This window comes from Lissotriton vulgaris, chromosome 7, assembly GCF_964263255.1.
Source record: "Lissotriton vulgaris chromosome 7, aLisVul1.2, whole genome shotgun sequence".
In the NCBI taxonomy this organism is placed as follows: Eukaryota; Metazoa; Chordata; class Amphibia; order Caudata; family Salamandridae; genus Lissotriton; species Lissotriton vulgaris.
Genome location: NC_141695.1, coordinates 112,980,415 through 113,124,593, shown reverse-complemented (window position 1 = coordinate 113,124,593; position 144,179 = coordinate 112,980,415). Strand labels below are relative to the sequence as shown.

General features: G+C 44.4%; 1 protein-coding gene across 4 annotated transcripts; it reads right to left on the bottom strand.

Annotated features, from left to right (window-relative positions):
* Window positions 1–30,903: 30,903 nt before the first annotated feature.
* On the bottom strand, window positions 30,904–136,116 carry LOC147700941 (killer cell lectin-like receptor subfamily F member 1). 4 transcript variants are annotated; one of them, XM_086928550.1, is made up of 7 exons: window positions 135,918–136,116; window positions 116,733–116,783; window positions 87,344–87,439; window positions 70,210–70,368; window positions 67,732–67,883; window positions 52,714–52,826; window positions 30,904–31,228 (listed from the first exon to the last, which is right to left on the bottom strand). In XM_086928550.1, the coding sequence occupies exons 1-7, from the start codon at window positions 135,994–135,996 to the stop codon at window positions 31,081–31,083; spliced, it is 798 nt and encodes a 265-aa protein (XP_086784676.1). In that variant the 5' UTR covers window positions 135,997–136,116; the 3' UTR covers window positions 30,904–31,080. The 4 variants fall into 4 exon arrangements, with proteins under 4 accessions (XP_086784676.1, XP_086784677.1, XP_086784678.1 ...); XM_086928551.1 differs by having other exon boundaries at window positions 116,733–116,780; XM_086928552.1 differs by lacking the exon at window positions 70,210–70,368.
* Between the last annotated feature and the right edge of the window lie 8,063 nt (window positions 136,117–144,179).

Here is a 144,179-nt window from a genome sequence, read left to right as displayed (position 1 = left end):
TGCGGTCTAGTGTCGCGTCTAGGATACAATTATAGTCTCCCCCAGGATCCATGGAACACCATGCCACGTCGCCAGCGTTGTCGAGAGTCGGGCAAAGAAACCACCCTGGTCAGTGTTAGGGGAGTATAGGGAGGCCAGTACCACCGGTTGTCCGTCCAGTCTGCCATGGGTCATACGTATCTACCATCAGGGTCTATACGGGTACTTGAGACCGCCCAAGGAGTCCCGGGTCGGTCCCACAGGAGCGCCCCACGGTCGAAGGAGGAGTATTCTGTGGCATATAACTGCCCACGCCATCTGGGGCGTAGTGCGCGTACCTCCATTTTGTTCAGATGCGTCTCTTGTAAAAGCGCAATATGTATCTTGTGTCATTTTAGATAAGAGTAGATCTGGTACCTTCGTGATGGTGTGTGCATGCCCCTGACATTCCAGGTACATATCTGTATCTCAGTCATGGTTGTTGTTTAGGTTATTCCAATTCCCACCAACCGCTCCCAGCCCCTCACATGCAGCTCCCCTCGAATCCCCTGGTCCCTCCTCGTCTCTTGTCGGAACATTGCTATGAGTGTAGTAATAAGTGACCCACACAGGTGCAATAGGATGGGAAAAAAAAGAACACAAATAACCAAGAAAAGGCAATACAATAGAAAATGCCAAAAGGTCGGTTGCCTAACATGCAGCCGTCCAAACACTCAAGTGAGTTAAGTAAACTATAGAGTTCTAGGGGGTGCTAAGCGATTGGCACAAAAGGCGAAGTGACAGTATTGTCCATGAGGGGGGTATTGTCCCACCCCAGGCCATGAAAGAAGGGCCAGAGCTAGCAGGCGTCGCCGGGTACCATCCCACCCAGTGCCATAGAAAAATGTCTGTCCGATGCGATAGGCGGAGTGAAAGTTCGTGTGAGGGCTCACATCTCCGGTAGAGCTGGGTCATAAGCCGCCAGAGAACATGTGATCACGGCAAGAGGAGAGGTGCTGCAGTGATATATAACAAGTGTGCATAGTGTCTGCAAAATATGACTCACTGCGTCTCGCCGCCGCCGTCTCACGAGGAGCAAGGGACCCCCATGTTCATCGTCGTTGATCACCGCTCACCGCTCACCCCATGGTGAGCGAGGATAGTACAGGCATGTCAGCATCAGCCATGCGCCATGGTGGAGGGCCCTGGGTCTTCTTCAGGCGTGTAGATCCGCCGTCTGTGGCGTGATGTCAGGTAGGTCATGGACTGCTGAGAGTCCAGCAGTCCGTAGATGGCTTTGTCGTCGCTTGGAAACACATGTGAGTTAGCATTTGGGGCAGAGGACGGCGCCGGAGAGCCGCTAATTTCCATGATCCTGCGTAGTGCGTCTTGTTCCTGCAAGACCAGATCCCCTGGCTGGGAATGGGCCGTCGTCTCCTGCGTGTGATGAGGTGTGGGCGTCTTGCGCCCATGGCGCCGTCTCGGTTCTCGTGAACGCGACATCGTGGTGGTTCCCTGTGCTCTCCGGGGCGCCACATCCACCCCGCCATCCAGCCAAGCCTCATTCTCTTCGGGGCTGGTGAAGAAGTGTGTCTTGTCTTGTGCCACCACTCTTAATTTGGCGGGGAAAAGGAGTGAGTACTCGAGACTCGCCTGTCGTAGCCGTCGCTTCACCGCCAGGAAGGAGTGTCTCTGCCTTTGTACCTGGATGGTATAGTCGGGGAAAAACATCACTGTGGTGTTGTCAATCGACACTTCGCCGAGTTTCCTAGCTTCGTGTCGGTTTGTATCGCGGTCCCTGTAGTCAAGGACGCGAAGGAGCAGCGGCCTGGGGTTGGAGCCCGGAGGCAGGGGCCTCGTGGGCACACGGTGTGCACATTCCACCACAAAATATGGCTACAGCGTGCCTTCCGGTAGTATGTCTCTCAGCCAGTCTTCCACATGTCGCGTGGGGTCCATCCCTTCCCATTTCTCCGGTATGCCAACTAGTCTATTGTTACTTCTTCGTCCCCGCCCTTCCGCGTCCTCAGCACGCTCTTCCAAAAATTCGACCCTATTGAGGAGGTCACGTATGTGTTTGTCCGTTTGGCTCACCCGGGGCTCCAGATCCGCCACCGCTCCCTCCAGCGCAGTTGTGCGGTCCGTCAGTTTCCTGTGGTTGGCTTTGAGATGATTCAAATCGATCGCCACACTGTGGATTTTAGTTTCCAGGGAGATGCGAGTCTGTTGGAGGGATTCTTCTAGGTGTTCCATGTAAGCCTGGGCGTAGCACTTCGCTACGCCCACGGAGTGGACGTAGTGTTGCCTACTTCGCCATTTGCGAAGTAGGCGTAGCAGGCAACACTACGCTCACCCCGCGGGCGTAGCGAAGTTGCCTGCCAGTTGCCCGCCACCTGCCTCCCTAAATACTTAAATTTATATTTTAGAAAATAATTAAAAACCTCTTACCTTGTCCGCCGCGTCCCCGGGGCTCCCTCTCGTCATCCCGCGATTCGCACCGCCGTCTTTGATAGTAATGCGCATGCGCGGGCGCCCGCGCATGCGCATTACTATGCAATGCGGGTGGCGCGTAGTGGGGCTACGTGAAGTGCGTAGGTGGACGTAGTGTATCGCCCACTTCGCGTAGCTTCGCGAAGCCCTACTACGCCCACTACGCCCACCCTTAGTTCCATGACAGCCAACACATTGTCCAATTTCGACGTCACTTGGTCAGCATCCATTTTGGGCGTTGACTTAACTAGTTTACCTTTTGTTTATGTTCCTCCGGTCCCAGTGCACGTCTTCATCCCTCCTGACATGGGCAAGGCGGTGCGTAAAAGTGGCCACTGCACTCGAGAGGGGTAGTTCCAGAGGGCAGTGCGCAGCGCCGGTATGTAAATAATCAGGCCACTAGGACTCCATCACCCCAGGAGACAGCCAGGGCGTGTTATGGTTCCAAGGGGAGCGGTGTTAGGGCATCCTTACAGCTCCGCTCTGTGGGTATCTTGGCTAGCGGTGGTATCTGCTCGGGTAAGGATTGAATGGTAGAGAAGGCGAGGAGGACGCGCAACAGGTGCGGTCGTGTCTCTGTACGGAAGTACGGTGGTGGGCGCAGTCCGCTCTCCACCTCTTCTATTGCATGCTCATGGGAGCCAGCATCTGGCCAGGGATATGCAGCTCTTATCTCCCATGGGGGTAGTCGTTCCCCTCCGTCCCCCCTTGCACTCCGTAGCCGCCGCCGGTAGGTGGGGGTCGTGGAGAACCACCTGTCGCCGGGGGGGGCCTCGCCGGTGATCAGTGATGGAAGGCCTTCCCCTATGGGCCGCAGTGTGCCTCAGGAATGGTCGTTCCCCGGCGAGCCAAGGGCGGTCATCTCTTCCCAGCGTTCTGCCCCTAGAAGTCCCGGTACCTCACTCTGCAAGGGTCCGCCTCCGTGGGCCGCCGCCTAGTGGGGCGTCTCTCCGTTCGTGGCGCCTCCCATCCTCTGGGGCTGGTAGTGTGCAGTCATGGTCTGGGGGCAAGTGGGTGTCCTCCACCCGCTGCGGGACTCATTAATGTACAGGGAGCGGTGTGCCATACTCCAGGGTTTCCGAGCGTGTGTGTGGCTCATCCACCGGCGTGAGGTCTCAGTGCAGCCTACCGGGTAGCGCCGTGCCTGCAGCTGCTCCGTGGCGCTGCGTCTCACTGTCGTTGTTTGGTGTGTGGAATCGCCTCGTTGCTCCGGCTCCACGTCAGCCCCGTACGGTGGTGAGGGCAATTGGGCTTGTGATGTCGTGGGGAGCCTTGGTGGTTGGTGACACCTAGCGTAGGTGTCAACTCCCTGAGCACAACCTATGGGAAACACGTAGTGTCTCTATATTTTGTAATCCAAAAAGTTGTCAATAAAGTTGAACCAAAATTGTTGTTGCTTGTCTCATGTTTAATTCACAATGAATTTCATCAATTTCCATGAAGTACCAAAATGTATATACATCCAAAATCAACGTTTGGTGATAGTATCCCAATGCATTTCGGACACATGGTCCTTCGTCAGGGGAATCCTAAGCAAAATAAAATGAAGCAATCTAAGTATAATTCACTCGGTAGCAAGTCTCTTGTCAGTTGAATAAAGTTCTAACGGTTATGCATGTAAATTAACCAAGGTAATATATAATGCATGCGGCACGTGTTAAATACCTGTGTTGAATACAATAAATAACAAAGTGTCACAGTTCGTGTATCATAGGGAAAAACAAACTCCATTTGCAGAATGAACGTGAGTAAGACGTATCACCGTGAGTATTCAGTGTGGAGTGACAAGAAAGAAGCCTCTGTGCCCAAAGAATCCTTTCAAACATGAAACCAGTTCCACGTTGTAGCCCGAATAAAAATATAAGTGATCACAAAGTCTCAAACAGTAAGAGTGAAGTAGTCCCAATGCACCAGAGGTGTGCGTGTTAAACACCGAAATGACCGAGCGTAAAACGTGTGATAAAGACACTTACTCGAAATTCAAAGTTGGGTCACGCGTTGAGACGGTGCGCCCTTCGCCATTAGGAATGCAACAGGCTCTCGGAGTGTGCGGAAGTGTATAAGGGCATGCAGCGTGCATAGAAAGAGGACTGTGTATAAGCAGCCATCTTGGAGTGGTAAACCAGGCGCCCGAAGGTGCGAGTGAACAATGAATGGAAAATGAACGAGCAATGTGAATGAGGTGAAACGGACAGAACCGATAAAGGGAAGCGAAAAGGGTGAAAAAAGTTTAAGGAAAGTATAGCAATGAGCAGGTATAGCATGAGGTGGACAACTGAAAAGCAGATAAATAAAGATCGTAGTAGCACATGAGAAGATAAACATGATGGTGTACCAACATTATAGAGGAAAATAAGTACATGTCATAACTCTATACATGCAAGGATGAAAAGATATGCTCAAAGGTAACATTGAAATTCCATCCGATCATTGAGACCAGAGGGTTTCATTGATTGGAGGAATTTAATCCAATGGTTCTCACGCTGTAATAAAAAATTGTTATTGTCTCTGTCGTCTCGCTTATTGACCACCTCCACTGCAGCAAACCTCAGCTGGCTGATGTTGTGTCTGCTGTCCTTGAAATGTGCAGCCAGATTGGATTTCATGTTCACTGTCCTTATATTACTCTTATGTTCATTGATTCTCTGTTTTAGCTTGCGTGTGGTCTTTCCAGTATATATTAGTCCACACGGACATTTGACAATATATACAACGTTCTCAGTGTCACAGGTAGCATTCAATTTCAATTTGATATCAGTTCCTTTCATCGGATGTTTGATCACAGGGCCTTTAATCATGTTGTTGCAATTTTGACAGTTAAGACAAGGTTGGTTGCCTTTGTATTTGATCACTGTTGTTGATTTGGGTTTCTTTATGATTTCCTTCAGGTTATTGCCTCTTTTGTAATTACAAAACTGATATCAAATTGAAATTGAATGCTACCTGTGACACTGAGAACGTTGTATATATTGTCAAATGTCCGTGTGGACTAATATATACTGGAAAGACCACACGCAAGCTAAAACAGAGAATCAATGAACATAAGAGTAATATAAGGACAGTGAACATGAAATCCAATCTGGCTGCACATTTCAAGGACAGCAGACACAACATCAGCCAGCTGAGGTTTGCTGCAGTGGAGGTGGTCAATAAGCGAGACGACAGAGACAATAACAATTTTTTATTACAGCGTGAGAACCATTGGATTAAATTCCTCCAATCAATGAAACCCTCTGGTCTCAATGATCGGATGGAATTTCAATGTTACCTTTGAGCATATCTTTTCATCCTTGCATGTATAGAGTTATGACATGTACTTATTTTCCTCTATAATGTTGGTACACCATCATGTTTATCTTCTCATGTGCTACTACGATCTTTATTTATCCGCTTTTCAGTTGTCCACCTCATGCTATACCTGCTCATTGCTATACTTTCCTTAAACTTTTTTCACCCTTTTCGCTTCCCTTTATCGGTTCTGTCCGTTTCACCTCATTCACATTGCTCGTTCATTTTCCATTCATTGTTCACTCGCACCTTCGGGCGCCTGGTTTACCACTCCAAGATGGCTGCTTATACACAGTCCTCTTTCTATGCACGCTGCATGCCCTTATACACTTCCACACACTCCGAGAGCCTGTTGCATTCCTAATGGCGAAGGGCGCACCGTCTCAACGCGTGACCCAACTTTGAATTTCGAGTAAGTGTCTTTATCACACGTTTTACGCTCGGTCATTTCGGTGTTTAACACGCACACCTCTGGTGCATTGGGACTACTTCACTCTTACTGTTTGAGACTTTGTGATCACTTATATTTTTATTCGGGCTACAACGTGGAACTGGTTTCATGTTTGAAAGGATTCTTTGGGCACAGAGGCTTCTTTCTTGTCACTCCACACTGAATACTCACGGTGATACGTCTTACTCACGTTCATTCTGCAAATGGAGTTTGTTTTTCCCTATGATACACGAACTGTGACACTTTGTTATTTATTGTATTCAACACAGGTATTTAACACGTGCCGCATGCATTATATATTACCTTGGTTAATTTACATGCATAACCGTTAGAACTTTATTCAACTGACAAGAGACTTGCTACCGAGTGAATTATACTTAGATTGCTTCATTTTATTTTGCTTAGGATTCCCCTGACGAAGGACCATGTGTCCGAAATGCATTGGGATACTATCACCAAACGTTGATTTTGGATGTATATACATTTTGGTACTTCATGGAAATTGATGAAATTCATTGTGAATTAAACATGAGACAAGCAACAACAATTTTGGTTCAACTTTATTGACAACTTTTTGGATTACAAAATATAGAGACACTACGTGTTTCCCATAGGTTGTGCTCAGGGAGTTGACACCTACGCTAGGTGTCACCAACCACCAAGTCGATTTCAACACCTTCCTTGTCAGGGGGTGATACCACTGAGGCACACCGCAACTTACTCACCTGAGATTTAACTGAGGAGTGCGTGACCCATACCTGAACAATGTCGTGGGGAGCCGCCACAGTGGTGTAGTTCTGGGGGGTGGGGCGAGCCGTCCGGTCCCTTGTCTGCAGCCATTGGGTGTCTCGGAAGGGTGTTGTGTAGGCCGCAGCTCAAGGCCTAGTGATCTGGGTGAGTCCACGGTCTCGCGTAGGTGGCCATGCCGAGCCAGTGCTGTCCAGTGCAGCCGCGGTCCCCCAGGTAGTGTCGAATAAGCGGTCGGTACCACAGTTGGTAGGTGGGTAGGTGAGGGTTATCCCCGGTACCGCCTGCAGTTTCAGCTGGGTCAGGATAAGTAGGGCGGAGAATCGGCCCAGGGAAGGGGAGCTCGGATCAGAGCTTCACCCTGCCACATCTGTCGCCATTGCGCGCCAAGCCACGCCCCCAATAAGATGAGCATTACTCATGGAAATTTGCATTGTGGCTATTTGCAAAAGAACAAATGCATTTATTGTTAGGCAAAAATGATGTGCAATTTATACAATAACATAGGAATTTCATTTAAACGGTACATATTTTGATCCATAGTTGCTGTTCAACTCATTTTTTTTATAGATCAATTTCTTTTTAGCAGTTATAAGCTCAGCTGGTTGTGTAAATGTTGTTAGTAAGTGCAATACCATCTGTCAGAGAGGTACCTGGAGTTTCTTACTATTTTTGCCTGCATGACCTCATTGTGTTATAATGAACTTATTGCCTACAGCACATAGGATCTGTTTAATATGAAGGTTGTATCAGCTGGTTTTATGTATTTGTAAATATTGCGCATTTTGCACTGAATATATTACCTGTTTTATTAACTGCTTATATTTTCTATGTGCTTATATAGCTTAGTGCCAAAATAAACTTTTTCTGACTGAACTGAACTATTGGGCTATTATTGGATAAAACACAGAACTAGTATAAAGAATTACATCAAACATCAAAACAATCAAGCCATGTGTTTAAAACAAATTGGATGGATCAAACTGGGATATAGACATCAGCACTTGAAAAGATTATTTAATTTAGTTTTCACAGTCTGAGAGACTAACTTACATTCCATTTCAATGGACTCTTCATTAGTCTCTATGCACAATGGACAATATATCTTCAGCCACTACTGACAGATATCCTAAGCATAATATCATGGAGGATTGGTGACACCTGTTTTGTTCAGGAGCTAACTCAATTTCGATATTAAAAGGCTTGATGAGATTAGTAGAAAAACTCACCTGATTATCGAACCAAACCTAAAGTTCCCATTTAGGGTCTACTAGATCTCTCTTCTCAACTCAATAAACACCGGAAAATGCATTTTTATTTTTATTTCTTGACTTATAGCACATCTTTGGAAACAACATATTTGAAGTCTCCTATCGGTCCAAATCCCTGAGAATGAAAGTTGTAAATGTTGAGAATACGGCAAAGTGAATTTTGGTATCATGTCCAATTGTTTGGCTAGACATAGCAAACGTTTGGAGGCTATTGCTTACAACTGCTAGGCAACTCTGTAATTAATGTTGCACATTGTCACTTGCAGAAGGAACTAATTTTTAAAGCAACGCATTTGAGGATATTTTCAAAGATTGGTAATTTTTTATATAGAAATGATATTTATTTTTCGAAACTTCATTACTGATTTGAATAAATGTTGGCACCTTTCAGGGTTAAGGCACAAGATTGCATGATATGGTAAAATATGAACTATCCCAGCAATGTCGTTTTAGTACATATGAATTAAGTTTTCAGGTGCTATATATTATGATTTTCACTTGATGCAACATCTTGTTGATCAAATAACCTGCCTTTTTGCCTTGTAAATTATTACTTTTTATGTCATTTTGTATTTAGAGGTTGATACATTCAATTAAGAAAAGCTGATGGAAAGAATATTGGTGGGCTGCTAAAATACTTCATGGACCATCAACTTTGTTTCTCTTTCCTGTAATTTTGCTTCGGAGCTCATAGTGACACAAAGATAGCTCAGGATGAGTTTTGGGGTGACGCATTGAAATGTATTGATAAGCATCATGCTGTATTATAGGGCATGCTGGACCTGTCTGTGAACTTTGATACAGTAGAATGTAAGATCCTTCTCTCTAGACTATAAACTGTGGGCAATGTTTACTCTTCTAATCTCAAGTGGTTTGCATGCTTTTCCAGCAGGCAGGTCTCAGTTGATCAAACTAGGCCATTCCATCCCACAACTCTCTGCCTTAGTCCCCAGGTATTCCCATAATCTCCATCCGTTTTGAATGTATTTCTAGTCTCATTATTCAGCATCATCATGTCCTATTATATTCAGCACCAGGCTTATGCTGACAGCACCAAACTTTACATTAGGGTTAGAGTTCTTGACGAAGAGCGTCTAATTTACAATCTTAGGGCCTCATTTATGAAAAGTGACGCATCCCTGCGAGAGAACAGCGATGCGTCACTTTTCATTTCGACCTCCTTGCGACCCCAATGATGCATCATATTTACAATATGACGCATCATTGCGCCAGGAATTACAGATACGTCAATATTTCCTGACGTATCTGTAAACGCAAAAGTGACGCATTGCTGGAGTGTGCCACAAAAGTGACGCAACTCCAGCAATGCGTCCTTTCACATGGGGAAAGCCCATTGAAAGGGCCTGCGTCAGTCTTACATCTGCTGTGAGGCAGGCGCAAGATTTTGACGCAACAGCGTCCTAAAAGTGACGCAGTGAAATCTCATAGATTTCACTGCGTCACTTTTACGAGGCTTTTTGCGGGGGAATGCCCCCTCTGCATACATTATACCTGAATATGAATACCAGACGGAAGCTATTATCTTTGCCTAAAAATATATTCCCCCTCAGAGGAATCCAACTTCCCCACATCCCACTGGGACTCAATATGCACCCAGGCCCGGATTTGTTATGATTTTTATTCAGGCTGAGCTATTTTTGTGGCACAGCCCTGATGCAGAATCATGTTTGCCATTTACTAGGCCATGCAATGTCACTTGCGTGGCTTTGCATGGTTTAGTAAATACAAAAGAAGGCTAGGTAGTGCTATACACTGGCTCGCATTAATTTACTTCAGGTGGACGCAGCATTGGTGGAGCATGGATATTTCTGTGCACCCACCTATGTATTTTAATGCAAACCCATTTGCAAAGATTTTTAAATCTGGATTTGTGCCAAAATGTTGTTCCTACATGACAAAGGCGTAACAAGGAGAAATATCTCGCCTTGTTATTTTCGCTTTCCACGTGTGCTGCATTCTGCAGATTACATAGAAAAAGGAATACACCTCAAAGGGTTGTTTTTGTGCAGGAATGCACCCCTTCATGCACAATAATAATCATACCCATAACACAGGCACCCTTGCACTATGGGGAAGGGAAATGGTGCTTGTATTGGTGCTAGGCAGCTGACAGGGTGAACAACCTTTACAACGAAACATTTACAACGCACTACCATTACAACGCAGGCATTACAACGCAAACCATTACAACGCATTGCGCTGGGGGCGCTCTAGGATAGGGAATACATTTAATTTTCTATCCAACACCTTCCCTAGTGTCCACGGGGACTGGAGTTGGAATAGAAAATGAAACTTTTCACTATCCAGCACCTCTAAGCTCTATGTGTTGTAAAGGTTTGCGATGTTAAAACCGCGTTGTAAAGGCATGCATGGTAAAAGCATGCGTTGTAACGTCATACATCCGCTGACAGTGTACCAGTGCTGGGAGAGAGCAGAAATGCTCCATATCTGTCTAAATAGGGAACATTTCTGCCATCCCACCTGAAGAACCAAATATTTACAATACTCCTTCTCAGGGGTCTTACCAATAAGTAGTCCATTCAAAAGTGGCAAAGAAATCAACACAGAATCTGAAATATGAAAAGACATCTTTATTATTATTAATTGTGAGGCTCCGTCGCCCAGCCACTCTTAAAGCAACTGGATGAGAGAGTCTGCTGCATGGCCTTCGCACAGGCCTTTTATACAGAATAGTTCGCCTTAAGCACACATTCCTGCTTTGAAGTGCATTATGTTGGAAATTCCCAGGACGTGCATACAAAGCATCACTTTCAAGATAAGTCCAGGCTAAAAAAAGGATTGCACACATGCTTGGTCTCCTGTTCAATCAGGCCGGACAAACCCACCATAAAACCTTCATTAAAGGAAAGGCAGCAACAGATGGGACGGAGATAGAAGCGGTGGGAACGGTGCAATAAAAGGTCGGACATGTCCTGCTCTTTGAACTTTATTGCGCCAGCTGCTGAACAAGGAACTGGCTTGGGAGGTTAGCCTCAAGCAACAGGGTCAGCTGTCGTCAGGTCATGCAGAAGTCAGCACAAACCCATGCTAAGGTTATGTCCTTTAAATGCTTGCTCTGCCATGGGGAGAGCCTACTGTAAGGGCAACGAATAACATGGGTGCTATTTACAAGATGAAACCCAAGTGTTCAATGCAAAACCTTCAAATGCACAGTGAATCCATTGGTGTAACATGATGAAAATACTCATGAATAACGCATTCATCATTTGCGGTTCACTGATACCAAATTCATAACAGAATCATGACATTTAAAACACAGGTTCAGAACCCCCAGAACCACAGAGCATCCTTTTGCCCTTACATAGGCAATAACCCATACTCATGCTAAATCTGAATCCATGTCTATAGTCATCACTAGCTGGTGTTGATGTAAATACTGTACCAAAGGAATTATCAGTAAACTCTGACCTAACCAGTTCATGTTCAGGTAAAATATGAAGCTCATGTGAAAAAAACAGAAAGAGTATGTTGGGAAGTTGGTGCAGACGTCAATAGTGTAGGGGGAAACATACCAAAATATAGTAGCCAATAAAATACATAAAAGTATTAAAATAGATAGAGCTATACCGCACTTAGAGAACAATATTCTATAATGTCTGTTTTTCATCTCTTGCTTTTTATCGTCATTCCTCAATACAATCTCCATTTTCTAATGTCGCTCACGCAATCTTGGTAGAGTACTTCAGCTGTGATTATTAGCAGGTCATAGGGACACTGCAAGTCCTGCAGGCCTACTACCACTACTCAGGTCACAAACTGAACCGTTGGTACTCCTACGTGACCCTGCAACTGGCAAATGGTAACCAATCAAAAATTTAACAAAAAACCATAATACAATTCAGCAAGAGAAAAAGAACAACAAAAGATCAAATGCGTAATACTTGCACAGTCCTAAACAGAAAGCAAATCCTAGAATTATCTAATAACGTTTTATATAGCTTCCTATGCATTTCAGTAATTCATTATATGTTTAAGTGAAACAATAGGGTTCCTGATCAATGCTCTCAGATGAAAAAGGAATACTGTTCCACAGAGAGTGGACTTTATTCTGCTTTTACTAAACAGAATAGTACTTTAAAACAATGCCAGCAAAGCAGCAAAAATTAGTTTCCAAACTTCAAGTCTATACAAGCTCACAGAAAATACCCAAAGTCCATCAAATCCGCTTCCAGTGTTTTCTTCGCGTTGGGCCTCTCCAAGTCAGGCTTCTCATGAGAAAACAATACTGTTTAGTTGTAGTGCTCTCCGGGCAAAACACTCACAGCTCACTCGAAAGTCTCAAAGTCTCAAAACAATGCACCAGTGTCTCTTCTTGGTGGCAGACACTACAAATGATGTGCTGTTTATTGATCAAGGGCACAAAGCATCTCGTGCAGATCCAAGAACTATTTAGCAAGATCAGCAGCATTTTCAGTCTCCAACACTCATCATTTAGTGTCAGAGGACGCTCAAGCTGCTCTCTCCTGGGCACCAGAATGTAGTGCCTTTTTCCAAACGTGAATCCTCGGGTGCACTGCCTTTCCATTGGTGAAAAGCAAGAAGTGTGAATGTGGCCAAGACTCGGGCCAATGGCTCAAGGGAATGTACACTGACAGAGGTTTTCCAGCACATAACAGGTACAGAGCCCAAACAACAAATAAACGAATCAGCTCCTCCTTTCTTCTGCAACGCCTTTCGCAAATCAACTGCCTTGCTTTGGAGGTACCACTGATGTCGCGCTGATGATCGTTGTCCAGCTTCGCGACTTCCTTGTTTGCAAGAAGTGTAGAGCCAGGAAATCTGTTCATCTTAGAGCGGTCACTGATGGGGTGTGAGCTTAATGTTGATCACAGGTCTGCAGGGAATCACTCTTCCTTTGACTCTGGAAGATTCAGCAGGACCCTAGTGATGCAGGATGTGTAACACAATTGTTAGTTTCCTTCAAATCAAGCACAAAAGCAGTTCATGTGTTTTAACAAAAGGACTGGCAAGCAGGTGACCTGCAATCTGCAAGGGAGTGACAATGTGTCATGGGCATAAAATACAAGAGCAAAGGCAAAAAGGGCAAAACAGTATCTTTAGAATCTTCAGTTATGTTCTTTTCATTATTCTCTGTCATCTATAGCTACACAGAAATTCTATCAAGATGAATTTCCTCACACAGTGGCATTGTCTAATGGGGTAAATACATGTGTTCCCTCAATGACTAAGCCTAGGTGTTCCTAAATTCCTTATCTAGAACATCTCGAATAGAAAGATAACATCATTCACATTATCAAAGACATGAAGAAAAAGTCCCTTTAAAAATGTGCATTAAGTGCACTATGCAATACAAAAGGCTAATGATCAAATGTGAAGACAAAGAACAAACACTAGAAAGTCCTGGTATTTGCATGTTTAGAACACATCTAATCCCACCAAAAATTAAAGCAGCAGGAACACATGGGGGGGGAAAAACATTTTACATAACATGGGGGGTCCCTAATACATAACTACGGTCTAGAAGTGTACACATAAACAATACACCCATAATAATAAATAGGCTGACTGGTGAAAGGAATATGGGAGAAAGGAAATGGAATTAGAACACAACTAAAACACAACTAAAAATGCCTAATAACTAAGCATAATGCGACATTGGTCAGGGGCGGAACAGCAGAGAGAAAAAATGAAACCTGGCTTCCTTTCAAGGGACAAAGCCAAATGCTATTTGGGAAACAAAACCTGATTAAATAACGCCATATAAAAATTAGGTCACCTTGAGTCACAGATCTATAATTCTATCCATAGGTCCAATCAAGGATACATAACAATTTAGGGCTGCCTATTCCTTTAAGGGAATGTGCAGTACGTAACATCAGGTGATACACTTTGAACCTGTTATATTTGTTTAGTTATTTATTTTCAATACAGCCAAATGTATAGCCAAAGGTAGGCATGCACTGGTAAAAGTGCTGCCATTATTCCTCACAGTATGCAAACCATATCTGTGAAATTTATCATTATACCAAATTCATCCAATAATTGTGTAGCGGTACATATCGTCATATGGACCTCTTCAGAACACAGGAGAACTTGTGATGGTAACAACATGAACAAAACATACAAAAATGCAGCACCATGGCATGTGTATTTTATGCACTTTAAACCTGCAGCCAAAAACCCAATATTTGGGCCTGTCTAAATTGTCAGGTCCAAACTCCATACAAACTCTACACCCTCAGTTTGACATTGAGCACAACGCAGTTGTAGGTCCATTGTCAAATATAATATGTCATGACAGCTGTAAATACCTCAAACAGAAACATGTACATTTTTTTTTTTTGTTAAAGAAATGACGCAAAAACACATCTTTTGTCAATTAGCCAAACTCACGTGTCTTCTCTTCTTAAGAACAATCCATGAAAAAGCTGTTGGCAAAAACAGAAAAATACACAACACAAAAACATTGTACCATACACAAAAAATAACTGTTTATTACTTAACTGTTAATGAGCAAATCTGTATTGAACGTAGGCCTGTAACCTATAACCTTCAAAATTGTGTGAAAAGGGCTGCATGTTATTTTTATCTAACACTGGATGCATCATTTCGTTTTCTGTAAAATAAAACACAGCTAGCAAACATTGTAGCAGTCCTGCCAAGCATTTAACACGATGTTTAAAGAAACCCCTTTTCATCTCCCCGTTTCAATCAAGGTCTTTCATGTTACCACGGTGAAACCAGGAACCTCACCCTTAGCAGCCCGTGCAGAGACGGTATAGAGACAAAATATCGACTCCAAAATATCGACTGGACATAATATCGAGTTTTTAATATAGACTGGACAAAATATCGACTGGACATAATATCGACTACAAAAATATCGTTTTTCAGGTAAGTGAAGTAATATCGACTGTATAAAATATAGATAGCAAAAATATCGATTTTTTAATAATATATAATATTTTATAGTGTATTTTTATGTAATAATATGTGTGAATAGTGTGTATTAATGTTATAAAATATTTTATTACATGAATTTTGTTTTTATAATAATTGCGTAATGTAATTCTGTAGCGGGTTGTGGGTTTATAGGGGAATAGGGTGGGAAGTAATTTAATAATAATTAATTAATTAATATATGTTTGTTATTATTTTTAATTAATAATTAATTGATAATTAATTAATATTAATTAGTTAATTAATTATTATAATTTTGAACATATTTTGTATTAGTAAATAATTGTTAATTAATTAATTGTAATTAGTTAATTACATTAATTAGAGTACATTTTTAATATATATAATTTTGTGTAATTTTTAAGTAATTAATTTTGAAAAAATAATATTAATTATTAAAATAATTACAGCACATGTTCTAATATATTTACTTTATTGTTATTGTTAATTAATAATTAATTGCTAATTAAATAATATTGATAAATTTTGGGTAAAGGAGCATTTTTAGGGTTCAGGGTCAGTTTTCAGTTCATGGGTAAAGGGGTATTTTTAGGGTTCAGGGTCAGTTTTCAGTTCATGGGTAAAGGGGTATTTTTAGGGTTCAGGGTCAGTTTTCAGTTCATGGGTAAAGGGGTATTTTTAGGGTTCAGGGTCAGTTTTCAGTTCATGGGTAAAGGGGTATTTTTAGGGTTCAGGGTCAGTTTTCAGTTTTTGGGTAAAGGGGCATTTTTAGGGTTCAGGGTCAGTTTTCAGTTTTTGGGTAAAGGGGCATTTTTAGGGTTCAGGGTCAGTTTTGGGTTTTTGGGTAAAGGGGTATTTTTAGGGTTCAGGGTCAGTTTTGGGTTTTTGGGTAAAGGGGTATTTTTAGGGTTCAGGGTCAACAAATAAGATTTTAAAAAATTATTTTTATTATTTTCATTTATTATTTAATTATTATAATTTAATTTAAGTCGTTTTAAGTATATTTTAGTAATTAAAGTTTAATATTAATTTAATTTAACACTGTTTTTAATAAAGTCGATATTTTTTACATCTATATTTTTGTTAACGATATTTTGTACTCGATATTTTTGTACTTACCTGTTTGTAGATACAAACTCGATATTTTGACTGTCGATATTTTGTCCACGATATTTTGGCAACTCGATATTTTGTCCGTCGATATTATTTCAGTGATCCGCAGAGACGTCATTCTGCATTCCTTGGAAACAAAAGCCTAATTAAAAGGCTGTAAATGGCAACACATGAGGGGCCTTCTCCATAATTTATGGGGAAACACTTAAAAGAGAAAATCTCAGCGAGCCCGCTGAGCCAGCTGTTGCAAAGTCTCCCAGCCCCCAGCTTCTGCCACAGTGGAGCTGACAAAGCCAGTAGGCTGGATCTAATCAACAATCATTCAAGCTATTTTAAAAAAAATTATTCTTTTTAGGCGCTAAAATTATCACTATTCCCATATTATTAGACTACATTCACTGTCAATTTGTCTCAAAAGCTAAAGACACACAGACCAGTTTTTTTAGAGTAATTACTTGTTGCAATCCTATGGCACACACTTCATCAGTGTTAAATAAGCAAACTGTCCGTAGGCCTAGCTTGAAGATAGAACCTCCAATCCTGATATTAAAACAAGCCTGTGTACTGGCACATTAACCCACTGAATCACAAGAAAGCACAACCTTATATCAAAACCGAAATGCATGCATTTGTTTAAGGCTGAGACACTTTAAAGAGTACTCTGAAGAAAAGCGAAAAATGCACTTTAAACAGTGAATTCACTCAAAATCGACTTTCTGATTTTGGGCATTAAAAAATGAGTATCCCACAATCCTTTAGCAGAATATGGATTACTAGAAAGTCTATTACATAATCCATGAGTTAGGTATGTTAAAATAATAATTTATACGTTATAAAAATGAGCTTGCTTGCGCCTATGGCAAGCGAATTTATACACATGAATTCTTGTCATTTTAGTGATGCAACATAACGTAAATCACATTTTAATGCTAAGAGGTCATAGTATGAGTGCTAAACTTTATAAATATTAAAAAACGATTTTGGTAGCACTAATTTTTATTAATTATTTTTCCATAATTAATAATTTTTGTCTTCTAATAAAACCCAATTATTTCTGTTTGTGAGTGTTTTACATATAAGAGCCCGCTACATCCCTTGCCTCTTATTGAGATGCATTAACTCACAAACCTGAGCGCATATGCCTAATTTAAAAAGCGTCACATTCTGCGTCAATTTTAGGGCCTCTGTCATGTAAAAGGGCCGTCATGCAAAATTCCACCCGTGTTGAACTGCAAAAAAATGCTGGCTGAAAAAACATTCCAATTCAAATATACTACAGCTAAAAACGTTTTGCCTGTGAACATTTAATACAGTGCATGTAAGTGAAAACGCTGTAAATGTATTTATTTCTGCAAAAACATGCAATTTCGTTTTTGGCTGGGGCCTTATTTATATCCATTAAATGTGAACCACACACATTGTGCTCATCTCAGACATAAACAGAAAGTGTTGAAAACATTTAGGACACACAATGCAGCGCTCTCCAACCATTTCTTGTAAATCGCGTCGTCGCAATGTACAACAAAACTCACAAACAAAATAGACATGTAAACACACATTTTAACCACGCATTCAAACACACATTTAAGCCCACAAATCAACACTCAGGACGAAAACAGGACAGTCCGGACTATACGTAGCTTTAAGTCATATTTACAAGAAACACTTCTCAACAGTGTAAAAACCAAAAAATACACTCAATTCACTTGTTGCAGCTGGCAGAACACCAAAAATCGTTCTGCATATCCATTCATAAAATTACTTAGAGCAAAGGATCCTTGTTATGTATTATGACACATTTTAATTCCCTGCGGATACAAAATCACCAAGGAAGAAATATGTTTGTAAATCTAACCTATTTAGATAAACCGGCTAATTCAAACGTATACAAAGTTGGCCAATACAAAGCTTCAAATTCGCTAAGATCAGGCATCTTATAGCTCACTAATCCAGCATCAAACTTCAAGGGTTACAGGATTTACCAAGTCCCTGCAAAGAACAAATACCCTCGGTTTTTGGCGTCTGCAGGCGTCAAATAACACAACAACAACAAAAAACGCTAGCAAAGTGTCACCGACAAAAACACTAGCAAAAGCGTCAACAACAAAAACACTCGCAAAGTGCCACCGACAAAAGCACCAGCAAAGTGCCAACAACCAAGGACTATGGGAGCGACCCACATATACTTATCAAAGCTGTACCAAACAAATAGGTGTCCAAATTCTAACTGCCAATTTCTAACTGCACTAACAGTCTCTTTAAAAAAAACTTACACAAAAAAGGGTTGCTCAGTCAGGAGTGACATCTTTTGGAGAGTCTTAAGTCAGAAAAATCAAAAATATGCCAGGCCGCAAAGACAGAGAATCCCCCAGAACCTCCGTGCACAGAGTACCTCTTTTAGTAGATTCCTGTCTTGCCTTCCCCAGCATAATTCTGTTCTCTGAAAAATTTCTCCTCCTCCAGGTAGTCACTTCATGATGAGCCCCGAGTTGGTTGCGCCAACTGAAGAACCAAATATTTACAATACTCCTTCTCAGGGGTCTTACCAATAAGTAGTCCATTCAAAAGTGGCAAAGAAATCAACACAGAATCTGAAATATGAAAAGACATCTTTATTATTATTAATTGTGAGGCTCCGTCGCCCAGCCACTCTTAAAGCAACTAGATGAGAGAGTCTGCTGCATGGCCTTCGCACAGGCCTTTTATACAGAATATTTCGCCTTAAGCACACATTCCTGCTTTGAAGTGCATTATGTTGGAAATTCCCAGGACGTGCATACAAAGCATCACTTTCAAGATAAGTCCAGGCTAAAAAAAGGATTGCACACATGCTTGGTCTCCTGTTCAATCAGGCCGGACAAACCCACCATAAAACCTTCATTAAAGGAAAGGCAGCAACAGATGGGACGGAGATAGAAGCGGTGGGAACGGTGCAATAAAAGGTCGGACATGTCCTGCTCTTTGAACTTTATTGCGCCAGCTGCTGAACAAGGAACTGGCTTGGGAGGTTAGCCTCAAGCAACAGGGTCAGCTGTCGTCAGGTCATGCAGAAGTCAGCACAAACCCATGCTAAGGTTATGTCCTTTAAATGCTTGCTCTGCCATGGGGAGAGCCTACTCTAAGGGCAACGAATAACATGGGTGCTATTTACAAGATGAAACCCAAGTGTTCAATGCAAAACCTTCAAATGCACAGTGAATCCATTGGTGTAACATGATGAAAATACTCATGAATAACGCATTCATCATTTGCGGTTCACTGATACCAAATTCATAACAGAATCATGACATTTAAAACACAGGTTCAGAACCCCCAGAACCACACACCTTTCATGTAATGCAGCTCAGCAAGTTCCCTTGCTGTGCCCTCTTGCGAAAAACAATAGTAAATATGCCCCCCAGTTTCTAAAGGAAATATCTTGGTTTTTTTTTGACAATGATATGATTTAAGGAACCCACTCTGTTCGGTGGTATGGAACTGTTTCTCTCAACTTTCCACTTTGTAGAAGATAAATTCCTCTATTTTCATCTCAAGGCCATTGTGGAGACGGACATGAATCTATTCCGTATGACACTATTACTTTTACGTGATTCATCATCATCATATATAACTTTATTCGGTCATTTGTACAAAAATCATCAAAGTATTACTGAAATAAAACATAGATATATTTACAGTTAAAAAAGTATTAAACCATTATTATCTCGAGTACAAATGTCAGTCCCAAGTCAAGGTTAAAAAGACATAAGTACATGGATGAAATCGTCCTAATCATACATAAAAAATTCAGAAACAACAGCCAGTGCATGGGGACACAAAACCATGTTTCCAGAACTTAACGTTTTATATATGTATACAGCATGGGAAAGGTAAATATAACAGCATAGCTATAATAATTAATGTTGGCAAATTATCCAAAAGGAGAATAAAAAGCAACTTTGAGCAAAGACTATTGGCCCAGCGGTATCTGTTTTTAAAATTCTGAACACAATCTGGTACTGCCTTGCAACCAAGTTGAGGTATATTGATATAATCCACCTGCTGTGTAACTAACGGTACTTAGGGCAAAAAAACAGAACATGTTCTTCGGATTCGTTAATTTTGGTGCAGGCAAGACAAAGATCTAGAACATGGCCAACCGCCTCTTTCCCAGGAAACTTCAGGAGCAGGTTGCCATATCTGAACCTAGTATACAAACTTTTGGCGAGGGGCGGCGAGATCAGATCAAGGAAGGGTTCAAATAAAAAGTAGGATTTTACATTTCAAAAGTTATATGTTAATTGACCACTTGTTTGATTAATGGTGTAATGCTCCCCGCTGCCTTCCAGTACATAGCTTTGAGGGTAAAAATATCACATCTTGCGGCCCTATCTGGATTCTCCCACAGGACCATCAGATTCAGTAGGTTGCACCACTTAGCAATGTGTTTGAACCATGGTAGATGTTTAGCGCCATTAATCTCCAGGACCTCCCATAGGGAATTACGATAATCACTTAATAGATGAGTGGTCCATAGGCACACCCATTAATTTAGGGGTCTCAGAGCAGCTAAGTTGCCTATTCTCTTTAACCCAAGGTCACAGAAAAGTGGGGTGAGTGGTGTTGTGATAGGTAGCAAAATGAAACCCCTAGCAAAAGTGTTCTCACAGATTGTTAATTTGCTAACAGAAGTGCACCCCCAAATCTCTGCTTCATACAGTGCTCCACTTTGGGCTTTTGCACTATAGATTTCTAGAGCCGGAGAGAGGGGTTGGGTATAAGATTGTTTTAAAAATCTTAATATTGATTTAGATCTTTGGCATAGTGTTAGGAAACTCTTCCTCAATTGATATTCCCAACTAAGGGGCACATTAGGATGGCGGGTGGACTTTGTCCGCCTGCCATCCGGTCATACAGAGGGACCGCCCGCCATAAGGGCGGGGGTCCCGTGCCTGCCATTAGGATGCGCCTGCCACAGTGGGGGGCACATCCTGCATCCCTAACATTGTGGCATGCGGTGCACTCAGCACCGCCCGCCACAGTGTTAGGGAGGCATGTTGTGCACTTCCATGCACAACATGGCAAGCACCGCGCGGTGCCTGCCATGTTGTGCATGGAAGTGCAGGGGGTGAACCCCCCACATTCCCCCTGGAGGGCCCCCTTAGCAGACTCTGCATGCCTTTCCGTTGCCGCCATGGAAAGGCATTCCTAAATGCATATTGTAATATGAGAAACCACCACCATGTTGCAGCCTTTTCCGCCCGGTCGCAACTCGACCGGGGCAGAAATGCGGCGTCCGGTCTTTCAGTCTGCCGCGGACCCCCCAGCAATAATAATATGGCAGGGGGTCTTTTCTACACAGATGGCGGGCGGATTGCCCTGTTGGGCCGGCGGTGACCACCGCCGGCCCTACGGGTGCAATCTGCAAGTCATCCTAATGGGGCCCTAAGTGTCTCGCTCAGACCTATGCCTAGATAATCAAAAAATGTTACCCGTTCCAGGGGTTCTTGTAAAATCTTAATCTCCCGAAGACCACCCCGTACTTTACCGATCACCATATATTTTGTCTTTGAGGATTTCTTTTACCTGATTCACTTCCAGGTCAGCTTAAGATAGTCCAAAACATCACTCTCAGATGGATCAAAGGTCCACTGACCTTGCCGAGAGTGCTGTTCCTTCGTGTCCTCTGTTCACTGGCCACTACGCTACGCCTCGCGCCCCCGCTTCGCGGGAGCCGCTCGCAGGCTAAAGACTTTGCTGTGGATTCCGTCCCTGGGTTTTCCTAAGTGCATTGGAGCACCAACGCGACTTCAGTGAGACTACACCTGGACACCAAGGCTAGAGGCGGGACTGCGAGGACCAGCGTGCTGAGCGGCGCTGATCGGCCGCAGCTGGTCCTCTTCCCGCCCCCTCCACCCGTTAAAGCCATCGCGGAGTGAGAGCAGCTTGGGTTCTTCCACTGACCTTGCCGAGAGTGCTGTTCCTTCGTGTCCTCTGTTCTCTGGCCACTACGCTACGCCTCGCAGCCCCCGCTTCGCGGGAGCCGCTCGCAGGCTAAAGACTTTGCTGTGGATTCCGTCCCTGGGTTTTCCTAAGTGCATTGGAGCACCAACGCGACTTCAGTGAGACTACACCTGGACACCAAGGCTAGAGGCGGGACTGCGAGGACCAGCGTGCTGAGCGGCGCTGATCGGCCGCAGCTGGTCCTCTTCCCGCCCCCTCCACCCGTTAAAGCCATCGCGGAGTGAGAGCAGCTTGGGTTCTTCCACTGACCTTGCCGAGAGTGCTGTTCCTTCGTGTCCTCTGTTCTCTGGCCACTACGCTACGCCTCGCGGCCCCCGCTTCGCGGGAGCCGCTCGCAGGCTAAAGACTTTGCTGTGGATTCCGTCCCTGGGTTTTCCTAAGTGCATTGGAGCACCAACGCGACTTCAGTGAGACTACACCTGAACACCAAGGCTAGAGGCGGGACTGCGACGACCAGCGTGCTGAGCGGCGCTGATCGGCCGCAGCTGGTCCTCTTCCCGCCCCCTTCACTTGACCTCTTCCTAGATAATCTGTGGCAGTAACGCGCACGCGGGACGCGCGCGGGGCTAAGGCCGGGGCGAAGACCGGGCAAAGAGCGGGCCGTTTAAGGCCGTTCAAGGACGGCAGAGGACGGCCCTGGCCCTGAACCCCTGCATCTCCACCTTCCACCCATCGGCAAGGTAGGCGGCATTGCGATTTCCATCCTTTCTTTAAGCATAGAGTGGCCGCCTACTAGATCAAATATTTACTGTTTCTGAGGGCAACTTTGTTGTATCTGGCCCTGCTGCGCAGATGTCAACCATGCGCAATAGAACTAGAAGCTGCACTAAAAAAGCTATGGCCGTTGCACAAGTGACTGTACCTATAGATCATTTTATTTCACGGGTAAATGAAACCATCGACAAAAGTATCATTTTGCTGGAAAAAAGAGTTTCCTTGGATCTCATGAACGCTAAGCGCTCGTCTTTGGGCTCTTTCGCAACTGCAAATTCCCCCTCCCAGCAAGCCTTGAATAATTGTTCTATACCCCTACCCTCAATTACTGCCGGCATGTTCACAGTCCCGAACGCTGTCGATCTATCAGTGACTCAATCTGACTCCGATCCGTCTTATGTTGACCTTGAGGCGACTCCAGATTTAGAAGCCTGTCAGTCATCTGATAAGCCAGAACTGAGTGCAGATAGGCAACTTGACATAGGAACAGCTCCTGTATTGATCGACTCAGGGAGAAGGCCCACTATTCCTACAAAGGCTGCGCCTAAGACCAAGTCTAAGGAAAAACCCAAAGCTAAAGCCAGGAATCACAACCTGATATCGCCCACCCCGCACTCTGCATCAGGCATACCCTGTTGGGTCGAAAATATGGTAATAGACCTAAAACTGGACCTTGAAGCTACAATAGCAGCGCAAATCAAGCCTCTAATTTCCAAACTTGATAGACTAACGTCGCTAATAAATTCGAAATGGGCTAATAAGACGAGTGGGGCTGGGCCCACTCAGTCGCAAGGGACTAAAGAAGCACTTCCCAAGAATATACCTTGCACCAAGCACGCAAAAGACCCATCCACCAAGGCTAATACTCCATTAGCTATTAAGGATCCAGCTACACTACACTTGACCCAAACAGGGAACAATCCTGCTTTACCCTTACCCTTATCTACCCCTAATGTGGTGGGCTCTACTCCGGCATTACAATCATCTACTGGTCTAATTAAAGCTGACAACTCACAAGCCAAAGACCCAAATGGGAAGTCCATCAACCCAACAGTACCTTCTTCCTCAAACAAGCCCCAAGGTTCTAAGTCAAAACAGGCGCGTTTTAAGACAATTAGCCTGCCACCGGAAGTCTCTCCCTTGGTGGTTGTGCTGACAGCTGTTCCGTCACTGAAGGAGGGAGTAAAAGAAACTTTTGTAGAGCTAAGAAATAAATGCGCCCAGTGGCTCCAGTTACACAAACCTCTACCTAGCCATATGAGTGGTGAAATTCTCACTGTGCGTAGAGGGGATTGGGTGGGCAGGAATACGAAGACCATAGCAGGTGATGTAATTACAGTTAACTTCAGGGATATAGGGGCAGCAAGTTATATATGTAATACACCTAAAAGTGGACCTGCTACCCAAATCAATCCACTCCCATTGTCCTATTTTCTTCCCATGCCCCCAAGACTAAATTCTCACCGGCCTGCTCTCCCAAATAGCAGAGGGTTCGTGTATCCCCCGCAACATACTACCAAACAATGGCAGCAACCTCTACATTTCCCACTACTTCCACAGCATACTACTCCCCAGTGGCAACAACCCTTCCAACATCCACAACCCCTTTATCATCCTGCTCAGCAGTGGCAGCAACCCCTCCAGCCCTCACAACCTGCTAACCATCAGTGGCAACAGCCGTGGCAAGATTTGCCCCCTCCCTTCGATCCCTTGTTTTCACAGTTTGCTCATCCAAATAGATTTTGTGTGTTAGATGAGGTAGATTGACTCAACCTCATGGAAGCTCCAGCTCTAAACTTTGTTACCAATATGGATATGGAGGATGTTCCCTTAGCCATCCCTCACCTTATTTGTCCCGAATCTCCAACAGTGGCACCTGTTATACCACTATCCCATGCTCCAACTAGGGATTGTGTAGATCTATCTAACCCCAAAACTACTACCATCATTGGAGGTAATTTAACACATGGTGAGATAAAAATTCTTAGTTGGAACCTTGCGGGGATTACTAGGAAATTAGGTCTGCCTGAGTGGAACGTCCTGATTGAAGCCCACAAGATCTGTGTATTCTAGGAGACCTGGAGCACTGAGCCACTGTATCGAGTTGGGTTTGTTACCATCTTTGCACCAGCTGAAAAACCAAAACAAAGGAAGGGGCGTCCATCAGGGGGGCTTATCATCTGGGTAAGCATCTCGCTCAATTGTCGAATAACCATTAAGCGGACAGGTAACCCAGATATCCTTGGCATTTCTCTATCTGGCCATCGTGGGGGACTAACAGTAGATCTCTACGATGTCTATGCTAGAGGCTCCAAAAATGGGTGTATTTCACCCGTAATATCTGAGCTTGAGGCCCAACTTGGGGATCATAGAGAACCTGATCATACTATAATAGCAGGAGATTTTAACTGCACATATGAGCCACTTCCCCTAGAAGGAATACCTGATCTAGGAGAAGAGGACAGTAGGTGGGGTATTCCCATGCTTTCTATCCCTCCTATTAAGCGCTGGACTCGTAGTGCAATACAGCTTAATGCATTGACTCTAGAGTTTGGACTAAGAGCAGCTAATGGCCGCACATCCTCTGATCAGATGGGTGCCCCAACATTCAACAGAGTTGGTCATTCCTCGAGGATTGACTATATTCTGTTGGACCGGGGGCTTTGGAGTTCGGTCATTGACATGGTTATTATTCCGACCATAGAGAGCGACCATAACTCACTTTCTTTATCCTTAATGAATCCTTGGTCCCCCGGAGTGTCGTTAGTACCACCGAACTGTCCACAGGAGGTTACTGTCTCCTCTTGTGGAAGACGCCTTAAGTGGAATAAAATCTTGAGTAATGTTGATAAACTCTCCACTATCGAACAAGTGCTTAAAGGCTCACAAGAAGAAATCAGTTCTATAGACCTACTTATGGCAGCAGATAGGGTAACACCTATCTATGAAGCAGCCGTAAAAACAATAGGGGACGTTTTTTGGGTAAAAGGGACTGCAGGGAAAATCATGCCCCAAAGCAAAACCAAAGGGAGACACGACTGGTACTCTGTATCATGCAGGAAAGCCAAAACACGCCTAATTGAGGCAGTCAAAGGAAAGTCCCAACTATTAATACAAACGGCTAGGCGAGAACACAAAAGAGTCCTGGGGCTAGCGAAAAGGGAGTGGGAAGACGCCTACTGGTCAACTCTCAAAGAAGCTAGCTCGAAAAAAGACTCAAAATGGTTCTGGGATACCATAAGAGCTCGCAATAGACCAGATAGCGATCTGTTAACTTGCAATATCCCAAGCCAGGCGTGGGTTGATCATTTTTCCAAACGTTATACCTGTCATGATGATTTGGATGAGGGTGGGGTGGCTCTACCTTCGTTCTCTCCAAATCATGTAATCTGCCATACTGACTTTGATTTTACGATCAAGGAAGTGGAATACGCAATAAGCACTATTATTCCACAAAAAGCGGCTGGTCCCGATGGCATTCCTGGCGACTTCTTAAAGTCTGATAGTGCAAAATGGGGTAAACTGATTCATTCCTTCCTTGTTGCCATTTGTAAAGGTTCCCCTATTCCCTCATCGTGGAAAGGGGCCGAGGTGGTCCCTATTTACAAGAAAGGATCGAGGGATGATCCATCCAACTACAAGCCGATCAGCTTGTTAGACATTGGCCAAAAAGTTGTCGGTAAAGTCCTGTTAGTTAGAATTCTAAATTGGGTAGAAGAAAATAAAATTCTTTCTGACTTTCAGGCAGGTTTCAGAGTGGGTACTGGGACGATCGAGCAAGCCTTCAGGCTCATGATGGTATACTGGAAGGTGGTGGTTATAGGCAAGGGCAGTCTTTATCTCGCGTTTATCGATTTAAAGACTGCCTTTGACCTTGTACCTAGGGAATCACTATGGAAAGTACTCGCTGACATGGGGCTGCCCCATTATTTGCTATCCCTACTAGTTAGGTTGCACCAAGTCAGGTGGGGCACTGGAGGGGAGAAAACGGGTAGTATTCCGGTTGAGAGAGGTGTCCGCCAGGGATGTGTTCTGGCTCCCACCCTTTTCTCTCTTTACATGAATGGGGTGGTTGAGCATCTCCTTAAACATCCTTCTGACGAACCATCCCTGGCTGGTGAACGCATACCGACCCTCCTCTTCGCGGATGATACGCTTTTAATTTCTAAATCCCCAATGGGACTCCAGAGACTTTTGGACAACTTTCAATCCTTTTGCACCAAACGAGGTCTGGTAATAAACACAAATAAAACAAAGTACCTTGTGCTGAATCCACCGAAGCAACATGTGCGTTCTCCCACCCTGAATGCTGAGCCCCTGGAAAGGGTAAAGGTCTTTGACTATCTTGGGATACGCCTATCGCACAAAATGGACTGGACGCCACACTTAGATAAAATGCTGTTGAGTCACAAAAGGATTACAGGAGCCCTTTTGAAAGAGCAACGATCCAGTTCAACAAGGCCTATAGCCACAGTCCTCGAGATTTATTCAGCTAAAGGTGTTAGCTCTGCCCTCTATGGGGCTGAACTTTGGGGCTCATCCACCACTGATGCTCTGCAGAGATTTGAAAACAAATTCTGTAGACCAATTATGTCCCTCCCACAAGGCACCCCTACACTTCCTTTAATGTTGGACCTAGGCTGCCCCCAGATTGACGATATCGCAAAATTCCGTCCATTATTACTATGGGCACGCATCTGGCGGGTGGAAGAACTAAGTGGATATGCCAGAGGCCTTGAAGAAATCATGTCATCGCCAAGTTGGCACAAAATCAAATGGCTAAAAGACATGAAGAGCTTACTAACTAAGTTGGGACAAACTGATACATGGTCAAATAGAACTTCACCCCCGAAGCAAGTCCTCAAAAAGCTTTACTGGGACTGGATTTGTACACAAAGAAATTCTAGTACCACCTTGGGCAGGCTTACAGAGGATTTTTTGAGGTTCAAAGATTGCCCCAGACGGGAACTGTACCTTGATGCAGTTGGAAAACCCTTTGATAGGGCCTTGTACTTCAGGTTCAGAGTGGGAACCCTTCCACTCAATTCTTTTACCGCAAGATGGAAATCCCACATGGAAATGTCTGAGCTATGCCCAGCTTGTCTTGCCAAACCGGAATCATTGGCACATTTCATGTTCGAGTGCAGCGAGTACGCAACTCCAAGGAGGGTCTGGCTCAAAAACCTATGCCGCCAGTTGGGGACTAGGAGCCATGACGTGGCAATTAGGATACTCATATCCGATAGTAGTGTACCCTATGCTTGTGCCCTAGCCAAATTTCTATCATGGGCTTGGGCTATCCGAGCCAAAAGGCTAAAACTAACTGTTTAATTCTATTTTTATAAAATGTCTTAACTGAATGAACTGCCATTTTCTCTTGATTAAGAAATCTGTAAAAATGTAATCAATTAATTGACTAGTTTATGATTGTACAAACATTATTACTGAAACTACTGTCTTTTTTAAATGTTTTGTACACAGACAAAAATCCTTTTAATCTATTACTGTTTTTATTTGTAATATCTGACCTACTGAGCTGCTTTTATGATAATTGTTTTATCAAAATAAAGCTTTTTGACTTTTGACTTTGAGGTAGCAAAATGAAACCCCTAGCAAAAGTGTTCTCACAGATTGTTAATTTGCTAACAGAAGTGCACCCCCAAATCTCTGCTTCATACAGTGCTCCACTTTGGGCTTTTGCACTATAGATTTCTAGAGCCGGAGAGAGGGGTTGTGTATAAGATTGTTTTAAAAATCTTAATATTGATTTAGATCTTTGGCATAGTGTTAGGAAACTCTTCCTCAATTGATTTTCCCAACTAAGGGGCACATTAGGATGGCGGGCGGACTTTGTCCGCCTGCCATCCGGTCGTACAGAGGGACCGCCCGCCATAAGGGCGGGGGTCCCGCGCCTGCTATTAGGATGCGCCTGCCACAGTGGGGGGCACATCCTGCATCCCTAACATTGTGGCATGCGGTGCACTCAGCACCGCCCGCCACAGTGTTAGGGAGGCATGTTGTGCACTTCCATGCACAACATGGCAAGCACCGCGCGGTGCCTGCCATGTTGTGCATGGAAGTGCAGGGGGTGCACCCCCCACATTCCCCCTGGAGGGCCCCCATAGCAGACTCTGCATGCCTTTCCGTTGCCGCCATGGAAAGGCATTCCTAAACGCATATTGTAATATGAGAAACCACGACCATGTTGCAGCCTTTTCCGCTCGGTCGCAACTCGACCGGGGCAGAAATGCGGCGTCCGGTCTTTCAGTCTGCCGCGGACCCCCCAGCAATAATAATATGGCAGGGGGTCTTTTCTACACAGATGGCGGGCGGATTGCCCTGTTGGGCCGGCGGTGACCACCGCCGGCCCTACGGGTGCAATCTGCAAGTAATCCTAATGGGGCCCTAAGTGTCTCGCTCAGACCTATGCCTAGATAATCAAAAAATGTTACCCGTTCCAGGGGTTCTTGTAAAATCTTAATCTCCCGAAGACCACCCCGTACTTTACCGATCACCATATATTTTGTCTTTGAGGATTTCTTTTACCTGATTCACTTCCAGGTCAGCTTAAGATAGTCCAAAACATCACTCTCAGATGGATCAAAGGCCCCTGAAAAATGCAACTACATTTCTGAGCAAGAAAGTCACTTCATTAGCTCCCTGTCAAACCTGGATCATCTTACAGTAGTCTATCTCCAAAATTGATGCCTTAATTGGGTAGCACTTGAGAACTTAGCAATTTAGATCCCACCTTAAACCCCCTTTTGGACACAGTACAATTCCACATGCTACTGTATCTGTTCACAAAAGATGAGTGGGATTGCTAGGGGAAAATACTGTTCGGCTCCTTTGCAAGCTCTGCGCTTTGCCAGGACATCATTGTTAGTGAAATTCCAGCGGCGTACAGGGCGTAGCCAGCCTTCATGCTTTACATGGCTTTGTAGATATGTTGCCTCACACTGTGATGGGGAGGCACGCCATGGCTTTTATGGTGGGTTATAACACCCAGGCATTTGTCACATTCCCAGATTTACAACAAGTTGTAAACCTGGGAATGCACCAAAAGCCTATGCCTCCCCAAGAGAGGCATAGGGGAGGTGCAATAAGGAGAAATAACATTGTTCATCATTGGTTTTCCTCTTTCTTTTGATTAGCAGCACACATATAAAGAGGTGTCCCTTCAAACAGAAAAAAAATCAGCCCTACAAGGCAGAGACCGTGGCACCATGGTGCAAGGGTGTGTGCATTGGCGCATGGCAGCCAATTGAGAACTAGTGCAGGGAAGGAGGACAGGAGTGTGCCATATCTAATAGATATGCTGCATTCCTGCCCTTTTGTTTTGCCATAGGGCAACACTGCAGGAAGGATTGTGGTGCTGCCCTATGGCAAAATATTGTAAATGAGGCCCCTTATCTCCTTTCAAGTGGCTGCCATCTGGACCAATTGTCTTGCTCATATAAGTGTCTATCCTGCCCTGTGTAACTTTTAATGCCTGCTGAAGACTCACTGTTTTTGATGCAGCTTCGTTCATCAGGCATACACTTGTTCCTAATCAGTCAGTCAAGCTATACGTTAGATTGAATTCTTGAATACCCATTTAAGTACACCTTTGTGAATTTCATCCAGTTTGCCCATGACACCTCTGTTTACAATTTATCTCCTGAGGCCTGTTTCATGCATTCCTATTGTGGACGAGTACAATGTATCTTTGTTTTCCCAGTTGTTTTGTGGACTTGAAGAGAACATAGTTAATGTAGACCCTTGCCTTCATAATGGCCATCTACACTGATGCTACATGATGAAGATGATTGATATTGGTACATATGAAGTTTGATAAAGGAATGTTGGATACATTATTGCGCTCTAAAATGTAAGTTGTGCTCTTGAAAAAGCTCATCTGCGAATCACATACATACATACATATATGCATACATAAACAACAATGACGTCTCAACCATCACTTTTTTATTACTATTTGCTTCTGAAAATAGCAAACATGACTTTGGTATTAAATATTTATAAAGCAGACTATGTACAAGGAAACAGTATATGTTTTCAATTTCATAAGAGTGCATGTAAACATAAGTTCCTTTATTACATTCAAAACTAGTCTTTGGATAATTAGCTAAAGCCAAAACACCTCCTGTCGAACTGGATTGCCTTTTTCTCACAGATCCACTTGAGGGTGTTATTGCACTTTAATGGGTAGATCTCTTTTTTACTGTACGAACCATAGATAGCTCCAGGCTCTCCGGATTTAATATGAATGCTGTTAGAGAAAAAACAGATAGATGAACTAGAGATCATTACATATTGCAAAGCAAACTGTACCATTGCTGTAGTTGCAAACACATTGGGTTTACAGTCAAAAGACAAATGTTACATAATTTTAGAAATGTATTGAAAATATGAACTAAGGGTAAGATGTCTATGAGTTATAGAAATTAGACTAATTTTGAGAAAGTTCTGAAAGGAATAATGCACATATGCTTGGTGACACCAAGGGGAGCCAAATAGATAATCAAGGTGAAAAGAATGGTAATTGGGTGTATTTGAAGCACTGTCAAGCAATCAGTCACATTCAATCAATGCCCCATCTGACACGAGGAACTTCCACTTGTTCGCAAAACACCACTGTTTGATTCCTAAGGCTTTACTTACTTCCGTAAGTTTACACTTTTGAGAAAGTTTACTACTTTTAGCTATTCACAAATTGCACTTTTGTGGTAACTTACACTTTTGTAGAAACGTACACTTTTTAAGTACTAAAACGTGGCCAACCTCTGGAACTGCCACAACCCTCCTTGGAAAATAATGGAAAAGGGACTTCAAGTGAAAAGTCATAGGAAATAGTGTTACATTAATTATTTTAAAAAACTACAAATGTAAATAAATATTAAGGAATGGGAATTTTTTCTCAATTTGCTATTCGCTATTTGCTAATCGCAAATTGAGAATACTTTCAATGGTGCAGGGGTGTCCAAAGGACACCCTGTTGCACCCCTGAAATAAGTATGGGTGCACATGTGGTGCACATACATGCCCTAAGGGCATGTATGTGCGTCACATGGCACTTTGAAAAATGCTGAAATGTGCATTTTTCAAGGAAATCGCAACTTACAACCAACTAGAAGTTGGTGGTAATTTGCGATTCCTTAAGGGCATTTTTGATTTTTTTTTGCTTAATACATTGCATTTAAGGAATCGCAAAATTTGCTATTCCTTAAATGCAATCGCAAAAGGAGGAATCGCAAACTTTGTGATTCCTTATTTTGCACCCTAATTCCTTCATACATACCATTTTGCGAAAATGATTTTGCAAAGGTCGAAATTCTGTGAATTTCAGCGTTTGCGAACCCATTTGGCCTTGATACATATGGCCCTATATCTAACAAAAAATGTGGTCCAAAAATCCTACTGAATCCCTCCTTACTGAAAACAGCTTATAAGAAACATATAACTTATTGACTGATGTGAAATTTGTGGATTTCTCCAGGAATTTAACATCTGGCCACTTGGAGTGATAATACATTAGAACTAAAGCAATCGTCTTATTAGAGGGCAATGTCTAAAAGTTCCCGTAATGTCCTGTCCACTTCTTGTCATCCATTCTTGGGCCTTTAAACAGTGTACCACGTATAGATAGTTTGACGCTACACTTTTATCACTGTTGGCACATACTTCACATTGCTTGGCCCATTTGTCAGTCGCCATGTCCATTGTAGGCCACCAAAAATGTGTTATTGGTAAAACTTTTAACAATGACATTGCCATGTGACCATGCTGCCTGATTTTCATACTAGGGGGCTTATTTATGAGCCCTTGTGTCACTTTTGCACCACCGGTGCGTCACTTTTTGTGACGCACCAGTGGCGTAAAAAATGCGCCAAGTTGCGTCATATTTACAAAGTGACACATCTAGGTAGATGCATCACTTTGTAAACCCCTGCGCCACATTATACCTGCGCCAGGTATACTGTATGCAGGATGGGCGTTATGAAGCAAGTAAGTCTCGTAGAAGTGAGGCAGTGAAATCTATGAGATTTCACTGCCCCAGTACGTACGCAAATGCATCAATATCTTATGTCTTCGTCACTGCGGCCGTAAGACTGATGCAGGCACATTTGGAATGCAGCCACAGCCCGTGGAGGGAGTTTCGGTGGGGCGGAGAGGCGAGGCAGGGGAGGGGCAGGGTGGGGGGTGCTAAAAACTGGAGTATGGATAATTGAAGGTAAGTAAACAATTTAATTAATAAAACGAATTTCGTAGCGCGCCCTGCATCGCAAAATGCCCCGCCTCTCCGCCCCACCGAAACTCCTTCCACGGGCCGTGGCTGCTGGAATGACCCATTGCTGAGGTTGCGTCACTTTTGAGACACTCCAGCAGTACGTCCTTTTTGCGCCTACAGATACGTCAGAAAAACTTACGTAGCTGTAACTCCTTGCGACATGATGCCTCATACTATAAATATGATGCAGACAGTATGTCGCAAGGAGGGCGCAATAATAAGTGTGGCTTTGCTGTTTTCATGCAGCGATGTGTCACTTTTTCCTAAATGAGGCCCTCAGTCTCATACCTTCTGGAGAAGACACAAGTCATCTCTGACCACAAGACAAACTACATTTGTTTGCTACATAACAGTGGTATGTAGCATTTTGTTGTGGGAGTGTTTCTCGAGTTGACCTTCGAGGCGGAGAGTGCAGGCTGTGCTGAAGAGGAGGAGGGCTGCCTGCCACCCCGAAAATCAAGCGTATCACCGCCTACACCCGGGCGCTGGACCACAGCCCCCAGGGTGCATCACTGCACACACACCTGTAGCAACTCAGGGGGAGGCACTGACATCGCGCCTAAAAGCGCTGCCTCGGCCCCTGTCCTGCAGGAGTGTTTATCGAGCTGACCTGCGAGGCGTAGAGTGTAGGCTGTGCTGAAGAGGAGGAGGGCTGCCTGCCGCCCCGAAAATCGAGCGTATCACCACTTACACCTGGGCTCTGGACCACAGCCCCCAGGATGCATCACTGCACACACACGTGTAGCAACTCAGGGGGCGGCGCTGACATCGCGCCTAAAAGCCCTTCCTCTGCCCCTGTCTTGCGGGAGTGTTTATCGAGTTGACCTGCGAGGCGTAGAGTGTAGGCTGTGTTGAAGAGGAGGAGGTGTGCCTGCCGCCCGGAAAATAGAGCGTATCACCGCCTACACTCGGGCTCTGGACAACAGCCCCCAGGGAGCATCACTGCACACACACCTGTAGCAACTCAGGGGGAGGCGCTTACATCGCGCCTAAAAGCCCTTCCTCTGCCCCTGTCTTGCGGGAGTGTTTATCGAGTTAACCTGCGAGGCGGAGAGTGCAGGCTGTGCTGAAGAGGAGGAGGGCTGCCAGCCACCCCGAAAATCGAGCGTATCGTGGCCTACACCCGGGTTCTGGACCATAGCCCCCAGGGTGCATCACTGCACACACACCTGTAGCAACTCAGGGGGAGGCGCCGACATTGCGCCTAAGAGCCACTCCCAGCCTTCTGTGGCGCTGGACACTGCGGGGGACAAAGCCCGGGACCAAGGGGGGCCTGTCTGTGCCTGTCCGTGACTGGGAGAGACTGGACAGGGCCACCCCTCTGTTGTGTGGACTGTGAGTACTTGTACACGGACTTTCTTTATTGTGGGAAACTGTAAGAATACGGGGATTTGTAAATACATACTTCACTGTGCATATGGGTTTGCCAAACTTTATGGGTTTAACTTTACTGCTATTGCTATGCAATCTATACCATTCCAGTTAGCCTTTCTTTTGGTTCAGTTGCACGTAAGAAGGGTAAGAGATATGGGGAAGACTACTCCCCCTTGTCAAAGGCCCAACACCAGACAGAAATCTTCCAAGCAAACTGCTCACCCTCACCCTACTGCCATTGATAGAATGTTACTGCAGGTCTCTAGTGAAATCGAACACACAGACAGGCGCTTGTCCCTCAGACCAAGATTGCCTAGTGTGACCCAGTTGGCCGAGCCAAGCACCCCTGACACCCTAGAGGTATCTATTCCATAAATATCTGCTAATTCACTAGTGTTACCCCCAGAACAAGCTAGTGTACCCATAACCAGAGTTAACAGAGTAGATAAGGTTGGAGAGGGAAAAGGAAATGTCCTGCACAAAAGAAGCGTACAGTTAGGGGGGACGAGGAGTTGGTTCTTACATAGTAAAACACTCCGTCAATACCGCAGAGACCAGCCCTTTGGATATCCATATTAATTCTTTTGTCCCGGGTTAGGCCAAGGTGTTTAAACAGGAGCTTAAAACTTTTTTGGACCAGCTCCTTAAATCAGAACATAGTGATGTTCTGAAAAGTATTGCCACAATAAAAACATCTTTGGACATTTGAGGATCCAAAATCGATGCAGTATTAAAAATTAGTGATAGTTTAAAGGCTATAAATAGGACTATCACGAACCAAGGCACGCAGGCATCCCTTTCCCCCGGTGGGCATACAGATTCCACAGTAGGCTAATCCAATACTCATAATCGAATTTTGCCCAGTGGACAAATCCTGAACCAATCCCCAAAGACCAAAACCATAATCCTGAGGCTTTTGGTAAAGGTATGGTGGATGTTCACCAGGTCCCACATCCAGTGCCAAATCCCGTAAGGAATACTATACTCCCGAAAACAAGTCCGATAAAACCGGCTCTCCAACATATAGATCTACCCCCCAGAATCAACCCCTTATGTGGTAATCCTAGCTGGAGTTCCATCCCTGGAGCCAGGTCGGGGTGAAACATTTATGGAATTGAAAAATAAATTAATTTAATGGCTGAATAAACATAGACCACTCCCTTCCCTGGCACACACTGAAATTATATTTGCGCCTAGGGTTTGCTGGCTTGGACAGAGACAAAAAGATATTTCTGGGGATTGTGTGGTGATAAACTTTAGAGATAGGAGGGCAGTTCATTACATTCTTAAAGGAGATCAAACTTCCACAGGGTTAGGAGGCATTCAAGTACTCCCATTGGGTTACTTTTATCCACCCAGTCCTCTCTTGGATAGAATGGACAGTGTGTATAAAAAGTGGGAAAAGCGTGCACAGAATAATGTCCCGCCACACTTAGTCCAAGATTGGGGAAACCAGGAGTATTTTAACATATCTGTAAATAATCGCTTTAGCCCTCTGAACCTGGTTGACTGACTAGCACCCCTGCAGGAAAATTTGAGCCCAGTCTCGAATACTTATATTGATCTCTGCCATCTAGAAAATCTAAATCTTGGTAAACAAGCCTTGCAACCCTCCCCAAAGAAAATTTCCTTATCTGAACCTCGGTGTATATCTGCATTACGCAACTCTGCCCAACAGATACAGGAGTCACTAGGGTATGAAGATTTGGCTATCCCTTTGAACATACAGCAGAGTGGGCCCCTAGATCACAATAACTCTGGTTGCCAGATAGCATTAGAGCAGAGCATTAATATTCTATCCTGGAACGTAGCCGGTCTTGGTTCGAAACTGGATCTCGCAGATTGGGGCGCCTATGTCGACTCTCATAAGATCTGCTTGTTCCAGGAATCCTGGTTACGGGCTCCCGCTTGCAGAGTGGGGTGCGCAGCACACTTTATCTCAGCTATTCAAGGGACCAGGGGGAGACCTTCAGGTGGCTTATGCACTTGGGTTGGAATACACTTGGGGTGTAAAACTGTAAAGTGTTAGAAACGCTGTCCCCTGATATCCAGTGTACTCTTCTAATATTTACCAATGACATGAAAATAGCGCTTATAAATATTTAAAATATTTATTCACGTCCAGTGAAACAGGGGTCGACTTCGCAGGTTTTAGACTCTTTGATAACCTTTTTACATACCCTGCCCGAGACCGCTCACATAATAATTGGGGGAGACTTTAACTGCCACTTTGAACGCTTAAATGGCTTAACCCCTTCGATGCGGCGGCAATTCCCCCGCAGCACTAGGAGGGAGGGGGGCCGAGTGGCGCTCGCGTGCTCATGACGGAGCCGCTCCTTCACGAGCCTTGGTTGAGCTGTGCTCATGACGGAGTGGTTCCGTCATGGCCCCACCCGCTCAATGGAACGTCCGGCGCGGAATTCGCGCCGCGCAGGCGCGCCGAGCGAGCCATGACAGAACGGCTCCAACATGAGCACAGCTCAACCGAGGCTCATGGCGGAGCGGCTCCGTCATGAGCATGGAAGCAGTTAAATACCCCTATTACTAGTGAGCAGGATTCTGTATGATCAATTCCTGACTGTAACACCTACCCGGCCAGGGGTTGGTCCCCGTTAGTTCATCAAATGAACTCTTTTACTGTGATACACATGTTTAGGGCATGTAATGGACGTTTTCCCTCAGACAGCCCGGCCACCCCTACCTATAAAAAAAAAAGGCCAATCTTATATTATAGACTATATATTGGTAGATGTGGAGCTATGCCACAGAGTTTTGGATTTCGCAGTAAACATCCGCTGCGAAAGTGACCATAACCCACTGGTGTTAAAAATCAAACTGCCTAACCTGGAGTCAGTTCAAGGCCATCCTACCTCAGTAAATTTAAATCTGGCAGTAACAGGTGGAGACAGAAGAGTTTGGTGGGAAACTTTTTTCCAAACAGATGACAAAAAGGCTGTTCTTTATGAACAGATTATTCCCCACTTGGAAGTTGCTTCCCAATTACCAATAATCGACCCTAGTTCCGGCTGTTTTCAAGAATTACTTAAAAACCACCAGGAAATGTTTGTTAAAATCGCAGAGTTCTTTTATAATACTGACTTTAAAGTCCCTCCCTGTGCCATTAATACAAATTCTTGGTATAATAAATCTTGCAGAGATGCTAAAAGTGCCCTGCTGTTAGCGGTTAAAGACAAGGATACCATTCGCACTAAGGAAACCAGGGAAACGTACAAAAAAATTGTAGCAAAGGCAAAATCCATATGGGAAGCAGACACATGGGAAGCAATCAAACTGGCCCTAGATAGCAGAGATATGAGGGCCTTCTGGAACCTAGTGAGAACTGGTAGGCAAATTGGCATTAGAACCGAATCTAGGGGAGGAAGTCTGGAGGTTGCGCTTCCAATCTCTATATTCTATATCTGAGGAAGGAGATAAAACTGACAGGCACCCCATAGACCATAATATTCTTGTGGTTTCTAATGCCCTGGCTTGTTCTGAAATAGAAGTCAGTGCAGCTTTGGCCAAAATGCTTCTGGGCAAAGCCCCTGGATTGGATAGAATTCCAGGGGATTTATTTAAGTACTAGCAGCCCGTCCCGACGTTGTCCGGGTATGAATTGCTGCCGGCCAGTAGTATATTGTTTTGTAGGATTTCGTTTAGATAGCATTTCTTATCTGTGACAGGCTTGTGGAAAGCTCTGATTCACAATGCACTGCTGATGCCCTCAAGAGTGCGTGTTCAGTAGTGTGTGAACTCGAGTTTCCCTACTTTATTTTTCCTTTCAATATTATATAGCGCGAACTCGACAACATGGCATGAGCACAATTTACATTACAGAAGAACACATACATTTGTGGTAGGCACGGGGAGACAAAGCAATTTGCCTGGAATCACAGGATGTTGAGCTGATGCCGAGATTCGAACGTAGCTCCCCAGCTCTAAAGTTCGCAATTCTAGAACTTGTGGCGGGAGGTGTGTCTAAAAGTGTATGTCAATGCTGGCCATCAATGAGAGAGACCTGTGCATTTTTCAAATGGGTGGGGAAAAAATATGAGTATGTTGCTGGAGATGTGGCCGCCGTGCCACCAATGTACTTACCAGGGGAGGGTAAACACCCATTATTCCGCAACTTTCTCTCCGCATACCATGACTCCGCATACTTTCATTACGAAAGTACCATGACTCCGCAATGCCATTATAACGCATTGCATTACATTTTAGATGCTTTTACCACGCATACCATTTACAACGAAATTCGTTGTAAATGCATGAATGGTAAAAGCATGTTTTTTTTAAATGTTTGGATAAGGTAAGTATGGGTATAGGGGTATATGTTTGGGGGTACTGAGGGATATGTTTTGGGGTGTTTGGGTATTTTAAGGGTTCAGATATAGGGGCACATTAGGATTGCCGATTTTCCGCATCCTTCGGGCGGCGGAAGCCACCGCCGGCCCGGAGGATGCGGAAAAACCGCAGCGGACCCACCAAAGACCCACCGCCGCATTAGGATGGCTGGTGGGTCCTGGTTTCAGTCCGCAGCTTTTCCGCCACGGTTGGCTTACAACCGCGGCGGAAAAGCCCTAATATAGTGGCGGTGTCTCTCAGACACCGCCAGCCATATTAGGATGCCCAAAAAAATATAATTTTCCGCTGCGGGTTTTCCGCCGTGGAAAAGCATACGGACCTTCACTGCGGGGGCCCGTTGCGGGCCCCCTGGGTGAGGGAGGGGTGGGGGGTGCACATGGGGTGTACCTATGGTACCCCCCTGCATTTGTATGCAGAAATCGTCAGGCACCGCACGGTGCCTGCCGCTTTCTGCATACAAATGCATTGCATGCATTTTTAACATTTCGGCAGGTGCAGCTTGAAGTCGCACCCGCCGCAATGTTAAAAATAGAGGATGTGACCGCCATGGTGGCGGTCACATCCTAATTGCACAGGAGGGAACTCCGCAGGCCATGCGGAGGTTCCCTCCTACTCAGTGATCGTGGATGGACTCAAGTCTGTCTGCGATCATAATGGGCCCCATAGTTTTGGGTTATGGGGTACAGGGGTAGTTTTAGGGTTTAGGGATAGGTATGGGTTTTTGGGTACAGGGGTATTTTTAGGGTTCAGGGCTAGGTTTGGGTTTTGAGGTATAGGGGTATTTTTTGGGTTCAGGGCTAGGTTTGGGTGTTGGGGTATGGGGTATTTTAGGGTTCAGGGGTAGGGCTGGGTTTTGGGGTGCAGTGGTATTTTTAGGGTTCAGTGCTAGGTTTGGGTTTTTTCAGGTACTGGAGTATTTTTAAGGTTCAGGGGTAGGTTTGGGTTTTGAGGTACAGGGGTATTTATAGGGTTCAGGGCTAGGTTTGAGTTTTGGGGTACAATGGTATTTTTAGGGTTTAGGGATAGGTTTGGGTTTTGGGGTACAGGGTCTATTCATAGGGTTAAGATGGGTTAGTGTTTAAGGGTGTTGGGGTATTTTAAGGAGTAAGGTTGGGTTATGATTATGGGGTGCAGGGGTATTTAAAGGGAGAAGGGTGGGAGTAGCACACGATATGAGACATGGCATGAAGGGCGGAACGTACCTCACGCCCCCAGCGTTTGTTACACCCCCAGCACACGCCCACAGCACAACGCAGAAACGCCCACAAGGTACTACTTTGCTGGCACGTTCTTTTACCTTTTAAATGTATATGGTGGTCGTCTGCATAGCCTAAGTCCTTCTGCTGCAACTGCCCTTTCCAACGCTGTATTGGGTGTTGTGATTGGTGCTGTGGTTCCTGAGATTTCCCGCCTCAAAGGTTTGGCCTCTCTCTTTATTATAATATTATGGATATGGATGAAAGCTTTGTGTGTGTTCCATATATAACGACGTTTTTTAATGCCATATTTCAAGGTATGGAACTCCCTCCAACATGGGTAGGGGTGGAAATCATCCCTATTTACAAGAAAGGCTCCCCAATGAACCCTGCTAATTATCGCCCAATAAGTTTAATTGACGTGACACAAAAGTTGTTTGCTCCCGTCCTTTTTTAATTTAATTTAATTTAATTTAAAGGAGTTTGTAGAGCGCCTGGTGACGCCTCCCGGCGTGTCCCCGCGCTGTGGAGAGAATGTGAAAAGGAGTAGAGGAAAAAGCCCATCACCAAGTAAAGAGGCAGGTTTTCAATTTCTTCCTAAACACGATTTCGTTATTCTCCATCCTGATATCCAAAGGAAGAAGGTTCCATTTCCTGGCAGCTAAAGTCCGGAAAGATCTGCCTCCCATTCTAGCTTTTTTGGGGCGTGTAGTTCTGAGCAGGCCCATACCTTTAGATCTAAGCGACCTGCTGGGTTCATAGACAGACGCCAAGTCCGACATGTAGGCCGGTGCTCTGTGATGAATTATTTTATGGCACCAAAGCATAGCTTTAAAATCAATCCTCTTCCTGATAGGCAGCCAGTGGAGGGCTACGGGAGAGGGGCGTGATGGTGCTCGACGAGGGAGCCTTAGGACCAGGCGAGCTGCCGAATTCTGCAACACCTGTAGCTTTTTAATATTTTTCTCAGATGTACCCATGAGCAGCACGTTTCCGTAATCAATACGGGACGTTATCAGTGCTTGCGTCATGGTACGCCTGGAATTGATGGGTAACAGGTCAAGGGTGCGGTTCAGAGTTTTCATCACCCCAAAGCACTTGCCCACAGTTTTTCTTATGTGGCTATCAAAGGACAATTTATTGTCCACCCACACACCCAAATTCTTCGCCTCTCGAGAGGGGGAGGGCAAAGGACCAAGGCAACTGGGCCACCACTCAGTCGTCCATTTAGCCTCATTGCCTCCCATGATGAGGACCTCTGTCTTAGTCCCATTAAGTTTCAGACAGTGGTCGTTCATCCATGTGGCAAGTTTAGTCATGCAGGCATTGAAGTTATCAGCTTCCTTAGAAGGGGCTTGGGTCAGAGATATGAGAAGTTGCGTGTCGTCGGCGTAGGAGACAAGCTCCACGCCGAACGACTGCACTACCTCTGCCAGAGGGGCCATATATAAATTAAACAGGGTGGGACTCAGGGCAGAGCCCTGAGGCACCCCCTGCTCAAGCCTCACCCTATCGGAGAGAAAGCTCCCCCTTTGGACTTGAAAGCTTCTGTTAAGCAAAAATGCCTTCAGCCATCCCAGTGCCTTATTGGTGACTCCCGCTTTGTTTAGACACTGTAGCAAGATGGAATGTGCTACAGTGTCAAAAGCGGCACTGAGATCAAGCATGATGAGGGCCATTGTCTTTCCCTCATCTGCTCCCTCACGTAGGGTTTCTGTGTCCCTCAGGAGAGCTGTCTCCGTTGAGAAACCTGATCTAAAACCCGACTGGGATTTATGGAGAACATTATGGGTCTCAAGATGTTCCATCAGTTGGGTGTTAGCGACTTTCTCCGCCAACTTGGCCACATACGGTAGCAGGGATATGGGTCGTAAGTTATCCATAACGTCCAAACTGATGTTGGGCTTTTTCTTAATGGGTAGCACTATTGCCTGTTTCCATTCTTCCGGGAGACAAGAGGTTGAAAAGGAAGTTAGTAGCAGGTGCCTCAGGTGAGGTTCCAGTACTGAAAAAGCTTCAGCTAAAATTTTTGGTGGAGCTGGGTCTCCGGGCGATCCTGATTTGATCTTGTTGCACATCTTGGACAGCATCTCATAGGAGGGAACTTCAAAAGATTTAAGACAGACCGGCGTGTTTACAATTTTCTCATTTTCAGTAAAATCTGCGGCCGGGGCTCCCTGTTTAGAGAAACTGGTATAAATTTTACTAATTTTACCAGCAAAATACTGAGCAATGTTATTACACGATTCCACTGAGTCATTTTGGATGGAGGAGGACATCTCCACTATGGATATCTCCTTATATATTTGAAACAATTCCCTAGAGGAGTTGCCTGCTTCCGTGATACGAATGTGGTAATGCTCAGCTTTTGCCAGGCGAACGGCTTTGTTATATTCTTTCTGTGCTGTTTTATACTGTATTTTTATGTCTGTACAGAAGTTATGACGCCAGGTTCTCTCAAGTTTCTTGCAGGCCGTTTTCAAGGTCTGTAGTTCTTGTCCGAACCAAGGAGCAGTTTTCTTAGGCCTCCTATCATTGGACATGGTGCGACTAGGGGCTGTGATGTCCAGAGCCTTAGTGACGATATTGTTTAGATTTTCGTTGGCAGCCTCACAGTCAGCTCCTTTCGGAGGACCTTCATCTTGGACAATTCGAGTGAAGGAGTCCAAGATAAAATTCTTCCATTTCCTGCGTTTGTAACGCAGAGAGTGTTGACGAAAAAGCTCTGTTTTGTCAATTTGGACTGAAATGGGGATAATATAGTGATCCGACCAGGGTATGGGTATAGGATCTGTAGTATGCACTCCCAGCCAGTTACCAAAGACGGGGTCTAACAAATGTCCTAGTTGGTGTGAGGGTTCTTTATTTTTAAGGTCAAATTGAACCGATTGCAGTTCCATACGTATGTCAGCTGCATGGGGCCCCAGTTATTTGAACGTCCTCACAACAACAGAGAACTCATTTCTTAGACAACTTGTGAACCTACCAAAGAGTACTCCATTAACTCCCTTGAGGAAGGATCTCGGGATTGGCCGATAGGGTAACTAATTGCTTCCCGCCCATTGCTGTTCTGGCATCGTTTATGGAGCACATCTGAGCTCTTAAACAATAGGGAGGAACTGAAGGAAGTACTTTCTATTTTGGGAGCGGGGAACCTACCATGGATAGCATAAATTAAATCTAGACTCTATCAAATGGTGTTGACAGCTATGTGGTCCTCCCCAGAGGAGGCCTGTTCCCTAACTTAAAAAAAACTTTGAAATATACTATCAAAGTATACAATTTATCACAACTCCTTCAGAGCACAAATATTAAATCCATGACCTATAGTTTTCTGGATGTCAAATCGCATTACAGGTTTGAACCTGTGTTAAATAACATCCAACCACTCCTCGCCAATAAATTATTCCTGTAATTTAGATATGGGGTGCTCCCTCTCAGAGCTTTCACAAACAACTGGAAGGGTAGTACCAAGCTGGACTGCCCAGGGTGTGGGTCGAGTGAGGAAACAGATCTCCATGTTCTTCTTTTCTGCCCAGCCTATAGTAGACCTAGGGCCAAATGGGTACTCCAGCTTTGTAAAAATACGGGAATGAGATTATACTGAGGTTTACAGGCTACTGAAATATGATACTAGCCAATCGTTTGTCTTTGTAACCTCGAAATTCTTGCTAGCGATGTGGCACATGCATAGAGTAATTATCAAGAGCCAGAGCTCTGTAATCACTTAAGAGTCAAAACAACATGTTTATGCAGCTATCCCTATATAGGAATAAAATCCACTTCTACATTTTGTGTAAATTTGTAATTATCACCTTGCTATTTTTATCACTTTTTATAACTCTTTTCTATTGGATTTATTTAACTTATTTATTGAAATGCTTTTAATATTTTAACATGTGTATATTTGCTCGGTTTAATGCAGAATCTCAGCCTCTGTTCTGTCTAAAGATTTTGTTTTCCCTTAGCATTGTACAGTTTCCCTTAGTCACCCCAATAATTGTATTTATAACCACTTTTACACCTCTTTGAGAATGATGTATTGCTGCTTCTGATAAATTTCTTGTCTGTGCTTTTATGGATTTCAGCCGAAATAAAGTTTAATTGAACTTGAACTTGAACAGTCAGTATATAACTTTCACTTAATGGTTTAATGGATGGCTGATAAATAACACTTGACCATATTCAGTGTCTATTAATTTTTGTCATCAACAACAAAAGAGTGTTCCTGTTCTGATTAAGGTGGAAAGAAGCACAGAGCACAAGGAACCAACAAAGCCCATTCGGTTTGTTAAGAAAGTCCTCACTCACCGACCTGGTCGGTGACCTGCTTCATCATCGGGCCCCACCGGGTGTGACCGAATGCCACCCCGGTGTGCTGCGACGCCAGAATTACTGCAGAGCTGGTCTTGTGAGGGTGGGAGGGCTATGTGAAAATTTACGTGAATAGTGTGAAGTGGTGAGTTAAAATTGCCTTGTATGTATCAAAAAATTCATTTAATCAGAGATCATCAAGGGCAAGGTTAAAAAATGTGATGGTGAGTAAGGCCAACTAATTGGATGGTCTACTCCCACTAGCATTAAGTGACAACGTGAATGGTCAACATGAACATGTTTCAGCCGGTGTGGTATAATTAACCTGGCATTCGTCAGGACCTAGAGTGTAAACCTCGGCGGTATGGGCACTCTAAGGCCCACCCAACCAGAGGTTAATTTTTGACATTAATTTTTGTCACCAACTATGCAATCAATTTCTAAAATTACCCACAATGTTCGATCTACCATTCATAAATGGCAGACACTACATCCACCTCACTTTTCTGTTTATGGTCTGAAGAAGGACTGAACAAAACCAATTGGAATAACCTGTCAGCAGGAAAAGTGTTTCTTCAAAGAACAAATATGGCTACAAAATGCTTTTCTTGGAACTTAGAACATAAGCCAGCAATGCAAGCTAAATCTGTCAGTCCACCAACAGAAGATGAGATGCTCATTAATGGTGATCAGTTGTTAAAGTAAACGTACTTCCCCATATGTATTTCTTACTTTGATCTATTGTGTAATCACATGCCAACAACTTCTTTTCTACTCACCTGACACAAACACCTTACCTTTATTTTGTGTGCAAAGTCCTCAAAAAATGTGTCATATTACTCACACTGCCCAGCAAATGAAAGCTAGTTTTCCTTGGAATTTGGTGTGGGAAACACTTTGAGAACACCCCCAAGGATTCCGTCGAGAATAATACCCTTAGAGGAAATGTTATGTCCACGGTAACCTCCATTTTAAACAAAAGTCATGCCTGATTCAGGCAATGAGGAAAAGGCAGCATCTGTAGTCTCTGACATTGAAGGAATTGACTGGGAAGAAGAGAGACTGGAGAGCTAGACCTTAGCCCAGCTGAAGGGCTTCTGCCTCAAGTTTAGAGTTTCATAGTCTGGATGTTAAAACAAGCCACATTTCATAAAGGCGCTGAGGGCCTGGATTGAGTCAAGGGCACCTGAGAATAGAGTGGAAGTTGAACCAGCAGAAAGCATCCATGATTTTGGCAGAGTTCTGTTGCCAGAGGAGTAGGCAGATAGAAAGGAAACCCGGGCACACGAAATGGAAATGGCAAAACTTAATGGACAGTTGTCAAGAGAAGAAGCCAAATGGAGCATGAAATTAACTTGAGAGAGATGGAGCTGAAAGCTAAAAGTATGGAACTTACTCCCTCTGGTGGCAGTGCATCACCAGTGCAGGTAGAATCAAGGGTGTATATACCTAAAGAAGTGGTAAAATAACTTTTTAAAATTATGACATAGGGCAGTGGGGCTGAACTGTTCCCATGAGGCACAGGGTCAGACTGATTTGCATATGTCCATGTCTGAACTGGGGTGGCAGAGTAGGCTTAAGAACGGTGATGGATTAAACCCAAATCTGTTGGCTGGGTGTGAGTGTTTGATTGGTTCAGATGCTCCGTCCATCATCACCCCCTTTTGTACCGCTTTGTTCACCATAAGTTGGCAGGGTATGCTCAGACATGAGTCCCTTTCTTACCTTTTCACTGGATTCAAGCAAGCCTGACTGAAGACGGCTGTAATGCCAGAAACCGGTCCTAGGAAGCTTGAATCCAGTCCAGGGAAGGCATGGCTTGGCAGTTCGGGCTGGACTGTTCCCATGAGGCACTGGGTCAGACTGATTTGCATATGGCCATGTCAGAACTGGAGTGGTGGAGTGGGCTATAGAACGGTGATGGATTAAACCAAGATCTGTTGACTGGGATTGAGTGTTTGATTGGTTCAGATGCTCCGTCCATCACCACCCCCATTTGTACTGACTTGCGGCAGAATAGCACAACAATTAACATGAATATTTAGTCTTAATTTTTTTTGTCTATTAAAGTCAGCTTTCAGTCTTTGTTTTTTATTAATATATTGCTGGTCAAATCTCTCTTTGAGTACTTGTTTTGACCAAGAAACAGATTTCCCTATGAGCTTGGCCCTTTTGATTACCATTCCAAATTTGGGTCGCCCAAAATACACAAATATACCTGAATTCTTTTAGAATTGTTGTTGACAGGAAACATCCAAAACAATTAGACCTGAGCCATAAGTTCCGAAATCCCGCAACAACAACTAGGCTGAACAATGGCTTTGCCTTAACCATGCATGTGCATGGTTAAGGCAAAGTCAGTCTAGTGTTCGGGATGGGCATGGTGAGACGGGCGTCAGAACAGGACAAGTAAGAGGGGTTGGGAGTAGTTTTTAGGGGGTGGGGGATTTGGGGTCGTTGTTGGGGGGTGAGGGTTTCGGAGTTGTTTTTAGGGAATGGGAGGGGGTTTGGGGTAGTTTATAGGGGTGGGGGTTTGGGGTAGGTATTAGGAGGTTGGGGTTCTGGGTAGTTTTTAGGGGTGGGAGGGCTTGGGGTAGTTTGTAAGGGGTGGGGGGTTTGTGGTAGTTTCTAGGAGGTTGGGAGTGGTATGGTAGTTTCTAGGAGTTTGGGGGTGTATTTAGGGCTCAGGAGGAGAGGGAGGACTGGTAACCTTAGAAACAGATAGGCGTTTATCATGCATGTCTTTATCACGAAAACTTGTGGTAAAGGAATGCATGGTAAAGCAATTCATATTTAAGACACCGTCATTTTAGAGACTGCGTTGTAAAGGTACGCGGGGTAGAGGAAACCATTTTTGTGACATACAACCGGTGTTGACCGTCAACTTACCAAGTGCTCCCAAACATGTTCCTCACTACTGACGTCTTATTGGCTTCAAAGACCACCCTACTATTTAAAATCCCCTTCCACCTCCTCCAATGAATGTTTGGGATCGCCCTCTCACTGTGAACACTTCTGAGGAAGGTTAAGTTGAATTGTTTTCAATTGTTAATAACAACTACAATAATACAATAATATGTTCTTATGTAAAATAAACTACACTTAAAATACAGTTAACCTTAAATAGCAAAATATTTCAATTATAGTATACTGAGATGGTAATAAAATGGAGTGGGCTATTGGCTACTTAAGGAAGGTTTAGACATGTGTACCTATATTCACTCAGATTAGAAAATGTACATGTTTATTGAAGGAATATAGAATTACAAGTGATGTGTAAGCATCGCATACCAACATGAATGAAAAGTACTTTAGACATGCGTGCACTTGAGTCAGTGAATATGTGTGTGCATTACAGAATACCTCAGATTACAGAAGGTTAATCGTTTCATTAGAGTTTGAGTCTCATGTCTGGCTAGTATGTGTGCTTGTATGCAAGAATAATGGAGTGAACAAAAGCATTTGAATACTTCTAAATTGCTGACAAACGGAAGTGCTTCAATGCCAGGAAAAGTTCATGATGAGGCAAAAACGCCTCTTAAACTAGCAGGTAAGCAATAACCTTTGCTTTAATGGGCAGTCACTAGAAATTAGCAGTTACATCCATTTTATAGGAACTTACAGTGAGAAGGTCCAAAAAAGCAAGCGAAAAACAAAACGAGGGGTGCTAAATGGATCTGAACCCATTTCTCACAAGAGAAATTTCCAAAAGTTGGTGGTTGGTGGACTGTGGGTTTATTAGAAGGCCAGGATTAAAGTACAACATGACCCAATAAGATTTTGCCTCAGACTCCTGCAAATGTTTCTGATAGGTCTGATATTCATTTTGCTCGGTAAACTCCTTGTTTCCCCCAACATCAGCAATATCCTGTGGTTGTTCTAAATGTGTGACCTTGATCTTCTTTGATTCTTCCACAGGCATGTCCCTTGCTGAGTTATATTTGTACAGCTGCAACCTTGTTTCTTTCTCACTTCTGGAACAAATATTGAGTTCCTGCAATTTGATTCGAAGCCCCCTATGGTGTAGAAGATTGCCAGGAACACGGGGCCATGGCATGATGGCTATACTCTTTGTTTTGCCCATAATACACCCTCAATAAGAGATGAACAGACACCTAGTCATCTTTTGTCCATACAGGCATATTGTTTAAATCTGTCCCCTTCCTTCCGGAACTTCCCTAGCTTAAGATCTCCTTTAGACAATTTACATTCATATTTATTGTTATATAAAAGTCAGAATGCATCTCAGTCACATGAGCAATGGCAGCAGTATCTTTCTGCAGAAACCAGAGCATGGGCGTTCGCAGACATTTTTCCAGGGGGGGGGGGGCAAAATGTTAACGTCATCACCATCCTCCGACATGATGTGTGCCAGGTGGGCCACAAGAAACACTGGGGCACAGCACTGGGATAGACTCAATTAAATGCCAGGAATCCAGGACATGTGACTGACCCTGCCACAGGCCAACAATCACCACCTGTAGGGAAAACGCTAACATTTCTGACAAGGTGCTTTATCTCTGTCTGCTAGGTGTGCAGACTTCCGGGTCCTCAATCCAACACCAATCAAGGCTGTCTTCAGCACGATTCGATTTTTATCAGAATACTTTAAAACAGCCTATGATTAAAGCACCAGATTAAATATATTGGATGCACAGTGTATGTTAGGGATTATTTGTAGCACACATATATATACCAATATTTGCTTTTTTGGTGCTAGAAGTCATGATAACTTTTAGCCAAAGTTAAAGCACAACGTCAAAGTTAGTAATAAATAATTCAGCAATCACACACAATAGTGATTCGCCAATGGGTGCTCCCTTTACTAGAATTCCCCGGGCATTGCTAAATTTTACACACATTCAATTAATTTATACAAAATAAAACGTATAGGTCCAAATGTTACCAATATTTTTTAAAAGAAACTTAGAGTCCCTCTACATGTAGTCAATGTCAAACTGACAACGTGCCCACGTTTAGGGATACAATAATGGCCAGCTCCCTTATGCGGAAGCCTGGCACCGAAAATGTGTGACACATGCGGTGCCCGCAGTGGCGGCACATCACTGATCCAGGGATGCTGAGTCTTACACAGCGGTCGAAGTGGGGGAAAAAAAGTAGGGGAACGGTGGGCGGAGAATCAAAGGGCGGGAATAACCCAAGGATTGGATCTGTGGGTGGAGCCAGAGGTGTGGTCAGAATGCGCAGACATCCCAATTTTTTGTATTTGTTTGGCATTTCACTGCCCAGTTTAATCAACCAATGGATACACGCGAGTTTTTAAGGTTATAATGAGTTATTGACATTAAAATGTATTCACAAAGTGGGATATGCTTCTAATCAAAGAATGTACCAAATACGATAAAATGTGGAAACACAAGCCATTTGTCTCCAAATCATGGGGTTTCTGTCATCAGCACTACTCCCTTTTTCCACAACAGCAGTTCAAATATGAATGGCAAAATATCCTAGTTTGCAAATGTTTTCTCTAAAATGATGGCTCTGCCATATTTGCTGCATAATGCAAGATCTGCTGCATGATCTGACCATTTAAACTAATAAATAGTTTGTAGCTCAAACATATCAAAAGTTAATATAAAATGTGACTTGGGTTGCTGCGGAGTGGATGGCCTATTGTAAAGGTTGACTGGTCACCTTTCTCACTGCTGCGTTTGTATGTTACACTGGTACTAATAAGGCAAAATCTTTCAAGAGACTGTTAGCTTGTGTACACACGTCAAAATAATAAAATATCTGAAAATATACTGCATTATGCTGCAGTCTTTTTTTTAATGCCTAATTTAGTCAACACTACGGCATAATGTTGTCATCCTTTGCTGCATGATTAATCCCAGTGGCCCCACAGCAGGCAGCACATGTTAAAAGTGCTTGTGAATGAAGCCGGGTGACTGTAAGTTTGCAAACTTAGTTTGGTGTGCGTGCAAATCCTGCATTGCCAATCTCTGGTGAGTTGCAGCTACTACTGCAAAAACAAGGCCAATGGAGGTACCTATGGGTGAGGCAGACTGGCCTCAAGGGCAGGGCCAGCCACAGCACTGGTGGTGTCCTGTGCATTAATGTTTGTTAGTGCCCCCAATGACCACCTCTGCCATGGATTCCCTTACTACCACCCTTTAACTGTGCCCCCCATTTTCCATAACCACTCTCTCTCAGATGCATTTAATTTGATTTGCAGCACCACATTGTAGGGTGTCAGAGCACTTTACATCACACACATTACACAGAGACAATCAATATGTGTGTAAATCACTGTATAGAAAATGTTACATAAGACTAAGGACTACAAGGCGTAGGAGTCAAATGACAACCATACTAGTAGCCCGTATAGTTTTATAGTGATTGGCCTGGAGAAACACAATACCCGGAATTTAAAACATAATGCCATGGTTGGGGGTTCTCCTTAATAATCAGAATTGATTTCTGTCCAAAAGAACACTTTTTGGATTAGGATAATCAAAGACTGGGGAGAGAGAGGGGGGCGGACATAATGCTTTAATTTATACCTTGCAGTTTGTATGCAGCTCTTAGATAACAGTTAATAGCTCACTGTTCTAAGTTAGGATTTTAACTTATAAACTGCAAGTAACAAAAAGATCTCTCTGACAAAAGCAGTAGCCCACTGACCTATTTACATTATGTGCACTATGTGATCTGCATGGCGCATGTTCTTTGTAGCCGGTACATTAACCCTCTGAGCTACCTTTCCGTGAGTCAAAACTTCCACTAGACAAAATTCTGATCTCTCTCTTAGAAGAACATTAATCACCAGAGTCATCATGACATTTTTATTGTTGCCGAAAATTGCTGGAGGCCACGAAGGAGGCAGCAAGCATTTTTAAAACCATAATATACTTGCAAACACCATGCTTCCACCTAAAGTCAGCACCTGGTGCGGTAACACTGGTTGCACCGCCCCAGAGCAGGCCCTTCTCAAGGGTCCTGTGACCTCAGTGACTGTTGTTCTAGGGTGTGCTGCTTCATAGGCCTGCCCGCAAGACTGGAAGTGAACTTCAGTATGGATAGTGGCGGACAGGTTAAGGTTAAGGTTAACCTACACTTGTCATGCTAGGGTCCACCTGCTTGTGCGAAGACACCAGGACTTCTAAGGTCTTGCAAAGCCTTCCAAGGTCTAGCATGTTATTGTGCTCTCGCAGAAGAGTGGTCTGGTGGACTGGTTATTAAGGCTGAACCTGGTTCCCAGTTCCAAATTCAGCAGCTCTGACCCTAGTGCCACATTTTCTCCTCCACTGAAAACCGTACTGCCCCACTGGGAAAAACTCCCATTGTCTTCAACTACAACCCAATTGTTGCCCGCTATAAACACCTGGATGCGGCTCAATTTAAATTACGCACTAGACAAGAGCAATATGCGGCCTACAAAAACAAAGTAACAACATCCTGGAAAAAGCAAACACTTATAGGGAATGCAAAATTTAGCAAACCATGGGATGTAAGCAGGAACAACATGGATACCGTAATGCTTTTACACTCACTATTCAGAAATCAGTGAGTGCTTTTGCCTGAAAAGTTAAGGACACGATTACAGGGCCCTGAATGGACCCATTTCAAGGGCCATTGGTTACATCCTTACTAAACGTAAGCAGTATGGTAAAAAGACCACATCCCTGGACGCAGATTAAAACCACATTTTGTTTTCCAATCCACACATTGCAGTACCTCCAGGATTGGTGCACTAGTTCCAAGTCCAGGGAAAACAAAGACAAGAAAACAAAAATAGCGCTTCACTGGCAAACTCTGTACTTCACTGGCAAACTCTGGAAAAGTGAAGCTACTGTGTTTCAGTGTAAATAAAATCAGTTTGGCCAGTTTGCGACCACTCTGTCTTACTTTATTTAGTTATTTATCTATTTTTTATGTGTTTAGCCTTTTATTCCCAATGCTGCACTTTGGAATTAATATGTCAGAAAAATATGACATTTCCAGCAAAAGCGTCTTTCTTTTTTGGATCCATTAGCCAGGGAAGCAAATAATAGAAAGCAGAGGACAGAGAGTAAGAACACCATCTTGAAGTCACGGTTTTCATGTACGTCTGCAGGGGGGGCAAGGAGGGTCGCTCCGGGGGGGGGGCAGCGACCCTCCTTGCCCCCCCCTGCGGGCGCCATGAACTAGAGATTCTTACAGCATAGAAGCAGTGGCTGCTATAAGCAGTATGACTAAATGTGATTGGATGCGTACCTTCCTTTATGCAGGGCGGAGCCATTGAGCCAGGTCCATTCAGAACTGCTGCCGTTGAAATGCAGGCCAATCCAAACAAAGCTTCTACTCGTTCCTTTGGCCTCTATGAAATTCTAAGAAAGAAGCAGGTATTGAATTGACTTTATTGACATGAAAGTATTGCTTGGTGTGCTTTCCATAGGGTCTTCAGTATCACATATATGTCAGTGACAGTACTGGATGCAACACAAAATCTAAAAACTCTTTAAATTCGAAGGTTAACTGTACAGATGCAAACTAGCAACCCACCATCACTTGTGAAATGTGAAACAAGACCTGAACGAGACACTCAATGAGTATTTTGATGACAGTTTAGGAGTTAGTGTGTTTTTTTTTTACTATGTAGCAGAAGTGTCACTGAATTGAGCTCCCCTCTGCTGTGTGGCGCTCGCTTGCCTCGCTGTGCCTGTTTCCGAACTGTTTCATTGGGGAAACATCCATTACAATGCAGTCATTACAGGGCCCTACCTTTACAACGCAACTATTACAACTCAATGCCTTTACATCGCATGCCATTACAATGCATGCCATTACAGCACATGTCACTACAACACATGCTATTACACCGCATACCATTACAACGCATGCCATTACAACGGATTATACGGTAAGTAAAGGAGATTATTTTAGTATTAGGGAGAGTATGGGTCTTGGGGTACATGATAATAGTAATTTATACCCCTACACTATTCATCACTTTTCCTACTGTTGCACTCACTGGAGTGGGAATGGTAATTTGTACCCCTACAATATCCAACACTTACTCTTCTGTTGCCCTAAAAGTATTATGCGTTGTAATGGTATGCACTGTAATGATATGCGCCGTAATGGAATGCGCTCTAATTATAGTTTTTAAAAATGCATTGTAATGGCATGCGTTCTAAAATCATGCAATGCAATAGTAGTTGCGATGTAAAGACTGCATTGAAAAAGCATGCTTGCTAATTGCATGTGTTGTAACACCATATATTCGTTTCATTGTGATCCCTATTGGCTTTTTGCTTAGCTGCTGTTACTGATACTTTGGGGCAGATTTACAAGCTCCTTGCTTCACTTTTGCGTCATTTTTAACATGGGAAAAGTGACGCAATAGTGGCGCAAAGGGCTTATAAATCTTCCCCTTTGTATCTTTAGCCTGATAACTCTTTCCAGCCTCTCAGTGTATTTTTCCTTCTGCATAGTGTTATGCTGTTTCATGTTATGCTGTTACATAGCCTCCTTTGTTCATACTCTGTTAATTGTTTAACACTGACCAACAGCTGTTTCCCTTTTTGTTTTCATTTCATGTAATTCTGCTGTGTGTTTCCGCTCCTCTGTTTTCCGCACTGCCCTCTTTTTTCCACCATTTCTCTTGATTAACTCTTACACACTTTCCACCTCCTCTCAGGACCGACTCAATCTAGGCCTTGGCTGCACTGCCGGCATGCTGAAGGCAAGTCCGTCTGTGCCTGTTCGCCCCTGGATCACACCGAGTGCCAGGAACCCAGGATCTCACGCCACACGAAGCTACACAGCCACTGAATTCCGAGCTCTGGACCCTATAACAACCACTGCTGCTGTATCTCGCTCTACAGTTGGACCTTTTGCCTGTTGGCACTGCCTCTTCACCTGAAACACCAGAGCACTAACTCTCACAGTATCCACTATCATGCTGACCACGCGGATCTCTGGACAGCACTGCTGTCTCCTGCTCAACGTAGATCTCTCGACAAACACGTTGCAGGGATCTGGGACATCATCTCCTCCCTTACCCCGATGTCATCTTTCTTACCGAGACAAACCTTAACCCCACATCAGTGCCCGACATGACCTTAGCCCCACCCAGTGGATACAAGATAACACATTGAGGCTACATCAAGAAACACAGAGGCAGGATCAACAACATCCATAAGGAAACCATCCACTGCCACCCCGATCACGGAGAACCTCAACTTCCAACTCCTCACCATTGGCAAACCACCATCAGAGGCACGCTCACCTACAGACCTCCAGGACTCATCACAGCTTCTGCTATGCCATCCCTGATTTCATTGCATCACTTGCCATTGCCTCCAAGTACTATATCTTCCTACAAGATCTCAATTTCTACTGACCCTGATGACACCAATACCACCAACCCCCTTGACAGCAAAAATACTCCGGCTTCAATCAACTTGTCACCAACCTCATGCACATAGCAGGACTCACACTCAACCCATCTTCATGGCCAGCGACAGAGTCATGTACCACCACCTGTATTGCTCCTGAGGCGTGAGCCGGGAGCTAGGGAGGTATCAGTGAATTTTACTCTGTCTTTCAGTTTTATCAAGTGTTACTGTGCAATTTTAGGTTCGGTGCGCTGCTATTAAATAACGGAGGTATTCGCATCAACTTACCCCGTTTTTTTAAAAAGTACCGATTTTATCAACTTACCCCCTTTGTTATAAATACCGATTTCCTGGCAGGAAGGGCAGACTGATTTACGAGCTCCTAGCCCCTAGCCTAGCTCAAGGGCGGAGACAGGGAGGGGAACTGCGACTGGACGCTCGCCGGACGGCCGCCATCTTGTGGTGGGCCAAGGACGAGCAGTCTAGTCTTTCTCCTACCCTTTTCCCCTGGTGCATAAAGGCCGCTATGACGCGTCCGCGCAGCAGGCGCGCCAAAGGCAAGCCCGTCTGCGCCCGTCCGAGCCTGGCCCGGGCCAAGGGCCTCGTACTCTGCTGGTTGCACTAGGAGAGATCCACAGATGTTGACATATACATTGCGAGACCTGATGGGACCAGGGAGACAACCTAGCTGTGTTGTCCTAAATCTGAATAAGGACCAACCATTAAGCCCACGTGCCTGCTTAGGCTGCACAAGAGTGATCCCGGCGGTATTAATGCCCCCCATTAAGGTATCATCCAGAGTAGATCGAGGAAATCATAAAGCTGTGGAATGTACCTTTCAGTGCCTCCTGGTGAATGCTAGATCGTTGGTAAAACATAGCCTGGAGTGTGCGCTGTTAATACAGGAAGAAAATATTAAAATTGCTTTTGTGACTGAATCATGGACAGACGCTGCTTCCGGCCCGGACTTAGTCAAAGCCACTCCCCCTGATTACCTTATTTTTAAGAGAGACCGGCCACTGAGGAAAGGTGGAGGTTTAGCAGTTATCTATCATGACTCTCTAACTCTTTCTTTCACCCGTTAACTGTGGACGGCTGTGAAACGTTAGCTTTTAACTTTACCTTAGGCAACCATCATTCATTTAATGGATGCTTAGTTTATAGACCCCCTGGCTCTAAAACCATCTTCCTTAGCTCTGTGGGTAGTATTCTGGAGGAGGGACTATGCTCCAAGGACTTCCTGGGAGATTTTAACTTTCATTTAGAAAACCTCATGGATGCAGACACCAACGCACTTACTAACCTGATGGATGGGGCTGAGCTTAAACATCTGGTTAGTGGTCCCACACATAGGCCGGCCACACCCTAGATGGGGTTTTCTCAAACCACCCCACTCTGGCCTTTACTAAAGGTTTACCACTCACCTGGTCTAATCACAAGGCGCTGCTATTTGTCATCTCTGTGCCTAAATCCCAAGGTGGGGGGTGCCCATCTAAAACAGCTATGGTATGCAGGGCCTGGAATAAAATTGAGGGTAGCGCATTGGAAGATTATTTGCTCTCCTCAAAGGAGCCCCTTCCATTAGAGGTGGAAGCAGCGGCGCTCGCCCACACTAGTTGGATTGATAAAGCATGCAAGTTCCTCGCCCCACCCAATCTACGCCTCCTGGCCAGAGCACGGCCTTCAGCACTGTGGGTCTCGGAGGAACTAAGAAATCACAAGTTGGAATGTAAAAAATTGGAAAGGGTCTGGCGGAAGGAATATAGGGAAAGTGACAGAGGTCGTCTGAAACAAAGTCTCCTAACATATAAAAAAAACGGTGGGGAAGGCAAAACAAGAGTTCTATACCAACCGTATAAACGTGGCTAAGAACTCGGCAAAGGAACGGTTTACGACGGTGGCAGTTCTGGCTGATCCACCTCCCGCGGCCATTTCTGCAAGTTCTGAATTATGTGAAGATCTTGCCAGATTCTTTCAAAGTAAGGTGGAGACGATTTTCAAAGCCTTCTCTAGTCAGGAGAGGTTGAATAGCCAGGCGGCCTCCTCAGAAATTGTTATGCAGTCAACCTTAGGACATAGCCTTGATAGCTTTTCGCCAGTAAATAGTGAAGAAATTAGGCGGCTACTGTTAGCAGCAAAATCAGGTGCTCCGTCAGACCCGTGTCCGGTGGCTGTGATGAAAATGGCCCCAGATTTGATAGTTACATCGCTGGTGACCGTTTTCAACATGATGCTTGGGACAGGAGGTTTTCCAGCTTGTTGGAAACAGGCATCAATTTTGCCCCTACTAAAGAAACCCAACCTGGATATTAGGGACCCAAATAGTTATCGCCCAATAGCAAGGCAACCATTACCAGCGTAATTAATAGAAAAGGCGCTGAACGCTCAATTAAGTTCCTTCCTGGCGGCCACTCAATCCTTGGACCCCTCTCAACATGGTTTTAGACCTTACCATAGTACGGAATCCGCCCTCATTAAAACAACTGAGGAGATTAGAGCGGTGACCGATGCGGGAGGGAGGGCAGCCCTGGTTTTGCTGGACCTCTCTGCGGCCTTCGACACGGTCCACCATGGGATTCTACTTGACCGTTTGAAGGCCCGCGGAGTTCAAGGGAAAGCGCTTGACACACTTAAAGCCTTCCTGTCTGGCAGAGTCCAGAAGGTGGCCTTGGGATAATACGAGTCAAAACCCTTCATCCTGCCCTACGGAGTTCCTCAGAGCTCGTCCTTGAGCCCTACGTTGTTCAACGTTTACGTTAGCTCATTGGCGCCAGTAATTCGGTACAAGGGTTTGATCTCACATCTTATGCTGACGACACCCAGATCGTGGTGTCGGTATTACCAGAGAGGGAAGAAGAAGTAGCTAGGAATTTCCAGGAGTGTATGCTGGCGGTTGGGAACTGGATGGCAGTTAACTGCCTTAAATTGAACTCGGCCAAAACCGAAGTTATAGTGTTTAGTTCAAATACAAACTTTTGGAGCCGAAGCTGGTGGCCAGATCAGATGGGCAAGGCCCCCACTCCGGTAGCGAAGGTGAAAAATCTAGGGGTGTTGATCGATCAACTTACTTTCCTGCCCCAGGTCAGTGCTCTATCTTCCTCGGTGGCCTACCTGCTTAAATCCATTCGCAAGATCCTTCCATTCATCCCTGACAGTGACAGGAAAACAGTGGTCACAACACTGGTCAAGGGAAAGTTGGATTATTGCAATGGTTTATTTCTTGGTGCCCAACAGGGGGTACTTAACAAATTGCAGGTACTTCAAAATGTGGCGGCAAGGTTTATTTTGGGGATCCCTAAATTTGTCTCCGTGTCTCAGGAGCTGGTCAAGTTGCACTGGCTTCCAATGCAAAAGAGAATTCTGTTCAAAGCCCTATGCCTAGTATTTAAGTCCTTACAAGGCAAGGGACCTTTATTCTTTCGGCGGCACTTTTATTGGTACCGTCCGACGAGAAATCATAAATAAGTTGACATGGGGTTGATCGTGATGCCTCGTTTTAGGAGGGCACGGTGGGGAGGTAGAAGCTTTGTGCTGGGTGCAGCCAAAGCGTGGAACACCTTGCCCCACGCCCTCTGAAAACTGACGGACCTCATGGCCTTTAGGAAAGCATTAAAAACTTGGTTGTTCACCATCTGATTCCCTAACCTGCCTCTATCTCAGGAGTGACACTTAGCGCCAGGACACCGGCGGGTAACAGAGCGCTGTACAAATGCCAAAAATAAATAAATAAATAAATAAACTGAACTCACCCGGGCTGACCACTCCATCTTCCACTTCCCTCTCACAGGTCCTCCCTACATTACCACCTGTCATCAAAGCTAGAACATAGTATCAGAGAGCCAATGGACAGGCACCCTCTACTTCTTCCACCAGGACACCGAAACCAACCTAGACCAGGCTGTTAAGAACTTCTCCGACTACACCCCCATTATACACACTAAACCAAAAAGACCCTCCAAGCAGGCAAGCTGGTACACAGCGGAACTAAGAACTACAAAACACAATTACAAGCAACTGGAAAGAAGGATGCATACCAGCAAGGCCAACACAGACCGAGCATCCTACAAAGCATCACTCAAACAGTACCGCAAACGTTTGAGAAATACGAAAAGGGGCACCTTTACCAACCACATTGAGGCCAGCACCAACAAAAAAAGTAGAGAACTGCACCACAAATTACTTACATCAAGTCTTGCAGGGCCCTCTTCACCAATGGGATGATGTCTTGATTAGTTTGTCAGCAGCGGCACAGAAAATGAGCACGGTGGAGCTTAATCTTCTGTACACATCTCACATGGAGATCATCCAGATCTCCTTCTGTATTTGAATCTAAAAGGCTCCTGATACAGCTCACTGACTAGTGGTTTTCTATTTGGTCTTTGATATTCTGTTGAGTGTCCAGTGATCGATCCCATTCCACACGAGACTGTGGTTTTGCGGATTGGGACTAATTATTCATAATTGTGGTGCACATACAGGCTGATTCGTGATCATTGAGCTGTTTTTCACACGAGTGCAGCTTGAAGGGATGCCACACAGCTCTACATGGTCTTTGAAAGCAGAAAAACAAGTGAAGGCAAGGGTTTACAGCATCTCCTAGGCTTACTTAACCTATGTCACTATTCCATAACCTTTGTTTTTGCAGGAGCAAAAATTACACTTCTTTGCAGTCTTGTCATGGCGATGTAATGCAGGCGCAATCAAGCTCCAGCATACTCGGCTACATGCATAGGCCGCACATAAATATGACATACAGAATAAGTGATAAACAGCCTTCAAAATAATCACCATTTGAAACATACCAACTTTATACCCTTTAGCCTAACTGAGCAAGCTAACAGGAACCCATACATGGGTTTACACATGTAAAGACTCAATATCATCCAATATACTTTATCTACGATATACCCCCAAAAAAGGGGAAGCTCTCAGGACACAAGACATGACACTTTCCTGGCACTAGATTCAATAGAATCAATAACTTTGTGGCAATTTGTTTTAGTTTTGAGTTCATTCACCTGGTGCAATCTGCTGGTCCACCCTGGAAATACTACAGAAGGGAGTTTGGTCCACCTAGACCTATCCATATATCCATCTAGGGTCAGACATGCACAAGCCGATCAACTCCTACTCAACTTAAGGATGTTAAGCACCATACAACTACTACAATACTGTGTCATACAATAAGTTTGCACTGGAGATATGACTCACACATATAGCTGGCACTAGGGACCTAACATATATAGGCTATTGAGAACTAGGAACAGGATATCTTTTTCCCCCTGGGCTGTTGTCAAGTAGCTCTCGCCGGCCTTTGCATTTCCTAAGCCAGTGACTTCCTCATGCCATGGGCACATTCATTGTTGAGTGCAATGGAAACAATCCTACAGGCAAGACATTCATTCACAGTGTGAAATATCGGAGGTTTAGGACCATACCTTATTCCAAAATTGGACACCTTGACTTATGAGTGACAGACAACTAGTACTGGGCACAGTACCCAACCAGGACAAGAGATTAGCTCAATCCACCAACTGCTCTGGTGGCCATAGTAGGGACCTACATGTTTAGCCCCTTTACCACTGTGTGCCTGCCATGGTGCCATGTTGCCTGCCATCCTATCATACCACTCCTAGTAATCACTTGACAGTAGCTCAGGAAAGGTCTAGTACCCTCCTGTCCCTCTCTTGTGTTTCTCCTTCAATCTTGTTCCCTTTTTCCAAGGCCAGGGACAGTGGTGCAGCAAGGATGCCAGGGGCACTAATGCAAGTAGTCAAGTCAAGTCAAAAATATATGTTTATTATGACCGTAGTCTTTAAACAAACGAGCAGTGAGCATAACGCAATAAGGGGGTGTATACAATAAATACCTATACTTATTTTTAAAATGTTATTCTTTAAAAGCAATTCTACATTTAATTTTCAAAAATACAAAGTCCAAACTATAAAATACTAATCACCAGTAAAAATTACAAATACCTTAAAACATGTTATAAAAGTTAAAAACCTATTCACTTTTCTTACCATCGTAACAGTTTCAGTCAGTAAAACTTCATACAGTACTACATTTTTCCCTTGGTTCTCAGTGCACTCTGGGTCACCTTTAAAAATTTCCCGAGGGCAATTACTATATCAATGAAGGGTATTTCTGTTAGGAGGCTGGCTGCCTGCGTCCTTGTTTTAATTCCATATTTTAGGAAAACTGGGCGCAGCCATAGTTTTCTCTGCTCTAGGAGAAACAGGCAGTCCAACAGAATATGCGGCCAGTCTCCCTTGGTTCTCAACTTACACTTGCAACGGCCTTCTTGATCTAATATTTTAACTTTGAGCTCTTTGTTTATTATCCACGGGTTAATCCCGATTCGACACCTCAGGATCTCTTGCCTGAACCCGCGGTTAGGTAGTCTATCAAGGTAGGGGAACCAATTTTCGTTGGGCCAGGCATTTAGCATATGCGCCACTGATTTTTTATTTGTTAGATAGCCTATATCAATCGCTTTAGAAACTTCCTTCCCCCTTAGCTTCAGCTCCCCTTTGGTACTTAGGACCTGCAGCGTTTCCTGGTCCCAATCGATCTCTAGTGAGTTACAGATTCCTTTCAGTTTGTCCCTACAGTCTTTTGCCCATTTTAGCTCGCTTCTCAGTATTTCATTGCGACACCAATATGCTACTTTTTGGCTTTCGGGGTCTTCCAGTCTCTTCCAGAATCTAATCACAGCCATCTGGGTTTGTATTTTCTAGGATTTTGTGGCTATTTCTAACCTGATGGCTTGTATCATCGAAGATTGAGGAAGGGATAAGAGTCTTTTTAAGCAATTCCCCTCTATCACGTCCCAGGACCCCTTACCGCTCAAATAAAGGATCTCTACGCCATATAAAATTTGAGAAGGTATCATTGCTTCGAAAGCTCTCAGCATAGGTCAGTGTGACATCTCTCCATATACCCCATTAAACCTTTTTAGACCACATATGGAAGAGAGTGCCTTAGCTTTTTGGGTATCCAGGTGGGAATTCCAATTTAAAGCTCTATCGAACCACAAACCCAGATATCGATATTCATAAACTGTCTCCAGTTTGAGATCACCTATATACCAAGTAAATTTGCTTATCTTTTTCCCAAAGCATAGGGTTTTAGTTTTATCTAAATTGATTGTTAAGAATTTACTGGCACAGTATGTTTTGAAGGCGTTAAGCTTCCTTTGTAGGCCCCTCTCGGTCTGGTCTACTATCACCAGATCGTCTGCGTACAATAGGCAGGGTATTTTATTGCCATCCATTTTTGGGCTGGCACTGCCCTCCACCTCTAGATGTGCCGGGAGATCTGACAGGAAGATCGAAAAGAGCTGTGGGGCCAACACACAGCCTTGTCTTAATCCATTCGCTATGGGTATTTTTGGTGTTAAAGAACCCACCTTATCCTTAATTACTTGCCCCCAGTTTTCCCTGTGGAGTTCCTTTATTATAGTGAGTAGATCATTGGGGATCTTCAGCCTCTCTAATAACTCCCATAAGCATGCCCGATCCACCGAATCAAAGGCTGCTCTGAAGTCGACGAAACAGCAGCATAACTTGCCATTCTGTTCCGTCGACTTCATCGCCATCGCCCATAGCGCAAATCCGTGGTCTATTGTAGAGTGGCCTGCTCTAAATCCCCCCTGTTCTGTGGGTATTATTTGAAACTCATCTACCCATGCATTCAATTGTTTCAGCACAATTTTAGAGAACACTTTCTCGCCTATATCTAGCAGATTGATTAGCCGATAGTTTTGTGGCTCTTCTTTGCTCCCTTTCTTATGAATTGGCCTAATTATTGCCCCCTTCCAGGTTGGTGGCATTTCCCCTTCTTTTAGGACTACCTGGAACATCTTGGCAAGAAATCTTGCCCACCATTTTACCTCGGATTTCAAAATTATAGCAGGAAGATTGTCCGGACCTGCTGCCCGAGTTAACTTAAGTTCTCTTATTGTGAGCTCAACATAACCTTCATTAAATTGTAGTAATAAGTCATCTGAGATTTCTTGCCATACTTTAGGCTCCACCTCCTCTCTAGAAGTCCTTACCCCATATAGATCCCTTATGTACCCTTCCCATGCGGCCTCACTCACCACACAGTTCAATTCTCCATCTGGTGTTCCCGCTACCGACTTTACTAATCTCCAAAATTGCCTTAGATTTTTATTCTCTATGGCTTCTAGTAGTTCTAACCAGCATTTTCCTTTATATACCCTTTTTGCATTGGTTACCATTATCTTGAATTCTTTTTTCAGCTTGGCTAGCTGGTCCTGTCTCTCTGATGTAAAGTTCTTTTTTTGTCTTCTTTGTATTGCACGTATCTCCTTTTTCTTATTTTGGCACACCACAGAAAACCCTTTGCATCGATTTATGTGTTTAACCATTGTGAGTTGGTTCCCTTTTAGCTTTATCTTTAGGCATTGAACAACCTCTTCTAATTTCCCTATGAAACATTCCAATTTTTTATTCTCACAATTTTCCGGTACTATTTTTATTTGCATGGCCTTCAATTTTTCCATATATTCCTCAGTTAGGCGTGTCGTCACCCGTTTGGGATACTCGACCTCCTGGGTGATCACCCTTTCTCTCTGTAGTTCCCTTCCCCCTGCTATTGTTATATACAGGAGTTTGCGATCACTCACATCTTTTTGTTCTAACCTAAAATCCCTGATCTGGGTAAAATTCCAGGCCTGCAAGAATATATAATCAATTGGGCATTTCTGTTGCCCTTGGATGAATGTCTTTCCTGCTGGGGAGTCTGTCTCCATTCTCCCATTTACGCAATGAAAGCCTCTACCTCCTAGGGTGTGTACGAGACCAAGATCTTGTTTCGAGATTTCCCCAACAGGGAACTTAGCCGGGTTTATTCCATACACCTCTAACTGTTCCCTATTCCATAGATCTGCTTTTTTTGGATTTAGTTTATGGTTAAAATCCCCCATTATCATTATTGTCTCTGCAGGATATTTTTCTAGAGTACTGTCTACATCCTCTTTAAAACACTTCATTTCCCTTTCATATTCCTCCCCGTTATCCCACTGCATGTATACATTCATTAAAATCAACATTTTATATTTCTGTTCCACCTTCATAAGTTCAATTCTGCATGCTTGTACCCATTTGCATTTTGTATTCAACATTTCAAAATCTCTCATAACTTTTGTTGATATCAAAGTCAGCAGCCCCCCCGAGGGCCGTCCATGATTTTTCTTTATGGCTGACTGCTGTATCTGGGCGTATCCGTCAAATATAGGGGTATTGTCGCATAACCAGGTCTCTTGCAGGCAGGCAATGTCCACTTTATTTATGACTTCCTTTATATACTCACGTTTTTGCTCATTGCCTAACCCATTTATATTCCAAGTTAAGAGACCTAAATCTTGCGATCCCCCTCCGTCCTATTCAACGTCACTCAAAACGCCTACTTCCTCCATATCCAGCAAATTACTTGAGTTACCTTCTCCCATTGGATTACTATGTGACGACCAGTTGCCCCATGAGGAGTCGTTCCTTGTGTTATCTATTACGACATTCAGGCGGCTTAAATCCTTTTCCGTTTCTCTACAGAGAATCACTTGTCTCTTCTGAAGCCCGGCATGGTGATTTAAGAAATTGTTATCATTGGAGGTTTTTATTTCCCTCTCTGGGATAATCCTTATTCCCTGTTGAGTTATCTCATTTGAGGCTTTCTGTATTGCCCTTTTTACCAGGCCTGAATGAAGGGTAATTTTTGTTATCTCCTTTCCATACCTGTTTTCTACAAAGCCAACATGCTGTAGATCTTTAGTACCAATCCCTCTCAGGCTGTCGCATTTTTCAAATGCAGTCAAAATCCGTGCCCTATTTAGGGGTCTTGGATTTCCTGTCGGCTTCTCTTTCCTCCCAGGTGGTATTGGGTCCAGAAATAACCAATTGTTCTTATCTCTCTCAGAAAGATTCGTGTTTGTTACCAACGCCTGTTGATAGGCGGTTGATCTCCCTGTTTGCCGTCCGTTCCTTCTCATATTGGGTTCTTCATGTACCTGAGGTCTTACTGTCCTTTGATCTGTAACTCGTTCGTCCCTTTGCCTTACTTTCTGTTTCGTCGTACGGATGGGAGGGAGGGTCTCAATTGCCTCCTTGCATCTCTGCATTTTCCTTAGTACTCTCGGGGTCCTTGGGGTCTTTGGGGCTTTTGCCTCTACTTGCGTGGGTCTAATTGTTGTAAAGGTCGGTGCTGATGCATTCAAGCCTGACTGTATCACCCCCGTCTCTGTTTCCTTCCCTTTTCTCTTCCCTACTTGATTCAGTTGCCTGTTTTTTCCAGTCCTGATCGTGGCCCCACGTGTGACATACCCCCACGCCTTTTTATCAACATTGGTCTTCTTGATATATATACATTATCTGCAGACTCTTCTGCCTCCTTTGCTGTTTGTTTTGCGGGTTGGGGAGCTCTTTCCAGAGATACTCTACTTTCTTCTTCTAATATTACCATGTCACTTTTCTCCCTTGAAAGGGTTGAATCCATTGTCATTTCCATGATTGGCATTTTGCTCTTTATTTCTCCTAGTTCTTATTCTATTTTCTTTAGATGTTGTTTCTGAGCTTTCATCAATCCATTATTTGAGAGGCTCACTTCTAGGATTCCTTGTAATGCCTTCTGGAGTAACAAGATTACCTCTATCAGCGAAGATGTAGGCGTTTCAGAGATCACTGAATCCTGTATTTTGTTTCTGACAGGGTTTACTGGGTTGCTAGACCTTTTGCTCTCTTGATGCATTGATGTTTTTTGCAATTGATAGAGCTGCTGGAATTGATCTGGCGCGCCTCCCCAGATAACAATCTGGTTCTGATCTTCATTTCCCCTAAGATCTTCGTTTCCTGGTGACAGCTGAGAGAACAGTTTGGGAGATGATGATAGTCGAGGCGCCGAGATTTGGTGGTTTAGGCTTTGAAGAGTTAGATTTATAGTATTGTGGTTCTCCCCCTCCTCTTTGCTATCCGGACTCACTTCTTCGTGGTTTCCTCCCTTTTCTAGCTGTCTTTGACTTTCTTCCGGCTTGCCTGGGTTTTCATCAATTTCTCCGCCAATTTCCACTATTTCTTCATCTATTTCCGATGTTATCACTGGATTCAATGATTTATAGTGTTTACCCACAAACTCCTTTATGGACTTTGTCACTCCCGTGTTCTCTTTCTGTTTATTAGTCGTTTGATTGCCACCTCTTTTTGCCTTCTGTGCATTCTTCACTGCTTTTTTAACTTTTCTTTTCTTTCTTTTACCCTTACTATTGTCCAAGGATGATACTTGACTTTCTTGGCTCTCTTCCAGAGATTTTGAGCCCTCCATTAATTTACTCCTCCCTTGTTCGTCCCCTGTACGTAAGTTTGTCCCTCTTTTGGGGACCATTTCTAGGTACAAGAGCTGTTGTGCAGATGTAGGTGTAACACTTAATTATTAATTTTCTTTATTACAAGTTAATCACTTACCTCTGTTCTGCCTTAGGTGCCTTCCGCCAGCTTTCCTTCCGCTGTCCTTGCCACAATTGCCCTTTCTATCGTATTTTAGTAGATCTCCTGCTTCACAGTAGCTCCAAGGCTTCTTTGGACTTGTGCTTTAAATTACTATGCTCTTCCTTGATGCCTTTAGGCGCCTCCCTTACAATATGGTCTCCTATTTCCCTATTTCCCCTGCAGACTCTGCTGGTTGCTGCTCCAGCTGAATGTCCAAGTCTGCTTAGAGTCTAATGGGTACTAAGAAGTGCTGGCGCTGAATGGAAGCTAGCGCTAAAAGGTAGCTAGCGCTAAATGGTAGCTGGCTGGGTGGGGCTCGCGGACGATGGTCACCTCCGCTGCTACGTCTCTTGTGCCCCTCTTGTGCCTTTCGTGACTCTTGGCGGCTCTCCGGCTCGCGTCTCCTCCCCCCCGCGGGCTCCGCTGTGAACCCAGGCGGGGGACGGGATTTGTGACGGTACGCTCTTTTCCCGCTTCCCGCTTGCTGCTTACCGCTGGTAGATGAAAGCGGTCGTCCGGTGGATGTCCTGCGGTGGTTGTACTGCGGACACAGACGCAGCGCTCTCTCCGTAGCTCCGTAGCTCCGTAGCTCTCCCGCTCGGCTTCTGCTTCCTGCTCGACTGCTTCGTGCTCGCTGCACTCGGTCTAATGCAAGTAAGCACAAAGGTCTCCCTATGTCCTGTTTGGATACTGACATAGAGTCAGTATTGAGGGGCAGAGGTCCCCACAAAGCCCTGGCCTCGGTGCCACGGCACCTGCTGCACATTGGATAGCCATGCCGCTGGCTGGAGATTTTGCCAGAGCTGCATGCAGCACTAAACCGAGAAACCACCACACAAGCAATAGCTGCATTCTTTAGAAAGCTGCTTTTTTTATAGCAATGCAAGCAGTGAAACTGCACCAGACTTGGAGGCGGAGTAGTGAAACAACAGGACGTTGATGAGCAGAGAAAACCCATCCTTCATGTAGTGACTGACAAGAGAGCTGTGGCTATAACATGTTATATATAGATGTTATTAACATGGCAGAGTCCAGCACTATGTGGTATTTAGAGGTAGAAAAGGACCTCAGATCATAGGTTCTGATGCATAGGTACTTTGCATGACTAAGAACATGTTAACTCCATCAATAGGTTTATAGGTTTATAATAACAGTCATGCTAAATGAATCGGAATACTTTGGGGGTAGTCATGCAATATAATCAATGTTTGTGGTACGTACTTATTAGACCTGTAACTCTATGAGAACAACATAGACTGTTTTTCTCACGTAGTAAAAAAGATTAGAAGATACAGAAGGAACAGAATTTACAATATTGCCATCACACAATTGTTCCTCCTTTCTACAGTATCATGAGAGATGACCTGTGTGCATGTACAATACTTTACCATTTCATTCTCATCGTCAAGGAGTACTAGATGAGATTGGCGGGTGATGCAGTATTCCTCACTGGCGGTCCAGGATTTCAATTCCTCGGAGATGAAGTAACATCTTCCTCGAAAACTCATCCAGTTGTAAGGGCAGATCACACACTTGGATTCTAATTGAGGGAAAACAGCAGCAATAATAAACTCAATGCTCACTTGGACTAGTGTATAAATGTCTTGGAGGCTCAGTTGATATGGAAGGGGTAGAGATAGGTAGGGGAGTATGCTTAACACCAAGACATAAATTGGGCCCTTTGTTTTTCCCTACTAAACTATGGAAAACCAAAGAGCTGTTTTAGGGCCTGTGAGGGGAGGGGGGAATTCCCAAATGGAAGGTATCTCTTTCAAAGATTTAAAATTGAGAAATGTAGAGTGCCAGCATCCTACCTCATCCTACTGCATCTTGCCTGAGCCATTGTAAGGTTCCAGCTCCAATCCTTCTCTCAGCATCACAATCCCTACATTGTCAGGGCTTCTTTTTCCAGCAGATTAACACCATGCGCGCTAGCGGAATTCCGCTCGCACGCTGAGATTTGCGGAAACGCATGTTACGTGATGAGCTGGGTTCGTCATCAGCGTGCGAGGAGGCTACGCCATGACGAGCAACAGTCAACTGTTTTACTTTCTCATCCATGCCATTCTAAGCAGGAATAATCTCCTACGCCCACCTTAATTCTTCCGACTGTATTACCTTCATTATCGGGGATGTGTAGCTCTTGGCCAGCCTTTCCCAGCAAAGCCCAAACAACAATTCCTTGTACCCCTTGTATCCTCCCTGATTCCATTTGTTTCTATCAATACTGCATTTATCCAATATATACTCACCACAACCCTTCTAATTCGCCATTTTAGCTGGTGACTGTACTCCTGCCTTCCATGTCTACTTAACCTCCCATTTCTATTGGTTTGGATGGTCTAAAGGTGATGATTTGCTCTCTTAATAATTCTTTAGAGACACACTTGAGTTTGATGGTGTGTTTAGAAATTATCTTTAAGAGGGGCACACAAAGAGGCACAGATAACACTGGTGGGGCCACCACTAACTCAGATTCTTGGAAATGGAATCAATCTCCAGGAAAGAGATGAAGTCTTAGATTTTCCACCTATACTACTAAATTCCCCTCTGACTTCCGGTACTGAATATCACTTCTAGCGCTGGGAATGCCTTGGGCAGCTATGTGCTTTACAAAATCCTATAACACAACATAGCATAACCTGCAAACAGGAAAAGTGTACACATACCTGTACATGTTTGTATATATGTCTGTATATTTCATGTCCTCATTCTTTTCAGCTATTAATTTATCTGTCCACCACTCATCAGCTTGTTTCTTTCAAATGTGTTATCCCTCTATTCTGTGAATCCTCCTTCAATTCTTTCTCTCTCTCATGTTCTCTACATATGGTGTTTTCTTTCTGTTTCTTGTCCTACAGCTTGCATCCTCCAGTAGATGTAGCTATTAGCGCCAGTCCAGATTTTGTGTGTTTAAGTGTTTTTATCTTTGCCTGATATATGGGCTGATAGGTCATAGGGTGGGGCCAGGAGGAATGCAGCTGGGGCCTGGGCCTCTGTAGGCTCCACCCTGGTGACACTCCTGCTTGAGTTATGAAGTAAGGGTTGCACTTGCTCCTGTTTGCCTTAGAGGTGGGCAAATCCAACAAGGGTCTGGCTTGGGTCTTAAAGGCCATGCATGAGTCAAGCTGTGAAAATATTTGCCACATAAATCATACAACAAGCATCAAGTAAAGTATGATAAAGTCTACAAAATGTAAAACAAAATGAATTCCTTGAACATGTGAAAGATTTGACATTAATGTGTCACATTAATTCATTGCTCTGAAAAGTACTTATCAAAAGTAATAGTTTAACTTGAACCTAAAACCCTTCCTAACCCCACTCCCACCCTGGCAACAGTACCATAAGTAAACTAAGAGGCACGCCAATTGTCAGGTGAACTCTGTATATATATATATAGAGCATAAATATGGCCTACTAAATCAGACGCAAAAGGATTTTGTACTGCTGAGATTCTGAACTCAGGTATCTGAAGGTGCTTTCCTATGAAATAGTGAAGAAAAAGGATGACCAGTACAATACAATATACGCCTAAGGTCACGCAATTTGGTTAAGCAGGTTAACCGTGATTAATCCAGGTTTTCTGGTTTCACTTTGTTTAAATCAGCCTCTAAATTGGTATCTATGTGTCTCCCCTTTTTACCTCAAATGTTAATGCTTTGTTTTTACTTCTTTGTGCATGAGGGGAAGGTGAGGGTGGCAAGCGAAGCAACAAGAAAGCTTGGCTTGTTATGGGCTTGAGGTTGCAACAGGATCTCGATCCGAGCCAGAGCCAGGCTTCAAGCTTGAGTATGGCTCAAGCTTTAAGGGGCTCGCCCACCTCTAGTTTGTCGCAGCCATAGAATCACTGCCCATTTTCTCACCATTTAGCTCTTCACATAGGTGGTCCTTCAAACCCTCCATTGACAAGGATGTCCCCTCAAAGATGAAGCCGGATTTGGGACATATTTCGAGGAAGCCGCTAACATCCAAGGCCGAAGGTATATCTGTCTTCAGAGGAATACGACTGGAACACGTAGGACCTGACATATGAACCAGATATGAGTAAATATAAGAGCAGTACAGAGTGTATGAATGAAGTCAGAAAGTGTTCTACCATCTAAACCCTTTCACCTAATAAGGTAAAGTCAACAACATATTTCAAACTCACAATTATAGAGGGAAAGAGCACCCTCCTCCCAATAAAAAAATAACAAGTACGCTCTGCCTGCTAATGTTCGACTATCAAACCTGATGTATAAATTCAACATCTCTGTTCTGGCATATGGTACAGGTTTGGTTCAATGCTACCAGTGTCCAGGTATGATGGAGAAATAATGAAAGAACTAGACAGTCTCCGCTTCAGTGTGTGACCTTCTAGGTGATGTAAGTTCATTGGAAACATACATTCAATGTGTCTGCACATCACCGCTCCTCTAGTAGACAAAGACACAGAATGTCACTTCCCAGTGTTTTTAATCAGTTTACAAAAAGGGTTAATGATCACACCAACCAGGACCAGGAAGGAAACTGCCAACAAAACACATGGTGGTCTCTCCCTGGAAGCAGTGTCCTCATCACACAGAGGAGTGGATAATTTTCGCCAAGCATTCGATTTCATAGCTGTTTAGGAGGGTTTCTCTTTCACATTTCAAATATCCTTTTTGGCCTTTCTTAGCTTGGTCTAGCCCCCCTTTTAATGTGTGTAGATATATCTTCATAAAAATATGGTATTTTTATTTGTGACTTTCAGATCACAGTTGTACCAGCTTCGTAGGAGACGGATTTTGATGCTAAATTGATTATGTGGTTCTGAGAGGTTTCTTTTTCTCTTTTTCTGCTCTTGAGTGCCATTGTGCTGTTCCATTGAGTTTCTGTCTTTTGAGTATTTTTAGTGGTATTGGGTGTATTATGATTGCTTTGGACTAATTGAATTGGGCATAGACCTAATAAATATTCTGCTCTTAGGGAATAGACTACAAGGTGTGAGCTACTTCTGTAGCTCATGAGGCAAAGTCTATGCATTTCAATTTATGAACTACTGACGTGCCCTCTAGAATGACCTGTGGTAACCACTTTGGAGCAAGGACTTGAGAAGGGGATGAGGAATTCTTCAGAATAACTCACTAGAGCTGCAGTATTTGCCTCAAGCAATCACCCTTTCCCAGTGAACTGGTGGAAGATGAAGGCTTTAGAGCTGCACATAATTGAGTGAGGCTACTACTGAGTAGGAAGGAGGAAGCTGAATCATTTAGGCTACCTCAGTGCAGGTTGAAGACTCCTATGAAATAATACTGGTATACTGGTATTTGTATAGCCCTGCTAATCCCCAGAAAGGGTCTCTAGGAGCTGTTGTTAGGCACTGGGAGATTAAGTGATTTTCCCAGAATCACAGGATGTTAAGCCAGTGGTGAGACTTGAGCCTGGATCTTCAGCTCTGAGGTTGTCAGTTCTTGCCATTACGCCACAACCTATTTGGGGATGTAGATTGCTAAAAGTTAGCCTGAATAGAGACACCTATTAATTTACTCCTTCCTTATTCATTATTCTTTGCATTGCATCCAATATGTGAAAAATACAACTATTATTCCATGACAAGCAAAATACCAAGGTTGACAAAGTTTGATATAGATCTCCTCAAAAAGCCATGAATTTCCACCATGATGTTAGGCATTACATTCTCCTTGGGGGGGCTACCATCTTGTCACATGTCCTGAGTACCCAAGGATATGTCAAGAATTACCACCAATATGCCACAGCTAGCATTAATTTACTGGGTGGGAGGACATCATATTTTGAATATGTCAGGGGTGTGCATCGTCATATCACGGATGCCCACAATATGCCAAGAAAGGCCACCATTATGAGAGATCCACATCCTCAGGTCAAAGATGACCCATCACAGTAGCCCCTGGGTTAGATGCTAACAGACACTCATAGAAGATGCTTTTATGTGAATGCACACACGCAAAACCACTTATATCCAGACTCCTTCATAAAATGCAAAGTAAGAGAAGCAAGTAATTTTGACTAAAAACAGTGGTTAAAATTAACCCTGGACATAGTTTGTGTAGCAGTGAGAGAGGTGATGATTTTGGGATCCTCCCTAACCTAGGGGGAGTACCAAACAGATGCCTTGAAAACAAAAAAGCACATCTTATTGACAATTTGGTGGTGATTCCATCCTCTTGGGGCCACCCCAAGCACAGTTATTGGCAACAAAACATTCCTAACCTAAGGCCCTGCAAAGCATTATAGGATGAGATTAGCAGTGGGCAGTGAATATTATATAGTATCCAATATCAAAATAATTCTACAAAGAACTGCAGTTCAACTGGTGGTTACTAGATGTCCCTCATGATTCAAATGCAAATGCTTGATGAAAGGGTTTCAATGGTTTTGCATTTGACTCGTGAGGGACATCTAGAAACGGCGAGTGGAACTGCAGCTTGATGTAAGAATAATTTCAATGTTTTGCATTTGACTCATGAGGGACATCTAGTAACGACTAGGTGAACTGCAGCTCTTTGTAGAATTATTTTAATATTGGATACTATAATATTCACTGCCCACTGCTAATCTCGTAGCAATCACCAGCCATCAACCCCGTCGGGTGCAGCTACCGTGAGGTATTCTTTCTTTGTTCACTATATTTTGTATTAGTGAAGTTAGACCTGTCGTGACATTTTTAAAGTAACAAAATGCACCAGGACCTATAATAGTAGTGTTAATTAACACACTCAAGGGACGAACAGAAAAATTGTTACCAAATCCTGAGAGTGTATCAAAGTATATAGCTGCAATTAAGGTGAGGTCTTCTATTGTTGTTACAGGGATGGGGAGGCTGACAAGGATGATGAGATGACAAGGATGGGGAGGCTGACAGGGCTGAAGAAGTTGACAGGGATGAGGAGGCTGACAGGGATGAGGAGGCTGACAGGGTTGAGATGGCTGAAAGTGATGATGAGGCTGACAAGGATGATGTGGGTGACTGGTAAGGGGAGGCTGACAGGGATGGAGAGGCAGACAGAGATGAAGAGGGTGACAGGGATGAAGAGGCTGACAAGATGGAAGGGATTGGGAGGCTGACAGGTATGAGGAGGCTGACAATGATGAAGAGGGTGAGAAGGATGTGTGGGCTGACAGTGATAAAGGGGTGACAGGGATAAGGAGGCTGACAGGGATGTGGAGGCTGACAGGAATGTATAGATTGACAGGGATGAAGAGAGTGACAAGAATTAGGAGGCTGACAGGGATGGATAGGCTGACAGGGATGAAGACAGGTTCAGGGATGGGAAGGCTGACAGGGATGACAAGGCTGACCGGGACGGGAAGGCTGACAGGGATGACATTAGATACAGGGATGGGAAGGCTGACATGGATGGAGAGGCTGACAGGGATTGTGAGGCTGACTGGGATAAAAAGTGTGATGGACTCCAAGTGTGGTAGTGATACGGAGGGCAGCAGTTCAGGAGTGTAGGAGAGTTACAGATCATAAGAAAACTTCAGCATGTGACAATGAAAGGGAGGGTGACAGGGATTGGGAGTGGCACAACGATGGGGATTCTGACAGGAATGGAGAGGATGTAAAGTATTGCAGGGATTGGTAGAGTGAGAGTTGTAATTATTGTGTCAGGGAAGTAATTGTGGTTCAGTGTTCAGAGTGTGATGTGGATTGCGAGAGTGTGCTATACCATCGCTTCAACAGCCCCACACCTGATGACTGCAGTTGCTGAATGTAACATAATGTCTTTCACAATGTACTTGGCATCAGGTACCCCCTCTAGTTACCTGTTCCAGGCCTGAAACAGGTGAAGATTTAGAGGCAGATTTACAAGCCCCTTGCGCCACTGTTGCGCCACTTTTAACATTGGAAAAGTGACGCAAAAGTGGCGCAAGAGGCTTGTAAATCTGCCCCTTAGAGTGTATCAGTGGTAGACACCTGACCACTGGCGGCTGCCATAATGAGTAGGTGGAGGGCCGAATAGGCGGTCAGGGTGTTGTGTAGCTTCTTATTACTTATTCCTTTAATGGCTTGCGGTGTTGCGAGACATGGAACCTTGTAGAATGTTATTAGGTTTCTAGGTCAAGGCATTCATTATCCACTTCTGCCTCGACCTGGAAGCAGTGCTGCCTGGCACTTGCCTGTTCTTTGTTATATACTGCTTAAGGGATAAAGCTATAATCTACAATGGTCTCTTCCTTCACTATAATTGGCGACAATTGGAAACGGAACCACTTTCTGGCTATCTTCACTCGGCAAATAGAAAGAAATATAACAACTAATCACTGTGTTGGATTACAACTTGACGAACATAGCAGCTGAAGTTATTGATAATATACCTGACCCTTTGGCAACATCCTTGTATCCTGCACCCAACAATGTGGAAGATAACTTTTTAAAACAAGTCTATTGAGAAAGATTACCTTCAAGTATTGTTGGGTGACCGTTGGCAACTGCCATCGGCTGCGTGTTTTGACCAGCGGTGCAGTTCCAGTCTTGAGTACTGCCTCGCGAACTGCATGACGTGTTGGAGTATGCGTGGCCAAAGGGAAATGTGGTGATGGCATCACGCAAGGTCACGTTACGTGACCCTGCGTAGCGGCCATTCTAAGTGATTCATACACAGCAAACAGATTTAACAGGAGTTTACCGTAATGAGCAGCAGAGTTCAGCTCGGGTGACTCCTGCAACAAAGGAAACGTCTTGTGGCTATAATTTCGGAACTAACAAAGTTGAGATTGTCGGGCACGACAAGGTCATTTATCAACAGTTTTTTCCTGGTGACATTATTAGTGTCTTGTGGTACATTATTGATAGTTGATCCTCATGTTTGTCATTGGTTTATAACTTGTTTACAAATCATTTTATGGAACAAGGGGATCAAGGTGATATACTAGTGCAACAAGCCATGGCTCAACAGAATTTTACCATCAGCTCTCCTCATCCATTTTGGGCTTTTGGTTCTCAGCCCAACATCAAGTGGTTGGAGTGGAAGGAGTACTTTGTCAATTATATTTGTGCTATTGACGAGGCGGACAAATGAAACCAGAACTAAAGAAAAGAATTTGTCTTCACTCTTTAGGCCCTGTGGGATTAAAAACGTATTCTCGTATGCCAAAAATTACTGACGCTGCGATGGATGCTTTGAGTGCACACTTAAAGACATGGATAAATATTTTGCCCCCAAGGTGTGCATTGGTGTAATAAGACACAAGTTCATGCAGAGAAAGCAAAATAAAGAGGAGCTTGTAGATGAATGGCTTGATGACTTGAAAAAACTGGCAATAAACTGCAAGTTTGGGGATCTCCAATGCAATCTAATTTGTGACCAAGTGGTCATGCATAACAACAATTAACCTATACAGGATCGTTTATGGGTGAATGGAGATGCTCCTCTTGAGGATGTTTTGGCCATTATGAGGAAATCTGAGATGTCTGGGAGATGTGTCACTGTAGTTAAAGAGTCAGAGAAAGACTTAGGGAAGACTACCGCAGGTGTTTTTAAATTACAGGGTCCTGCTAAAATCCAAATTCAACAAACTTCTGGACGTTGGTCAAATCAACCGCAAAGGAACTTTGGGAGTGACAGGAAGCAGGAAGAACGAAGATGCTACCACTGTGACAGCAGAGAACATTTGGCTTTCAGCAAAGTATGCCCGGCTTTAAAAAAAATGTGGCCTTTGCGGACTATTAGGCCATTTTAGCTAAATGTGTTGTAGGCGTATGTATGGAATGAAGAGGAGATTACTGAAGTGGATACTGATGTGGAGGAAAATTGCATTAAGAATGTACAGGGAAATTTTGTTCTGAATGTTAGGGAGGATTCATTAAAAGGCAAACCTATTTGTGAGTTATCCTTAGGAGGCGTTACAGTAAGTGTCTATGCCGACTCTGGATCACCTTGTACTATTGTAAACGAAGAGGTGTGGAGAACAAAATTTGAAGATATACATGCTGGGGTTCAGATGGCTCACGTACCTTTTTAAAGGGAGGTCAGCCAGAGGGAAATTGTATGTTGCCAATGTAGGACCTTCAGTATTAGGTTGGCATGATCAAAACAATTTGCATATCATACTGGATCCTAATAGTGATGAAAAAGTACTGATAATGGATGATACAAGTGAATTTGGCTATGTGGTAAGTAAAACATTTCCAAATGTATTTGGTAAGGTATTAGGGGCACCTAAGGGGTTCGAACACTGGATTCTGCTTAAAGAGAATTCAGAACCCTAAAGTGCACAAGGTCAGACCAATTCCAATGTAAAAAAGATATGAAGTTAACAAGGAATGACAGGATTTGCAGTCAGGAGGGGTTATTGAGCAAATTGACACATCAGAATGGATTTCTCTGGTTGTCGTTGCACGGAAATCTAATAAAAAAATCCATTTACGTATTGATTTGCGCCACCTTAACAACAATATTGTTATTAAAAGATTTTCCTTTCCGAAAATCAATGAGATGGTGTCTTCTCTGAGGGGTGGCGACCTGGTTTTCTACCATAGACCCTTCCGCAGCTTATCATCAGGTCATGCTGGAACCTGAGTCTAGAGGGCTTACTGCTTTTATCATACCTTGCGGGTGCTACCAGTTTAGGCGCATGCCTTTTGGGCTTGCATCAGCCGCGGCTGTCTTTCAGCGACTGATGACCAGACTTTTTAGGAAAATGAAGGGCGTGTGTTTTTTTCAAGACGATATCTTGATTGCTGCTAATGGAAAAAATGAACATGACGCTATCTTGGATGAAGTTATGCATATACTACAGGTTGCTGGTTTAACTGTTGAACTCTCCAAGTGTAAATTTGCACAAAGAAGTGTCTCATATTTGGTACACGTTATAAGTGAGGAGGGGGTGAAGCCAAAGCCTTCACTTATAAACACCATTGTGGGTACACCTGCTCCCACTTCCAAAGAGGAAATCAGATCATTTCTGGGGATGGCGGAATATTGTGCCAAGTTTATACTAAATTTTGCGTCCAAAGTTTACAATATGCAGGCCTTTTTGAAAAAGAAAGTGAAGTTTGAATGGTCAGCAGAATGTGAGGAAGAATTTTCATTCATGAAGGTCGATTTATAATGTGTGAATGCTTTTAGTAGCTTTGACCCCAACTTAGACTGTTTGTTAACTATTGATGCTAGTGACAAAGGTTTAGGAGCAGTTCTTTTGCAGACAGGGGGAGATGGTAAAGAGAACATAATTTTGTTTGCTTCTAGAGCTTTGTCTCCTGCAGAAAGCAAGTACCCTATTATTGAAAGAGAAGCCTTGGCTTTCGCTTGGAGTTTAGCACATTTTCGTGCCTTTGTTTGGGGGAAAACCTGAGGTCATCCGCATGGATAACCACGATTTCGATGAGAAAGAAAGAATATATCTATAAGATCAATTATGTACCAGTTAAAGACAATATTGTTGCAGATTGTTTATCTAGACTACCTGTTCCTTTAGAAGAGGGTGTGGATGACCCTTGGGGAAATTTCAGTATAGCTTTTATACAGGATTCTTGTACACCGGCCATTACAAAAATGGGATGGGTGGAGGAACAATACAAGAACAAGGATTTAGGAGTGGCTTCAAATTATATTTGTAAAGGATATCCTAGGAAACATAATTTTACAGGTGATTTGCAATCTTATTGTGAGGTAACCAAGCTATTCCTCCTAGAACTTTACGTAATAAGATGTTACAGTTATGCCATGAGGGACATTTTGGGATTGTTAGAAGGAAATTGATTGTGAAAGGATTCTTTTGGTTGCCTGGAATCGATAGAGACGTTGAACATTTTGTGAAAGGGTGTTCTATTTGATGCTCTGCAGACAAGACATTGAGAACTTTGAGACCCCCAATGAGTGAAGGGTTAATCCCCAGTCTTCCGTGGGAGACTATATCCATTGATATTTTTGGACCTGTGAGGGATTTGAAAGAGTATGGCTTGGTAGTTCAAAACAACTTTATTTCGATTCATAACGAATCATAAAAAGCACATAGACACAAAATGCATAATTATGGGGTGCGGTTACATAAAATTGATGTCACTGTTAAAATTGAACAATTAAAATATTTACAAATTTTAAAAAATACAGCAATTTTTCAATGGTTCCATAAGCTGTCGCAAATGCTGTTATATTATCTATTTCCGGAACGTTTTTTGAGGCGAAAAGCAGCTACCAAGAAATTTGCGACACTGAACATTGTTAGTGGTGAATCTAATTTTTTTAAATAAAATAGAGCAGGCTTGGCTTGGACAAACCCCTTGTTTTTAAGCAACGGAACAATGTATTTTTTTCCTGGGCAGGGCATATATGCTGCAAAAGAACATAAAATGTATAGTGTCCTGCAGAGAAAAACTATCACATTTGCAGACTGATGAATCCTCGGGCTTAGCCCACTCCTTAGAGTCATTTAACAGGAAGTGAATCTGGTTAAGTCTTAGTTTGGTTAATAACCAGCGGTGTAACGGAATTGACACTACCGTTAAATAGGGTTCAATGGCCAGTGTAGTTTTAGAAGTATAGTGCTCCCTCACAGTGGGTTTCACAAGCTCACAGCTCTCCCGCTCTATTTCTCTCATTTTAATAAAGGTCGCTTTGAACCATTCCAGGTCATCTTTAACAATGCAGTCCGGTTTGTAGAAAAGATCTGGGCGGCCCAGGGAACTTAGAATATTTTTAATGTATGCAAGCCACAGGATGGTTTTCATATTGTCCAAGAGTAAGCAGTCCCTCATGATTGTGTGGTTCAGGGTTAAGTTAGAGTTCAGCCACGTTTTTAACCACATCGAAATTGGGGACTGTTTGATAATGTCACTTATATACCCCTGGCCTAATTCCATATGAACGGAGAAAGTGGCTGTAGATTGAGGCAGACCTAAGAGCATGCGTAAAAATTTGTTTTCTTCCACCTGGATTGTTTCTACATTGTTGGTATAACCCCAAATGGAAGCCCCGTACCTTACTACTGAGATAGATTTCGCTCTGTAAAGTGCCAGCATTGCTTCCGTGGGTTTACCACCCAGACGTTTAGAAAAACCGACGATGGCAGCTGCTGATCTTTTCATAGCGTTGATTTTAGCAGTTATTTGGGGTGCCCACGTGCCCTTATCGTCGTAAACTACCCCCAGATAGGTGAAAGTTCTGACGCTAGAAATTGGTGTAGTGGCACAAAAAAAGGTCTTCAAATCCTTATTTTTTCTCCCACCCACAGCCATAACATGTGACTTGTCTGTGTTAATTTTTAAATCAAGGGAGGTCATAAAAACATCGAAGACTGTCAGTAGTATGGCTTGGCAGTAATTGATCTCTTCTCTAAGTGGCCTATTGGTAAAATTGTGGAAAGAGTAGACACACATGTTGTTCTTGAATTTTTGGACAAGATTTTTGATTTTGGAAGGTCTACCTGTTTCTGTGTTAAGTGACAATGGGGGACCATTTATGTCGAATATGGCTAATGATTATTTTTAAAGTGTGGGGTAAAGAACAAAACAACATCATTATAAAATCCTAGCAGTAATGGCACTGTGGAGCATTTTAACAGAGTGATTGAGGGTGTGATTCAAGCGGCCATGAGTCAACTTTTAGACTGGTAATTAGAAATACAAAAAACTGTTTGGGCTTATAGAGTCACGACTCAGACAACCACAGGTTTATCCAATTTATCATGATGAGAGGTAGGACACCTAGATGTAGAATTAATACAACTTGGCTTTTAGAGGGGAAAGTACAACTGTGGTCACCTAGTGAAGTAAAAAGAGATTTTGATTCTTATTATTCTCATTTTGAATGTATTCATTTATTTTTTCTTTCCTTTTCCCCATATTCCTTCTGGTATTTCACTTGTTCCCTCATTGTTTCCTTACTTTGTTAATTGTTTCTTTTCCTTTTGAAGGGAGGGGATGTGTTGTGTACCTTTATATTACTTATTCATTATTACCTTGTTTATGTACCTTTAATGGCTCGCGGTGTTGCAAGACATGGAACCCAGTGGAATGTTATTAGGGTTCTAGGTCGAGGCATTCATTATCCACTGCTGCCTCGACCTGGAAGCCGGGCTGCCTGGCACTTGCCTGTTCTTTATTACATACTGCTTAAGGAATACAGCTTTAATGTTCAACAGTATTTTCCTTCACTACACAGGGAGGACAGGGAAGATAAAATAATAATTTTAAATAGCATACCTTTCACCGGAGCCTCCGATGCCAATGGCCACCTCGGAGCTCTCCCAGCAGTCTCTGGGAAGGCAGAGGCTGCTCAGCCAATCCTGGTGTTTGCAGAGCAGCACCAGGATTTGTCTGAGCAGCCTGCTCTGCCTCTCAAACACTGCTATGTAGCTTGTGGCTTTTCTCCAACCTGGCAGTGAATACAGCTGAGTTGGAGCAATAGAAGTACACATGTATGTTTGACCGGCCTAGGACGACCGACCAAACATACTTGTGCACTTCTAAGTGCCCACCACCTGCCTGTCATGGCCCGGCCCTGCCCTGCACATGTTAGAGCGAGTCACAAAAAAATCGAATGTAATGGTTTCATTATCATTTTATTTTTCTGTGATTGACTCAGACGAGTGGAGTGACCCTCCTCTGCCATTATGGAGGAGTCGCCCCTGCGCGTGACGCTTGCATAGGTCGGTGGAAAGCTGACTATCTAAGCGTCCGTGTTGGCCCTGTTCTGTCAACAGAAGCATATTTCATTTCTATGTGGCATCACAAGGCCATCTAATAAACAGGAAGAAAACACTGATGCTTTAATTCTAGCCAGTGTTTATATAAGATTATACAAAGCTGCATGTGCTAGTTACTGCACGTTAATATGCATGACTTCTTTATCATGAATTTGTTTAATTTAACAGGAGATCTACTCTTCACATTTGTTCCTGTCCTTTCAAGAACAGCATGAAATAAAGTAATTGATAATGCTGGTTGTCTATAGAAACCAGCTGTAATATGCACCTCATGTTTTTGTCTATAAAGTAAAGGTGCCATAACTATACTTGGCATGTGCTAAAGCTATATGTGGAGCTCTAACCCTATTTTTATTCAGTAGTGACATATGTTCTTCAAATTTTCTCAGTAGACAGAACATTATAGGAAACATTGCCAAAGCCAGTAGCCCTGGGCTATTCAGGTGAATGTGTTGTTTGTTGTGTTGACTCTACAATGTTTAATTACATAGAAAAAGGGTTTCACTCTATTTTGTTGCACCGACTGTGAAATGTGAATTTTACACAGCCAGCACTCTTGAAAGTCATATTGTCTGCTGTTATATTTACCACAGGGCCAGATTCATTGGCATTATGTTATTAGGTAATATATGAGGCAATCCTAGACATTAAGGGAGAAAGTTATTGGTGAGAGGTGTATGTAAGGTGTTGTGTTTTAGAGGTAGCACGTGTTTTGGTCTTTGGTACTGCCATTGTTCTGATCACATTCACATGAGGAGATTGGGTGTTGAAAGTAGGGTGCAGGACTCAACTGAGGAAAGAAGGGCATTAAAGGGTGAAGTAGTGGCGTTGCTAGACCTTTAGCAGTCCATGGCAGCCCCTGCATTTGCCGCTCTGCAGCAGCATATATAAAAGAGCGGGGGGAGGTGTTGATGATTTCTACGGTGGCCAACCCTCATGGCTGCAAGTATGAGTATGGGGTGGTCGGTAGGAGGCAGCCGCCCCCAAAAACTTGTGCCGGCTCCCACTACCCTTGCTACACCACTTGATGAAGGCAAACGGAAGAGGTTGTGAGTGTAGTTTTAAAGGGACATTTTAAGAGTATACTTTCTGTGTTAAACATTGGAAAGGTTGTGGTGAAGCAACACAGTAGACACATAGAGGAAAGATGAGTGGCACACATTTAGTAGTTCCTAATGTGGGGGACAGCTGTCAGTGCAGCAGGTGCAGCAGCACCAGGCACACTGCATCCTAATTACAGCTTCCTTTTGATGTGTAAATGTGGGACAGTTGTGCTCATTTTCCTTGTTTTTATTAACCATACTCACATACTCAATTTAAGACACCACGATGAGAGGGGATGTGAGTTTGAGTTGAAGAATGCTTTTTGCATAATATTTCCCAGCAACATAATAAAATACTTACAACCTAGGTGTATGCCAAGGATGTGTACTTGCCCCTTTTTTGTTTGACCTCTACATTAACAATGTAGGTAGCACATTAGTAAGTAAGTGTACAGACTTACCTCAAGTTGGACATCGTTCAATTCCTGCACTTTTTTAATGCTGATGATGCCGTGCTAATGGCTTGCACGCCACTTGGCCTTCAGCGTTTAGTTGATGAATTTGTCCAGTTCATGCAGAATCACAGCTTAAAAATTAACATCAGTAAAACGTTTGCAACAAAGCTTGGGAGAAGGGCCACACTTTGTTGTGATATTGTTATCAGGAGTTTAAAAACTTTGTTTACACCCACATTCTCATATTTAGGCATTTCATTCATTCAAGCTGGGAACTGGACGTGTGCAATCAAGTCAAGGAGGCATCAACTTGTCAAAACTATTACGGCCTTGCTGAATTTTGCTTGAAAATTGGGCATTAAACATCCGAGGGAATTGATGACTATCTATGAGGCCAAATGCAGACCTACCACCATGTAAAGCTCTGAGCTTTGGGGATATGCGAATGTTGATATCCTTCAACTAGCAGAAAATGCATTCCTAAGGAACCTCCTTGCTCTTCCAAATAGCAGTTCAACTTTTGTCTGCCACTCTGAACTAGGAGTTCCCTACTTAGCAAACGCGATCAAGATCCAACCGGCTTTACTCTGGTATAAAGTCCGGTCCTCTGATCACACTATGCTTAATAGTTCTATCATTGAAGATTGTTTTAAATCTACGTCTGCATTTAAAATCCTCTGGCTCAGATTTGTGCATAATTTTTTGGCAGACATCGGCCACCATGAGTTTTTGGACCATCCTGAGCTCTTGATTACCATCCAAAAAAAAGTCCTTTCATTAAAATGCCTATCACTACTTGAGGAATCGAGGCTATCCACAGAGATTATGAAATCCTCTCTTTTGAAGAACCAGATGATTTTGACTAGCCCCAATATGCAATTCTATTTAGTTAACATTTACAATCCGCTTCATAGATTCGTGTTGACCTGGCTTTGGCTGGATATTTTCCATCATTTAACCAGCTTTCCCACTATCAATAACTGGTTGCCAGATCTTGCAAAATGCCCATGCGGTGACATCTTCATGCAGAGTGCCATGCACAAAGTCCTTTTGTGTAAATAGTATTCTGGTCTGAGAAAACACTTTGTTATTACAACTAGGATTTGCACAATGTTGACCAGCTTTTATGTATTTACAATCGCTCCTGAACTTGTACATATGTGCTGTATTGTCTCGGTTTGTATTGGCTGTTATAAAATGTAGGAAGCCTGAGAAACATTATTAATTATCCAGGGGATGCTTGTTTCTATCCATGTTTGTTTTTAGATTGTGTTTTTATCTTTAACCAATTTTTAATTTTGATACTGTTATATCGTGTAGCTTTTATGATTCACCATGTGACTTCGAATAAAGCTATTTTGACTTGACTACTCACAACCTAAGGAAGTGGTACTTTGAACATCATTTTTCTAACCACAGGCAGAAAAATCGTAAAGCTTCTCATGACCTTGTACATCTTTCGTCTTATGAAACTGATAATTATGGATGTTGCATTGCCCCTTAACTTCTGGTTTGAGACTTCCAGCTCCAGATGTGGGCTAGGATGCAAGTGCCTGTAATAGGTGACATATTACAGGATTCTCTCTTCCATCACTGCAGTTTTTTCCCTCAGTTTATTACTCAATGCATAACATCTGCTTTCTTTCTAAAGATAATTATCAGTGGATTTTACTGAACCTTGAAAAACATGTTCTTCTGTTTCCCTCAATCAAATAAAAATGCATATGCCTTGTGTGTCCTATCTGACTTTTAAAATTCGCCATAAAGGAAGAGGGCGAGATATAGAAGGCAAGGTTAAAAAGACAGGAACAGTTCTAAATGCTTTATGTGCGGTTGCACATGGCTCGAATTACTCTGAAAAATAACCTGCATAAGATAGTACACACAATATGTTCAGCATTGGAAATGTGTAGCACACTTGATCCCAGAAAACTATTAATTAGTCTTTAAAGAAAAAATATTGATCAGAAGGAGGTGAAGCAGCAAGAATAAGGATGCAATATGCTTAAAGAATTACTTTGCATCTGGACACCGCTGAAATTGAAAACAAATACTCTAGGAACCAATAAACTGGGAGGCAGGACAATGCTTGACAGCCTTCACACTGTTATAAATAATTTTAAAAGGTAAATAAAAACACAAATTATTTATTTATTGCAACTACATTCCTACTTTGAACAAACCCCTCACCTCAGCACTTAGCATGATTTGATAGTGCCTGTCAATTGATCATTAACCAAATAGTTTCAAAAATGATAAGGACCATTGTAAGCCAAAAGCATAGTTAAGATTTAACATATGGTCCATATGAATAAATATATGTGGGCTGTACAACTATTGTTTTTAGAGAATTTGTATTTTTTTTTCTTGCAAAGTATCAATGAAGTTTCCCTTTTGGTTGTACAAAACTATTTTGGTTCTTAATGTTGATCTACCTTTTTTTAGCACTTCCAATGAATAGCTTTGCTTAATAGTTTTACTGATGTCTTGGGATATCAATTTGGCAGCCTAATTTAAAAGCTAGGTGGCTTCTAAAATAGTTATTTATTTGTGTTAGTAGGTACTGCCTATTTTATTATAGTGTACTCATTATGGGATTCCTTACATTATTGTCACTAGTCATATGACATCACTTCCTATGATGCCACTGAAGTCAAAGGTTGTGTGATGTCACTTCCACTGCCCAAGGCATTTTAGAAAATCAAGATCTATGATTGCCCCTTTCTTATAAGGCCCATTGAAGTATGCACTGTGCAGGGCTTCTGACATTCATTCATCATAACTTCACAATTGATGAATGATGTGTGGGGCAACTGACACCAGCTACTAAGTTTGCTAATGCATCTATTGTGTGAGGGGCTAGTAACAAGTACTGTGTGTGGCTGCTGAGCCTTGTTACTAGACCCATTAGTACATGCATTGGTGGGGTCACTGATGTTTTTATGAGTTGATTGATGCATGCACCCAAAATAACTTGGTTCTATGTCCATTTTTGCATACATTGTGTGGGACTCCTGATGCAACCTACTAATTCCATAGGTGAATGAACTATGTGAGGACATCCAGTGACATCTTGAGGATTAGGGGAGTCCTGGGCAAACATACTTTCGGTGCCTTTGTAAAGAACACATTTTGAATTGTATTACCCATTTTCTCTTAGCTAAAGCCTGCATGATGCCACACAATGCTAAATTATATGCTAAGCTTTAGCCAGGTCACACAAAGATAGTAGAGTTACTTGGGGCCTTAATAATCCTGCAAGATGACATGGGTTTGAAAGATAGAGTCAGAGGAAGAAAGGTTTAGAGCGAGAAATAGAATAGAAAGAGGTTAAAGAGAGAAACGTCACTTCACTAGGGGACACTTGGAAGGTGGGGGCTCTGGGCAATCGCCCACTTTGCCCATGCCTTGAAACGTCTCTGGTGTCGGCTCAATATCTGAACTGATACAATACTCATTTTAGGCCAGGCTAAAGGTAAGTCAAGCTGTTTGTCTGAGCTTATATATACAATACAAAGAGAGAGGAAATAGATCAGTCATCTGACCTTGTGATTATAAAAAGTGGCAATCTTACTTTGACGAGTCTACATTATAACTATTGTTCGTTGTAGCTGTGATCTCTTACACATTGAGTAACTCTTCACAGGAAAAAATGAGCTCAGGCGTGGAATGATCCCTAGTAGGCAGTCACTGCATTACAATGCAAGGATGATGGATGCTGTGGAGGACTGCCTGTAGGTGTCATACATGGACTAATTGGCAGCTGTGACAATGATACAACAGAGGGCACACACTCAATATAAACCAGGCTTATTGGTTTTGCCACTGTTCGTGAACAGATTGAATACAAATTATTTGCAGTATCTTTTGAATACACATTTATGACTCTGCCACACTGTATACTTTCTGATGAACTTGTCCTCTTTGCTTTGATCAGTACTTCGTCATTAGGAATAGGCCACGTTACACCATATGCATTTAGAACGCATGCCATTACAACGGGGTCATTAGAACGAGTGCCGTGTTAAAACGCAAGTCATTACAACAACCAGCCACGGACTGTGGAGGGAGTTTCGGTGGGGCAGAGAGGCGGGGCAGGGGAGGGGCAGTGTGAGGGATGCTAAAAACCGGAATATGGATAATTTGAGGTAAGTAAACAATTTAATAAATAAAACGAATTTCGTAGTGCGCCCTGCATCGCATTTTGCGATGCAGGGCGTGCTACGAAATTTGTTTTATGAATTAAGTTGTTTACTTACCTCTAATTATCCATATTCTGCTTTTTAGCATCCACCTACCCTGCCCCCGCCCCGCCTTTCTGCCCCACCGAAACTCCCTCCTCGGGCCGCGGCTGACAACAAAGTGATGTGGGTGGAGCGCTGGATGTTGGAATAGTATAATATGCTATTTAACACCAGTCAGTGCAACAGTAAGAAAGGTGTTAGATTTAAATTCCAACACCCTACAGCATGTTGTTTTAACGGCTTGCTTTGTAATGGCATGCGATGTAACAACACATTGTAAATGATGTTTACCCTTTATTAGGCATGGAATAGACTTGTTTGCATTTTGAGTTATTTTGTGTATTTATTTGTTTAGTTGTGTTAACTGCATAAGTATGTACTAACCTAACTGTTACAAAAAGAAAAAAAATAGTCAGACACTTACACAATTCCTGCAAGTGTAAGCATAAACTATGCATCAAGATATACGCAAGTGCTTTTTTGAATTCATTCCCCAAATGTCTTCAGAGATTACAACATTGAAGGAGGTCAGCTTTCACCTGTCAAGTGAATAAAAAGAGATTTGTTTGGAGATCGACATAGGTAAACCTTAAATCTACTTACGTAATAGTATAAGAGCTATCGCCACAGCAAGCAGCAACACTACCAGAGCCGCTAATGCCTTAGTAAGGAGACTGCAAACTGGAGGCATGTGCTGCGCTAAAAATACAAAGAAATTATAAAGGCTGTGTAAAAAATATTTTTTTGCATGCACAGTTTAAAGGCAATAATATTGTGACTATTGTTTACTTTTTTAAGATGTCGACTTTGTGCACTCACAATCACATTTACAATATAAAGACACGCCACAGCACCAATGCTAAAATGTTCATCACTGTGGTAGAACCTTTACAGCAATATTCACAATAAAGAGATATTCCATTCAGAGTTCATGAAGATTTGTAAGAAAGAAATGAACGTTAATGTATGTAAATAAAGAAAAACACTTAAGTTTCGCAGCATGCAGACTTTTACAATTAAACACAAATATTTAAAGTCCAAGGAGAGATGTTTTGTATGATTTCACTACGACAATTAAAAAATGGCAACTAATTTAACACAATATATAAATGTACGGGCTTACATTTAATCGACTGAGAGCAAGTTTCACAAATTAAAACAACAAATACATCTGCATAGAAATTAAACATATTCAAATGAACGATTTTTGTAATTGCATAGGGTGCTTTCTTAATTTATGACTTGATGAAAACATTGTTTTTAAAGTATTAAAAAAAACCAAATAGAGAACTAGAAATTATAAAAAAAAATTGGGGCAGAAAGGGTTAGCAATATTAAACTATAAGGGAACAAAACGAGTTAGGTCTTAAATTCAATTAATATGTTGTGTAAATGTTGATACTGAGAGTTTTAAATAACTTTCATCACCTTTAATTAATAGTGTCATAGTTCTAAAATGGTAAGAGTTATTCATGACTATGTTATTGTTTATCATTTCCCTCTTTTAGCGAATTCTCACCTAAATGGCTTTTGTCAGCCTGACGAAATCAATTTCGCGATTCATAAGTAAAAAAATAAATTTAAAAGAAGCAGAAACACATGATGCAAACAGAATGCGCAGTAAATGGGTGCCAGATCTTCTGGGTAGTAGCATGAAGCAAAAGTACTTAGTAAGGAATTCAAATGGAAGTCTTAAAAATGTGGCATGGAACTGACCCTCCTGGACATACACTGAGCCCCATGTCACAGAGGCACAGGGATGGGAGGACGGTCCCTGCACGTCAGAGATAATCGACAACAACTATCATTGCAGGGCATTAGAGTGTTCCGGGGGCTGGCCGGCTACTGGTTCTGTGTGCTTCATTTACTAGAGTCGCTACTGCAAAGTGAGGGGGATGCTAACCTCCCTGGTCAGTAGTCTGGCAAATAGCATGAATGAAAGTACTAACAAGCACAATGACCTTGTTGGGCAGGAAAGGTGGCCTGTGATGGTGGAGAGCAGTCTGGAGAGCTTAGGGTGTCAGATCAGAGGCAGTTTGAGGCTCCTCTGCTGTGTATATGATAACTATTTGGAAGGTGGTGAAATGTGAGGATCAGCCTTGCATTCTTCTGCGATAAAGACACTTTGAACGATTTCTTATAGCAGGAGTGTTGAACCATCTATGTAATAAGAGTTACTTACATTCAATGAGACTGACCGAGAGCTACTAATATTGTTAGTGTTGTAATAGTGACAACAAAGGACAAGATTACATTAGTGGTCTATGTCAATTGAGTTATCACTCAAATATCAACTTTAAATATATTATACATTTGAAAATGTAGCCATTTACTTTTAAATAGCAACTTAGGAATTCTGAAAATAAACACTTTTTCCACCTTTTTCCTATTAAATATACATTCTCAATTGTGGTATATGTATATTATTTCAACCAAGCAAAAGCTTTTAATTTAGTAGGCTGATCTGCACACAGGAGAATTACTTATTACCAGTAGCTCATGAGCTATTCTTTGGATAAGCCTGATTTATAATAACCTTTATTCTGGTCTACATAGAGGTCTTCTGTATCACCACTCATGTCACTTTGTGGCCACGGTGCTTAATTATACACACTAGTACACAATGAAATGTCATAATGGAGCATGTAAATATAGGGGGAGGAGTAAAAGATGCTGAAGATAATATAGAAAGATTGAAGATGAAGGTAAGGACACATGAGGTAAGAAATAAAGAAAACTGCGATGTATCTCATATTTCATGTGGTTCTTCAACTAATGCATTTTGTAAGGTCCTTTATCTTACGTACTTTGTAAGTCTTTGAATGTGTTAACATTAGAGCAACATCTGACTGACTTAATTCACTCACTTGCAATCACATTCAGAATGTGCAGGAATTGCAAGGACTTGGAGTGTGTGGTGTGGTCACACGCCTATTCCATATCAATATCGCAATTCCACTACAATTACCGGTCACCTTCTCTGTTCCTGTAACCTTCCCTTTTGCTGCCAATGTCTCACAGTCCCCAAAAAACAAAATATGAAAAGGGCCCCCAATTGGCCATGATTTTACAATTAACTTTTTATAACCTGAGAGATGAACCATTTTCTAGTGCCAATGCATTCATTTACTTTTAAAAGCTTGGAATTCATTATGAAAATATGGAAAAAATCTGCATTTGACATTTGCATAAAACACTGTAAACATATTCTGTTTTTATAATGAAAACAGAAATTAAAAAAAATATGAAACGGTACACTGGTGGGAAAAACACAGTGGACCCACTCTAGAAAATCATTTATGTAGTTTTATGCCTTTTTAGGTCTCGCTAGACCTATTGCTGGCAAGTTGCTTGTCAAGCGACCTAGATCTGGCCACGAGCGCAGATTACACATCGTGACCGCGCATGCCCCGCCCCCCAGCCGTGCACATCTTTTGCTCCACATTCACACTCACGGAAGCACACGCACACACATACATATACACACACACACACACATGCACACACGCGCGCACACACAGACACACACAGACACACACCCCCACTACTAAGCTCCACTTACCACATCAGCGCCTCAGCCGCCACTCCTGTCTTCTGCTGCCACCGCTCCTCTGGACCAGCCATCCACTCCGTGGGCGCATAAGACGGATGTCCCGCCCCACGACAGCCGTGAGCGTGCACATCCCGACACCGGAAGTTCGGGAGAGTGCACGCTCACGGCTTGTTCCTCTTGTTGAATTTATAATCGCATTCTGTCCTCTTCACTCAATCAATACATCCTGATCAGCCAATGCCCACTGACATCAGACAGATCTCCACACTGTCAGAGTGTGGGCTTTGAGAATGGTAGTGACGTCACAGCATTCATTGACGGACCCTTTCACTGAGACTAGCACACGGGCACGTGCACACACTCACCTCCTGGGGGCGCGCTGCTCTCCTCTACTGAGGTCGGCAAATCACTCATGGCCGCGCGGAAGGTGGACCTGAACAGCGGGAACAAAAAAAGCCCTGCAGCTGCCTCCTGCCTCGGGAAGTAAAAGCGTAAAGAGGACAGCGGGGAGTGCCTCTTGGCGCCCAGCCCACTCACACAGGGAAGGCGAAAATCACAGGTATGCGAGAGGGATCTTTATTTGCAGACTTTGCCCAGCCCAGCATGTTCTCTGCGAGAAATGGAAAAAAATCTCACTGCAAAGTGCCTCTCAAGGCCGGCTGCATTCCTTCAGCGCCAGGGCAAGGTCCATCCTCGAGTAGGCCCCAGGCGCATCTCACCCCGCCACGGGCCCAGAGCAGCTCGAGAACCGACTGCTTTTACTGAAAGTGCGTGACCTGAAGATTCCCATGTTCTCTTAAAATAGACGCCATTTATTTTACGCTACCGAAGAGACGGCTGCCAGGACTGCAGAGCAAGGGCGCACCTATAGTTGGTGCAGTGGCACCGGGCACCTTGAACCCTGCCAGTGCGGTATTTTACTATAAGAACAGCAGTTATAGTTGGAACAGTCTTTGGGATAAGTTTCTACTTTTTTGTGGTTTAATGACTGACTCGTGTACACTATACTTTAATGGTGCCACTAAGACTCTCCATAGGCCCCTAGAACCGCTGCAGTAAGGGAAGTATAACTCTCATTCACCTTACAATAACACCAGAACCTTCGTAGCTTTTTTTTACGGACCTTGTATCTTTCCTCAACGCACTAAAGTGCCTAGAGCACCTAGGTAGAACGTGCGCTCCATGCACATATTTTATATATCCTCTATTTCCCCGTGTAGTTGTTATTGTCTGCTGCTAAGGGGAACTTTCACCTAGTTCACGTTTTATTCTCCAACATTACTTTGTGACCGGGGCTAAAAAGGATGTGCCTTCTTAATCGCGTTGTTTCTTTTTAACCATGAAATCTGCATGTAACTTTGTAGGTTATTTTGCTTGCTGCAAATCAGTGTGTGTTTTATATATTTTTTTGTTTTGTGCATAGGTTTAAATAGTCTTTGGGATCAACTTCTAATTTTTCCGGGTTTAATGTGTATAATAGCTCTGGTAACAGCCCATAAACATCCTGTTGTTACTGGGGGCTTGTTCTCGCGTTTCAGCTAGTTTTAACAGAGCCTTTGAGGAATGCGCTTCCTTGAGATAAGCCCAACTCAGGAGGCGCTTTTGTTCAAAATTGTCTACCTATAGCTGCTAAAATTTGAGATTGCTATATGTGTCGTTTTTCCCCTACCAACTGTGTGAATATCGGGTTATCATTTATATATATTTCCAGATGTTGCCTAGTTTTGGTCCGCTAGGTATTATTATTTTGGATTACATTTTATTTTTATGCTATGCTCTTTTTGTATTTTGCTAAGCGGGTGATGTTCATGAAATGCAAAAAGGTACAGCCCCTACCGATCAGTTGCATTCTTGGCCAAAACACACACTTTTTTTATTAGAGCTGTTTAGTGTGAGCTGGCCGTCTTTTAAGAGATTACATTTAAACTTGCTGCTTGGTGTTAAAGCTGCACACAGGTGCTCTTGAAATTGTATGCTTTATATGCACAAAAAAACAAATCACCTCAAAGTAGCTCCGTGGCTTTGTGTCCGTCTTTCTGGAGCCGCAGCTAAGTACTTCACAGGTTTTTAAAGTATAAACATTGTGTGAATTTACTCTCACATCAGTGCCGCAAGCCGGCAGAAAACAGTGACTAAATACCGTTTGTTTTGGATCAAGGTTATGCAGAGACTGCTGCACGACAAATAGCTCTGTGCTTCCTTAGCTCGGTTGTGCTTGAGTTGTCCCAAAACATGCAGCTCCCCTTTAAATGCACCCACCCTCTTGTGTGGTAGCGGTGTGAAGAATGCCCTGGGCAGTCACTCACTCCTGGGCTCTTAAATGCACATATTTTTATTGTCTATTATTTTGGGTTTGAACACTTTTATTTGTTGTTTGTTTTTATTTTGTAAATATTTATTAGTATATGCTGTAAAATGCCCGTCTTTCCCCATAAAATAGCTATTGGTGCAGATATCTGAAGCTGCCCCATGTTAGATGCGAACACTTCATCCAGCCGTATCTTATATGCTAGGATACTTTAGAGTTACTGTACATGCTGCTAGAATGCTAGTGCATCTGCGCGCCACATTATTCAATACCGAAGGAGCCAGTATAGCCTTTCATCTTGTCCAGGTCGATAAGTAAAAACCAGCCCATCGGAATCAAAAAGTAATTATGCGGGCTCCATATATTTTACCGGCGCCGCAAGCTTAGTCTTCCCTTCCCAACCCGGAGCTGTAAATGGTCCTTCTTGTACTCCCTTGGAGACCCTGCCGAGTCTGCTCTCTTCCTATGATACCAGCAGAGCCAGCATTCCTCACTTTTTTTCAGGAAGCCCAATACGACGGACAAACCTGGCAACCGCAATGGCCTTTAAATATTAGGCCCAAAGCACTGCCATTACCAGGCCCAAAGCAACACCATTATCCGGCCCAAAGCAACGCCATGTATTTTGCCCAAATGTCAATGTTAGTGCACACAAGCCTTGGTAGAGCAATAGCAGCGAGCGCTCTCCTCAGTGTGGCACACTTCTCTGCTGCACACTGTACTGTAGCGCACACTGTAAGCACAGATTTTATATTTCATCATTATTATTATGAGCCTGCACCTGTTTTAGGTCTCTCCTGTCGATGCGCATGCGCATCGAGCTTGCGAGACTATGGTGGCTTAAACACTCTTTAACCAACTTGCAAGGAATCGTGGTGATTCCTTGCAGTGCCTGTGAAATTTAAGCTCAATGCGCATGCGCATTGAGCTTAAAAGCGCGTGCACATGCCCCCAGCCGCCTGCCTTGCCCACTCTCTCTCTCACAGCCTCCCCCAGCTCCGCCCCCTCACTTCTTGGTTGCACGGCCGCTAGGCCGTGCCTCCCCTACTCTCCTCCCCCCTCCTCCTCCTACTCTCCTCCCCACTCTCTCTCTCCCAGCACAACCTTGTTCTATCTCACTTTTTCTCACCCAAGATGGCGCCCCTTGACGCCTAGTTTGCGGTATAGTGCACAATCACGATCGTGTATAGGCACGGGCGGCACACACACACTGGTCATACCTCTGACTACCCACCGTCCCAATTATATCCGCCCTCTGATTCTCCGCCCAAAGTTCCCTAATTTGCCCCCCCGACTACTAGCTGTAACCCTTGTACCCTACAACTGTTTTAAAGCGCTCTGATGCTACGTCCGCGCTATATGCAAACCCCAAAAAAATAACAAGCAAACCTCAGGTGAGAGCAAATGTAGCAACAAAGGTACAAAGAAAAGTGACGTCGCAATAGAATCCCACTATGACTTCACGGGAACTGGGTAATTCCCTTGTGCAGCACCACCTCCTTTCTTTCCCCCGCACCCTACACATGGGTGAAAGGTCGTGCCGCGCTTCTGCTTCCGGTATGCTTTACTCCAACCGGATCCAGCTTCCTTCTTCCTCCTTCTTCTCAAAACTCATCGCGGCTAAGGTGGAACTCTAGCCTTGCCGCCACCGCTTGAGTCTCCTCGTTCCCCGCCAGCGCCGCCATGGGAGTCCCGGCCTTCTTCCGCTGGATCAGTCGCAAATACGCAACACTCGTTACGCACGCTGTGGAGGAGAAGGTGGGTCTGACCGCCTAGGGGAAGCCGCACGCTTTTGTTTTGCAAAAAAGGGAAAACGTGTGCTCATTGTCGACTGGTATTAATATTTCTTCAGTTGTAGGAGTTTTTCATCGTGTTCTTCTCTGAGGCTTGCTTATCTGTGCCTTTCTCCGAATTTTCAATGGTAGACTGCTATCGCTTGAGTTTGCACAGCTTCATGCCTGTGCTTAGTGCTCTGAGCCTGGTTATGTTTTGAACGCTAACGGGTCGGTTGGTGGACGACCTTCCAGCTGGGGGTTTAAAATAAACAGTTTAAGAGATTCCTATCTTCCTAGATTTATTTCTTCAGAGTGCATGTAGGAGATCACAAAACGTGCACCACGAGGGACATTGGTCAGTTCTTGAACTTTGCGATGTTAGTTGTGTCGCACACTCCTGGTCTCGGGATGTTTTTTTGGCACAGCAGTGTTACTATAAATGACAAAGACGGCTTTGCCATTTGATTACTGCTATCGGTGAATCGACATTTGGTTAAAATAAAGGGCACGCTAAGTGTATATTTTTACGCATTTAACTGCAAAAGGGTTCAAACCCATTTGGCCATGACCATGCTGACCTACATCGATATATCCACCGCATTTATGGAATTTGATCCGGCAGCTGTGCAGCCACACTTGTGCCATGCAGTCACATGCCTGCGTATGAAACAGTTGTATGTGCAAGGCAAGATTCGGGCTACGTTTCATCCCAGAGCTTGAAATAGGCTGTAGAGTCGATCATGATGTAGATGGCTCATACTACTGTTAAGCTTGTCTGCCGCAGTGTCTCTGTGCTTTCCGTACAGGCTAGCTTCTGCCTCTTGCAGTGCTTACCAGCCAGAAGGCTGTGCTGAGCAGCCCCTTGTAGGGACGGGACAGAGATACCAATGCAGGTTCACAGAAGACGGTTTACCTATGTAATCTCACAGATGAGCTAAAAACGACCGAAAGTGACAGCGGTGGGCTCACTACCGAGGCCTGACCCCAGACCTCAGTTGTCGATTGCTAACCCCATAGAGTGGCCGTGCAGTCCTACAGTCCAGTTGCGTGATGTACGTTGTGGGATGTCATTCAGGTTCATCGGCCATTGTCTGGGACAGTTCAGCGGGATGCAGACTATTTTTTTTTTTTTTTTTTTAAATATATTTTTATTGCAGGAATCAGTAAATCAATACAGTATCGACCAGCATTGTGTTATGAACGACATTTACAACAGAAAGCCCACTGACCCCCCTCCATAACGTTTGTACACAGCCAATTAGCCCATATCCCTGGGGTCGGGCTGCAAATAAGCTGGGGTCAGTAGAATGCTGGAGCTGGTCCGGATAACACACTGTCCGTCTTCTGCTTTTCTAAACAAACCCAAAACCCCCACAGTAAACCCCCCCCTCAAACTGCCCATTAACTGCGGAACCCTCCCCCCCCCCCCCCCCCCACCATCAGCGCCAGGGAGCTCATCAACATAGGATCCATTGCTTGACCCACGGGGAAGGTAATAGTGCTATCAATGCTAATGTTTATCGGGACTCGGGGCGAGTTGCCTCATCACAATCGGAGTCGCTGGGGGTACAATAATCTCTGAGGGCCTGCACCAGCGTTTCCCACTCTAACGCGGCCTCCTGCGCCTTCTCGTTACCCTGCCTCCAAGCCAGCTGGTATCTTAGCGCGCTCTCACCCGCCGCCCACTTCAAAAGCTCACTGTGCCATCTGCTGCCTGCCGGACCAGCCCGTGCCTTCCAGTTCCTGGTCACCTCTCGCTTAGCAAGTAGGAGCCCCAGGTCAATGAATTTACTGGAGATTTTATTCCGGGGGGTATGGGGGAACCAGTGCAAGAGCCCTACCGCCACATCGAATGATAAATGCCTCCCCGTCACCTCCTCTAAGGTCGCCGCTACCTCCTGCCAGTAGGACGTCAGTCCTGGACAGGCCCATAGCATGTGTAAAAGGTCCGCCTCCTGAGCCGGGCACCTAGGGCATTCCGCTGAAGCCGTGGCAAAATAACGCCTGATCTTTACCGGGGTCAGGTACGCTCTGTGGAGAACATAATAGTGGACCAGTTGGAAACGGGCGCTGCGTGTACCCTTCCAGGCACGCCTCACCAGCTGGGCCCAGGTCGTCTCCGGTATCTCCCTACCAATGTCCTCTTCCCAGCGGGATTTCAATGTGGTGAGAGGAACCAACCCCTCGGTAATCAACCTGCCGTAGAGGCAAGTGACCGCCTTCACCGTGCCCGCCGACATCATCACGTACTGGCATACCTGAGACAATTGGGGTTCCTCTAGCCCGTTCTGCCAGTGCGCCTGGATCGCTCGCACAATGGCCGAATGCAGCAGAAAGTCGCCCCTGGAGATCCCAAAGCGGTCAATGAGATCCTGAAAGGACAAGAGCGCTCCGTCCTCATACAGGTCCCCGACGAGCTGTAAACCTGAGTCCTCCCAGTCCGCCAATCGTGACCAATCCCCTCCGTGGGGGAGGGCCGTCAGCATCCCCAACGGTATTTCAGGTGCATATGGTTTCCGTAAGTGGCCTCTAGCGTGAGCCCGGTTCCAGCACAGTCGGATAGTCCGCTCCTCCATCGATAGGTCCCGTAGGACCAAGCGTTGTCGCAGCGCGATAAAGGAGAGGATGTGCCTGGCCATACCCGTCCCCCTTCCGTCTTCCGGGCCTCTAAATTCCCTGGCTATCTCCTGGGTGTAGGTCTGGAGCTGTGCCGCCAGATAGTACTTCTCGAAATCCGGCACAGCAAGCCCCCCCTCGTCCTTTGGCCTCATCAGGGTGTTGAGGGCCACCCGCCGCCGGCCCGTTCCCCAGAGGAACCCGACCACCATAGAACGCAGGCGACGAAACGTGGCCGGTGGGACCCAGATCGGCAAGGTTCGGAAGTAATACAATAGCCGGGGGAGCGCCACCATTTTAAGCAGGGCAATACGTCCCGCCACTGAGAGCGGCAGCGTGGCCCAGAAGTCCATGCAGCCTCGGAGCGCTCGCATGCAACGGGCAATGTTCCCATCTAGGAGGTCGGGTTGGTCATGATACACAAATACCCCGAGGTATTTAAAGCAGTCGGGCTCCCACCTGATCTCCTTACTTAGCGTAGGAGCGGGGGTGCCCCTGCGCATTGGGAAGAGGCAGGTCTTAGACCAGTTCACCTGGAGACCCGAGACTGCTCCGAACTCCGTTAGCGCTACTTCCGCTCCCCGCAAAGCGTCGACCGAATCCTCCAGGAAGAGCAACAGGTCGTCCGCATAGAGCGAGACATAATGCGGGCCCGCCGCCGTCCATAAGCCCGTGTAGTGGGCTCCCGAGCGGAGGTGCATCGCCAGCGGCTCTGCCGCTAGTGCAAAAAGAAGCGGGGATAAGGAGCATCCCTGCCGCGTGCCCCGTTCCACCGGATATCGCGATGAAATCAAAGGACCCGATCTAACCCTGGCCGAAGCGGAAGCGTAGAGGACTGCAGTCCATTTGACAAATCCCTCCCCGAGGCCGAATCTCCGTAATACCGTGCATAGGTAGTCCCATTCCAGGCTATCAAAAGCCTTCTCCAGGTCTACCGACAAGACCACCGGGGACGGGGCTTCCACGAATGGTTCCCCAAGCAAGCGGAACAACCGTCGGATGTTCATAGTTGTATTCCGCCGTGGGATGAAACCAGCTTGGTCCTCATGTACTAGGGAACTCATATGTCCCAGCAGCCTCGAGGCTAAGATGCTGCTCAATATTTTGTAGTCCACCGTCAGCATGGATAGGGGACGGTAAGACCCCGGGTCGGACGAGTCCCGGCCCGGTTTGAGGAGAGGAACCACCAACGCCTCACACATCGAGCCAGGGAGACGACCCAACCTCTTCGCCTCCCTGTAGACCACTAGTAACCGAGGGGCCAAGAGGTCAGCGTAAGCTGCATAGAACTCCACTGGGAGGCCATCTAGGCCCGGGGTCTTGTTTCTCGCCATCCGTTTGATGGCCCCGCGGATCTCCCCTAAGTCGATATCGGATCCCAGGGTTTCAGCCACTTCCTGTCCTACTGTGCGGAGTTCCAGTGGGCTAAGATAGTTGTCAAGCCGATCCGGGTCACGCGCGGAGCGACTACGGTACAAACTTTCGTAGTAATGCCGGAAGCAACTAAGAATCTCCGGTTGGGTGCAAACCTCGGTCCCATCTGCCCTACGCATATTTGTCGTTATCTGGGACTGGCGCGTGGGGTTGGCCAACCACGCCAGCAACGCACTTGACCTGTCTCCCTCCGCAATAGACCGGACCGTATAGGCCTTATAATCAAAACAGCGGAGCCGCTCGACCTCCACCGCTACCTTCTCCCTCGCCTCTACCGTTTGCGTTTGCAATTCCGGGTGCCCGGGACGGCTAACCTCAAGTTCGCGGAGTGCCCGGTCCGCTGTATCTAAATCAGCCAGGATAACACGCCTCATGCCCACCTTCTTAGAGATACAGTAGCCCCTCACCACCACCTTAAAAGCGTCCCATTCGAACGCCCTAGTACTCGCGGAACCGCCGTTGGACGCAAAATAATCCGTGATTTTCTCCCCTAGGTCCTCCTTGAAGACACTGTCCTCGAGGATCTCGGGGCGCATCTTCCAGGTGGGTACTGCCGGCGTCCCGGGGAACCAGCGAACGTCCAGCAGGAGGGGGTTATGGTCCGAGATGGTCCGCGATAGGTACTCCGAACGGACCGCTGCCGAAACTAGTTCGGGCGAACCAAGAAAGCCATCTAGCCTGACATGTAGCTCATGGAGGCTCGAGAAGTATGAATAATCTCTAGTCGCGGGGTGATGCGCCCTCCAAATGTCCGTCAAACCCCAGCGGGTCTGCCAATCCTGACGACCCTTGGCCGTACGCCGGACCGGGGAATCGGGGAGCGGGGGATGTGAGCGGTCCATGTCCACATCTACTACGGAGTTAAAGTCTCCCCCCAGCAGGAGGGGCCCGGCAAAAAAGTGGGCCAGCGAGCCCGATAACCCGGAAAGGAAGGCAGTCTGGTCAACATTAGGAGCATACACACAGCAAACGTTCAGATCCCTCCCTCCTAGGGTGCCTGAGATGGCCACGAAACGCCCCTCTGGGTCCAACACTGTCCTCGTGACCTGAAAGGGGACTCCTGCCCTAATCCATATTAGCGCCCCCCTGGCATAAGCAGAGTACGCCGTGGAGAAGACCTGCCCTCGCCACCTACGCTGAAGCGCCGCCCCTTCCGCCTTGTTCAGATGCGTTTCCTGCAGCAGCGCCATTTGCACTCCCCTACGCACTAAATAAGCATGGACCTTGTGACGCCTGGACATAGTGTGAAGCCCCCTCACGTTCCAAGTAACACATTTCAAGTTAGCAACATCAGCCATTGTCCCATAGTGTTCTTGCACAGTCTTCCCGTTTGGGTCCCCCCAAAGAAAAAGCATCAATCCTCCCAGCGCTGATGGCGGCCATTTTCCCCAACCAAAACCAAACCACCCAAAAACCAACAAGGCCCCCCCCCAACCACCCCAGAACAGGACCCAAACTGCACCATTTAGATCCCATCCAAACCTCGGCGTGTATCAACCCCAAAACCCCCCCTAGTCCCACGGTCGCCACCGTAGGAAGGCCTTATGGGCCAGGTGCGGGCTGGGCGGAGGCAGTGGGCCCTCGTCGCCCAGGCTACCAGGACCATAGCAAGCCCCCCCCGGTATCAAACCCTCCTGGGGCAAGAGCAGAGGCCCCCCAACCCTCCCTCCTCCGTTGTCAGCAATAAAGAACGGCAACCGCCTCCCCCCTGCCGGGCCCCCACCCAAAACAAGGCAGCGTACCCCGTCACCCTTGTCCGTCTAAAAGGTCCTCCACCGACTTCGGTGTGATCACCGGTGTATGGGTACTGTCTGCCACTGAATCCTCCGAGTCCGATGGTGCCCCCTGGGCACCCGGGTTTTCTTCCTCCTCCTCGAGAGTTTCATCTCTTGCTCCCGATAGTTCCGACAGAACCTCCAACACTCCCCTCCGCTCCGATGATGTCTCCGCAGTCGATGGCCCTCCCGTGCGGCCGCGGCGATTTCTGACTCTCTTGGATCGCCTCCTTTGTTCCGGCTCATCCTCCCGTTGGGTCGAGGCGCCGAAACCATCTTTCCCTGTCCGATACAGTTCGAGCCAGTTACAGACCTCCTCCGGGGTGTCGAAGAACTGGGTTTTGTCGTCGACAATGACGCGGAGCTTCGCGGGGAATAGGAGGGAATATTGGATGCCCTCACTTCTGAGTTCACGCTTAACCGCCAGGAAGGAGAACCGCTTGCGTTGCGTCTCGTAGGTATAGTCAGGGAAGATGTTCACCTGACTGTTCGCGACCTGGAACGGGCCATTGTGCCTGGCGGCGTTTAGGATCAAGTCTCTGTCCCGAAAATGTAGCAACCGCGCCACCACCGGCCTTGGAGTGCGTCCCTGCTGTAGGGGTCGTGCTGGAACTCTGTGGGCCCGTTCCAGAGTGTAGAAGGAGGACAGCCCCTCCGGGACCACCGTGTCTCGGAGCCAGGTCTCCAAGTATCGCACCATATCACCATCCTCGATTTTTTCCGGCAGGCCCACCACTCGGATGTTGTTCCTTCTGTTGCGGCCTTCCGCATCCTCCGCCCTCCGTTCGAGGGTCTCGATTCGGGACATGGCATCCTTTATCGTCGCAGCTAAGGTTCTCTGCGCCGGTTCCAAAGTTTTCACCGTGCCCTCCACCTCCTTGACCCGGTCTGAGAGTTTACCATGGTCCGCCCTAAGGAGGCCCAGGCCTGTCGCCACCTGAGCAATGTCCTGTTGGAGGGCCGACCGAGTAGCCTCTATCGCCTCCAGTATTCGGTCGAACTGTTGCTGCAGCGGAGCGCCATCAGGTCTTTTGGGGTCTCCTTGCTCTTCCTTGTCCTGGGCTTCAGAGTCCGAGGTGGTCTGGTTGGATCCCTTGGCTCCTCTGGGTTTCCCCATGCTGCCGGGGGCTCTCCGTAGGTGTCCCGGAGTAAGCGTCTCCGCGTACAGGAGTCGATCACGACCTTCCCGGGAATTCCGTCTCACATCGGGTCTGGGCGATCTCCTTCTCCAGAGCCTGTAGGGGCTCCGCCGCCTCGGCTCACACCACCGCCACGTCGTCCGAGGGCACCGATGAGGGGGTGGAGACAACCGTCGCCTGGACGGGCAGGCCCGTTCACCCACTATAGCTCCCGGTTGAGGGCCACCAACTCCCTCGGTTGTTCCGTGGCGCCAGAGTGTCGCGCCTCCCATGTAGTTGGATTGGCCGGGAGGACGTATCTGGCTGCGGAGTCGCGATGCGGACCACCACCTGTAGCCGAAGGCTCCCACATCCGGTGCCCTCCAGTGCGTGGGCACCCGCCCAGTCGTCTAATCGGGTGTGAACCCGTTGTATAAAGTCTGAGCCCGTCAATGTCCACTGTCCAAAACAACCGAGGATGGTGAAGCCGGGTGTCAGCCGACATCCGCGAGTCCTCCTCAGCTCAGTAGCTTCGATCGAGGGGACAAAGGAATCCGGGCGCCATGTTGGGTCGCACTCCGCAACTCCGCAAACTTCGGCATTTCTTCAGAGCAGTCCCCGTCCAAACTCCACTAAGGCCCCCGGCAGGGTGTCGTCGCCTCGCACAACCGAATGCGGGGTTTGGGGTGCCCCTCAGCCTCCGATTTTCAGGATAATCTCGGGCTTAGTCCCGGAGCCGAGCTCTCAGGCGACCATCGCCATCGGCGCCCAAGCCACGCCCCTCCGCGGGATGCAGACTAGTTATAGCTCAGCGTGTTGTACTCGTTTTGTTGTCATCACCAATATGCAACATTATGTCACTGTATGCAAGAATACGTACATATGTATGTGGCCCCTCGGCCTGTAAGATGGCTAGAAATGCAATAACATTTGTTTTGAAAAAGAAACGACAGAATGGAATGCTATCTAGAGGAGTTCACAATGGTTGCAGTTACCTGAGGTTAATTAAGAGTCAAGAGATATTTAGGACAGACTCCTCCTACATTAACCCCTAGTTCCACAGCCTGCCTAGAGCAGCTCTTCACGCTCAGCCCTCTACCTACTCTCTCTCCCCTCACGACGCTCTTCCCACTCCGCCCCCCTCCCCACTCTCTCTCCCAGCACACCTCCCCCTCGCTCCGCCCCTTGTTTAAACTTGAAAATACCTCCCGCCTCTCCTCCCCCTTCCTTCCCTCCCCCCGGCTTCTTCCCACCCTCCACCCTTTGCCCCGAGGACATCACGAGAGCCGCTAACCCTCCTCCAGGAGCCAGCTGATGAGGGAGGAGACGCACAACTGCGGACCTCTCCTGCTGGCACACGAACAACATCACCTTCTTCACTCTTCAGCACACCAGCCATATTTTTGGGGGACTAGCCAGAGTTGTTAAAGTTGAGCTATATGTACTGTGAAGCCAATGCAGACAGCGGCAAAGTGGCAAAGTGGCTTTGAACGAAACTCAAAACAAGTAACTCTCACTAGGGTCCGCAAGGCTTTAATGTCGAGAAAGAGTGCACGCTCTAAGAGCTGAAAAAATGGGACAACGTTTGCGTTCACTCAAATTCTGTGATGCTTCTATCCACAGCTCGAAAAGTTATTTATAAAGAAAGAGACATCTCTCACTTTCCCCTCGTTCCTGCCAGCTGTCACCTCCACATTCCACATCCTCCGTACTTTTAATTTTGAATCATTATGTTGCCCTCCTTCTCCGTAACTCATTCTTTCTCCCGACTTTTCTTCCCTTTACTCCTTTGTTATCTACTCCCAACGTACTTCTCTCTTCTAATTTCATTTAATAGGTCGAGCCTGGTCAGCCCATGCACTGCTATGCAAGGTGTGCTGTATTGGAGTATGGACTTGAAGCCCTGCCCACTCTCTCCCCACCACCACATCCACCACCACATCCACCACCACCACATCCACCACATCCACCACCACTACATCCACCATCACCACATCCACCACATCAACCACCACATCCACCACATCCACCACCACCACCACATCCACCACCACCACCACATCCACCACCACCACATCCACCACCACCACATCCACCACCACCATATCCACCACCACCATATCCACCACCACATCCACATCCACCACATCCACCACCACATCCACCACCACCACATCCACCACATCCACCTCCACCACATCCACCACCACCACATCCACCACCACCACATCCACCACCTCCACATCCACCACTTCCACCACTTCCACATCCACCACTTCCACATCCACCACTTCCACATCCACCACCTCCACATCCACCACCTCCACATCCACCACAACATCCACATCCACCACCACCACCACATCCACCACCACATCCACCTCCACATCCACCACCACCACCACATCCACCACCACCACCACATCCACCACCATCTCCACATCCACCACCATCACCACCACATCCACAATCACCACCACATCCACAATCACCACCACATCCACCACCAGATCCACCACCACCACATCCACCACCACCACATCCACCACCACCACATCCACCACCACCACATCCCCCAGATCCACCATCACCACATCTATATGTGTGGCTCTGTGTGTGTGTAGGTGCAAATGCAATGTTCTTGGATTTTCGTCACAATAAAATACACTGGACATAATCTTCACAAAAGTTATTTACAAACGTTTACGCTATTGCCATTATAAATTACAATAACTTTTATTTAAGTATTAATTATTTACACAATTAAAAGACATTGTTATTTGTAATATCAATACATCTAAGTCACGTAAATACAACACACATTGCATTACAAATGCTATAGGTGTCACATTTGCGAAAGTTAAAACTATTGACATTGTAACTGACAAAGCTATTAATTTTGCTATTTTTAAAACCAGCACAAATAAAAAAAAGTGTCATTTACAATACCAATCGCTCAAACTTTCCTAATGCGAGACCTATTGCATTTCCAATGCTTGTTGTAAAATGTTGTTAGGCATGGAGTGGCATTGAGCTCCTTAAGAGTGCTCCCTTCTAAGAGACAATTGCATTGCATCACTTTATGATATGGTGAATGCAAAAAGTCACATTAGATTGGTCCTAGTATTTTCAATGAAGAGGATATCTTAATTCGCTGGCTCTAGAGTCTGCACTAAATATTCCCTAGTGTGGCCATGAAATATTGGTATTTGCTGACTTAGCCTGGATTATGATATTAATATTGTTACTTTAATGTGTTCACTCAGATGTACTAACCTGTTTATTAAGACAAATTTGTGCGTAACTCTGAAATTAGATCACTGAAGATTGAGAGAAAATAAGCTTAAAATGTATAGAGTGATGGTCTACTACTGAGGGAGACTGAAGGAACAACAAATGAATCATACTGTTTGAGTGGACCAGTGGCAATGAGACTGTGGAGGACCGAAGGCAGTGATTGGCTCACCGCATCATAAAGAGAAACACTGCGGCTGACATTTTAGGACTCAATACCCATGTCCTGAAAATAAAAACAAAACAGCATATGACATCTGCAATGGCATCAATGATGACTACTGTGCATGGCAGGGACACAAGTCATAGTCTATATAAGCACATATGTTTATGTAATTTAAGCTGTACATCATTCTGTCCCATCTAGTACTTATTTACATATTTCAAATGATGTACTGTTTTATAGAGTAAATTAAAAAGCTGTATGGTGAATGATGTCATCAGTAATGTCATGAATGATGTCATATGACATTTTCAGTAGGGATGTCATCAATTATGTCTTTTAATATGTGATGAGTAACGTAATATGTGAGGTCATAAGCAGTGCATGGCGAGAGCAGAAGGTATAGTTAGCTCAGTAAACTATAACTGTTGAATTTAAGAGGTACTTTTAGTTTAAAATCGTATCTTTAAATGACATTTTCAACTAACTATAATGTCATTTAACCTTCTTTTTTTAGTTAAAAAATAAAATAAAATAAAAATAAATATAATATATATATAATCCAGTCTGGCAGGTGGTTCAAACATGGAGTGGGGCATTCCCTTTACTGCACCACCAAACTCGTAATAAGGCAATGAAACTCACTGTATTCAATAGGAAACGCCTATTCCTTCAAATGTCTTACACTCAATCTATGAGTACAGACCTCATTTTCCTGTATTGAGTTGTCTCACAAAAACATGAATTGCATGATATTTTTTTGAGAGGGAGGGAGGGGCATGGGGGCAACATTTAATCCTGTTGCCGACATGTATTTCTTTTTCTTTCTCTTTAAAGGGGTATGAAATTTTTTTGTATACCCTTCGATTGTCCTTAAATATATCAAATCTATCAGATCTATCAGGAATTAAAAGATATTTAATACTTCCATTCCACTACTTGTCAAAATTTGTAATAAGGTGCACAATGTTTCCTTTAGTGCTCTATTTGTCAAAAAAATTTAAGTGCATAGCGCATTCTTTCCCAATGTATTAATTAATACAAACAACTTAAAATTAAACTGCAAAGACAGGTCACCGCCAATAAAAGGGGAATTTCTCATGCTTCTATTGCACTGTTCAGAAAAATGATGAAGTGCATCATCTTCCCATAAGAGAAGAGGTCTTGCATTCCCATTATGCTGATATTGCACTTATCTATCAGAAAAATAAAGAGCATAGTGCACTACTTGGCAAGGAAATAAAGTGCATGATGCAGTCCCTCTTAACTTATTAAGCAATTTAAAGGACATAAGATTAACTGCAAAGAGAGGTCACCACAAGTAAAACGAAGGATCTCATGCTTCTATTGTACGATTCAGAAAAGAGATACCATGCATCAGATTAAAATAGGAGGAGGGGCGACATTCATTCCCATTGAACTTTTATTGCACTTATTTATCAATAATCTAAGGTGCATAGTGGTTTCACTTCTAAGTCATTAATTTGTGCACAGCAACTGGAATGACTGCAAGTTGTTTAACATGTCCACTACATAATCTAAAATAGGAAGTGAATTGTGGGGGATGAAGAGGTTCCAAATTCATATGACACTGTAACATGTCGAGATAAGACGCTTAGTGCTTTCTTCAAAAGAGTAATTTATTTAGAGCAAATAATGTACAATCCCTTTCAACACATAAGGAATCCAATCAGTTTAACATGAATTCATGATCTACTGGTGCACATAAATATCTGCTTCAGTGTTATGCCCTCAAGGTATGTTGGTGCCCAGGGTAAGAATTAATTTGGACTCTTGTCTTCTAGCTCCTTTTCTCTGTCTCCTCCACGGGGATGTAGTTTTATATGTCTGATCCCATAAAATGAGAATCCTTCCCATGACCCTTGATGGTGTTGCGTGTAGTTTATTACCATTTTTAATCGCTTTTGTATGACGGAGAGTCCTTATTATTAGTTTTTTGATCATACTTCCAACATACAAATTTGCACATTTACACTCAAGTGCATATAGTGCTTATTCTGCCTAACAAGTTGTGTTATATATGGTGATAGTCCGTCCTTCCCGGGGCATCTCCTGCATTATGGACCTATGGCAGAGGAGCATCTCCCCACTGGTGAAATGCCAGCAGACAGAATAAAAATAAAATGACAATAAAACTATTCTATTGTCATTTTCTTTTTCACTTCCTGTCCGTGAGTCTGGGGTGGATGTGGCATGTCTCAGCATCAGCAGCAATGGGGGAGTGGTGGTAGGGACTGAAAGTGCACATGTCGGTTTGGCCAGCCATCCATGGCCGGCAAAACCTGCATGTGCACTTTGATATCTCCAGGCTGTTTCACGGAGGTAACAGCAGTGCTCAGGGGCACATGCACCCAGTCCCTGCTGGAGCATGAAACTGTCCCGCTCCGCCCAATCCCAGCACTTCTCTCATGCTGGGAGTAATTGCATGAGAGAAGCGCTGGGATTGTGTGGAGATTCTGGAAGCCTGTGAGCCTGGGTATTGTAGTGCCAGGAGCAGTGCTGTACGGCAAAGTCGCTGAAGATCACAGGCAGGCAGTGAAAGGCAAGTGTTTAAACTATTTTTGTTGTAATGTTTTCGCTGCACTGCCCACCAAGTTGAAATGAATGTACGTTGTTACAACTCATGCTTTTACCACGCATGCCTTTACAACGCAGGTTTTTCAACACAAGTCGTTACAACGACTTGCGTTGGGGGGTGCTGGATAGTGAATAGTTTAATTTACTATTCCAACTCCAGTCCCCGTGGATAGTAGGGAAGGTGTTGGATAGTAAATTAAACTATTACCTATCCTAAGGCGCCCCCCAGCGCAAGTCGTTGTAATGACTTGCGTTGAAAAACCTGTGTTGTAAAGGTACTGCGTGGTAAAAGTTGCGTTGTAAAGGATGTTTCCCAGTCGAAATGGCAGTCTGTCAAAGGGTTTATAACTTTATTGATTTTTCCCATATTGGCAGGCTTTGCAAGTGTTACATTTTAGTGAAGCCTTTTCTACTTTCCATTAGCCAATCACGTACCTTCCCTGGGTTGAAAGTGTTTTTTGGTTAAAATATCACCCAATGATTTCATTTCTCAGAAGGTTATTCTTGAACTTAGGCCAATATATTTTCTTAAATGCTGATATTGTTCCAAGATATTGCAGTTCTTTTTCAAGTTCTTCCTGAAATTAGCTGTGCTCGATTAAATTCCAAGAACTGGAGTACTAATGTGGCACCCACCACGCAAGCTTCCATTGCACGATATATGTTTGCACTGTACAACGATACCATGGAGTGAAAGCTTGTACACTGTTTTGTGCAGGAGTGCTGTGGTACCACTCAGAATGGCTGTGTAGGCCTCAAATCCTACTTCAGTAGTGCCTCACCGGTGGCCCACACTATGTTTTCTAAATGTTGGCCTCTTGGTGGGCAAAGAGTCCGTCTAGGTCCCTGACTTAACTGCCTGGCGTATATGGTGACCACCCTGCACCCTTATATCTTTTTTTTTTTACTTTTTGAGGCACAGGGACTGATTCCCCAAGTCCTCTTATGGTGACCACAATTTTTTTTTCTGAGTTGCAGCCAGACAATAAGATTGCTTGATACTACGGAATCGGCAGTACCTTGGTACAGATATGACCAGTGGGAGAAAAGGCACCCACGGCCAATTAGAGGCACCTATTTTTTGAATTTTCAGTACCACTGAAGGCCTTGTCCAACCTACCTAACTTTTTAACCCATTCAAGCTCAACCTGAACACCTCTTAAAATGCTAATTTCTCGAAAGCCGCTGAATGGACTTTACATCAAATAAGAATCATGCTTTCTGAGTAACATCTAACATTTTGCCAAAGTTCAGCATTTTTTGTACAAAAATTTCAAAATAGAGAAAATGTCTCTAAATCAGTGCCCGCTTCTGACAAATTTGTCCTCCTCTTGTATCAAACATGCCTCCAACATTGGTAACCTGCATAGCTGTTACTTGAATAGCTTATCTTTTTTTGTGAGTTGAAGCTCCCTGTATAGCTTACAGGAATAGAAGTCTTATAAGCCTCAAGTCATAAAGCACAAGAGATGGGAGGGTCTCCCTGCTCATTAAGAATGCTATTAAATGGTCTCATATCTAGAGGTGCAGGAGGTTAAATGTTACTTCCCTGTAGAGAAGGAGGCACACCTAACTAAAAGCGTAATATAAATAAATTGCATACCTTCTGACATCATTTTTTGTAATCTGTTTAACTTTCAATGGAGAGCAGCGAGAAGGAGTTTTAAAAACAAAAAATTGTATGGTGTCTTGTACATAATCTTCTGTGTATTGATACATGCTTTTATGGGTAGAAACATATTATACATATCTTTAGATGTGCATTACTGGGTCAATTGTTTGCACAGTTTGTTGTGTGCAGATGAAACATTTTATGTCGATTTCAGAGAACTTTTGGAAGTTTTGTTCTTGTCGTCCCCAAAACACAATGGGCCCTATGTATCATCATCACCATTTGCGATTTCTAAATAGCTAATTTTAAGGAATCGCTATTTAGAAATCGCTAAATGGTATGCATGAACAAAATCTGTATTTTTTAGCGATTTCCAATTATTCCTTATTTGCGAATTCGCATTTTGCGAATTCGCAAATAAGGAATGATTTCCCATTCATTTCTATGGGCCAGGAGTCATAGAAATGACTGTGAAATAATTCTCAATTTGCAAATTCGCAATTTGCTAATCGCAATTTGAGAATTATTTCAAGGGTGCAGGGGTGTCTCAAGCACACCCTGCTGCATCCCTGTAAATTACATGTGTGTGCATATGGCGCACATACATGCCCAATGGGCATGTATGTGCGTCATATGCCATCCTCACAAATGCACAAATGTGCATATTTACAAGAAATCGCAAATTACCACCAACTACAAGTTGGTGGTAATTTGCGATTTCTAAACCCGAAATCACAATTTTAAAAAGCTTAATACATAGCATTTAAGGAATCGCAAAATTGCGATTCCGTAAATGCTTAAGCAAAATAAGGAATCGCAATTTTTTGAAATTCCTTACTTTGCTAATTTTTCATACATTCCTAAATCAGTAAAAAGGCCGTTTGCGATTCGCTAAGGCCGAAATTCTGCAAATTTCGGCCTTAACGAATCGCAAAAGGCTTGATACATTTGGCCCCTAGTGTGCCATGCGTGAAATCCATGGGGTCAATTCACAAAAGAGTTTATTAGTACAGAGAGTAGTATTTTAGAAGAACTCTATTACAAACTCTTGAAAACTTTTGTGAATGAGCTCAAAAGTAAAACACCCTCCTTCCTATAAGTTGGAGGCAAAGAGAGCACAATCCTTTCTCTCTATCCTGCATTTGAATATTCCCTGAGATCCTATTTTGTATGGTATGGGGCCAATTCACAAATGCACTGAAGAGGATGTAAACTGGAACAAAGGGAACACATTTGTAGTTATTCCAACATGATCTTGTGAATCGGCCTACAATATTTTTTAACCAACTAGGCAAGAGCACATCCTCCACACTGGAGCTTAAAGACCGGAATCAAATAGTCAAAGACTTTGTAAATTAGAAAGTCCCACTGAAGACTTCCTATACAGCATCCAACAGCTCCAACCATAGCACACATGGAAATGTAACAGATGGTCACCTGCCATTATTTGTATTGGACCAGGTACAGATCAAACATGCTGAGCATGGGTGAGCCTGTCCTGTACAAATCTTAAGTCAGTACACGTCCAGTAATCAGATTCCATCATGATTAAGCCTCTGTTCTTTTCGTGCATTCTATTACTTTGTATAGTGAATACTTTGAGTCACACCAGGTGTTTTTGATGGACCATGATTGAGAGCTATGGGACTGAGGCTGAAGGCAATGCAATTTTCCCTCAGTGCATGTCAGTGGGTTGGCCTTTGTACAGAGCACACAGAGCAATGGTCCTGTATTCCAGTTGCAAATGAAATCCTGTGTAAATGTGTGTGTGGAGCTACACAGATGTCAAAATATTGATAGGGCGAAAGTAAAAGAAAATAAAGTGCTTACATGTGAGTGAGGTCTGTGTTTGTTTGGGAGAGTCGAAGTGAAAGCGATGCCAGAAAGTGCATCCAGGATAGAGTGAAAAGATGGTGCTGAAGAGGAAAGAGGTGAGGCTTAAGTTATGCAGATAGATGAGATGTGAGATATGTCTAACATAAAATGTACAGAACTGAAGACCAATACTCCTTCTGCAGGCCTCAATACTATTTATTCACAAGTCTCACAATTTCAGATTTGAAAAATGACAATACTAATTATTTACACGAATATCATTGTTGTTACTCATTTATCCTAGAAAGCACACAATCATTGAAAAACCAATAGTTATAGCAGGTGTTAAGTGTATGTAAGTTGCTATTTAGTATGCTGTATGCTTGAATGCAATAACAGAAAGGTCACGAAGAGAGAGAAACCAAAAAACTGGTCGGATGGAACACTACAGAAATCACGAAAATGTATTTTACATGTTTGAGCCATGTCCCTTTTAGAGACCCCCACTTTGTCCATCCCACTGAAAAGCCTGTCTGCACATATTTCTATATAACTGATTGCAGCCTGTATATGTGTGGGTTTCTCCAAGCCAGGTTTGAACATTCTCTTCGATACTACATGCAGTGCAAGACCAACACACACTTTAAAGGGCCTGATGTTGTCGCTGCTGCACAATTTGCACTCTATAGTAACCATTGAGTGTGGTAATGCAATAAGATATTGGGCCATGTTTAATGTGTTCAAATATTTCAAGACTACAAATTTACAATTGCTTTATAATCCTTCTTGCTATCTTACTGAATTCGGTATTAAATATTGCTTTAAAATACACCAATTGCCAATCTTTTTTTAAAGTGTTCTTATTGGAAGAGCCCCCAAACCTAACGTTTGTCAATTGAGCGTGCTCATTTTTATCACTACATGAAAGCCACACCGAACTTCTACACCCCACCACTTTCAAATGTCATCAGCCATCACTGAACCACATCACACTGAGACGACACAAACTAGACGAAACACTGGTGATGTTTAATGAAGTTAGACAGATACATGTATTTGGGATACATTTTTGATTGGTTCTTTGAAATCTGAAAGTTCCTCAGTACTTTTATTTATTTTATTTATTTTGAAAGTTTTATAAACTGCGAACAAGATCCTAGCGGATATCAGAGCGCTATACAAACAGTAAATGTTACTTATACAGACAATAAGAGCGGATCCAAACAAATGTACAAAGAATATAGTAAAAAACATCATAGTTGGTAGCAGCAGATCCAAACAAATGTACAAAGCAAAAAGTAAAAAAAGTATAGTTAGATTTAACATCAATAAGTGTCTTGTGGTTGGGAGCGCGAATGCATCTCATCACAGTGATTCAGCAGACAATACTCATGTGTATTTGGACATGAGGGTGGATTTAACTTCCTTTTTAAAAGAAGTAGTGGACGGGTTAAGTCTGATTTCTGGGGGTAAGGCATTCCAAATTCTGGGTGCCATCCCAGAGAAGGATCTGTTATAAGTTTTTGTCTTATGGAATTTTTGTGGTTTCAGTAGTAATTTTTCCGCATTTCTTGAGGATCGGGCCCACCAGAGATCGTCAGTTTCTGTGCCAGGTAACTGTGTGTCTTTTGATGTAAGGCTCTGTGCGTCAAGCACGCAATTTTCAGCTGAGTTCTCGCATCTAGGGATAGCCAGTTCAGGGATTGAGGTCCGGGGAGATGTGGGAACTACGCTTAGATCCAGTTATGAGTCTTGCTGTGGCGTTGATTGAAGCGCTAAGAGGTGCAGTTGATGCTTTGGGTAGGCCACAGAGAGCGACACAACCGTATTCCACTCTAGGTATAACCAGAGCTTGTACTGACTGCTTAAAGTCAATGTGTGGTAGGAAGGGTTTTAGTTTCCTCAATGTGTTTATCTGGAAGTTAGCTCCCTTTGTAGCATTGCTGATATGTTTTAGCATGTTGAGGTTACTGTCTAAAGTTATTCCAAGTGACTTCGCTGAGTCCATAATGGTAGGTTTTACGTTGAACACTGTGATATGTTTGATCCAATCTTGCATTTTCGGGATTTGAGAAGGCGGAGCTATTAGTAGGAATTTAGTCTTCAGGGCGTTCAATTTAAGATGATTTTCTGCCAGCCAAGTTTGGGTGTTTCTAAGAGCTGTGTTAAGTAGTTTGAAGTCCTCTAGGGTGTTTATCTTGAGGTGTAGCTGTGTGTCATCTGCGTACATGTGATAGTGCAGGTTTGAGGTTTGTAGAATTTCTGTTAGGGGTTCCAGGAAGAGATTAAACAGTGTTGGGGATAGAGCTGATCCTTGCGGTACCCCCAAGGTTACTGGGACGGGCTTGGACAGGGTGTTATTGACTTTGAATTGTTGTGTCCGATTTTGGAGAAATGAAGTAAACCAGCTTAGCACTGCCCCAGATAGGCCCATTCTGTGTTTCAGGGGGTTTAACAGGTTCTCGTGTTCTCTGAGGAGAGGTCGAGTAGGATGAGTAGACAGGAACTATTTTGGTCAAGTATTTGTAGCGCATCGTCAATGATGTGTGTCATGGCTGATTCTGTGCTATCACCATCACGGAAACCTGATTGGTGTTTGTTGAGCAGGTCAAAGTGATCGATATGTTTCGTTAGCTGTAGATGCACACATTTTTCCAGCAGTTTGGCTGGGGTAGGGATATTGGAAATAGGGCGATAGTTGTTTAGGTCCGTGGGGTCTGCCGTGGGCTTCTTTAGAATGGGTAAAACCTGGCCTACTTGGAGGGTGTCTGGGATGCATCCTTGTTGAAGAGAACTGTTAATGATCTTGGACCAGAGAGGTAGAAGCAGTGGAGTAAGGTCTTTGACTGCGTTTGCCGGAAGCGGGTTCAGAGAGTGGTTGGCTGGGTTCAATGCACTTGCCTATAGCATCTTCGGAGTAGGAAGAAAATGATGACCAGTCTGCATTATTTTTTAGGTTGGACTTGATGGGGGTTGGCATGGCGTGGTTCTGGGAGCAGGAGAGGTTAGTGTATTCGGTCTCGCATATAAGGTTAGATGCTTTAGGAGGTCGATCTTAATGGTGTTGGTCTTCACGGTGAAGGAGGTGGAGAATTCTTCACAGTTTGACTGCGAGCATTCAATATCTTGTGGATGATGAGGTGCCTCCTTAGATTGGTTTTTGATCAGATCAAAGAGTTTTTTGGGACGGTTTCTTGCCTGGTCAAGTTTAAGGCTGAAAAAAATGGCTTTGGTGCGCTTCATCTTACGGAAATATGGGTTTTTCTTTGTCCTGAGAATCTTGAGGTGGTTGGTAGATGGTATTGATCTCCAGACCCGTCCTGCAGTTCTGAGAGAGCGCCTGTCCTCGTTGAGTATACCGTTATACTAAGGTTTAGAATCTTTCACAGAGACTCTTTTTAGTTGCAGAGGTGCTACCTCGTGTATTATTGATGTCATGGTTGAGAGGTAATGGTTGGTGAGATCGTGCACTGTGGAGGATCCTGCGGGCGGCAGCAGTAGGTTGGAATAGGAGGAAGGCAAAGTGTTGGGATTAAGTTTTTTCAGGTGTCTTTTCCACATGTTTGGTCTTGTGGATTGGGCTGAATTCATTTTCACTGTTTCCTTAATGGTGAAAGTGATGATGTGATGGTATGACCAGTAGCAGGGTAGGGTTGACTCTAACTGAATATAGCCTGTTTTAGAGATTAATAAGTCCAGAATCGATCCTTTGTCGTGTGTTGGGATGTTGCAGAATTGCGTTGGGTCTAGGTCAGCTAGGAAATTCTTAAGACTGTTCACTGCTGTATCATTAGGATCATTCCAATGGAGATTGAAGTCTCTGAGGAATATTTGGGTATTTTGTCGCCCCATGTATGATGAAACCATGTCCATGAGGTGTTTGGAGAAGGCGAGGTTCTCACCTGGTGGATGATAGATGATATGTGGAGAGCATACAGGTTTACCCTTGCTAGTGATGTTAAGGCACATGCATTCGCATGACTGGAATAATGGGGAGATGGCTCTGCTTACAGAGATATTGCTACGATGTATGCAGGCTATGCCTCACCCCGTTTTGTCAGCTCTAGCTCTGTCTAGTCTGATGATGTTGTAATGGGGTGGAACTAAAATGTCAATGATTGATGTGGAGGATTCTTTTAGCCAGTTTTCAGTTAGCATTATCAGGTCTGGCTCATGTGTGAGGATGAGGTCAGCTATGTCCACTGCATGTCGAGCGGCCGATCTGCAGTTTAGGAGAATACATTCGAGTTTGGGCGTGCTGATGGTTGCAGAGGGTTTCTGAGTGAAACGGATTCTTCTAAGGTTGTTGTTTGTGATGCCTCTGGTGTTAGGTTTAGTGGTCCTATGGGGATTAGGGGGTATAGTAGGAATTAATGGTGCTGCAGGTGTGGTAGGCTTCAATGGAGTGGGAATTAATAATGCTGCGGTGGGGTAGGCTTCATAGGAGCGGGATCGTATGGGCTCACCAGGGAGAGTAAATCGCTCTCTGAGAGCAGATTGGTGCTTCTAATAGGTCGAGATGAATTGTTGTAGGAGGGGACTGAGGACCAGTTGGGACAGTGGGGATTCATGTTAGTGGTAGTTTGATTTCTGGGCCAGCTGAATTTGGGGCGTCTAGTTGCTCTAATAACCCATGGTTGTTTCGCCTAATGATCATTGAGAGATTGGAGCTCTTCTTTGATTTGGTTTAATGAAAATTTGATCTCATCAACTCTGGGGTTATGTGCAGGCGGGCAGGTGGTGTGTGGTTGTGTTAAGGGTTGTGGGTGTGGATATGGGTTTGGATGCATGCAGTGTGGTCTGGCCTGGTGTATTGTTTGTTCAGTGTGTGAGAGCGAATGGGAGGGGTGCTGAGGGTGGGAGTGTGTGTGTGAGGTGGGCTGTAGGGGTGCTTACAAGTGGTGTCTGGTCTGGTGTATGGTTATTTGTGTGTGTGAGTGTGGATGGGAGGGATGCTGCGGGTGAGCATGTGTGTGGTGGGTGGGCTATGGGGGTGGCTACGAGTGGGGAGTGTGTCTCTGATGAGGGTAAATATGGAGACTGGCTTGGTGTGTGGTAAGGGGCTACTGTGTGAGGGGGAGGTGGGGGTGTGTCCGGGGAAGGTAGGAGTGTTGTAGGTGTGAATGTGTGTGTTAGGTGGTCTATAGAGGAGGATGGCTGGACTGAAGGTGTGGATAGAGTTATGGATGATGGTGGGTGGGCTGTGGGAGTGGATGTCTGTAATGTGGAGGAGGATAGCTGGGCTGATGGAGCAGGTAGAGTTGTGTATGGCGTTGGGTCGGTTGTGGGAGAGGATGGCTGGGATATGGGTTTAGGAAGTATGCTCGGGGGCAAGGTGATAACGGAGGGCCATGTGTCGTCTAAGTCCTCTGGGTGGTGGATCTCACTGTGGTCTAACAGCTGAAGTAAGGCTGGTGGTTTAGCATGGGGGAGTGGTTACTATGGGTGACGGTGTTTGGGGAGGTTGCAGAGGCAAGAGAGTTAGTGAGGGACAAGTGGGGGTTAACCAAAGGGGCATCAGTTGTATCGGTTAAGCGGTGAACGGTGTTTGCTGGGGGTGCAAAGGTAGCTTCGGCTATGTTGAATTGGGGGTTGTGTGGTGACTTGGCGTGTGTTGGCAGGAAAAGGTCGGAAAGAGGTAGCGTTGTTGTGGGTAAGGATACAGGTCCATGACAGCACTCAGGCCATGGAGGTGGGGGCAAGATCTTTTGGGAAATTAATGTAACAGAGCATGTGGCAAGCGGTGTCTCCTTTCGTCCTTACATCAAAAGGAACCTATATCACCCAGTACCAATAATGGAAAAAACTGTTTTTCTCTTACACACTTCTGTCATAAAATCGCACATTGAGATGTCATCCATAACCTTAAGTCACCATCATAATCAATAATTACACAATATTGTGAAGATACTGTCCAGCAGCAAACCATACCTGCATAACTTGGTTGAGGAATCAAACTCAGATCTGCATAGGTGACTCCTGCTAAATAACATTGAAAAGTAGATGGTCAGATTATCATCACTGGATAGATGGATTTCAGCAGAAACAATGAGAAATGGAGCAGTGAGAATGAGATAGTAGATAAGGAAACTAAAGGGGAAAGAGAAAGATTCATAGCTTTTTTAACACAAAAGCAGCTTGTAGCAGGGAGCAGAGGTTAGTTTTCAAGGAATGGATTTAAAAAAAAACACATTGATAGTGGTGCTAAGACACAGTGGGCTGCAGTCCTGCCACAGTTTGGGAAATAAAAATAAGATAACATGTATTAAGTTAAACTTAAGTTAGGAGTACAAAACTTAGACAAACTTAAGACAAAATCCTAACTTTACTACTCCTAAATGCCTTTTGTGAATACCGAAAGTTGTAAAGTTAGGATTTTGTCTCAGATTACTTTTGTGAATTGGGCTCTTTGTATTGCTGGTGGGTCACCAATAGACGTACCTCATGAATATTAGTGAGATAGGTCTCGGTTTGTGACCCATTGTGAATGCCACTAATCACAGGGATGTTGGCCTTTTTTTAAAGCAATGCATTTCAAAAAAAAAAAATGAAAATCTTTCTTTTAACTTTTTTAAGAATAGCCGGTGCTCTGTGGTACCGCTGCCTGCTCTTAAAAAATACCTTTAAGCCCATTCTCAATGGGGAAGGGATCTGCACTTCCCCTACACAAATGGTTACCCACCTACTTGAATTTGGGGGTAAAATGCTAATGTTTTGCAACCGCATTTCAGTCGAAAAACATTCAAACATACCACTGCTGTTCGGTATTAGGCAGGGGAGACCTAAACACACCTATTCCAAATACCAAATCGCAAGGTCAAATTGATAATCGAATCATAAACAGAACTTAGTACATTTTACACAGCTTTTTTGTGAATCAGCCCATTTGTGACCACAAAAATGCTTTGTATCTTTGGCCCCATGGTCCTTAAAAGAACTAGTGCTGCTTTTTTTAAAAAAAATAACAGTTTTCCTTTTTGGAAATCCTCCAGGAAGGGGAAGGCTCCAGCAGTGATACTTGGACCAGTGGCTGACCCCCTGAGCTTCCTTGACTCGTGTCCCTTTCCCTTTGCGAGTCAGTTACCACGTCTTCTGAGGTGTTGATAACTGATTACTGCAATTGTAGTTGCATGGCATTAAGACACACCATACCTCAATGCAAACAGGAAGGAAGCCTTCTTCTACTCCCCTGCTTAACTGTGATTCGATATGGATCATCAAACCCATTTTTAAGCAGAAATGCACTTCTGACTCATAAAATGGGTAAAGAAGATTGTTAAAAACATTTTGCATTCACAACATTTTGCTATTGCAAAACGGTTTTGTACATCTGCCTTTTTGTGTAAAGAAGGTAAATATTTGTAGCATCCAGTGGCAGCTGGTGACATTTGAAAGTGGTCGGGCGTGACATTATTGTTGTACTGCACTGCGACGAGCGAGCGGGGGGTTTTGAAAAAAGAGTGGACAAATGGTGCATTTTTAAGCAAATTTGAGGAAGCAGGAAGGGTAATAAAGCAATTAGTGCTCGGCCTAATAAACATAGATCGGCCACTGCACCTCCCCTCCTCTCACTTCACACAGCTTTGCTCTTGTTGCTGAAATAGTACAGCACCATCTCAACAAGTCTGACAGCCAAACCTATTAGTGCTAGGAAATGTGGACACTTCACAATCTGAACCAGCAACCACTGTACACCAGCCAAAGCATACAAGTTACAAACAATGGCCAACCTCCAGCATGCATTAGTAAAAGATTAACATATAATATCAAAAGAAAGTCAACTTTAAAAACAGAGCGAATGACGAGTCCATCCCTCATTTTCACACGTAGTCATGAGAAGTCGAGTCCAGAGAAGCGCTGTACTTGGCGCTAGAGGCAGGCAGTTGAGAAAATGAATACCCTGAGCCGAAACAAGCCATAGTAAATCAAGCAGCCTATAACATGTGCAAATATGACAAACAATTGATTTAAAGGAAGCAGGCATTCCATTTGGGAATCGCTATGACTGCCCGAGAATGCCTCTATCCCTGCATTTAACTTCTCAAAATAGTTTTTCTATAATTGCAGCCACTGCCCATTAGACCCGGGCAGCATTAAAATCATCCGCCATGGTGTGCGGGCCGGGGCACCTGGGGGAGCAGGCTGGCCTCCCCATTTAAAGAGGAGCCAGGTTTGTTCAACTTCACAGCTCCTGAGTCAGTGTGTATCATTTGTTTATCTCAGATGGACTCAGAAGAGTCCCGAATGGCTTCCCAAGTCAAAGAATGTGAACAGCTGGGGCTGGGAAAGACGGGAGCAGTATCTAATGGGCCCATTACAGTGTTCCCTCCTGCATAACTAAGAACTATAAACGGACAAGAACACAGAGATATCTGCAAGAGTAGCCTAATTTTATTGAACCTCAAAGAAATGATCTAAAACATACATCTAAAAAGAAAGGGGCAGATTTCTGAGGCCCTTACGCCTCTTTGCGCCGCAATTGCGTCACTTTATTTGACACAACGGCAGCGCAAACAATGCGCCCTATTTACAACGTGAAGCATCTAGGAGATGCGTCACGTTGTAAAGCCCTGCGCCATAAGGAGGCGTTCCTGCTCAGGGGGGGGGGGGGGGGGGGGGGGGCGTTCCTGCGCAGGAACGCCTCCTGAAAGTGGCTCTTTCAGGCCAATGTTGTGTCAAAACCCTGCGCCTGCTTGAAGCAGGCGTAGGTCTTGACGCAACATTGTGAAGATGGGGCACCCCCGAGCCTTGCTGGAGCTGCGTCGCGCTTGCGACGCAACTCCAGCAATGCGCCACCTTTCCGGCACAGATGCGTCACGCATCTGTGCCGTTTTTGCCCCATGGTGCGCCGCATTGTAAATGCGGCGCACCATGGGTGGCGGTGCTGTGGCGCACTGTGGCGCACATTAACTGGAGCATCCCTGGGGATGCGCCAGTTAACATAAATCTGCCCCATAGTTTTTATTCCTACTTCGTCCTTGCTACCTGCAGAACGAGGTTCAATACAATATGCATTATTATCAAACCACGAGCTGCAAAACAAAACCCAAACTCACAAGGCGAGGACGCACAATGCTTTCTAATTTTCTTATTCTTCCACATGTTTAATGCATACATTCATAGCATAGCATATAGAGAAAACAACATATTAGGATATTAGATAACAGAAAAATACTAGGCGGTGCAGCAATATCATATGTGTGACAAAGAACAATACAGTGTCAAGAATTAAGCCGGGACCACAGATGCCCAAATGCCATTCAGGTGATTTGCCCCCTTCTTGCCTTTAAACCTTAGAATGGCAGCCTCTGTTACATATACCTGGACAAGAGTCAAGTGTCTGTCACTCATACACAGGCGGAGGTGTCTAATTGGCCTTTTCACTGGTGACGCAGAGCGAGCAACAATAATTGCAATGGGAATGATAGCAAAGACTCGTTTGCCTGCAGCGGGTTTCAGCCCCAGCATTATATTGTTTATGGTAATCTGTAGGTCGCCTTGCAGTTACCGAGATAGCTGCTGATCTATATCCGACCAGTATCGGTTTAGATGTTTAAAACTAACAAACCTATGAGTTCTTCAGCCCGCAACGAGGGGCTAAGAACTGTTCGCTTAATGTACGGAAATGAGGCAGAGCACTACTAATAGTGACCCACTACTGCACAAGAAGCAGCGGATATTGTCGCTCAAATGAACTGCAGTGGATTGGGATACATCGTCACAGTCCCATATATGGACAGCAGTGGTGCTGAGAGTTGCAGGCACGGCCCCATACATGGATTTTGGTAGTTCTGTCAAGTGCCAGCATTGCCCCATAAATGGATAGCAGCAGTGCTCAGAATTGATTCACTGTCCCATAATTTACTGCAATAATTCTGTGAAGTACTGCAATGTCCCATAAATAGACTGCAGTGAAGCAGAGACGTGGCTGTACTGTCCCATGAAAAATATGGCGGCCCTGGGCGGCACCTACATTGTCCCAATGAATGGGGCTGCTTAGTGAGGCAAAGCCCCAGCGCCCCAATGGACGGACCGCCACTGGTAGAATTTCAATTACTGGAAAATAAATAATTCTATTGTGAATCTTTATTAAAAGTAACGTATTTGCTAACAATATGAACAATCAGAATTACTTATGTTTCCTACCCTACCAAACAGGGACATTGTGCAACTTTCCATTGTTAGTCCCCAAAACAAGCAACATGCTGATTCCACTAGAGTTTAAGATTCCAGACCAGGAGACAAAGGTCTTAGGAGTGGTCATTATGATGGCGGAAGGCAAGCAATCACCAGTCGTGCGATGGCGGATCTTCCGCCATCGGACCGCGATTTTGCTCCGCCACATTACGATGGTGGGGGATCCAGACTGCGACCGTGGTGAAGGCTAAGACCGTCTGCTATGGAACCACCACAGACAATCATTACGATTGCCTGGCAGAAAGTCCAGATAGGCTAAAATGGTGGCGTGCCTACCCTGTACAATCCACCAAATTAGCCAGCTACAGCCAGCCTTTCCATGGCCGCGAAACTGCCATGGAAAGGCTGGTGGGGATTTTGTTAGGGGTCCCGATGCATGCCCCCCTTGTGCTGGGGGTAGGTGTGGGTGCACAGGAGGTGGTACCCAGCACTAAGCGGCAAGCACTGTGTGGTGCCTGTCACGTAGTGCAGTAAAATGCACTACCTGCTTTTTTGGCATTGAGGCAGGTGCTCCAGTCAGCAACACCCACCACAATTTTAAATGGCAAGGTGCAACCCACATGGTGGCGGTCGCATCCTAATTTGTAGTGCGGGACCACCGCATGCATGGTGGGGAGTCCTGATCCCCACCACGATCTGCCCGCCATCGTAACGACCCCCTATGTTTTCATCACAAGGCTTTGATCGAGACAAAGATTTTAAAAAGTAGAACAGGGAAAATGGAGTAACAATGTTGAAAGCCTGCAAGAATGAGATGAATGGGCACGGAGTGTTGTGATGGAACTTGAGGCAGAACCTGGATTTAAGCATAGGTAGCCATACTTTTTCACAGTCCGGTGTTCGATACAACCAGAAGTTGGCTCCTAAAAAAAGTGGGTCTATGTATTTATTTTTTACCCTAAGTAATAAATGGATTTATGTTTATTGGGCACAATGACTGCACTTGTTTTAGAAGACAGCACATGCATTTCGTTAGGTGGAAGTCCTACTGTCCTGAAATGCTGTGATTTAAAATACGGTATGTATGTATTTAATCATAATCCCTTTTCACAGAATTTAATGGGCTTTTAAGGTGCTGCACACTGATGACATATTTATCATTTTGAAAGGTAGCACAGATGAACTTGAGGATCATGTTGAGTGCCTTGATGTAACTAATTTCAGATTCAAGCTGAATGACATCAATACCTCCGGGTTCCTAGATCACAGGCTTGTATCTAAGAAAATGATTACAGACCAATCTCGACAAAAACTCCACAGATGCACACAGCTTATTATGCAGCATGAGCACTCATCTCCTGGCACTTAAATCAAGTATTTTTCAAGAGAGAATGCCTTAGGGTTTCCAGGAATTGCACTACAGATGGGGGGTTCCAAGTGAGAAGGAGCAAGAATTTTAAAAGTATTACAAAGACCGTTGAGGAGTCAAATAGAGACAGACAAGGTTTAGTTTAAAAAGGTGTCCTCAAAATACACACAATGAGTCAAGTCCAGAAGGATGGACAATAAAATCAATTACCACATGCAGTAAACAATCACTAATTATTCAAGAAAATAGCAAAGAGAATATCTAAATATTGGAAGTGTCTGAAGATCAATGTTCTGAAAGATACAATGTGAGTCATATAATGATGAACAATAATAGGTGATGGCTAAAACGATCAATATACCAGTTCCCGTGTTATGTAAATGTGTAAGACTGTCAAACACAAGGACAAACATAAGGGGCTTGATTCACAAAAGGCCTCCGCACTCATGGGGGCATCTCTGCATCCGGTGGTGCAAATGGTGGTGCTCCTGTTCTATCTAGAGACACCACCAGACTCAGAATACATGGTTAGAAAGTCGTTGCAGTGCATTAAAGGGCTCTTCTTGCAAGGAGCAATGAAAACAATATATTTTTATTTTTATTTTGGGTGTTCTGGTCCCCCCCGGACACCCAGATCCATATTTTTTCCCTTGCTAGCAACCATCCTTAATGCTGGCATGAGTATTGGAGAGGGGGGCATGCAGGCCTCTCACCAATCCAATACTGGCCCAGAGGGCCCTATCTCTAGTGCGGAACTACCTGTGAAGGTGAGGGGAGGGGCGTGGGCCCTCTCCCCAAACATCTACAGGTCCCAGGGTCCACATCTCCTGTGGCTGTTTGCATTTTTATTGGGAAGGGTCCTTTGGCCCTCTCCCTGGGCCTTTACAGACTCAGGGACTGCACCTCATGGGGCTGTATTGATTTTTATTGGGAGGGGCAAAGAGTCCTCCTCCCAAGCTTTTTGCAGGCCCTGGGGACTTCATCTCCTGGGACCTAATGTGGATGCCCCAGTACACCCACAATACACAACATTGGGGTATGTGGAGGAAAACCCAGGGCCCATGCCCTGTCAGAGTTACCTTTGGTCCTGCCTGGCAGAAGCAGGATTTTTTCTTTGCTACCTAGAATGGGCAGAGAAAAATAAATGTATGCTCCCACCCAGTGGGAACATTTTTGCAGCTCCCGCTGGGCGGAAGTACACATTCTTTTCCCTGCCCATGCTCTTCCAGACCCCTTTCCTTTTAAGTCATTTCGGTACCTGGGGATTGCTCCAAATGTGACTTTGAGTCTTGAGAAAGGGGGTTGCATGACTCCTCCCTTTTAATTTGTAATTGGCCCATAGATGGGTTCCTGAGGTTGCAGAGAGGCTCAGGAACAGAGCTGTGTCTCCCCTTCCTTTTAATTTAGCATTGGCCCCAGGTGATGGGGTCTCTGGTGCCCTCTACAAGCTTGGGGAAGGAATCCATGTGCCCCTCCCCTAAATATGCAAATGCCCCTGGCCCCGTTCCACTCCAGGGCGGAGAGTTTGATGCATGAGAGCTCATCCTTTTTTGTAATTTTGTTTTGATTTTACGATCCACTGCAAATTCAGGGCAAAATTTAAATGATTTGCACTTCAATCGATCTCGCATTTACAAGACTAGAGCTATTGGCGCTGTAAATGACAATCGGCCAGGTGTACGGCCATTAGAAATTGCAAACAACACTGTGGTAAATTCCATTTTGCGAGTTGCAAAACGATGCAATTAGTGAGTCGCAAAATGGAAGGGAAGTATATCTGGCCCAATATTTTATCAATATTTTATCAATATAATGTCCATACAAAAGTGTTTCAATTTAGCTTTAATCATTCAATGACAACAATTGACAGGACCCTGAAACGACTCGGTCAGTGAAATTCACATTGCTGGCATCGTACTTGCTCGCTCATACAGCTGTACGAGTCGGGCTGAAAACACACGAACAGCTCGTACTTTTTCCGGCCCTATCGCGTTCGGTGCCCTTCCGAGCGAGATCAGAATCAGCCCCTAAATGTTGTTCTACAAATGATGTTCATTAGAATTGAGGGAACTGAGATGAAAACATTTTTACAGATACTTAATAATTGTGGAAAAGATTCTCTACCAAATGCCACTCAGATAGAAGGCAATATTTTTCTTTTGAAAACTCTCATTGGTTTTTTTGTGCAACATCCAGCAGATGAATTCAAATGATACAGTTAGAGATCTTACCAAAAATGAATAATAACTCAACTATTATATCAATAATTGTATGTGCACAGGTAAGGCGAAAAAATTAAGGGTGGGCGTAGTGGGCGTAGTGGGGCTTCGCGAAGCTACGTGAAGTGGGCAAAACACTACGCCCACCCACGCACTTCCCGTAGCCCCACTACGCGCCACCCGCCTCCCTCCCGCCCTCCCTAAATGCTTACATTATATATAAAAGATTTATAAAACCACTTACCTTGTCCTGCCGCGACCCGGGGCTCCCGCTCGTCATTGCGCCGCCGGCGCGCGCGTCTTGGATGGTAATGCGCATGCGCGGCCGCCGGCGCATGCGCATTTCTTGTGAGAAATGCGCATGCGCGGCCACCCGCGCATGCGCATTAGCATCCAAGACGCGCTCGCCGGCGACCCAATGACGAGCGGGAGCCCCGGGGACGCGGCAGGACAAGGTAAGTGGTTTTATAAATCTTTTATATAATAATGTAAGCATTTAAGGAGGGCGGGAGCGAGGCAGGTGGCGGGCTACTTCGCTACGCCCACGAAGTGGGCGTAGTGTTGCCTGCTTCGCCTACTTTGCAAAGGGCGAAGTGGGCAACACTACTTCGTGGGCGTAGCGAAGTTGCCCGCCCACCCTTGGAAAAAATCCTTCCAATAAGCAGTTAAAATAAAAAGTGTATTGTGTGCTGAAAAAATAAATTAGCTAGCAGCAGGTATGATTTAGGAGGAAACAAGGCTGATTTTCTAGTCAGGCTGGAAAATTGCTTATCTTCTTTCTCCAAGAGACAACAGGGCATATTTGCAAGCCCCTATCGCCACAGGAACATAACTTTTAGTGAGGTTCCTGTGGCGATATATGCTTCGCCTTATTTACAATAAGTTCGGGCTGGACTGTTCCCATGAGGCACAGGGTCAGACTGATTTGCGTATGGCCATGTCTGAACTAGGGTGGTGTGGAGTGCAAAAAAGCGATGGATTTAGGCCCAGATCTCTGTACTGGGGTGAATGTATGACATTGTTCTGCATTCTGTCCATCAACTGTGGTTTTTGCATTTGTCACCCCGAGTGGGATCGGTATGCTCAGACGTGAGTCCTATGCTCTCAACACCACTGGATTCAAGCAAGCCGGGCTGAAGACGGCTGGAATGCCAGAAACCAGTCCTCGGAAGCTTTTTTCTGGTCCAGGGAAGGCATGGCTTGGCAGTTCGGGCTGGACTGTTCACAATGAGGCACAGGGTCAGACTGATTTGCATATGGCCATGTCTGAACTGGGGTGGTGTGGAGTGCAAAAAAGCGATGGATTTAGGCCCAGATCTCTGTACTGGGGTGAATGTGTGACATTGTTCTGCATTCTGTCCATCAACTGTGGTTTTTGCATTTGTCACCCCGAGTGGGATCGGTATGCTCAGACGTGAGTCCTATGCTCTCAACACCACTGGATTCAAGCAAGCCGGGCTGAAGACGGCTGGAATGCCAGAAAACAGTCCTCGGAAGCTTTTTTCTGGTCCATGGAAGGCATGGCTTGGCAGTTCGGGCTGGACTGTTCACAATGAGGCACAGGGTCAGACTGATTTGCATATGGCCATGTCTGAACTGGGGTGGGGTGGAGTGCAAAAAAATGATGGATTTAGGCTCAGATCTCTGTACTGGGGTGAATGTATGACATTGTTCTGCATTATGTCCATCAACTGTGGTTTTTGCATTTGTCACCCCAAGTGGGATGGGTATGCTCAGACGTGAGTCCTATGCTCTCCACACCACTGAATTCATGCAAGCCGGGCTGATGACGGCTGGAATGCCAGAAACCAGTACTCGGAAGCTTTTTTCCGGTCCAGGGAAGGCATGGCTTGGATGTTTGGGCTGGACTGTCCCCATGAGGCACAGGGTCAGACTGATTTGCACATGGCCATGTCTGAACTGGGGTGGTGTGGAGTGCAAAAAACGATGGATTTAGGCCCAGATCTCTGTACTGGGGTGAATGTATGACATTGTTCTGCATTCTGTCCATCAACTGTGGTGTTTGCATTTGTCAACCTGAGTGGGATGGGTATGCTCAGACGTGAGTCCCATGCTCTCCACACCACAGGATTCAAGCAAGCCTGGCTGAAGATGGCTGGAATGCCAGAAACCGGTCCTCGGAAGCTTTTTTCCGGTCCAGGGAAGGCATGGCTTGGCAGTTCGGGCTGGACTGTTCCCTTGAGGCACAGGGTCAGACTGATTTGCATATGGCCATGTCTGAACTGGGGCGGTGTGGAGTGCAAAAAAAAACGATGGATTTAGGCCAAGATCTCTGTACCGGGGTGAATGTATGACATTGTTCTGCATTCTGTCCATCAACTGTGGTTTTTGCATTTGTCATCCCGAGTGGGATGGGTATGCTCAGACGTGGGTACTATGCTCTCCACACCACTGGATTCAAGCAAGCCGGGCTGAAGACGGCTGGAATGCCAGAAACCGGTCCTCGGAAGCTTTTTTTCCGATCCAGGGCAGGCATGGCTTGGCAGTTCAGGCTGGACTGTTCCCATGAGGCACAGGTTCAGACTGATTTGCATATGGCCATGTCTGAACTGGGGTGGTGTGGAGTGCAAAAAACCGATGGATTTAGGCCCAGATCTCTGTACTGGGGTGAATATATGACATTGTTCTGCATTCTGTCCATCAACTGTGGTTTTTGCATTATTTACAAGGCAGCATTAAGCCATTGATCGTGGCTTAACACTGTCTTGTAATTTAGACCCCCTTTCCCACTGTACTTACTGTGAAAGGGGAGGGCAATGGGTGTTGCGGTAGCCATTCCACAGGAACACCCATCGATTTTGATGCTGCCCCCTATTTATAAGGGCAGCGTAAATAGGAGGTAGCGCCAACATTAAGATCAGGGAAATAGAGGAGAAATGCTTTTTCTCCTCTTTTTGTTGTTTCCATAAGTGCTGCTTGGTGCAGAACACATAGAAAAAAAAAAGCCCATTTATTGCTTATTGCAGGAGGCTGACCCTTCCTGCACATAAACAATCTTTGAAATACATTAACATTTTGTCACTTCTATGTGTGCTGCATTAAGCAGCACACATAGAAGTGGAAAAACACAATTTAAAGATTGTTTATGTGAAAGGACACCCTCCTGCACATAAACAATCTTCTCCTCAATGCAGACACCTTGCACTATGGTGCAAGGGTGCCTGCATTGGAGCTAGGCTGCTAAATTTAGCGCCAGAGCAGGGAGAAAGACAGGCCTGCACCATATTGTTTTTTAGTACTCACTGTGTAATATTTTAGAGGTGGAGGTGTCAGGGGCCCTTTGACCCACCTGTTCGGAAAAAGGGATCTCTCCTAGGTAAGCACCAGCATGTGTGTGGAGATTTTCGCCCCTTCCTTTCTTAAGGTCCTCTTTATGTCCACTTCCAGCATAAATTGTGTTTGTTTTTGGGGGGGAGCTAGTTATTTTGACTACTTATTCAAGACCCTGCTTGTAGATGTCATTGCATTACCTAATCATTGGACAGTTATGACACTAACCCTGGTTTGGATTTGATTGGTTGTGTTGTTCCCAAATGTTCCGAAATGTATATCTTTTGCCCATGTTCCAGCTTCTATCCATTTTGTTCACCCTTCGAATAGAAGCCAGCCATTCTTTATGTGTTGGAGTTATGTTTTTACACATTTGATGAATATTTCCCTTCTGACTAACAATATTAACAGGAAAAGGATATTTCCCTGTTCAAATACACTCAAAAACTACTGGATAAATCTGATGGATACCCCGTACACTTGCAGGCACTAGTTAATACAGAAGAAAATCACTACATCTTCAAATGTGGGCACTCAAAATACTTTAAAAGAAAGTTGAAGACTCTCTGGTCGGCTGCAAAATTATGGTACCAAATAAGAAGTACTTTGAAAATTCCATACTATAGTGAACTCACCCCAATCTGGGACTCCCCAGGAACCCCAGGATGTCTTAGGGACAATTTAGCAACCCCCTTGTTGGAAGGTGGCATTACCAAATAGGGCCAGCTAATAGACAACAACATGATTAACGAATGGGAAGTCCTCACAGAAAAGACCAAATTCGCTCTGGCAAGATTTAAGTATTCATAAATCAATGGGAGAGATAGGGTTTGCGGGGCACGTCCTGTCCCCAAGGGAATCTTGAAAAAGCAATGTGGACTGGCCCACTATGTGTATGCGTTGTCGCAAAATTGTCACCTCTGATAATTGCCTGAATATTGGGCACATATTGTGTTATTAAAAGACCCCTCACACACCAACCTGGTTGGTGTTATGCTTCATTATCGGGGTCCCAACCAGGCGGCCGAGTGCCACCTGGTTGTGCTTCAATGCCTGACTACAGCGGAGCGGGTGTGGTTCAACAGTGTGGTGTGAGTGAAGGTGAATTATGTTAAAAAATACCTCTGGGAGTCCTTACCTAGTATTTTATTATTGGCAGCCCAGGGTATTGTAATAAAATATGTGATGCAACTAATTCTAGGGATAATTGTCCTGTTAGTTGTCTGTCGTGATGCGGTCTACATGTTTCAGCCCCCTCAAGGTGACTACTGGGGCTTTCGTCAGGACCAAAAGTGAAAGTGAGTGGCAAAAATGTGGCCATGTGATAGTGAATTATAGCACACGCGCTAAGGTGTGCAATAAAAGTATAAAAGGAAACAGTGCCGGACGTAGGAAAATGGCAGTTAATTGGGACTCGTGGGGAGGAACAAGCGTGATGCCAATTTGGTTGTGCTTAGTCCTCCGTGATAAACCAAATTCTGGTCCTCCGGTGTCCCCGAGCCCCGATTAACTGACATTTTCCTACGTAGCACTGAATTTTTTCGCTACAGAACAGTGTCTGTAAGTACGCTGGCACTGTTTCCTTTTATACTTTTATTGCACACCTTAGCACGTATGTTATAATTCACTATCCCGTGGCCACATTCTTGCCACTCACTTTCACTTTTGGTCCTCTGGAGCTCTTGAATACCTTATGAGCGGCTGTCCTGCTGCTTCGGGTGGGCAGATGCCTTGGTTTCCTTTTTGTCTGCCTCACAGTCTTTTCTTTTGCTTTTGGGGTGTCTGGTCCCACGTAGGCACCACATTCACTGCCCAGGATGGGAGACAAGCCAGGGAGCCCATCCCTCGCTGTTCCACTGGCTTCTAGCATGCACAGCATTCCTTAGTTCTCCAGCTGGATCTGGCATGTGTCTTCTGTCCTGCCCAATTCTGCAGGCTGATCGCTGGTGGTTATGTTGGCCTCCTGCTACCCCCAGCACGAGGAGCGGGGCGGGGCAGGCCGACCATTACAGAGGGTTGTGCGATGATGCTGCACTGTCATTGCCTTAATTCTGGGGCTCTCTCCTTCTCTGGCCCTGGGGTGCTCCCCTGTCCCAGACACTATCCTGGGCATTGAGTGGCAGTCCTGATCCCCCCTAATCAATAATCTGGCCTGGGGGATGGGGTCCCCAACAGGACCTCAGAACTCTGGGGATGAGACCGACTGCACATCAACTCCCAGCATATACACTTTGGGACTTCTCCTGCGGCAACCCCCAGGCCCAGGTCAATCTTCGCGGGTTTAGTACAGCAAGACAGTGGAGCTCCACATGACTCAGGATTGCACTGGGTGTCAAAGGTCCAAATCCTTTTTCTGCTGCTATCCCATTGGGACATTTTGCATGCTTGTGGACTCCTGGTAGTGAGCCCTAGCTGCCTGGAGCACTTTCCTTGGGCCTCCTGGCCTCTAATCTGGTGAACTGTGCAGGGAACTAGTTCCACTGGCTCCCTAAACCAGCCTTTGTCCTTAGGGTCCTCTGGATCTCTCTCCTTCTTGTCGCAGAAGCTCAGTCTTTCACCAAACTAGTCATTGTGGGTGGGGTGTAGTCAGTCCCGCTTTCCTGGTCCTTGTTTAAGCCCCACTGGCCCTGGAGTCATCTGAAGTTAGAGTCCTTCATCCAGATGGCGTGAGGGGGTTCTTCCGAATTTCATTGCGCGCGCTGAAACACATTTGGCGTTTCAGCACGCGCAACGAAATTCGGTTTATTTATTTATTTGATTACATTTCTCCAGGTCGGCCGTGAGCCGGACTTAACTACCCACCACCCTGCCCCTTCCCCGCCTCACCCCACCGTCCCGTGGCACTCCCTCCCCGGCCCGCTACTGCAACCAAGAGATCACTCCTCCTTGCACAAGACCTTTTAAATTCTAGAAGTGGGCACCTCTGGCCTATCCTGGGATGCAACATCACCTCTCGAACCCTATCCCAAACATGGTGCACAGTCTGCTGGGACATTTTAAAGTGGTGTCACCTAGGAGTCACTTGCCACATCTGCTCTGGGGGGCTCAGCTCCACCCCGGGCTATTATACCTGGCGGGGCCTTCACCACCAAATCTTCAAAGGGATCCCCCTCCTGTGTTTAGCTACAGAAGTCTGTGTTCCCTCCTTTGTACAATGGGCTTGGTACAGTGTGACAGCTGGTTTATGCATGCAGATCTTTCGTCTCCAACCCTTTCCTCCTCAGGAGCTGAGTCAGGAACTGATAATTGTTCCCCCCTACCTTTAGTGAGGACGCTTTGGTTTCTGCAACTGGAGAGAAATGTCATTAACTTAGCACATCAGGGTGACAAAAGGCTTGAGCTCTGATCCTGAGCAGGGCCAGAAAAATATGACATTCATGGATGACCCATAGACAATACAGACATTTTTTGAGAACTTGCAGAATTTCTTTTCCCATACGGAATTCGCCCCAATGTGACGTGTCACTGGTCTCTGTAGATTGAAGGCAAGTGAAGCTGCACTCTAAGGCAGCCATCCACATAGGTGCATGATGAGGTGTCACTGCAGACAAGACAGTAAACCTCCATGTATTTCCTTATAAGTGTACACTAACATTATGAGGCCTACACCAGGTCAATATCCAATCCTGCAGAGTTATCTCTTTGCCAAGCTTCCTGTTATGACAGGAGTCTCCCACATACAGCCCTCACATGTGGGCACACACACATGTGCACATGTGCTCATGTGTAACCAGCCCTTTACCAATGCAGCATCGCATCAGCCTAAACTTGAAAGACAGACACTGGTGGAAAAGACATGCAGTAGTTTACTATGAGTTTACCGTAGGTCAGTCACAGATTGTGAAGCTCCCCATAGTAGAAGGTTTAAAACCAGGGGCTTAAAAGTGGAAATCTGGGCAGATTAGATGGGCAGAATTCATCTTCGTACAATCATTAAAATAAATACTATAAATTCACTGAAAAAAAACACAGGTAAAGGGTAAAGGTAAGTTATAGTTCAGCAACCATAAAATAGCAAAACCCAGGAAATTCGCCAGTTATTCTATGCAACACACCTTTTGCAAAAATTCCTGTCTATCAATTGTAAAACAAGGTGGGGTGTGAGTTATGAAATTGTGTATTGCATACTATAACTGTCACTTCTCCACAAAGCAAATGCCATTTAAAATATATGGCAGATTGATACATCCATGAAAAGTACAGTTTGAATGTTTAAGAAAAAAAAATATTACCAATCTTTCTTTTTGTCGGACAATTATGTAAAAAGACCAATTGAAGGAAACATCTTCAGGAAAAGCCTTTTCTGCTGTAAATTTCACCCACTGTGTCAAAGTTAGTACTAGGCTCAGCAAGATGCAGTTTGTCACTTTCACACACATTTTCCCCTAGAATACAATTATAACTTTATTCACCTTAAAACATCAGTTTACAAAATATTGCTGGTTAACATAGAGGTCGTCATGCTTATGCCAATGCAGAAGTGTCTTTCATAAAGCTGTGCAAGAAAAAGTGTTGTTATATCCTTAGCTTGCAAAAATGCGCGGCGTGAAGGGTATAGAGATTACAATTACTTCAATCTGAGCTTTGAAATTCAGACAGCATTTCAATGTTGAATTATATCCTTACAAGGCCCTTTGGCAAATATTCCTCAGGAGAGTTACATATACATTTCTGCAGACCTTTTTAAATCAAGCCTTGTACATTTTGGGTTGGCAGCTCTCCCTTTTGTGAGCAATTCGATGGTTAAGAGGGCGAATTTGCATTTAGTGCGAACTAACATGTAAACTTCATGGAACAATGCTTAGCTAGTTACACCTAACAAGAATTGAAAGCACAGTAAATGTATGCTTTTGGTGTCTGTCTAGTGTACTACATGTCAATAATATTAATCCTCGTGGGTCTGATTTGTGCTTATATATTGGCAAGGTGAGTAACACTGACTTGAAAAAATAAAACCTTTCATATCCAAGTGCCTGTATAAAAATTAATTCATTATTGTTAGGGCTAATGGTGACAAGTGTTTTCAGAGTTTTCTATTGTTTGGGTAAAATTAAAAATGAATATTTTAAAGAAATAGTTGTTTAGCCTTTCTGAGAAGACTGTTTCTGCAGTCCCCACCTACCTTTCGAAAATCGTCTGCTAGATTGTAACTTGAATACTCAGAAAGTGTCTCAAAGTAATGAGGAAAAGAACATAATACAGTGAAATGTAGTTCTGAGAATGAAAAGAACCGAAAGGAAGAAGCTTGAAAAGTAATACAAAGTGTAAACACAATATTGCATTAGCATGAAGCACACCGATTTTGATCAATCACCCTCCAGATGTACAACACGGAGAAAAATGTAAATATTGCGGTTGGGGTACAGTAAATAATGGGGTAGATCAGTGCCACACAGGAAAAATCCAGTTTTAAAATTCTTAAACCCCATAAAGGTACTTGATCTGGTACACTAAGGTATCTTTAAGTAGCCAGCATTCTTGGGAAAAACAAATTTAAAGTGAATTCCAGTACAGACGCTAATGGGTTACTGAGAGTTACTGACAGCTTGCTTGGAATAATCATCCAAAAGTGAAAAAAGGCTTTGCTCATATAATAATACATTTCCATATCCCTCAATTCACACGAACTATATAGACACTGGTATAGATGAAGAATAAAAAAAATATAGGAAGCGATGGAACAATGTCAAGTTTCGACTTTAAAAAACAAATGTAAATGAAGAGATGTGAGTGAAAGGAAAGCAACAAAATGCACCATCCCTTTTGATGTTTCTTCATACTGTCGCGGTACCATTCAGAGTACCTTCCTGACATCATAACATGATATAACCTAACGTGTTATACGGAGGAAAAAAGCAACACACTTCAAACAATACATGAGTGAGAGGACACCGCCAAACCAAATCTAAAAAAATGTACCTTTTGACTGTTTGCTTTTTATAGCGCCTAACACAAACCATGTCTCGTGGCGCTTCAATGTCTATTGGAATATAGTCAGGGTACGGACACCTTAGGTAAGCAGAGAAACCTTAAGGGCTCAGAAAAGCAACAATATTACAAACTCCACTAAACTTCGAAACTTTAGGAGCAAATAGAGTGAATTAAAATATGTAGATTATATTCTATTTTAAACGTTAAATATGCCATTTTAACACAAAGTTATTGATGTTGAAAGGGCCTTAAAAGAGAGTGTAATCATATTAAAAAGCCGGGCATCTAAAGTGGCCTGAAAGTTAGGATGTCTGATTCAAAAACTATTAATAATAGTTGGGATGTGGATGGGAGGGCTGGAAAAAGACAGAAATCCCTAAATGTTTTTTTTCCAACTAATAAATCATGGAGTGTTTATAAGCTCCTAATTACGAACGTTTTTTGCGCTTCCAAACAGAGCAACACAACAGACAAAAACAATTCAAATGTATGTCGTTTTATATAGGTAATAAAGAGGTAGGTTGTTTGAGACTTACGGAACAAAAGTTATGAGGGATGCAGTATTGATGGCGCTGGGGTTTGTGCCGTTCATGGCTGCTCCCTCCCTCTACTCAGGTGAAGGACTGGGGCAGCTGTGATGACACACGGCTTCTGGCCGCTAGAATTGAGACTATCTCCCAACCCACCCTCGCCAACAAACTTCCCGATTACCAGCTTCCTGACTGGGGGCGGGGGGAGGGCGCTGTGGGGGGCCCTTCGTATCCCTTCCCTGCCCAACCATCCTTTCTCAGCAGCAAAGCTGAGTACCTGGCAACGGAGGCCCGCTATATCTTCACTTATAGATCGATACATATCAAGGCGATATAGTGGTAGGTGATCTACTGGATGCTATATTTTTGTTGAATGATAACTCGACAGCGATATAGTGACACACAGCGCCTGGAAGCGGGTGTGGTTGGCAAGAGCTAGTTCTAGGAACAGTGGCACACCCTCACGCTACCTCAGAGGCTCAGGCTTGTGCATAAAAGGTCACATATACCCAGCGAGTCAGACCTAGTCTCCCTGGGTATCTGTGACATTTTATGCACAAATCTGAGTAGGTATTAAAAGGCATTTTCAGTAATTAAGGTTAAACATGTAGATTTATATTTAAACAGATGGAGGAAAAAATAAGAAAAAGCCCTACATTCCCCCCCCCCCCCCTCCCGCCCCCCCTCCCGTTTTCTCTGTTTTCTCTGTATTAGTCCGCAGTCTTTGGGGTCCCCTAACGTGTATTGGTGAATTGAACAAACTGTTGCAAAGAGAACACAGAATGTGGGTCAATGGAAAAAAAATAACTTCCGTCCTCCATGGATTGCAGCAACGGAAATATCAAGCCGTTGTTTTGGCCAAAAAAATGTGATGTGCAAAACACACATACGCTCGACAGAAAAACGCCCAGAGACAAAAATGCTCCAGAGAAGGCTGTGAAAATTCGAGGCGGAGCCCACGCGCCAGGGTACTTCACCCGCGCCTTCATTATAAAGCGACTCGTGTCTACTGCCTTTGTCATCCAGCACCATTGTTCCTTGTTGCCTAGTGGAGGAATCGGGGCATACCATCAGTGACACAACAGGGCTGATGAACATACTACGGGAAGACAGTATTGAAGCAACAGCGGCTAATAGCCGGATTACGGTATACATTTTTTAATTTCCATTTATATGACGTTTTACGGATCTAGAACCCTAAACGCAAATGATTAAACCCACACACATAAAAGTGGAAAGACGGGCATTACCTATGGGACTGCATGTTATTCCTCATTCATTTGCTAAATGTAGAGGTATTGCTGTGAGGTAACATTATTATGTGCATTACCTGCAGACCAAGCACCGACATCTATATAAATCCGCTGTAAGAAAACGCATCTAACCTGCCTTCCGGGTTACCATTTTAAAAAAAAAATTGCGAGCATTTGCATGTTATGATTTAAAAACCAATAAAAGAGATAGGATGGAAAAAAGTTTTCCGGAAGAAAAATGACACAAATATAGCACCGGATGGAAAACGAACAACTTCTGGACAAATCAGCCAAACCTATAGAATGCTGCTAAATACTTTAGACTCTGTTCCTAAACAAGGTAAGATATTTCCATCAGTACTTGACTTATAGCAGAATATTCTTACCTTGCAGGCACTCCTGAGAGGTTGAGGGTTCCCTCTCCGTTTTAGGAAATCTCACGTCGACGTAGGTGAGGTCTGCCATCCCCAAGTTAGGTGGACACGAATATCTCTGACTGTTGTTGGGCAAATGTGTGCAGATGTGACTCTAGCATTGGGGCTGTGTTTTCCCTTTGAGACATGGGCAGGAAAGTGACTGATGATGAGACCAAGAGAGGGCCTCATGTCATCTACTGATCAAACAGGAAGGGTGTGCGCTGCCTGCGCGGGGGTGGGAGGGTGATTGCCACAGTCAAAAGAAGTGTCTGCCTCATGTATAAAAAAACAAGTATGTGGCAGATGAAGACAGCCATTGGGTGCAGCTTGTGTACCTGAGGGGCTCTGTGGGTGAAAGAAAAGCTAGGCTTCCTCTGATTTTGTTAAACAATGCTGAGACCTACAGGCTTGGCCTTCATTCCAGTACTTTAGGATATGGTGTATAGAAATATGATCATGTTTTGTTCAAACAGAATCTAGTGGTCTTCTATCAAACTAAAACTGTGTGCTGTTTTTGGTGTTGTGTAACTTGACTTATAATATCTCAGCATCAGCTTGGTGGTGAACTCTCCATAATGTATTATGGCTCTTTCACAGTCTCCATTCTCCCTCCTTTGGTGCCGACTTGAAGCCTTGTTGCTCAATACCAGGCACCAGAGATTCCTCCCTTAAATATCATTTTCACTCACCCACTGGTGCCAATGCTTGAAACTTAGAAACATTTGAGTCCAACTTATCTGTTTTAGGAGATGCTAAAGCCATAGGGGCCGATTTCGATGTCGGAAGGACCTGAGTCTGTCTGTAATCGATTCGGTACTGGGACCGACCAACCTCCTGTCGGCAGCCCCAACCCAGCAATTAGGATGCGACTGAACACTGGTCGGTAGCAGTCCCTGTTCTTTACATTGGGAGCATGCATTCCGACCGGAAAGTATGCTCTCATTTTAAAGCGAAGAGGTGCAGTTCAACCCTGCACCTCGTGGCAAGGTGCCTGCATCGGATTGCAGGGATCAGCAGGGACCCCTCAGCCTTTAAAGGTCTTGCACCCATGGGGGACCTGCAGGGGTCCCCCAAAGTGGACTTCCAACAGCCTTTCTGTGTTGGAAACGCCGGAAAAGAAAGGCTGTCGGAATCTGGCATTGTAATCCCTCAGGTGGAAAGAGCAGCCCTTGGGATTATAGGAGGTTTTCCGAATGGCAGACGGGCTCTCTGAGCCCTTTGGAAACCATTCAGGAAATCCAGTTTTGATTAATTTCCAATGAGAAATGAATCCATACTGCTGATTACAATGCCATTGGAACGGCTCCGAAGAAGGAATTGGTTAACCACAGCAGAAGCAGCCATACCCTCTTGAAAATGATCCCAACTTTCTTGCCAGATTTATGGACTACTCTACCTTCCGCCTGATGACTATAAAAGGGGCTTCTTCACTGAGGATTTCAGCATATGTGTAGACGGCATCTCATATTGGCCTCTATATGGGGGTTTAAGCTGGTCACTCCCTCTGTCTCTTCTTTACTCTATCCCTCTTACCTGAAACCCAAATATTTTCATTTTTAATTCCTTTAAAATAATGAGGATATTTCACAATGACATTGCATTTTGAAGAACATTTAATACCTGCTTCTTTCTATTTACATATGATGTATGATACAGAGCATTGCTAACAGGATAGTAGATAGGTACAGGCGCCATGGCATCTATTCTAATTTTTCTCTGCAATATCATGTAGCCTGCATGTAGCAGCGTAAAACGTGCACTGCAACCTGACAAAATAATTCCTTTTAACAAGTAAAAACCTCCCTTTTAAACATTATAAGTTACCCTTATATAGCCCTCACAGCCTACAAGGCAATGTGGATGGTATATAACAGTTGGAAATAGAGACATTTAAAGTTATCATGTCTTTAGAGTAACTATCACCCATAAGCTAGTTCACTGTCAGAAGACTAACAGGCCCATCCAGAAAAAGTGGGAAGCGATAATAAATATTAATTCTGCTATCTCAGGATACGGGTCAGCTGTTTTAAAATGTTATTAAAAATCCAATTTATGGTCAGATTTTTAATAAATGTTGAGGAAAAGGTAACTTTTTGAAAGCTACTTTCCCCCACCTGATGCTCATGGGAGCAAATTTGCATTGGCTCTCAAGTTGCAGCTTTCTGAATGCTCTAGCCCCGATAAGGGGTGACTACTGTTCCCAGAACAGAAACCAGCATCTGGGTGTGGGAGGGAAGGGGTATTTGTTCTCCTGGCAATATGGCCAGTTGTGGTGGATATGAGAACTTAATTTACTTCAAAGAGGCCTCCCCTATGACAGGTAATGTTAGGTGACACCTGGGGCCCTGTTATGTATAGGGCAACCTTTTGGTGTTTGTGCCGTGGTGCACCTTTATGCAAGTGTGCTGGGAGCAAACAGGAAAAGTGTGCACTATGTTGCTGAATGTGCTGCCCTCAGGGAAGCCACAAACTTGTGCTGCCCCCAAAGCAGCGTATTCAAGAGAAATACTGAGGACCTCTTTAAAAGCTGCTCTCTGTTTCTCTCTGTCTCTTTTCTCTGCCCTAACTCAGCTCTGGACTTTTTCTGCTCTATAGCCCCAAGACGCCTCGGCATAGGAGCGTTTTAAAAATATTTCAGTCAGTCAGTCAGTCAGTCAGTCTGTGCCCCGCCTTCACTTTTAAAAGGAATTAGAGGTCCCCTTGTAGGCAGGTGCAGTGAGTAACTACCCCTGCCTGCAAGGTGATCACTGGCGGTCCATATGACCCCCTTTAATCCCTTTAGAGGGCTTCCCTAAGGGGGACACTGACAATGTGCCCCATTTTTGTGGCCCACTTTCAGTGCACCTCCTAAGGATATGTTTGCCTCTACGTCCACGTCAATTATGTGGCGAGGGGCAGGGGCAAATTGATTCCTTCATTTGCATGGGATCACACCTCATGAAAATGTAGGAGCTCCCTCTTGAGATAGCGATGGTGCTACATGTGTGCTATCTGTACTTACCTAAGGGACCGCACAAGTGTCTGGGACCCGTTCTGTAATACTAAAGTGCACTGGGGGCACCCAACGTGGGCATAAATGCCTTTTGCACCCCTGGGGCATTTCTGCAATACTGCCCCAGGACATCCCCTCCATTGTTTCTCCAGGCAGGCTGGCACCAAACCGAGTAGGAGGAGAGCAATCTAGAAAATAGTTTGGAAGGGACCATTGAGGAGGGTCTGCTCATTTTCCTAGCCACATCCCTGGTTGGGCACACATGCTCTTGACCAGTGGAGAAGGGTTTATTCTTCTTGGATTTAGGGGAGAGAGGGCACCATATAGTTGTTTGCAGTAAGGCAGGCAAGAACTGCTTTACAAGTGAGTAGGGTTATCCCAGAAACATGTATCCCATTGGTTATGGAGGGGCCAAAAGTAACCCCATCCCGCTAGCTGGTGCCAGGCATAAATGTGGCATTCTATGGTACCCACTTCAGAACACTACTGGCCCTGAGGAAGCTCAGAAGATGATTGAACTGGCTGTCTGTGATCTTAGAGGAGCCCTGACGGACTGGACCAGCTCCATCCTTTACTCAGGATAAAGAAGAAGACTCCAAGGGTAGTTGGCCGACAGCCGGTAGGCTATAGGGCTAAAAGCAGCTTCAAAAGACTTCGTACTGCACACTCAAGCTGACTGGTGGCAACTGGGACTGGCCTAGACCCTGCTGGAGGCTCCTCTGCCGGAGTGTGTCCTGTCTCCATGTGCTGTTCCTGAGGTCCTGCAAGCCTAGGTTGTATCTATAACACCTTGGATTTAGATTGGACCTTTGTGGAAAGGGACAATCCTGCCAAGCTAAACTGCCCAAGGTAGCCTGTCACTGGGCCAAAGAAATAGGGGGCCTATTATGAAGCACCGCGTTATGATTATCGCCGCTTTAGCGGCAGAAAACTGCAGCCTAAGCAGCAATAATGGGCTTGATAATATGCCGTAGAGAATTCCAATAGAAGCCCATGTTGACACTAGAACATGGACTTCTATTGGAATTATCAAGGGCATATTATCAAGTTCATTATCGCCGCTTTAGTGGTAGTTTTCTACTGCTAAAGCAGCGATAATTATTACGCCATTACTTGATAATATGCCTCCAGGTTTCTCATGGTTGGGCTTCTCCATAGCTCCAAATCTGACTCACCGAGAAGGTATCTTGCCGCACAGAAGCCTTGTTGGAAACAGCCTGCAGTCTTGCCCTGTTTGAGGCTCTCAATCTCTGAAAAATCGAGTACGTCTTTAGAAAATGTTATGACTCAAAAAAGCTTCTTGAACAGGATGTTATTCTTTTATTCCTATGAAATTCGATTCTGTTTATTCAACTTGTCCATGATTTTAATGTTCGCCAATAGAATTGCACTATTCAAAAAATAAATAAGAAAGTACCTGATAAGGTCTCTGGACCACTTCCACAAGACGCGAGTGCCACAAAATACCTTATTTGAACTTTATCCTCTTTTTCTTTTTCTTTTAGATGCTGAGGAAATCCGTAGGTGATGTAGGATTTCAGAAGGTTACCCGAGCAACAGGAGCTGAAGATGGGAAGGACGTACAGGAAGCCTGGACAGGGAAGACAAGGCAAGGACCCAACACACTGTATTGCAGGTAAGCGGGAGAAATAACAAGCCAAGCACTTCTGTTGCTAGACAGACACTTCAGTTTCTGGTTCTGGGAAGGGTGGGGTTACGCATGCAGGGTGTGTCTGATTAACCACCAACCGGCAAAGTCCAGCACATGGGCAACAGATGTGATATCACATGTGGGAAGAAACCTGAAAGCTTGGTAATGCTTAAGTATAATTCTTTATCAAGTGAACTTGTATTATACTGCTCTTGAACCACCAAGTTTTTTCTTTAACAAAGTCAATGTTCATAATTCTTGTTTACAAAAAAACAACACTCAGGCATAACATATAAAAAGAAAAAGAAATCAGACATATCATCATAATTATTTCCTATGGTCATGATAGTTAAACTGAAAGACGGCCAGTGTGACTAGAGAAAGAGTTACAGGAACAGCCTGTCAAGAACTATGTGCTGGAATATGTACTAGAACTGAGATCTTGCATGGCAGAGTGCAAGTACAGAGCAAACAGATAACTGAAAGTCAGATAGTAGCTCATGAAGCACTGGCATGACCAAAAGGCTTCCATGCCTGAGTACACTCCAGGATAATTGGTTTGAGTGATAAAGCCTGTGGCTCCCAGGGCTCTCCAGGACAAGTGGACTGGGCCCTATCCAATCCTTGAGAGGGAGGGTGAGGCTACCTACTTGTAGACCTTAACACCCCACAAACCCCCACAGGTTCATGCATGTTAATAGGTTAAAACCCCACAAAGAATGGGCAGTCAGGACCATGTTGATGGTCACAGATGAGGGAATGAGGGAGGAGAAGAGGAAACTGAGCCAGTGCCACAATGTGCAAGATGGGTCAGTGAAGAGAGTAGTCCTCTCTCCCCGACAGACCAGCACCACAGACAGCACAGAGACTGCAAGCATATGCTGGGGCAGTTTGCTGGTCTTTTCCCTGTGACTCCAGGTATCAGGAAGGGACGCCCTTGTCACGCCTCTTCCTAATACCCACTGGCAAACCTTATTTTGCAAGTTGGTAATAGGTTACCAGCTCACAAAATAGGGTTTGCTCATGCCAAAAGGCTATTTAGCAACCGCAAATGGCACAAATGTATATTTGCAACCACTAAATCCTTTTGTACATGTGGCCACAAGTCTAATTTTCAGAGCTAGGAATCATCATGTGCGTAAAGCTGCTGATGAGGGCTCCACAAGGCCAGATTCCTTCTTCACGAGGTCTCACTGAAACTCTGATTGGGAGAAAATAGTGTCTGTGGCATAGTAGCAATGCACCTTGGTCAGGCCAGCTTGGCAGGTTTGTTCTGGTCTCCCAGAGATCTTCTACACCAATAAAAAATCAAAAGAAGGCCTTGAGAGGTTTTAGGAGAAGTTCAGCCAGACACAGTTCAGGGATACAGGACCGCAGGAACAGCACTTTCGGGTCAGGTCTCACTCTAGCAGAGGCACCAGCAGTGCCAGGTCAGGTCCAGTTGTAATTGGTTATCTGAAATGTGCAGGACAATGCATCCTATAGCTTTTTGTAGCGCTGTTGCCAGACAGGAGGTCAGTCAACTGACTCTCAGAGTACCCTTCTTTGTCTTGGGTATATGAGGGAGTAGGTGCAGTCCTTCAATGCCCCACTCAGGTCACAGACAGCAGGTACTATCTTCCTCAGGTCCAGTAGTATTCTGACGTGGGTACCAGGGGATGCCACATGTATGGCTAACACCAGCTACTGGGTGCTGATGACTCCTTGGCTTTTATTAACCATGAGGTAAAAGTTTTCAGGGGTAATTATAACCACTTGTTCAGTATTTCCTGTCTGATATAATGCAGGCAATCACACCATGCCACTCACTCTCTGATCCCAACATATAGAAACCCTTCACCCCATGTGTAGAGGTGTGGATTGGAAATTAGCAGTCCCTCCTCTGTAGTCACTCCAAACCAGTTCTGAGTGAGGGTTTCCCCCAACTGTGTTTGGTGCCTGCTTGCCTAGGGGAGCAAAAGGAATGGGATGTCCAGGTGTCAACTAATATTTGCCTGTGACACGGGAGGGAGTAGATTAAGCTCCTGTGTCCACCCCAACTGCCCACACTACCAGAGGAAGAATAACACCTTCCCACTCCCAGGCCTTTGTCTGCGTCCCTAGACAAGTTTTCACACCGTATCAGGATTTAAACACTCACAGTGCTGCAGCCGGAGAGGAAATGCACATTAGCCCCCATGAGCTTCAGGCCGGGAACAGTTAACTTTCTAAAAAAGTTACTTTTCCTTAATATTTATTGTTAATCTAAAGTTGCCATTAAGTTGGGCTTTCAATATTTATTAACAATAATTGTTTAATCATTTCTCTAGGTTGTCCTAAGCCTGAGATAGCAGAATTGATACGTAATATTCCTTCTCAGTATTTCTCTATGAGCCAACTAGCATTTCTACAGTGAAATTAACATTTGGGGGCTAATGACTGTAGGGAAATGATAACTGCCGAAAAGGTTTTCTGCAAGGTCACTCCCAATCATTTTACCTTCCGTCTACGATGTTTTGATGAATTTAATTTTGTAGGCCTTAGGACTTTGGAAACTTTACTACTGCTAACCAGTGCTAAAAACATGTGCTCTCTCTCTGCACCATTTTAACATTGGTTCATACCTTACTGGCATATTTAATGTACTTATAAGTCCCTAGATAAAGTGTGCTACATTGGCCCAGGGCCTGAAACCTAAACCCTACTTGTGAGCTTGCAGCTGATTGTGCCACCCAACTAAGTAGTTCTTTATCCATATTCCAGGCTTGCCATTTAGTTTAGTTTATAGGCTTATATAGCGCATGAATCACACTCTGAAGTGTATCTCACGATCGTGGATTTGCAGCAGAAGCAGATGTTGTCGGCTGGTCTAAAAAGGGCTTTTTTTCAAGGCTTTTCTGAATTTCAGATGGTCTGAGCATTGTCTTAAGACAATTGGGAGTTGGTTCCATAATAATAGCGCTTGATATGAGAAAGCCTTTCCGGCTGTTCGTGCTTTTTTTATCCCATTCTGGAGACTGTGCGTGCATTTCACACTGCCAAATTAATTATTTTACCCGACCCAAGCCTTCCTTTGTTTTACATTTAAGTCACACCTAAGGTAGTCCCTGGATAACTTAGAGGGCAGGGTTCCATGTATTTAAAAAGCAGGACATGAACTTATACGTTTTATATATCCTGGTAGTCAATAGCAGCTCCTTCGTTTTATTGGTTTAATTGTCTACTTACCTGTATTCATCCGTATTCCGGTGTTTACTAACTCCCCACCCTGCTACCCCAACTCTCCCCACATCACCGCCCGGCAGCACTCCCACCAGGAGCCGCTTCTGCTGGAAGTGAAAATTTCTCAAATTCGTTTTTCACTACTGTAAGCACTATCTCTTACATAGGATAACATTAGAAACCCATAGGGGCTTATTATGATTGCGGTTTTCCCGCATCCTCCGGGCCGGCAGAAGCCACCGCTGGCCTGGAGGATGCGGGAAAACCGCTGCGGAGCCTCCACAGACCCACCACCAAATTAGGATGGCTGGTGGGTCAGGTATTCTGTCCGCAGCTTTTCCGCCGCAGTCGCCTTCCGACCGCGGCGGGAAAGCACTAACATGTCTGG

Coding starts and splice junctions, on each gene's coding strand:
- LOC147700941 (XM_086928550.1), bottom strand. CDS start 135,996: ATGGCAGACCTCACCTACGTCGACGTGAGATTTCCTAAAACGGAGAGG. Junction 116,784..135,917: donor CTCTCAGGAGTGCCTGCAAG/GTAAGAATATTC, acceptor AATGTTATTTAG/CAGGAGTCACCTATGCAGAT. Junction 52,827..67,731: donor TTGACGATGAGAATGAAATG/GTAAAGTATTGT, acceptor CTTCTTTCTTAG/AATTTCATAGAGGCCAAAGG.